This window comes from Myxocyprinus asiaticus, chromosome 46 (genome assembly GCF_019703515.2).
Source record: "Myxocyprinus asiaticus isolate MX2 ecotype Aquarium Trade chromosome 46, UBuf_Myxa_2, whole genome shotgun sequence".
NCBI classification, from domain to species: Eukaryota; Metazoa; Chordata; class Actinopteri; order Cypriniformes; family Catostomidae; genus Myxocyprinus; species Myxocyprinus asiaticus.
The window spans coordinates 29,370,552-29,482,149 of NC_059389.1; the positions used below are offsets into that span (position 1 = coordinate 29,370,552).

Genomic DNA, 111,598 nt, shown 5'->3' on the forward strand with positions numbered 1-111,598 from the left:
CAACAGTCTAGAATTTACTCAGAATGGTGCTAAAAACAAAAAACATCCAGTGAGCGACAGTTCTGTGGACAGAAATGCCTTGTTGATGAGAGAGGTCAACAGAGAATGGCCAGACTGGTTCGAACTGACAAAGTCTACGATAACTCAGATAACCGCTCTGAACAATTGTGGTGAGAAGAATATAATCTCAGAATGCTATTCTGAGATGCGGGTTGGCGCTGTTTTGGCGGCACGACGGGGACCTACACAATATTAGGCAGGTGGTTTTAATGTTGTGGCTGATCGGTGTGTATAAACATTGTCATCATTATATTGTTAGTATATAAAGCACTGAAAGTAATACCCACTGGGGTAGAAATGAATACTTGAATTCAACTAGCGATTTTATTCCATTTAGTCAAGACTGAACGCATAGGTTATTACTTAATCCTTTATACTTGATTTATACTTAATCCTCAGGTAAAAAAAACAAAAAAAAAAAACATGAAAGAACACAAAAAGAGAGAAAAATCACCATAAACATCATAGCTGAGATGAAGAAAATATAAACAATAAAACATTAAGTCTGGATTCCAGTTTCAGACTCCATTTTTCTGTTCCTCAGTATCATAGGCTACGTTCACACAGCAGCAGAACATGATTGTCAGTTTTGTTTTTAAAATGCTAAATACAATTACAGTATGTTCACACACAATTCAGTTATAAACGAGAGTGACACCCTTACACTGTCAGGACTTGCAACCACATGCGAGTAAGTTCTGTAAACCTGCACGGGACAACTAGTATTGTCACATCATACAGCACTTGAACTAGCTTTTCTTGTGTGTGTTTTGTTTTTTCATGAAAGGTTCCTGTTACTGAGATGGAGATATAAGCTGTGTGTCATCCGAAGGTTTTACATCCAGTCATTATCCTTTACCAAAGCTGCTCCCTTCAGTTTTGTGGTCTGGGCACAACTAAAATGCTGTGCTCTACACTCAGTTAAACATAAAAGTGGCTGTCACTTAATTAAGATTAAATAGATGAACTTGATTGGACTTGTTTGTTCAATTATGTCGAGTCATTTGTGATAAGACTTTCTGGTGTTATGGACGTTGCCATCTTTGAAACTTACTTTAGTCACTTACAGTAGGTACCAGACCAAAATGACCTGTACCGCTGCATGTACCACCGCAGTGGAACTGTAAATTCAGTTCTCAAAATTTCCACTAGGATGGCACAAAGAGACACTTTATGCACCTTTGAAGTGAGAGTTGTTACTTTGTTAATATTATTATTATTTTATTTTTGATATTTCACATTTCGAATGTAAATGGAGATCAAACAATGCAATTATTTAATGGAAATAATAGCTCATGAATTTAACAGGCATATTATAATTACAAAAAGAAATAAATTGCTAGAATGCCGGCTTTTCAATAAATGAAAACCGTTGCTTTATAGTTATTGGTGAATCTTACCACATTCCTGAAAATCAAAATGAAAATACCTTGTGAGCTATCATAATTTGATCAGTAACACTACTGAAAACAACAATGCAGCAAATTCATGGTGACGCTATCCTGTTACAACTGATCCAAATGAAATGGTTTAGTGAGTATGTGAATGTTATGTAAATTTTTAATTTAGTTGTAACTGTATGTCACGTTTAAATATCTAAAGTATGTATCTAATGACTTCGTGTTATTTATGACTATCGCATAAATAGAAAAGGGGCTTGACTTTGGGTATTTGTCCACCCCCCCTCCCACAATTTGAAAATATGGATGTCAATCCCAAACACTGTCTGTGTGAATGTAACCTATACATTGGTCCTGTCCCAAATCCCTTGCCGTTCACCTTTGAATGTAGACTTTGCTGCATTGGCTGTGGGTTAACAGTCCTCTGTGTCGCACCAGTACAGGCTCGGCAAAAGGGACCAAAAGACACCAAAAACAGACCCCCTTAAATGTGTCATTAAATGACAAATAAACCACCCAACGGTCTCATGGACTTCACAGATAAGCGAGAGTGAAGGTCCACAAGAGGTCCGCAACTCCATCAAGTGTTCCATTTGGGAAAGGGCCATTATTGTGACAAACTAGCTGAGCTACACTTTTGCTTTGTTTTACGGATTGTTTTTCTCTTTTAAACACTTGTTATTTCAAGAAGCCAATGAAGTCTGCATGTCCTTGTAGCATTCTACAACTGCTAGCAAGTAAGCTGTGCTTCAAATTACATTACAAATAAAAGTCATTGTTTCTTTGCAGTTGGAGTATGTTTCTTCATCACTTCTTGCTTTTGTAGTGAGCCGCCACCACCAGATAGCAGTCAGGCGTCAGGTCTCTGATGCTGGGAGATTTCCCAGAGACGGGTGAGATCTTGCCTTCCACACGTGAGATCTGGAGCATGCGACATGGGTCGTGCTTCAGCAGGTAGCTCTCGAACGTCTCCCAGCCTCCGCCAACACGCACCATCACATGCTTATTATGCAGCATCTAGAGAGACAAAAAGAGATCTCAGGTCTAACAGATACACATCTACAAATTTATGTCATGGATGGGTTGACAAGGGACTTTCCACCTTTTTCCTAAATGTGGAATTGTTGTCCATTCTCCAGTGTTTTCAATCGCATCTGTGTATGTTCCAAGAGGATAATTTGATGTTTAGCTTATTCAATTTGTAAAAATTGTCAAAAAAAGGATGTGGCTCCATAGTGCCGATACTTTACGAGTCTTTTGACTGCCTTACCCGTCAAAGTTAAAAGAGTAGGTAGATGACATGCCAAATTAGTATGACAGCCAACAACTGCAACTTATTTTTATTCCAACTACAATTTCAAATGGTTGTTGTCTGTAAAAAAAAAAATGGATCACTCGTTTCTGTAGTTTTTACATTGCTTCTTATTGACCTGTTTCAGTGGCGTCACTTTTTCCCCACAGCTGCCATATTTGTGACCATCAGCAGGTGGAAACAATGGTGGTGAATGGAAAAACGCCAGTAAAAAATATCAAGAAAAACCTAAAAAATGCCAAGTCCAAGGAAAGATGTATACAGGTCTGAGGTCTGCACAAATATTGCCAAATTTGACTTTCGTGGACATTTAAATATATTTTATCCATGATTTACGAGTCTGATGTGAGACCAGCGAGTACACACACCTACCGGTACATCACCGTAAACATCTCTCATTCAGAAGTTACACATGTTTGTGTTGTTTTCTGCTCTGATTTGGTCAAAATATTACATAACGTCTGTGATGATCCCGTCTGTATGAATGTAAGAGCTGCTTTAACTCATAAAGAATACACAGAAATCAACCGAGGCATATTAGTGAATAAGACTAACATGTTTACATTGTAGTCTGGTGGTGTGAATAAAGTCTGTGTTTCATAATCTTATGATGTGTTGTTTATTGATTAACATTAGTATATAGACATTAAATATATACTATATATTCACATTATAGTGCTTTTTTTATTTATTAAAATGTGTTACAATTATCACCTTTATACAGTCTGGGTGTTATGAATAACATCATCCTATGTGCATTTCCAATTTAATTGTATCCGAATCGATTATGTTAGCAGGTTTTAACGTGAATGGTCTTCCTCTAAATGGTCAGTTTTCAGTCAAAAGTAGTGATAGAGCCATATATTAGCCTGGCCCTTAATCAGCAGATATCTGCAACCTCGTCCAATGGAATCATGTTACGAAACTTTGTTTTGGAAAATGATTTTTATGTGGCTCCTTGTAAGTATCACAGCTGGTGAAATGAACACTAGAGGCGCTACAATTTGTATTAATTTTCATACAAATCACAAGTAAAACTGCAGAATATCAGTTCATGAACACTTCTTGCCCTGTTTCTCACACAATGCTATCTTATGACATTTACATTTATGCATTTGGCCGACACTTTTATCCAAAGTGACTTACAGTGTGCTTATTACAGGGACAATACCCCTAAAGCAACCTGGAGTTAAGTACCTTGCTCAATGACACAATGGTGGTGGCTGTGGGGCTTGAACTGGCAACCTTCCGATTTCCAGTTATGTGCTTTAGCCCACTACGCCACCACCACTCCAAGTGACATCAAATCACTTTTACTATAGTGCATGAGTTGATGTAAAAAGTATGGAAAATTATACACTTTAAAGTTTGCATTACATAACCAACTACATCTACGAGCTTGTTCAAGTGTGATCAACTTGTGCGGTAGCTCAACTGAGAGAGTTTGTAACACGTGCATATATGAAGGCAGAGTTTGACTTAAGAGCAGAAGAGGTGGTGAATAACTCACACAGACTCTTAAGTTTAAAGGTAGGTGCTGCATTTGTTGATTTTTTATTTGCATTATTATTATTTTGTTCTATCTTTAAGCAGGTCAAAATTACATTACAAAGTGAAAATGATAATAATATACAAATCTTCGAGTTTTGCAATTTCTTTTCAATTAACTTAATATGTTTTCCTTCTCAAAGAAATAGGATGGAAACCTTTGAAAAAGGTAAGTATGAACCTCTAGATCAATATCAAAGTAATGCTGAATATTTCCTTTATTCAACTAATTGAATCACATTCAGTCAACCCTTTTTGTAGTATGAATACCTGTAACCGTAAGTTCACTTTAAACCATTACAACACAGTAATCATAAAACAATATAACATAGAAAAAAAATTCAAATTATTCAATAAACATTTTGCAGTCAATTAATTCAGAAAAAGTCAATTGCTCTTTTCCCTTAAAGAATGGATATATTAATGAGTTTAAATATGACTCTTTTGTCAAATGAATAAATTCAGTTACTCGGTTCAAATAATTGACTTGACTGTGAATGAATCTGCTCAACAGATCAGTGTGGGTAGTTAACTCTTTTGAATGAATCAGTTCAATGAATCAGTTCAAGTAATCAACTCTCTTGAATGAATCGGTTCTATGAATCAGTTCAAGTGTTTGACTCACTTGTAAAATGAATCAGTTCTCAATGAGTTCAATGCTCAAACCAAAATTAATACATTTTCCTACTACTTCATCGACAACACAAAGCGAAGAAATCTTATCTGGCTGGATCGCTGTATTCAAACACCTGTCCCGCACTTAAATTAGCATTCTGTGTAAGGACAAGTTCACATCCAGTGAACAGGTGTTCATCACATACAGTTGAAACAAGAACACAAGAATAAAAAATCCAGGCCAAGGAAGATTTATACAATTGCACACACATGCAGGGACTTCTCTCGTGCTGTGTGGAGTCAGGTCTTCACATTTTTATCCTTAGGAATCCTCGATTTTACCGTCACTTATCACATTTCAGCAGCCTTGGCGATCGCATGTAGAAAAATCAGTTTCCTCAGATCCAATTCTCACTCTAATTGTGATCCAATGCTCATTTTTGCAGCCTCTAATGCGGGAGGGAAATTCCTGGGGAGACTTAATGACTTTTTTCATCTGCATCCTATGGCGAAAGAGAAAGTTTAACCTAGCGCCTTGAGGTAAAATGGTGCAGCGATGGAGCCATATCCAATTCTACTTGGATTTTTATTTCTCATTTGATGACATTCATCTATAAAAGTTACTCTCATTGGTCGTCTTTATCAGTTTTGGAATTGGAAAATATTAAATATATTAATTCTCATTAATATAATTTCCATGTTATCAGCCATCTTTATTCTCTATTTTCTTTTAGTTTATCTATTTATTTCACACTAGTGCCCTGGTTACACGTTGCACTTGTGATGCAAAGGGCCGTGGTACTAGTTCTGAAGAGCACGCTAGTTGACACGTGAGCTGAAACTGTCAATAGACCACATTTACACCTGTTATTAAGATACGTTTTGGGTGATCCGATCACAAGTCAGTGTTAAAGGAATAGTTCATCCAAAAATGAAAATTTGCTGATAATTTACTCACCCTCAGGCCATCCAAGATGTATAAGTTTCTTTCTTCATCAAAACAGAATTTATGATTTTTAGGATTTCATTTCAGGCCTCCTCCTCTAAACAATGCAAGTGAATGTACTCCATTTTTTGACGGTCCAAAATGCATATTTAGGGTGCATCAAAATAATCCACACGACTCCAGTCGACAAATGAAGTTCTTCTGAACCCAAACGATTGATTATTTTTAGAAACAAAACAATACTTATATACTTTTTAACACAAATGTTCGCTTCCGTACATCTCTGTGACGCACGCTCATGAGAGGGATGACGTAAGCTTGTTGGTAAGGTCACGCGTCACGTGGAGGAGGAAGGAAGCGCGTCAAGAGAAGGAGCGCTATACAAAAGTTTAATTGTCTTTGCTGTAGATTTGTATTTGTATAAGTGTATTGTTCAAAATGGTCGTTTGGTGTGTGTATCCTGGATGCTTCAACCTTCAGAAACCCCAAAGAAAATGCACGGCGGGAAAAATATTTACTTTTCATCAATTGCGTATACATGATCATGAGCGATTAAAGCTTTGGCTTATCACGCTGAACCTGGATATCAGTACACCCCTACATTCTCTCAAATATTGGAGGGTGTGCAGTGAACATTTTACCCCTGAGGATTTCAGACCATCGAAAGAAAGGGTCGATATCTGAATTCATCGGCTGTGTCCGTGCTGTTTTTCCAGCGAACTCAGGTATGTGTGAAAACTTTGTCATACAGCCTATATATTTCTGCTAAAGAAAAAGCACAAGTAGATAATGCAATGGCATTGCTCTGAAATAAAGGATGGTTATTTACTGCATTAATGTTTTTTTGTTTTTTTAATATTATTTGTAAATTATTTTTTATTTTATTTTATATTGATTTGAAATTGTTCTGGACTGTTTTGGTTTGTGAACGGCACTTGGTCTGTGCAAGTTTCTCTTGTAAACAATGACGCGCTTCCTGACTCCTCGACGCGTGACCTTACCAACAAGCTTACGTCATCCCTCTCATGAGCGTACGTCACAGAGATGTACGGAAGCGAACATTTGTAGTTAAAAAGTATATAAGTATTGTTTTGTTTCTAAAAATAATCAATCGTTTGGGTTCAGAAGAACTTTATTTGTCGACTGGAGTCGTGTGGATTATTTTGATGCACCCTAAATATGCATTTTGGACCGTCAAAAAATGGAGTACATTCACTTGCATTGTTTAGAGGAGGAGGCCTGAAATGAAATCCTAAAAATCATAAATTCTGTTTTGATGAAGAAAGAAACTCAGATACATCTTGGATGGCCCGGGCGTGAATAAATTATCAGCTAATTTAAATTTTTGGGTGAACTATTCCTTTAAGTACAGGTGTAAATGTGGTGCAAAATGTTTTGTGTTTTCACAAAAAACACATACAGTGGTAATCAAAAATGCATGTGACCACATTGCATTTGAAGTGTGAACTCTAATCTGTCCTGAATGTGTCACAGACAGCAGTGAAACACCACCCCTCATGGTGCAGCATTAAAAGGAAATAACCGTCCAATCGGGAAATGTGAAAAAGCCAATACATACACAAGCATGAGCACTTCATGGATCTTCTTCAATGTGTCTGAGCAGAATAGCATTTCAGACTGCACAACGCGTCGAACCTTGAAGCGGATGGGCTACAACAGCAGAAGATTCTTCTCCTTAAGGTTCTATGTGTTGCTATTCTGCTCACTACAATTGTACAGAGTGGTTGTCTGAGTTACCGTAGCCTTTCTGTCAGCTCAAACCAGTCTGACCATTCTCCATTGACCTCTCTCATCAAAAAGGCATTTCCGTCGACAGAACTGCCGCTCATTGGATGCTTTTTGTTTTGGCACCATTCGAAGTAAATTCTAGAGACTGTTGTGCATGAAAATCCCAGGAGATCAGCAGTTACAGAAAAACTCAAACCAGCCCGTATGGCAACAACAATCATGCCATGATCAGAATCAATGAGATAAAAAAAATTCCGAATTCTGATGGTTGATGTGAACATTAACTGAAGCTCCTGACATGTATTTGCATTGTTTTATGCATTGCACTGCTGCCACATGATTGGCTGATTAGATAATTACATGAATAACTAGGTGTACAGGTGTACCTAATAAAGTGGTCGGTGAGTGTAGGCCTACCCCTATTAATCAGAGTCTAATGGACTAAAATCGAATATTCAGCCCTAGTAGGAGTATGCTAAACCATTTATACAATGGTTTATCCAGCTATCAATTAAAAAAAATTCTTACACCAAGCAAAAAACTATTGCCTACTCTTCTGTGTCACAGATAGACTCTTCTAGTTTAGATAGCTACAAGTCCATTTCACACTTTTAAGAGCCTCTGACTGGCAAAACATCTACTATAAATTAATTAAATTAGAGATGCACCAATGTATCAGCCGAACATCTGTACTGGCTGTTAAAAGCAATTTGAACATCGGCGATTGTTTAAAAACAACCGATAATCAGGGCCAATTATTTCCTAAAACAGAGTGGAAAAATGTGTTGGAAGTGTGAGCCTAACAAGAGGCTATTTATAGTAGATTCAGTTCAAGTGAGTTAAGAATGTCATTGTGAGTTAGTAATATGCTTTTTGTTTCCAGTGAGACCAGTTACTCTGAAACATGGAAGACATGTAGAGAATAAAGTTATTTTTAAACTTTATTTAGAAGTTGTTTAATTACTTATCAGTGATTTTAAACAAGGTAGCATAAAAAAGCAGAACTACCTAACTATCGATATTGGCAGTTGTTGTTCTAAATAATTGGATATCGGTATCGGCACACAAATGTTGTATTGGTGCATCCCTAAATAAAATATTTGCGATTTATATGTGGCAGTTTATGGCATTTACTAGCAGTGACTTACCAGCCAAACCCTGACCTCTTGATTTCACCATTTTTAAATTGTAGATTGTAAATTGAGTTAGCAGGTTTTCATTCATACCTGCAAATATTTGTTTCACTCTTGAATAGACTATTTAATAGTGATTACGTTTACCTCTTCATTTTGCTTTTGACCTTTACACTACAGACAGGGCCGTGACCACATTAGACATTGAGGGGGACATGTCCCCCCAATATTCATAACAGTGGTTTTTACCCATGGTTGATTATTAAATTATTACATTTGTTCCCCCTCAATTCTGAATATGTGGTTACATCCTTGACTACAGATACTAACAAACCCCCTATAGAGGTGTCAGCGTAGCCAAAACAAAATATGTCCTTTGTTTACAAATTTGTTTACAATTTACAAATCTGTTGAATCTTTGGTTTTTATTTACATGTAAAATAAATGTTTTATGCATTTGTCAACCAATAACAATCAATCTGCATCCACTTTTCTCTAAAGGGACACTCAAAGAGCTATATACTGCAAAAACGCCCTTCACATAATAACAGTTAATCACAGTTCCAGTGAAAAGAATCATTGAAATAATTCTGCTGAGGCTCATTCCTCTTTTATAACCTCCATCTCTTCAGCCTTGAACAATCATGCTGCTAAAGAATGCTTCATAAAAGGTGAGAAATAACAAAATGTCACTCTGAAATCATACTGTAACCTTGCCCTGTGGAATAAAGAGCCGATCAAGCTATAGCCTACAGACATTCCCTCAAAAACAGAACAAATAACCTCTAAACAATAAACAGCAGACACTGTGTGGTGCAGTTCATAGTAACCCTGAGGGGGGAATGATATTAAACATTCATAAGGCTCTTAGCAGACTGATGGAGGGGAAATTCACAGGTCGGGCTGCTCCAGATGGGGGATTATGTGACCCTTAGGCACTAGAGCCACAGATATACAGTAATAGCAATCAGATACAGGTCACAATGGGACCCCTATATACCCACACACTGTAAACAAAGACACACTTATAATGTTATATCAAGCAGTTTAGGTCTGTAGATTTGAAGGTTATCTTAAAAAGTCTCTCAATAGGGAACATACACAATCAGTTTGTTACAGGATCACCAAAGTTCAGCAAATACAGCAAAACAAACAGTGTATTTCAACCAGAGCTAAATTAAAACATGGCAGTCTGATAATTCAATACTAAAGCATCAAGACTGCCAGCACACACCTGGAAGGTCTTTCTCAAAGACAAACACAAAAGGAATGTGTCCTTTAGACGTATTCATGCGATTCGTTCATTTCACTGGGAAATGAAAGAGAGAAAGCAGAAGACTTGCTTTTTTTGTGTGTGTGGAATTTGACTTGGCCTTGGTTGCCAGGCAACAAGTTTCAAGGCAACACATTCAGCTGTAGGAATCCTTCCTTTAAAAATAAGGTATGAAAGGGATTGTAGTTATATTGTTTGTTTAATATCAGACACGAGCCAAAGTTGAATAGAATAGAGACACAGAGGATGTCCAGTGTTTATTTAAAAAAACATTATTGTCACCACTAGCATATTTAGTATTTAATAATCACAGAAAGTACTGTAGCCGTATTATTATTTGGTCATGGTATCACATTGCAGTATTACGTTACTTTGATATAAGAAAGTACTTTTTCAGTACCAATGACATACTTGACAAATAATAGATTTTACCACTTTTTTTCACTTTAAGATGTTTAGGATGCATGTAAACATGTCCAGACCATATTTCACCCTAAAATGCAAAGAGAAAATAAGAAATATATTCTGTATAAACAAAACAAATAGTTTTTAATACCAACAATATTCCTTTTTTCCTACTGTGACATTATGTTCATGACAATGAAGTACATGTCCACCCTGAAATTCTCAGTACCATTATGCACAAATACAAGTTTTTTTTTATTTTATTTTTTTACTTAAAGCATAAATTAACCCTCCTATGGTATTGAAAAAGGGCACCTCCCTTTGGTATTCACAGCCATTTTTGACCGGAAGGGTCAGATGTGGTCAGATGTGTAACTCTTTTTTTAATGATGATTATAATACCATTTCTTCTTCCTTGAAGTAAGAACAAAAAATTATGCATTTCTTCTGGGATTTTATGCTATTTTGATCTTATTTACATGTACATTTCTAAATTTTACCATTAATTTGCATTTAAAAATAAGCTAAAAAAAAAGAAAAGAAAATTCAGAACCTACACATCTATAAGTTGAAACATTAAGAAAATATGAGAATGAGAATAACATGACTTGAAAAAAATGTCATGCCAGTAACAGCCAGTTGATGGCTGTAGCCATCTACTGTGTAGTCTTATGGCTTGTTGTAACCTAATTATATATTTTATCACAAGATATGCATTTGGATATATATTTAGACAATTTCAAACTATTATTTGTCAAAGTTTAGCCTTTTAAATTGATTTGAAGTGTCAGTTTTGCAGTTAATGTCATCAAGCTTGCATTCAAACCTGTCTATGGTGTTACAAAGAGAAGACACAGAATAAACATTTTTCTACCAATAATTTATTTCAAATATAAAAATATAATAACTCACGTGTGTGTGTGTGTGTGTGTGTGCGCGCGTGCGCGGGTGGGTTTGGGTGGCTTATGAGGACTTTTTTATGATACAAACTGGTTATTACAAGGGTATTATGCTATAAATGTGGTTTATGAGGACATTTCTAGTGTCCCCACAATTCAAATCGCTTAAAAGGAAAAACATACTAAACGATGTTTAATTGAAAATGTAAAAATGCAGAAAGTTTTTTGTGAGGGTTAGGTTTAGGGGTAGGGGATAGAATCTATAGTTGGTACAGTACAAAAATCATTATGTCTATGGAGAGTCCATATAAGGATAGCCGAAACCAACACGTGTGTGTGTGTGTGTGTGTGTGTGTGTGTGTGTGAGAGAGAGAGAGAGAGTGTGTGTGTCGGATTGCTGTCATCAGCTAGAAAACAACAGATGACTTGTAATGCCAACAATGACCAAAAATGGCTGTAGAGCTCCACTTATTGATGCCTTGGTTCTGTTTGTGTATGTGTGTTCTGCATTGTGAGTGTGTTATCGTCACACCTCTTCATTTGAGTGTGTGTTTAGCATTATGACTGATTTTTATTTATTTATTTTATTTTTTTTGACAAATGTAAAAAAAAAAAAAAAAAAAAAAAGGCTCTGTGTTATTGTCTCACCAGTTCAATTTTGTGTGTGTGTAAGTGTGTTTGTGTGGGAATGGGTGTGTATGTTTTGCACTAAGGATGTTTCAGAGTCTCACCCTGTAATTTCAGTCTGTTTTTTTGTTTGTTTTGTTTTTTGCTGATTTCTTGATTGTATTTGACAGATTAAAAAATGGCTCTGTTTTTTTGGTCTTTCCCATTAATTTTCAATGTTTGGTCAATTTTGACCCCAAATACCAAATGTGTCGCTTTTTTTCTTTTCAGTTAGACTTACGAATCAAATGTTTTTTTTTTTCAGATGGCAAATGAATGAAGTCTTGTACTGCTCACATAAAATAAACCATATTTATTAAATGAGGAAAATGTATTTTGACCAAATACCATAGGAGGTTTAAAGGCTGTACAACAAATACTAGCATAATGCATAAATACTAAATGCCAAAATGGCATTCAGCTGATCACAAAGTATAGTCAGGACATTACTGATGTAAAAAAAAAAACAGCACCATCACTATTTGAAAAAAGTCATTTTTGATCCAATCTAGACAGACCCCATTTCCAGCAGCCATCACTCCAACAACTTATCCTTGAGTAATCATGCTAAATTGCTAATTTGGTACTAGAAAATCACTTGCCATTATATCAAACACTGCTGAAAGCTATTTGGTTAGTTAAATTAAGCTTAACATTGTCTTTGTGTTTGTTTTTGAGTTGCCACAGTATGCAATAGACTGGCATGTCTTAAGATCAATATTAGGTCAAAACTGGCAAAAAAGAAACAGCTTTCTCTAGAAACTCATCAGTCAATCATTGTTTTGAGGAATGAAGGCTATACAATGCTTGAAATTGCCAAAAAACAGAAGATTTCATACAAAGGTGTACACTACAGTCTTCAAAGACAAAGAACAACTGGCTCTAACAAGGACAGAAAGAGATGTGGAAGGCCAGATGTACAACTAAACAAGAGGATAAGTACATCAGAGTCTCTAGTTTGAGAAATAGACACCTCACATGTCCTCAGCTGACAGCTTCATTGAATTCTACCCGCTCAACACCAGTTTCATGTACAACAGTAAAGAGAAGACTCGGGTTCAGGCCTTATGGGAAGAATTGCAAAGAAAAAGCCACTTTTGAAACAGAAAAACCAAAAGAATAGCTTAGAGTGGGGAAAGAAACAGATTGGACACAGATAATTGGAAGAGTGTTATGGATCTTAACCACATTGAGCTTTTGTGGGATCATCTAGACTGTAAGGTGCGTGAAAAGTGCCCGACAAGACAGCCACATCTATGGCAAGTGCTACAGGAAGTGTGGGGTGAAATGTCACCTGAGTATCTGGACAAACTGACAGCTAGAATGCCAAGGATCTGCAAAGCTGTCATTGCTGCACAAGGAGGATTTTTTGATGAGAACTCTTTGAAGTAGTTTAAGAAGTTCTGAACATTTTTTCAAATTGTAATAGTAAATTTTCACATTATTAATGTCCTGACTATACATTGTGATCAGTTGCATGCCACTTTGGTGAATAAAAGTACCAATTTCTTTCCATAAGCGCAAAATCTGTACATTATTCCAAACATTTGTAACATTTATATATATATATATACAGTTGTGCTCAAAAGTTTGCATACCCTGGCAGAAATTGTAAAATTTTGGCATTGATTTTGAAAATATGACTGATCATGCAAAAAAACTGTCTTTTATTTAAGGATAGTGATCATATTAAGCCATTTATCATCACATAGTTGTTTGGCTCCTTTTTAAATCATAATGATAACAGAAATCACCCAAATGGCCCTGATCAAAAGTTTACATACCCTTGAATGTTTGGCCTTGTTGCAGACACACAAGGTGACACAAACAGGTTTAAATGGCAATTAAAGGTTAATTTCCCACACCTTGGCTTTTTAAATTGCAATTAGTATCTGTGTATAAATAGTCAATGAGTTTGTTAGCTCTCATGTGGATGCACTGAGCAGGCTAGATACTGAACCATGGGGAGCAGAAAAGAACTGTCAAAAGACCTGTGTAACAAGGTAATGGAACTTTATAAAGATGGAAAAGGATATAAAAAGATATCCAAAGCCTTGAAAATGCCAGTCAGTACTGTTCAATCACTTATTAAGAAGTGGAAAATTCGGGGATCTCTTGATACCAAGCCAAGGTCAGGTAGACCAAGAAAGATTTCAGCCACAACTGCCAGAAGAAATGTTCGGGATACAAAGAAAAACCCACAGGTAACCTCAGGAGAAATACAGGCTGCTCTGGAAAAAGATGGTGTGGTTGTTTCAAGGAGCACAATACGAGGATACTTGAACAAAAATGAGCTGCATGGTCGAGTGGCCAGAAAGAACCCTTTACTGTGCCAATGCCACAAAAAAGCCCAGATACAATATGCCCGACAACACCATGACATGCCTCACAGCTTCTGGCACACTGTAATTTGGAGTGATGAGACCAAAATAGAGCTTTATGGTCACAACCATAAGCGCTATGTTTGGAGAGGGGTCAACAAGGCCTATAGTGAAAAGAATACCATCCCCACTGTGAAGCATGGTGGTGGCTCACTGATGTTTTGGGGGTGTGTGAGCTCTAAAGTCACAGGGAATCTTGTGAAAATTGATGGCAAGATGAATGCAGCATGTTATCAGAAAATACTGGCAGACAATTTGCATTCTTCTGCACGAAAGCTGCGCATGGGACGCTCTTGGAATTTCTTGACCCTCCAGTGGTTACAGCAGAAAAAGGTGAAGGTTCTGGAGTGGCCATCACAGTCTCCTGACCTTAATATCATCGAGCCACTCTGGGGAGATCTCAAACGTGCGGTTCATGCAAGACGACCAAAGACTTTGCATGACCCGGAGGCATTTTGCCAAGACGAATGGGCAGCTATACCACCTGCAAGAATTTGGGGCCTCATAGACAACTATTACAAAAGACTGCACGCTGTCATTGATGCTAAAGGGGGCAATACACAGTATTAAGAACTAAGGATATGCAGATTTTTGAACAGGGGTCATTTCATTTTTTTCTTTGTTGCCATGTTTTGTTTATGATTGTGCCATTCTGTTATAACCTACAGTTGAATATGAATCCCATAAGAAATAAAAGAAATGTGTTTTGCCTGTTCACTCATGTTTTCTTTAAAAATGGTACATATATTACCAATTCTCCAAGGGTATGCAAACTTTTGAGCACAACCGTATATATATATATATATATATATATATATATATATATATATATATATATATATATATATATATATATATAATTTTATTTATTTATTTGCATTACAGTAATGAGAATTTTGGGGTTAAATGTGCTTAATTGCCGTGGAAATAATGTAACCATGAAAAAAATCCTGGGGTAAAACGTTACCATGAAATATAATTAAAAATACTTTAACAGCATTTATTTATTTTTTTCTACATGCACATGATTTAAATGAAAAGTTGTATATGTTAACATTAGTTAATGCATTATGAACAATAACATGAACAAACAATAAACAAAGAAGATTAATAAATGCTGTGGAAAAAAATACTTGAGCATTGTTAGTTCATGATACCTAATGCACTGACTAATGTTAACAAATAGAACTGTGTTGTAAAGTGTTACCCCTAATAGTCCCAAATAGGCTTCATTATCTGTGAGGAAAATATAATGTTAATTGTTTTTTAGGATAAAATTAGATTATGGTCATTTCACAATTTTTTTCAAGTTTTAAGTGATATTTTCTTTCTTTCTGGCAGTTCATGTAAATAGTTCTGCTTGGACAAATACATTTTTAAAGATACAGATATTTCATGTAGTTTCTCAATATATATGAGGTTATAAAATTGCATGCATAATAATTATACAACAATTAGAATTTTTTGTTTAAAATGGTTAATTATAGAATTTAATACTGCAGGATGCCACTAGACGTGATGTCAACTACAGGCTTTACTTTAAAAAAAAAAATAAAAAATCAAAGAAACAAAAGAAAAAACATGGTATTACCATTGTATATCTCTTAAAGGTACTACCATGGTAACATTTTTACCAAGCAGTGAGGTCACATTGGGGTGCTGGTTCACTGACTGGTGCAGTTGTGAGCTTGGCTCTACTGGGGACAGCACTGTTGCATTCTCCACAGGCCACTGAATGAATAACAACATGATGAATCACTGCAGTCACAGTTTTAAATTAAAGCTGAACAATCACTCTCTGAGAGAGAGGAATATTATTGTGTAATTATGAGATCTGGAGTTGATTGATTAAATTACTCAGTTTATGGAATGGGAGGTTTAATACTGTAGATCTTAGAGACAGATAAAGAAACCGAAGCCTCAAGCCTGAAGTCATACACACTAGAGTGATTCTTAAATTGGGGATGATTTGGGTACTATTGTGTCCTTTAGGATGATTTTAAAGAAAAGATATTTCTTAATAGATTTAAACTTTTTACATTGTCTCTTAAATTACATTTTCCTTATTTTTAAGAGTAAAAGGCTAAACTGGCTAAAATTTCCTCTAGTTTGGGCTTATCCCCTACTCAAAATAATCTCTCCTCTAAAATAAATTTACAAAAAGTGTTCAAATCAGTGAAATTCTACTTGGCACTTTTCCCTAAGAACTTCACAAAACATTCCTTTTTTTTTTTTTTTTTTTCAACTAATTTGGTATTATGTGTACAACTTGTAATTTCCTTATAAAAAATAAAAAAATAAAAAAAATAAATAAAAAAAATCACTGTCCCCAATGCTTCAGCCATCACCATGACACCGAGCATTTTAGACGAGGCTGGGAAACCTGCTAAATCACACAAAACCAGAAAATTATTTTTTTTGTCTATATATCTTATTTAATGAGTGAGAACTCTAATAAAAAAAAAATTCTAATTAGCTATGAATGACGGCAGTAATGTGTTCATCTTTAATGAACCAAAACACAATTATACAGCATCTCATCTCATCTTCTCATGAGAGCAGTTATCAGGCTGCTCAGCCTGAAGTGATAAAACACAACGGATCACACAGATACACGATAACAATACTCAGATCTAAAGCATCTTCAGGTCTCTTGATTGTGTGTAGTTGCCAAGTAACAGGTTCCCATAGTGACCAGACCCATCTCACTTATCACTATTTGTCAGTTAGTGCAGTCAGTGGTGTTATGGGATTCTCCACTGCTGTGTGTGTGTGTGTTTAGCAGAATAATAAAAAAAAAATCACATAGCTGTGGATAATGAAACTGAAGCTCTGTTCCAAAATCTAGTGAACTGCCTACCTAGACAGGATTTTGTTTTTTTTAAGACAAAAAAAAAAAAAAAAGAAAAGTAAAATGTCATATTTCCCACTGATAGGTTTATTTATTATAGAATGTAAATATTTATTAATGATAAAATCTTTAAATACAGGACTATTCCGTATTATAAGGGACGGGTGGCAACCCTAATTATGCTACCTTATAAGATACCTTCTTTTTGACCAAATTGTAAGGCAGCATCACATAATAATAATTAATAATTTTCTTTATTTATCACACATTATACATATACAGTGAAATTCTTCTTTTTCACATATCCCAGCTAGGCTGGGGTCAGAGTGCAGGGTCAGCCATGATATGGCGCCCCTGGAGCAGATAGGGTCAAGGGCCTTGCTCAAGGGCCCAACAGTGGCATCTTGGCAGTGCTGGGGCTTGAACCCCTGACCTTCTGATCAGTAACCCAGAGCCTTAACCGCTGAGCCACCACTGCCCCCCACATGTATGCTTCATTAAGTATGGAATCCCAGAATGCATAGGGATGAGCTCAGTGGAAAAAAAAAAAATAAATCCAAGATGGCAGACGAAGTCAAACTAATCAATAATTAATTATTTTATCCAGTATTTGTGTGATATGTATTTTTGTGCCTACTCTAAAAGCCCAGGTACACTTCACTTTGCGCGTTCCATTCCGTCTCATGCACAGTTGTGCGCACAGATTTGAAAGGATACCTCACGCGGACGAGCATGGATGGACGCGTTCGATACATGCGCAGTACAATTGCCTTGTTATACGCTACCAGACGTTAGAGGGCAGCACCGAGTCATGTCATTTACAGGCATCCACTCTGAAGGATAAAGAAGAAGAAAAACTGAGGATCAGCCATTAGAGGAAGCAAAAACAACAACAACAAAACGATGGAGAAGGATATGTTCTTCGACTACTGCTTGACAGTATAGCCCAACTGTGCGTATTGCCACCTAGTGTACTCTTCTATCTCAACAGTCAACCTTGCACATGCGCGTTTGTCCGGGGACACTCCTGATGACGAAAATTAAGTCACGCAGACTGTGCGCAGACCAGGAACACAAACAGGCAAAGGATACTTTGGGCTTAAGATGGCAGATGAAGAGGAATTTTAATTATAAATATACATATAATTTATTTTATACCAAAAATAAATCTCATCAATAATACACTATTTTAAGGTTCAAGTATGTAACCTTGCTTACTCATAGACAACTATGAGTAAGCTATGCATAAGTTAATTTCTTCAAAAACTCTAAACACTGTGTCTCTGTGGTGCTATGAAAATTCCTGTATTTGTGAGTTGGGGCGGGACTATCTCATTGACTGGTCAAAGACAGATGAGGGATGTATTCAGAAAGCTGTTTAAAAAACATTGTTCTTTTTGCAATTCCACTCGGGTATGCTAGTGTCACAGAAATTACAGCAGCTTAAACCAATATTTGTGTGTGCTGTGTAATTGAATCAGTACACTATTTAACCAATAGTTGTATGTGCTATGCATTTCTATGCTTAATAGAATATAATACTGTTAGCTTAGCAACATGTTAATGTCCAACTCTCAAACTCTAACATGCTGGGTGAAGTCTAGAGAAACACTGATTATATGTATATTTATAATTCATTTAACAGCAAAAAGAAACAACAAAAATAGTTCAGTCTAATAAATAACACTCTATTTTAAGCATTATTTGTGTGTGCTGTGTGTTTCTATGTTTAATATCACATTGTTAGTTTAGCAACATGCTAATGTCAAACTAATCAATTGTTATTAGAGACTGCTGTGCGCTTCACAGAGGATATTTGTGTGGCACGTGGACTTGTCTTTTATGTGATTATGAGTGTTCCAAATCAGTCACTTATGAGGTTCCATTTTAGTTAGGATGCTGCCTTAGAAGGTAGCTGTCTATGTAGGTTGTAGACAGCTAAGTAGCTCTCAAAGTTTTGGAACATAAGTATTGTGTTAAAATAGGAATATAATACATGATATGAATCATTTTAATACATATCCATCAACTAAACATTTAAAATACTTACCCTAATGAAAAGCATTTTCTCACCGACACGGTAGCGGCCCTGTGATTGTCGCTCTACGCAGAACTTATTTGGACACTTACAGGGTGGATCTTCGGAAATGTGCTTCACCTGAAACACACATGCACATGTTCTAAAAAAAAAACTTTCTATTCATGTTCTAGGGGAGATGAAAACATCCATCACTGTTGCATGAGTGACATCTGAGAAGGGAACAGAATGTGACTCACTGCATCATCCAGCAGTTTGCCTATGCTTTTCTTGGAGGAGTTGGTCTTGGTGAGCGGAGAGACGGATGGATAGACTGATGGAGAGACAGGTGGGGAGGCCGATGGAGAGATGGAGGTAGGAGGAACAGGTGAGGTTGGAGGTTCAGGCATCTTCTCCTCTTGTTCAATCTCTTTCTCCAGTTTTATGAGTCCAGGTGGCTCAACCTTATACCTGATATAACAATAACCATTCACATAAATACACTCTCAATTATCCTACTTGATGTACATTATTTAAATATAGACTGATATGCCAGCCATGCTAATAATAATTTGGCCATTTTGAGAATAATCGGGCATGTGGGCACATATGTAAAGACTTAAACACTTGATGCAAAAACGAAAAATCATGAGCGCTACGAGTGAAATTCGTTCACTGTGGCTTGCGTGTTCACGTGAGAACTTGAGTTGTTTAGTGCTAAAAAAATATATGTTGTTGTGAGAGCTAGTGGGTCACTGTGAATAACCTTTTCGCATAATGCTCAAACTTTTTATAAACTTCTTATATTTCTGTGATCGGTCAGTTTGAACATTGTGCGGTCAAATATTTTTTGCGCTTATACATAGCTACATAGCTGTGCTATTCATGTCTCTTGTAACACTCAACACTCTTTCATCTCACTTCTTTATGCATATCAACAATCGGCCACCTAACTTGCTAAATATGAACATCAGTTGTTGAAAAACCCATCAGTCAACCTCTGATAATAACATATAGTATTATAAAATTTTAATAAAATTTACCTGGATGCTATTCGTCCCAGTTCTAGCAGACAAAGACAAACCTCTCGCGGCTGCTTGTGTAAAACTGAAAAAAAAAAAAGTGTACAAATATGAGGCATAAAATGACCAAAAAAACTATTCAAAAATTCAATGCAAATTGTTAAAATGGTTGATTATGATGTCAGTTGTGAGCCAGGAGAACCGAAATGGATGAACCAATTTGAGAATACAAAATGAATTACACTGAATTATGAAATAGTTGCTCAATTCATTATTATGGATATGACCACAGAGGATACATGAACATTGCACACATGAATGTGTGGATGTAAATGAATGTCTGTGTCCAGAGAGTGTTTACAGCATACAGTGATTGAACAGCACACATGCCTTTCATATGGAATAGTGCCTAACACAACAACATTTCCCATGGTTTAGTGCTAGGGCTTGAGTGATGGTGACACAACACAACATGCAATAAAATCTGTATGTCCACATCAAACCTCACAACATCCCACCTGAACATAACCATGCCTCCAATTTTTCACGTAGCTATTTCTGAGAGGGAACAGGAAGGAAAAAAATAAATAGCACAATTATTCTTTTTTGTTTCTTTCCTTAAGATGTGAAATATGGAGATTAGTATATACTATAACTGTGATATACTATACTGTGCTATAATATACTACGATTAACACTGAATATATAAAGTGGGCCCAAAAATATTTAATGCATACTAAAAAAATATATTAATTGTTGCATTAGATAACAAAATATAAAAGTGTACTTTTATTTTAAAGATAGCACAAGCACAGTTTTCTAGCAAAACATTTCACAAAAAAGAAAACCTGTGTAAACTTGAGGGGGACTTGCTTCATATATCCATTAAAAATCACTGCAACACCAAAGCTTTAAGTTTACTGAAAATTGGCTCAGACAATTTAAGTTCTGAAAAGAGCTATAGTATTATTTGATTGTTGATATCACTTGCACACTATTGTTTACTTATATATATATATATATATATATATATATATATATACACACACACACACACACACACACACACACACACACATACACTGATGAGCCAAAACATTATGACCACCTGCCTAATGTGCTGTTGGTCCTCCGCATGCCGCCAAAACAGCGCTGACCCACCGAGGCATGGACTCTACAAGACCCCTAAAAGTGTCCTGTGGTATCTGGCACCAAGAATTAGCAGCAGATACTTCAAGTCCTGTAAGTTGCGAGGTGGAGCCGCCATGAATCGGACTTGTTGGTCCAGCTTATCCCACAGATGGTCAATTGGATTGCGATCTGGGGAATTGGAGGCCAGGGCAACACCTTTAACTCTTCATTCATGTTCCTCAAACCATTCCCGAACAATGTGTGCAGTGTGGCAGGGCGCATTACCCTGCTGAAAGAGGCCACTGCCATCAGGGAATACCATTGCCATGAAGGGGTGTACCTGGTGTGCAACAATGTTTAGGTAGGTGGCAAGTGTCAAACTGACATCCACATGAATGGCCAGACCCAGGGTTTCCCAGCAGAACATTGCCCAGAGCATCACACACCCTCCACCTGCTTGTCATCTTCCCACAGTGCATCCTGGTGCCATCACTTCCCCAGGTAAATGGCGCACACGTACACGGCAATCCATGTGATGTTAAAGAAATCAGAACTTGTCCGACCAGGCGACATTCTTCCACTGCTCCAAGGTCCAGTTCCGATGCTCACGTGCCCATTGTAGGCGCTTTCGACGGTGGACAGGGGTCATCTTGGGCACTCTGTCGGGTCTGTGGCAACACAGCCCCATACGCAGCAGGGTGCGATGCACTGTGTATTGTGACACATTCCTCCTGTCACCATAATTACATTTTCTGTGACTTGTGCCACAGTAGACCTTCTGTCAGTTCGGACCAGACGGGATAGCCTTTGTTGCATCAATGAGCCTTGGGCGTCCAACACCCTGTCACCGGTTTGTGGTTGTCCCTCCTCGGACCACTGTCAGTAGGTACTCACCACTGCTGACCGGGAGCATCCCACAAGCCTAGCCATGTCGTCTGGCCATAAAAATTTGGCCCTTGTCAAAGTCGCTCAGGTCTTTACTCCTGCACATTTCTCCTGCATTCAACATGTTGAGTATGAGAATTGATTGTTCGCTTACCATCTAATCTACCCAAACCTTTACATGTGGCCTTGTTAGGAGATGATCAACATTATTTGCTTCACCTGCGAGTGGTCATAATGTTGTGGCTCATTGTGTACACACACACACACACACACACACACACACAACAAAACACTATACTATAATATTTTTATGATGATCCAGTTTTTGGTGTTTTCTTTGCTGTAGAGGAGATTTAGATAAATCTCATGTTACACTAGTTTGCATTTCAAATGTTGAAAATTTAAGAAAGTTCTGAGAAGAGCCATAGTATTACAGTATTTTTTATATCACTTGTACAATATTGTTTACTAATATATATACATATATATATATATATATATATATATATTATATACACACATACATACACACACACACACACACACACAGTATACAGTTGTGCTCAAAAGTTTGCATACCCTTGGAGAATTGGTAATATATGTACCATTTTTAAAGAAAACATGAGTGCACAGGCAAAACACATTTCTTTTATTACTTATGACATTCATATTCAACTGTAGGTTTTAACAGAATGGCACAATCGTAAAACAAATCATGGCAACAAAGAAAAAAATGAAATGACCCCTGTTCAAAAGTCTGCATACCCTTAGTTCTTAATACTGTGTATTGCCCCCTTTAGCATCAATGACAGCGTGCAATCTTTTGTAATAGTTGTCTATGAGGCCCCAGATTCTTGCAGGTGGTATAGCTGCCCATTCGTCTTGGCAAAATGCCTCCAGGTCATGCAAAGTCTTTGGTCGTCTTGCATGAACCGCACGTTTGAGATCTCCCCAGAGTGGCTCGATGATATTAAGGTCAGGAGACTGTGATGGCCACTCCAGAACCTTCACCTTTTTCTGCTGTAACCACTGGAGGGTCAACTTGGCCTTGTGCTTAGGGTCACTGTCGTGCTGGAAAGTCCAAGTGCGTCCCATGCGCAGCTTTCATGCAGAAGAATGCAAATTGTCTGCCAGTATTTTCTGATAACATGCTGCATTCATCTTGCCATCAATTTTCACAAGATTCCCCGTGCCTTTGGAGCTCACACATCCCCAAAACATGAATGAGCCACCACCATGCTTCACAGTGGGGATGGTATTCTTTTCACTATAGGCATTGTTGACCCCTCTCCAAACATAGCGCTTATGGTTGTGACTATAAAGCTCTATTTGTCTCGTCACTCCAAATTACAGTGTGCCAGAAGCTGTGAGGCGTGTCAAGGTGTTGTCGGGCATATTGTAACTGGGCTTTTTTGTGGCATTGGCGCAGTAAAGGCTTCTTTCTGGCAACTCGACCATGCAGCTCATTTTTGTTCAAGTATTGTCGTATTGTGCCCCTTGAAACAACCACACCGTCTTTTTCCAGAGCAGCCTGTATTTCTCCTGAGGTTACCTGTGGGTTTTTCTTTGTATCCCGAACAATTCTTCTGGCAGCTGTGGCTGAAATCTTTCTTGGTCTACCTGACCTTGGCTTGGTATCAAGAGATCCCTGAATTTTCCACTTCTTAATAAGTGATTGAACAGTACTGACTGGCATTTTCAAGGCTTTGGATATCTTTTTATATCCTTTTCCATCTTTATAAAGTTCCATTACCTTGTTACACAGGTCTTTTGACAGTTCTTTTCTGCTCCCCATGGCTCAGTATCTAGCCTGCTCAGTGCATCCACGTGAGAGCTAGCAAACTCATTGACTATTTATACACAGACACTAATTGCAATTTATAAAGCCACAGGTGTAGGAAATTAACCTTTAATTGCCATTTAAACCTGTTTGTGTCACCTTGTGTGTCTGTAACAAGGCCAAACATTCAAGGGTATGTAAACTTTTGATCAGGGCCATTTGGGTGATTTCTGTTATCATTATGATTTAAAAAGGAGCCAAACAACTATGTGATAATAAATAGCTTCATATGATCACTATCCTTAAAAATGTTTTTTGCATGATCAGTCATATTTTCAGAATGAATGCCAAAATTTCACAATTTCTGCCAAGGTATGCAAACTTTATGTATAGAGAGAGAGAGAGAGTTGAAGTGAGAAGTTTACATATACCTTAGCCACATTTAAACTTGCTTTTTCACAATTCCTGACATTAATCATAGAAAACATTCCCTGTCTTAGGTCAGTTAGAGAGAATGATTTATTTCAGCTTTTATTTCTTTCATCACATTCCCAGTGTATTTGGTAGCATTGCCTTTAAATTGTTCAACTTGGGTCAAACGATTTGGGTAGCCCATTCCTCCAGACAAAACTGGTGTAACCGAGTCAGGTTTGTAGGCCTCCTTACTCGCACATGCTTTTTTCAGTTCTGCCCACAAATTTTCTATCATATTGAGGTCAGGGCTTTGTGATGGCCACTCCAATACCTTGACTTTGTTGTCCTTAAGCCATTTTGCCACAACTTTGGAGGTATGCTTGGGGTCATTGTCCATTTGGAATACCTATTTGCGACTGGGCTTTAACTTCATGGCTGATGTCTTGATGTTGCTTCAATATAGTCCACATCATTTTCCTTCTTCATGATGCCAACTATTTTGTGAAGTGCACCAGTCTCCCCTGCAGCAAAGCACCCCCAAAACATGATGCTGCCACCACCACGCTTCATGGTTGGGATGGTGTTCTTCGGCTTGCAAGCCTCACTCTTTTTCCTCCAAACATAACAATGGTCATTATAGCCAAAAAGTAAATTTTTTGTTTCATCAGACCAGAGATAATTTCTCCAAAAAGTAAGATCTTTGTCCCCATGTGCACTTGCAAACTGTAGTCTGGCTTTTTTATGGTGGTTTTGGAGCAGTGAATTCTTCCTTGCTGAGCAGCCTTTCAGGTTATGACAATATAGGACTCGTTTTTCTGTGGATATAGATACTTGTCTACCTGTTTCCTCCAGCATCTTCACAAGGTCCTTTGCTGTTGTTCTGGGAATGATTTGCACTTTTCGCACCAAACTACATTCATCTCTATGAGACAGAATGAGTCTCCTTCCTGAGCGGTATGAAGGCTGCATGGTCCCATGGTGTTTATACTTGCATACTATTGTTTGTACAGATGAATGTGGTACCATAAGGCATTTGGAAATTGCTCCCAAGGATAAACCAGACTTGTCGAGGTCCAAATTTTTTTTTCTGAGGTCTTGGCTGATTTCTTTTGATTTTTCCATCATGTCAAGCAGAGGCACTGAGTTTGAAGGTAGGCCTTAAAATACACCCACAGGAACACCTCCAATTGACTCCAATTAGCTTCTGATAGGCTTGCCTAAAGGTTTGACATCATTTTCTAGAATTTTCCAAGCTGCTTAAAAACACAGTTAGCTTAGTGAATGTAAACTTCTGACCCACTGGAATTGTGATATAGTCAATTAAAAGTGGAGACAATCTGTCTGTAAACAATTTTTGGAAAAAATACTTGTTTCATGCACAAAGTAGATGTGCTAAACGAGCTGCCAAAACTATAGTTCTATAGTTCAAATGAAATTGTGGAGTGGTTAAAAATTGAGTTTTAATGACTTCAACCTAAGTGTATGTAAACTTCTGACTTCAACTGTGCGTGTGTGTGTGTGCGCGTGTAATATATACACACACACACACACACACACACACACACACACTTGTGCTCAAAAGTTTGCATACCCTGGCAGAAATTGTGGCATTGATTTTGAAAATATGACTGATAATGCACAACATTTTTAAGGATAGTGATCATATGAAGCCATTTATCTTCACATAGTTGTTTGGCTCCTTTTTAAATCATAATGATAACAGAAATCACCCAAATGGCCCTGATCAAAAGTTTACATACCCTTGAATGTTTGGCCTTGTTACAGACACACAAGGTGACACACAGGTTTAAATGGCAATTAAAGGTTAATTTCCCACACCTGTGGCTTTTTAAATTGCAATTAGTATCTGTGTATAAATAGACGAATGGGCAGCTATACCACCTGCAAGAATTTGGGGCCTCATAGACAACTATTACAAAAGACTGCACGCTGTCATTGATGCTAAAGGTCAATACATCAATACACAGTATTAAGAACTAAGGGTATGCAGACTTTTGAACAGGGGTCATTTCATTTTTTTCTTTGTTGCCATGTTTTGATTTATGATTGTGCCATTCTGTTATAAGCTACAGTTGAATATGAATCCCATAAGAAATAAAAGAAATGTGTTTTGCCTGTTCACTCATGTGTTCTTTAAAAATGGTACATATATTACCAATTCTCCAAGGGTATGCAAACTTGAGCACAACTGTGTGAGAGATACACATACATACATACATACACACACACACACACACACACACACACACACACACACACACACAGTCAAATGTTTTGAAACACTTGACTGAAATGTTTCTCATGATCTCATAAATCTTTTGATCTGAAGGTGTATGCTTAAATGTTTGAAATTATTTTTGTAGACAAAAATATAATTGTGCCACCATATTACTTTATTTCATTATAAATCTAAAATGTATTTAAAAAAGTTTTTGAAATTGATGACTTGGACCAAATAATAAAGAAAAGCAGCCAATAATTACCCAACATAGATGGGAACTCCTTCAATACTGTTTAAAAAGCATCCCAGGGTGAAAATGTCAAGAGTACATGTCTGCAAATTCTAGGCAAAGGGTGACTACTTTGAAGATGCTAAAATATAACATAGTTTTGATTTATTTTGGATTTTGTTTAGTCACAACATAATTCCCATAGTTCCATTAATGTTATTTCATAATTGACTTTACTATTATTCTAAAATATGGGGAAAAAAATGATAAGTGAGTGTTTCAAAACTTTTGACCAGTAGTGTAAATACACACACACACACACACACACACACACACACACGCAACACTATAGTATACTATACTATTTTTAAGGTGACCCAGTTTTCTGTTGTTTTCTTTGCTGTAGAGCAGATTTCGATAAATCTCATGTTACACTGGTTTGCATTTCAAATGTTATGGGCTTCCAATAACACTTTTCTGAATATGCAAATGAAAAAAAAGACGTTAAGAAAGGTTCTGTGGCAGGAGTTTATATCTGTGTCTGTCTCATACAAATTTAAACAGCACAATTCACCACAACAAAAATACACACACACACACACACAAGACAACACACTCCATCACAAACACATTCAGATGTTCTTCTCCTTCAGCAACCGAAAGAGAAACTATTCTTTCTACATATATAAGAACCCATTTATCTGCTCTGCTGTGTCCCTATATTATATCTGTCCCTCCTCTTTGTTTTTGTAGTTTATTATTCTCTCCAGCTATCTCTGACCTGAGTTGGAAGTAAATCATAAAGAAACTGTTCCAGCTCTGTATCTGAAAACCTGACTGTCTGTGTGGCTGAGGCTTGATTCTGACAGAGTGCTGCAGCAAAGAACCCCCCCCCCCGCCCCCCCCCAATGTGGTGCCCCTATGTGTAGCATATCGCATACCTCGTTTTTTTGCACCATTGTGTCCAACATGCTCCCTCACTGATTTACTCTAGAAATACTGAGCTGTAGTTGATAATTAATTAGGCTCTGCACTATCTCACAGATGTGACAAAAGTCATGTGAAAAAAGGTATAATACATACAGTGGCTCTAAAAAGTATCTGGACACTTTTGGATGGTTAAACCACACATTAAACTGTATGAGTGTCTTTGAATAGGTAACCAGAAAGTGTCCAGATGTTTTTATTTTATTTTGAACAGTATATCTATTGTTTTGTTATTTAAAATCTATCAAGCTTTAATTTTTGTAAAATAAATTCCTTGAAAAGAGTGCTTTTGCTATTTTTCTTTAAAAAAAAAACAAAACAAAAAAACACACCCATTTATTTGATATTTTAATATAGAAATGGAAAGTCATTCATACATTTTAAGTGTGGCTTAAGTATACTTTTTTGGGGCCACTGTTGCATTTCACCTATAATCCTTAGCTGTTTCAGAATTGAATTTGTATAAAGACTCACCCAACCCATCTGACTCAAACAGACAGGTGTCACCCACGCCCACCTCCCGACACCACGACAGGAAGTTGGCTGTATTGTCCCTGGCGAAGAAGGAACCGGACGGGGCACTGGCTCGACAGGGTATCCTGCGGCTTTGGATTGTCTGAAAGAGAGAATTTGTCTGTGTTACTCAATGGCTTCAACAACAGATATTTGCCGTTAAAATATCTCACTAGCAGGAGGAATGTCAGTGAAGGGTGACCAACATCCAGAACCTAGTGACCCTTGTTGTCTACCGTCTACATAGGTAACTAAGTAGCCCTCTAAGGCAGCATCCTAATTTAAAAAGAACCTCATATGCAGCATCTCCTCATGTGAAACCCAAAAGAACTCAACTCATAATTGATTACAATAAAGTTGTCCATTCCCATGTTGTTAACAACACAGTACTCAAAAAGCTTAAAATACACACAGATTCCAGGTTCCTGGTTGATCTTCTCTCTCTCTCTCTCTCTCTCTCTCTCTCTCTCTCTCTCTCTCTCTCTCTGTTTGTCTGTATTTCTCTGTCTACCCTTGTGTGTTTTTTTACCTTTCCTTTGACTCCTTTCCATTTGCGAGTGTTTCATCATCACGGCTGCTCGTCATTAGCAGCACTTGTTTCCTATCACTCTGGTTTGATTTCTCCCCTTGTTTATTCTCCTTCTGTGTGTTGTATTGTGCTTGATCGTCTTGTGCCATTGTCCTGACCTTTCTAGCCCTGCTCTTGTCAGTTTGGAGTTTTCCTGTCTGTGCTGGATTTTCCTGGTCTTGATTCTTGCTTGTTTATGGAACTTTGCCTACTCTCTGATTAGTTTGCCTGACTGCTCATCCAGTATTGGATTTCGCTTGCCCTGGAATTTGTCTCTGTTTTGCTCCTTGGATTACATGGCTCCACAGTCTTCACCTGCTCTGGATTTAATTTTTTGCATTTCTGCTTTTGTTTTTTTTTTTTGTTTTTTTTGTTTCAATAAAGACTGTGAAAGTTACTCACCGCTGCACTTGAGTCTTTTTGACCCTGACACCACTATGTAAAAATAAACTATTATTTATTATCAAGTACATTTTTAACCAATAAGTCTTTCAACCTGCCCAATCTTGGATGAGTACCCTATCTGTGGCTAACTTATGGTTAATTTGTAGCAAATTCTCTGTGAACTTGCACCAAACCTTTGATACTCAAATCAAATCAAATCACTTTTATTGTCACACAACCATATACACAAGTGCAATAGTGTGTGAAATTCTTGGATGCAGTTCCGAGCAACATAGCAGTTGTGAAAGTGATGAGACATATACCAATTTACAGTAAACATCAGATTAACACAACACAATTAAAGTCTAATATACACATAATTACACACAACACAATATACAAATAATAACATACACTGTCCAGTATACAATACACACAATATAGAACACACATTATACAATAAAAAAGTATTTATAGTATATATAGAATGTACAGTAGGTTGTATTGTACTGTATTGACATTCAGGCTGTCAGTTGATAGTAAGTTGTTAAGAGAGAATATAATATAATAATAATATAATTTATGACAGTCCGGTGTGAGATATAAGAGTAAGAGTAATAAAGTGCACTGCTGATGTATTTTGATCGTGGGAGATCAAGAGTTCAAAAGTCTGATTGCTTGGGGGAAGAAGCTATCATGAAGTCGGCTGGTGCGGGTCCTGATGCTGCGATACCGCCTGTCTGATGGTAGCAGTGAGAACAGCCCATGGCTCGGGTTGCTGGAGTCTCTGATGATCCTCCGAGCTTTTTTCACACACCGTCTGGTATATATGTCCTGGAGGGAGGGAAGCTCACCTCCGATGATGTGTCTGGCAGTTCGCACCACCCTTTGCAGGGCTTTGCGGTTGTGGGCGGTGCTATTGCCGTACCAGGCGGAGATGCAGCCAGTCAGGATGCTCTCTACAGTGCTGGTGTAGAACCGTGTGAGGATGTGGCGGTTCATTCCAAACTTCCTCAGCCGTCTCAGGAAGAAGAGGCGCTGATGAGCCTTCTTCACAATGGCTTCAGTGTGGATGGACCATGTGAGTTCCTCAGTGATGTGGACACCCAGGAACTTGAAGCTGCTGACTCTCTCCACTGGTGCTCCATTGATGGTGATGGGACTGTGTTCTCTGTCTTTTCTTCTGAAGTCCACCACAAGCTCCTTTGTCTTTTTGAGGGAGAGGTTGTGCTCCTGACACCAGCGTGTCAGAGTGTGTACCTCCTCACTGTAGGCTGTTTCATCATTGTCAGTGATCAGACCTACCACCGTCGTATCATCAGCAAACTTAATGATGGCATTGGAGCTATGTGTTGCCACACAGTCATGTGTGTACAGAGAATACATGAGTGGGCTGAGAACACAGCCCTGCGGGGCTCCAGTGTTGAGGATCAGTGATGAGGAGATGTTGCTGCCTATTCTAACCACCTGGCGTCTGCTTGACAGGAAGTCCAGGATCCAGCTGCACAGCGAGCTGTTTAAGCCCAGAGCCCGGAGTTTCTCATCAAGCTTGGAGGGCACTATGGTGTTGAATGCTGAGCTGTAGTCTACAAACAGCATTCTCACATAAGTGTTCTTTTTTTCCAGGTGGGAAAGAGCAGTGTGTATTGTAGATGCAATGGCATCATCAGTGGAGCGGTTGTTGCGGTAAGCAAACTGCAATGGGTCAAGTGAGAGAGGCAGCACAGAGCAGATGTAATCTCTGATTAGTCTCTCAAAGCATTTGCTGATGATGGGGGTCAGAGCAACAGGACGCCAGTCATTTAAACAAGTGATTTTGGATTTTTGGATTGGCACAATGGTGGATGTTTTGAAGCATGTGGGGACTATAGACAAAGAGAGGGAAAGATTGAAAATGTCCATAAAAACACCAGCCAGTTGGTTCTCGGACGCTCTGATGACGTGGCCCGAATTGCCGTCTGGACCCGTGGCTTTGCAGATATTCACCCGCTGGAAGGATCGGGTTACATCCACTATAGAGACGGAGAGTGAACTAACCTCTGTAGCTTCAGCCGCGAGAGCTCTCTCCGCGAGGGCGGTGTTATTTCCCTCAAAACGAGCATAAAAAGTATTTAGCTCATCCAGGAGAAAGGCAGCGGTGTTCATGGCGGAGTTTTTATTCCCTTTAAAGTCTGTGATGATATTAATTCCCTGCCACATGCTTCTAGAAATGGTGGTGTTAAACTGTCCTTCAATCTTATTCCTGCACTGGCGTTTTGCTGTTTCTCGGAGGGCATAACTGGCTTGTTTATGCTCCTCCGCGTTCCCGGAATTAGAAGCGGAGGTCCGCACATTAAGTGCCGTGCGAACATCGCTATTAATCCATGGTTTCTGGTTCGGATAGATCCGTATTTTTTTGGTCGGAACGACATCCTCTACGCACTTTCTGATGAAACACGTTACACTATCAGCGTAAAGCTCGATGTCGTCATCAGAGGCGGACAGGAACATCTCCCAGTCCGTGTGATCAAAACAGTCTTGTAGCGTAGAGTCTGATTGGTCCGACCAGCACTGGATTGTTCTGAGGGTGGGTGCTTCCTGTTTCAGTTTCTGCCTGTAAGCGGGCAGAAGCAGAATGGAAGAGTGGTCCGATTTGTCAAATGGTGGGCGGGGGAGGGATCTGTAGCCATCCCGGAAGGGAGAGTAGCAATGGTCCAAAACCCGGTCCCCTCATGTGTTAAAACTAATGTGTTGGTGGTATTTTGGTGCGACTGATTTGAAACTGGCTTTGTTAAAGTCCCCGGTCACAATGAACGCGGCCTCAGGGAGCGCGGTTTCCTGTGTGCTTATAATCCCGTACAGTTCCTTGAGTGCCCGGTCTGTGTCAGCTTGTGGCGGGATGTTCACAGCTGTGATAATGACCGCTGTGAATTCCCTCGGTAGCCAGAATGGTCGACATAGAAGCATGAGAAATTCCAGATCAGGAGAGCAGAAAGACTTGATAGAATGTACATTCCTCTGATCACACCAGGATTTGTTGATCATAAAACATACACCACCACCTCTGCTTTTACCTGAGAGGTCTTTCGCTCTGTCCGCTCGGTGCACGGAGAACCCCGCAGGTTCAATCCAAGTTTCTGTAAGGCAGATAATGCAGCAGTCCCTCATCTCTTGTTGGAAAGAGATCCGCGCTTTCAGCTCGCAGAGCTTGTTATCAAACTCTGATGAGCATAGCAGGGGTCACTGGGTAGCAGGGGTCAATTTGCGCGGCGTCTTACTCTGATGAGAACGCCGGCTCTGTTTCCCCTTTTCCTCTTGCGTTTCCGCGGCCGGGCAGCCCAGACAAAGGGCTCCGCTGCTGTGTTTGTAAACAGCGGGTCGGCATTGAGGAATTTGAAGTCCGGTTTACAGTGTGTAATTGCTGAACAAATGTCCAAAAGTGTTTGTCTGTCATAGACAATAAGGCAGACAACATCCAAGACAAAAAAACATAAGAATTGTAAATAAAACAAACAAAGCACTACCATGTTGTGTCGGAGCTCGCAACGCAGCAGCCATACTCGGCGCCATCTTGAGTGTTAACATTTTTACTGACAGACAGGTTACCACTACTGGCAAACAGTTCTGTGGCAAACATTTGGAAAATATTTGCCCTTACTGGAACACAGACCTAAAGCGAACTTTTGTCAAATATCTGCCTTTACTGACAAACATTTATGTAGTGAAACTTTTGGAAATATCTGCTATTACTGGAAAACAATTATATGGTGAACCTTGTCAAATAATCTGCCACTACTGGCAAACAGTTCTTTGCTGAACGTTTGGTAAATATCTGCCACTACTGGCAAACAGTTTTATGGCGAACCTTTGGCAAATATATGCCACTACTGGCAAACAATTCTATAGTGAACCTTGTCAAATATACACCACTATTGAATAACAGTTACCTTTGGCACATCTCTGCCACTACTGACAAACAGTTATAGTGAACCTTTGGCAAATGTCTGCCACTACTGGCAAACAGTTCTTTTCTGAACCTTTGGCAAATATCTGCCAACACTGGCAAACAGTTTTATGGCAAACCTTTGGCAAATATATACCACTACTGGCAAACAGTTCTATGGCGAACCTTGGCAAATATTTACCGCTACTGGCAAACTGTTCTATTGTGGACCATGTCAAATATCCACCACTACTGGCAAACAGTTTTTGGTCCAACCTTTGGCAAATATCTGCAAACAGTTCTTTGCTAAACCTTTGGCAAATATCTGCTGCTACCAGCAAACAGTTCTTTGTCCAATCTTTGGCAAATATCTGCCACTACTGGCACACAGTTCTGTGGTAAACCTTTGGAAAATATCTGCCTTTACTTGCAAATAGATCTGTGGTGAACCTTTGACAAATATCTGCCACTACTGGCAAACAGTTATTTGTTCAACCTTTGGCAAATATATGCCACTACTGGCAAACAGTTCTATAGTGAACCTTTGGCAAATATTTACCACTACTGGAAAACAGTTCTATTTTGGACCTTTGGCAAATCTCTGCCAATTTTTTGGTAATCATCTGCCTTTACTGTAAACAGGTCTTTGCTGAAACATTAGAAAAAACAAAATACCACTACTGGCAAACAGTTCTTAGCTGAACCTTTGTAAAAAATATCTGCTACTACAGGAAAATGTTCATTGCAGAACTTCTGGCAAATATCTGCCACTACTGGCAAAAAGTTCTTGGTTGAACCTTTGTCAAATGTCTACTGGATAACAGTTCTATGGCAAACCTTTGACAAACATCTGCCACTACTGGCAAATAGTTCTATGGTGAAATGTTGGCAGATATCTGCCACCACTGGCAAACAGTTTTATGGTGAACCTTTGGTTAATATTTGCTACTACTGGCAAACAGTTCTATGGTGAATCTTTGGTAAATATCTGCTATTACTGGCAAACAGTTTTTTGCTGAACCTTTGGCAAATATCTGCCACTACTGGATAACAGTTCTATGGTGAACCTTTGGTTAATATTTGCCACTACTGGCAAATAGTTCTATGGTGAACCTTTGACAAACATCTGCCACTACTGGCAAATAGTTCTGTGGTGAACCTTTGGCAAATATCTGCCACTACTGACAAACAGTTTTAGGGCAAACCTTTGGCAAATATATGCCACTACTGGCAAACAGTTCTATGGTGAGCTTTGTCAAATATCCACCACTACTGGCTAACAATTCTTCGTCCAACCTTTGGCAAATATCTGCCACTACTGGCAAACAGTTCTTAGTTGAACCTTTGTCAAATATCTGTCACTACTGACAAACAGTTCTATAGTGAACCTTTGGCAAATATCTGCCACTACTGGCAAACTGTTTTTAGTTGAACCTTTGTCAAATATCTGCCACTACTGGATAACAGTTCTATGGTGAACCTTTGGTTAATATTTGACATTACTGGCAAATAGTTCTATGGTGAACCTTTGACAAACATCTGCCACTACTGGCAAATAGTTCTGTGGTGAACCTTTGGCAAATATCTGCCACTACTGACAAACAGTTTTATTGCAAACCTTTGGCAAATATCTGCCACTACAGGCAAACAGTTCTTAGTTGAATCTTTGGCAAATATCTGCCACTACTGGATAACAGTTCTATAGTGAACCTTTGGTTAATATTTGCCACTACTGGCAAATAGTTCTGTGGTGAACCTTTGGTAAATATCTGCTATTACTGGCAAAAAGTTCTTTGCTGAACCTTTGGCAAATATCTGCCACTACTGACAAACAGATTTATGGTGAACCTTTGGCAAATATAATTTGGCACGAGTCCTCTGCATCCGACTGGATCAGCCTGCTCTCCAGTGCTGCGATCGAGAGCTCATCCTGCTCTCAAGCCCCGAATGAGACATCAAACTCGCCCTGGGGTGAGCCTCCTGTCTCATCCCGGAACTCAACTGGGGCAAACAAGCATACTGGGAAATGGGAGGTCCGTGGGGGATTACCCGGCGGAACCACTCCCATTGGGGGTCCCCAAATCACCCCCAGCGCTAACTGATGTGGCCTCGTACCCGTAAGTAGAAGGACCGGGGCGGGGAGCGGCTGGAGTGAGCAACATTGCCATGGTCACGCTCTCGCAGTGAGAGCATGAGCTATCCATGAATGCTGTCTCAGCGTGGCTGTAGCCCAGACACGTGAGGCAGCGATCGTGGCCGTCAGAGGCGGAGAGGTAACGACCGCAACCAGGAAATATACACAGATGGAAAGGTTAAAAAGATGCTCTCTGTTAGTGCCACTCTTTTAGAGGAAAATATACTCTTTTATTATTAGAATATATATACTCTCTTTTAGCTATCATATTAGCTAAAAGACAGTATATATTCTGTCAAAAGATTATGTCAATCGTTTAAGTAGTTTTATTTTGCATGAGATTACTTATTTTTAATGTTTTTATATTCAGATTTTTTTTAATGTTTAATTGTTGCTGTTACTGAAAAACCTAAATAATTATTTGCTCAGTTTTCTATTTTATTACTGGCTCTTGAATAGTTACCTTAATAGCTTGAAGCAATGTTTACTTCAGAAAAACTTGAAGGCTACATTGTTGTTATTTTTTTATTTGTTAAAACGAATATTAAACGTTTTTAAATAAATGAGTGTTTTCAACTGCATATTTGTTAATTTATTTATTTTTCAGTGATTGGGGTGCCGTGGGGAAAACACTATATTGTGTATACATTCTGGAATTGCCTTCTCCACAAAGGACACATGCAATTATTTGTATTCACATTTCAGCTCAAATATCCTGCCTTTAGAATAGCCTTCGAGTTGAAAACACGCCTATGATGCCTTGAAATGTTGTTTAGGTACGCTCACTTTGTTCTAGAACAGAATTCTATTGTTGCCTTATATGACTACGAATCATAAAAAGAAACCTGTTCATATGAGGGAACAAAACCTTGTTTAAAGAATAAAAGGTTAAGATTTGGGGGTTTGGGGGTTAAACATGACTGATAAATTGGGACAGAATGTTACTGGTCATGGATTTGTTTTTTTAGACGAGTTCTAGAAATCCCCTTTTCTATTTCCCCTCCTCCATCCATTTCCTTTCACACTCATTCTCTAGTGTCTTCATAGGCAGACGTCACCCACTACCCTCTTTTTCTGTCTCTCTTTCTGCAGGGGTCTGGATCCACTTTCCTAGCTCTGATTAAACACACATGCTCTTACAAACACAACCCCCCATCTCTGATCAATAATCAATGAGGGAGATGCAGTAATAGATAAAAGCATGCATAAGCACATGGGGTGGTCAAATAACACCCATAATACACATACATATCTCAGAAGGAGATTTACATTGTATATTTTCATAGAGGAGACAGAGAAAGGTGTGATGAGGTCATGCTGGAGGAATGAAGCCATCGTTGGAATCCTGATTTTCCAGAACATTCTCTGGCTCCCCCAAAGACCAGTAACATTTGATCAATGGAATGACTGTGATGAGAAGAAATATAACAAATGAAAAATCAGCAGTTTTGAAATTCAGTTAATGGGCAAAACTATAATAGATACCTCTTTGCATCTTGAAGTTTCCTTTGTTTTGGAAATGTATATTTAATCCTCTACAGCTATTGTCGTGTGACTGATCACTCTGTTATAACTCCTTGCACCAGGGGAAAACACAAGTCTATTTCATGCTGTTAAGAGCCCTACAAAATTGGTCACTGCTGAAACATTTACAATAATATAATGATATTTTTGTGATTTATATGTTTCTTGTAAGAAACTGTCAATCATCAGAATACTCTGCAACTTTTCAACGAGAGTCAATGGAGAATGAAGATGGTGTAGGTGTGAAGATGGTGTAGTTAAGGCATCTACCAGCAGTATACTAACATCTTACTCTTATTCCTAGCATAAATATAGTATAAAATGCAGAAATAGGGTGCTTCTCAATAGCCTAATCGATGCTTCCTTGTTTTCTCGCTGCTCTGTCCCTGAGCCCATGACCTGGAAACCAATCAAAGTCTGCCATCATAGGACATATCAATTCTCTAAACGTACAATGATGAGACAAGGATGGAGGACAGAGGAAGCTTTCTAAGGAGGCTTGTGCAAGGATGCACAGGTGTATATACTTCTGAATCGATCTGATTGGTTTTGGGGAAGAACAGACCAAAATATAACTCCATTTTCACTATAAATCCTGACATCAGCAGTCTCCTTGGCGATTAATGGAAGTGTAAGTGGTAGTTCTAGCAGGAAGACTCGAGATTATTGGAATTAATATGAACAAAAGATACTAATATCATTTGGCATTAGCCCCATCCTACAGTTCAGTGCTCAGATGCTGCTTGAACTGTCAGATCCTGCCAAAGGCGATGACAACAGGGGAGTGAAGCTTACCCTCGCCCAGGACGGGACCTAAACTGGTAAAGATGGGGTGGGATGGGGGGTAAAAACACGAAGTATGCGAACAATGAGAGACAGCTGGCTGGATTTTAAAGTGGAGGCTGTATTGTGATTGTATGAGATGTCTTATAGATAAATCCCGATATCTCCCAGCTAAAAGTATAGTCACACTTACATTTCTAGCAGGAAGACTCAGGCTGAATGTTTCTTCTCTTCTAGAACAAACATTGAGATAACTCACAGCTCTAACATACACACTTTTAGGGCCTGAGAATTTCTAGGTGAAAGGATACAGAAAGTTTATTCTTTACCTAAAACTTAAGCACAGTAAAACTCTTGCTTAATTTTGACCAATGATCAATTGAATGAATTACAACTCACATGTATATCTGTTCTCTGGGAGCCAGGCTAATTGAGTAAGCACTGTTTCCTGCATTCCTGATATAAATCAGACCCTCAGTCACACTTCACAGGACAAATACATGAATGACCTGTACCATTAAATTATAACAACCTGAATAAATGCACATGATTAAAAAAATGCTTTGATTACTTTTTGATTATAATGATTGTTAGTGAATGTATTCAACTCATCAGAAGGGTGAATCCGCCCCTTCACTGCCTTTAAGTCCTATTTGGAGCTTGAAAATTTGGTCACCATTCACTTGCATTGTATGGAAAAACAGACATTGTATCTTCATTAAAATATCTTAGTTTGTGTTCCACGGAAGAAATTAAGTCAAATGTGTTTGAGACAATATAAAGAAGGGTAAATGATAGGAGAATGATCCTTTTTGGGTGAACCATTCTTTAAGATGTGCAAAACTTTACACCAACTTCAGAAGCAAGGTGCCAAGCGACAAATCTAGATCACTCCCATTAAACAAAGTTGATTATAATACGAGTGATCTAGTTTTGTCATGACTCTTGCTGTAGTTTGGGTGTTACTCTGAAATCAATGTACAGTTGTGCTCATGAGGAAACAGCTTTCAGACCGGCTTTAAAGACACCATAACGTCATCTCTAATGATCTAAAACACATTCAAGTGAAATTTAGACATAACCAATCAAATATTTAGTGACTAAAATGCTTTTATTTCAGTAGAAATGAAGTCATAAGTTAAAAAAATGTAAAAAGATACTTTTCTAAATAAATGTACTGCTTTCAACCACTCCATCAGATTTCTGTTCTTTACACAAACCGCTGAAGCGCACATACAGGATTTCAGGATATGTAAAGAACATACAGTATTCTCAAAAAAAAAATATATACAGTATATATATATATATATATAAATAAAATTGAGATGCAGATGAAGGCATCGCGGTATACAGGATGTGACACAAACACTGTATTCGAACAGGCCTTTCTGCCTTCCTACCTCCAAATGCAACCTGTGAAGGCAGCATTTGTCAGCTTTCGGATGCAGCATAAGAACCAAGGGAATGTAATCTGGATGATTTGTGTGAATTCAGTTAAAGTTAATTTGTATTGTATAATACATATGTATTATACAATTCAAATTAACTGAATTCACACAAATCATCCTGATTACATTCCCTTGGTTCTTTTACGTGGTAGTACTAAACAGGCTACATACAAAGCAGAATGCCATTTTTATGATCGCTGTGGTGGATGTGTTTGATGTAGCTTCTCTGTAGCCTCTGGACTGTGTGATCAATAGACTCCTGTTTTCCTCTCGGTCTCTCTCTGTCTATCCCTGAGGAGTCGTGACCTCAAATATTCCTCACATCTGTGCTGTTGCTTGCACACACACACAAACACACACACTCACACACACACACACACACACACACACACACACAGTGATCAGGTGACCCTGCAGGGTTCTGACACCTTTACACATATAAAACCACTTAAGCCCTTTATAAGCTCCAATACATAATATACACATGTATTAGTGTTATACCCAATATAACACTAATAATTATATAGATTATTATGATTCATACAAATATTACCAACAAACCTAAATTATTCATGTTTCAAACAAACATAGGCCAACCTGTACGCATCTGACTTTGGTGTAAAGTTATTGTTAGCTGTTTTCTTAAGATCAGTGTAGTGGTCAGAGCAGAGAGACAGTTACTGTATAATTATCTGCTATGGTTTTGTGATATCCAGTTCACAAATGAATCCTTCTAAACCGGTTCTTTTGAATAATTTGGTTGAAATGATTCATAAAGCATTTGTGAATCACTTGACTGTAAGGTAACACTTTGGGAAATTTGTGATATATTGATATATTGTAACTATAAACAACATTTCACACACTTATTTTCAAGCAGGTAGGAAAATGTATTGCCAAAAAACATAATCAGGTTTTTTATTTGTGACAGCATCAAACTGGGACACTATTGGTAAAATTCACACTAAATACAACCAATACAACTAAAAACAGCCATGTAAAATATGTCAAATGCTTCTGGGAACACTTTTCTGGGATTTACTTTTGACCAATCACGATTGCATAAGACTACATGGAAATGACAAATTTAATATATGTAAAAAATAATCTTAAATTATAAAAATATAAATTGCTCATTACTCTTTGTGAATTTTTATATTTTAGCAAATAACATTTTTAAATATCACACATCACTTATCATGCTGTTCGTACAGTATAAATAAATCATTCCGCTTTTTCTACATGAATACAGTGAGTATCCATTCAGAATAGGCTTTCTACCACCGCGATCACCGTGTGAATGAGTTATTAGCAGTTCTAAACCACTAAGGGGCACTATAACCATAGAATTTCAACAGGCCAGCGCTAAATGCCTCAAAGCTGTTTCTCACAGTGTAACGACCATTAAGTTGAAGGCAGTAAGGGCAAGTTAAGCTTGTTTTGCCAACCGCCATAAAACAAGAAGAACAAACACTGATTTGCTGGAGGGATGCAGCAATGGAGACCATAATAAACACTTTCCAGCAACATTCAGTGAGGATGTCCACGCATCGGGACTTATTTGTTTGCATTTATTCATTCACATTTCAGAGAAGTGTAATTTGTGAGTATTTTTATACAGACTTTATGAGCGAGCGTCATATATGCAGCATATTCAAACAACTTCAAAAAACAGCCAATACTCTAAGACTGTGCTTTCATTTAATGTGCCGATAGGCTAGCCCATATTTTCTATTTTTAAACAGAATTAAGTGTAAATAACATCTTCAAACAGCGCTGTTGTTCGAAACCCCAATAGTCTATTGGCAACATAGAAATATGTACACGACAAACTGCATTGAGAGTGTCACTCCATTGGTGTAGGGTATTATGCAGGTTTGCTTGTACCTTGTCAGCCCGAGTTCGATTCTGCGTTTGTCACTTAAATTTTCCCATTCAGTTTCCTGTCTCCACTTTTAATATTTTCTTTAATAGTATTTATAATAATACATAAAAATGAATATAAATGTAGTTTTACTATAGTAATATTGTTGCAAACATGTTTGTTTTGGTGGAAAACCTAGATATGATGCAATTTACCATAGTTTGCTGCAGTACTATAGTGTTAATATGTTAACCATGTTTAATTGTGTGGTTACAATAATTTTACTACAAAATACTATGGTAATCTGTAGAGGACGTCAGGACAGATCTGTGTTCCTATCGTTTTTTCATCCCCATTTCCCCATCGAAGATACGCACTTTATTTTACTAAACGTTCACAAAGTGTTTTAAATATGGAAATAAAATGTCTAAAGGGAGTGAGTTATAATAACTGAAAGTAAACACTGGTTGTTCTCGCGGTGATTGGAGGCTGGGTGTGAAGCTATTTGATCACAATGCTATCCGTTGGCAACAATATCTTAGCATGCTAATCAGCTAGCATGCTAATCAGTTAACATGATAACCAGCACATTTTTAAGACTATTTGATCACAATTCTATCCATAGACAACATTAGCTTAGCATGCTAATCAGCTAGCATTATAATCAGTTAGCATGCTAACCAATGCATTTGTGTGCTCGCTCTAAACCTGTCTCTATGGCATTGTATAAGTATCTCAACTGAGTGGACAAGTGGTTAAAACATTGGACCACTGCTCAAAAGGGTGTAAGTTTGAGTCTGCTTAAGAGCACTTTTAAAAATTTGACTTCTGTTGACCTTTGAGTCTTCATGTTTTGCTTACTCTAATACAGTGATGCCAAATTCCTGCTTCAGTTCAAACCACTTTGATGTATCAAAAACATTATCTCAACAACAATTTTGTACTCTTAAATTTGAATGCAAATACAAAGCTGATTCTGGCAACTGTGGTTGTGCTAATTCTCAGCCTGTTATGTCCCACTTGTGACTGTCACTGTTGTGGCTCTGTTGTAAAGTGGACTGTCAACTGGATTGATGAACAGAAAGTCACAGGTTCAAACCCATTCTTGGGTGACTTGAAATTTTGTGGGGGGGTTTTCTTTGTCATTTGATCTCTATGTGTTCTTTGGGTTGTGCTTAGTGTTTGCCGTGCTGGTGCTTGGCCCCGTAATTGCTGCTTGCAGCTATATTCTTTATCATGTATTCATGAACGATGCCTCACTATGCGAATGTACCGCCTATGGTTTTACCCTTTAAAATGCAATGCGTTGTTGTTGTTTTGTGTTTGTTTGCTTGTTTTCAGTAGGGCTAACAAATAAAATTATGAATGTTCACATTGTATTTTCATTTTGATTTTCAGGAAGATAATTCCTTTTGAAGATAAGCAAAAGTTTTCATTTATTGAAAAAGGCTGACATTCTTGCATTTTTGTCTGTAAAGCAATTCATGAGATAACTAATCTATTGACCTGTTTCACATGACATCACTGTATGACCGTGTTGCCATGTTTGTGACCAAAATTCCATATACCAGAGATCTTCTATAGGATATAAAAACGTCCGCTTTTTTTAACATTGGAGAGAGCATAATGGTCACGACAGTAAGTCACTGTTTGCGGATACCATACAAACTAATGGGGAGAGCCATAAACTGACACCTACCTGATGCCAAATGTTTATCGTCTTCTCTTTTAAAACAGCAATTTTATCATTGTAAACTCAACACATATGATTGTTTAGTGTAAAATATGTTGAAGATTAGTGGACAGGCAATAAATTCATTAAATGATGAGCTGTTTTCTCACAAAAGCAGTTTATTCAGCGTTATGAAGCATCTCCTATACAGACATCCATTAAAAAAGCGGCCCCTTGTCTCCTCGCCGGTGTACCGACCATAGAATGTCTATGGTACAGCCGTGTTATGCTATTTTTGGCTAAGCTAGTAGGATCCATCTTGTATATACTTTCACTCAATAATAGAGCTGTTCAACTTGTAGTCCAAAAACCCGGAAGAGAATTCGCCATGGGTTCCCTCTGGATTTTCCTATGGGTTTTTATAATGGGTTTTTGAACTTTTTAAACATTATTTGACGATACATCAACGTTTTGTTCTACAACATAAATTACACACTTTCATACCTCAAATGTGAATTTTGAAGCCGTATTGAACTACATAATTTTTCGGCTTCAAAATTCATATTTGAGGTATGAAAGTGTGTAATTTATGTTGTAGAACAATTTGTTCGCCTACAAATTGACTTCACGGCTGAACAGCTCTATGGCTAATCAAGCAATTATTCATTATAAAGAAATAAAAGCAATTGAAAGTATATTACTGACACATATCAGCCTATGATCCTTTAATGTTGCAAATAAAAGAATTCCACTTATGATTTACTGCTCTGACAAATGTAATCGCCAGTTCCCATTTAAACTAATGTCCCATGTTAACATGGGCAACCATGCTACCTTGTGAAACCATGTTAAATTCACTCTTAACTTTGTAAAATTCGTTGGAACAGACATCGATAAGACAAAGCGGGTTAATAATAATACCAATTTTTTTATATATAATGTTCAAGATGTCTTTTCTTTGCTCCTTGACAATTCACAGTGAACGAATCTGTTGAAAAGGTGAGTAAAATTATTCACGTACATGAGCACATCCCCAGTTATCACGATCCCCAGTTGATCTATAACACCGGCTACATTTTTGCTTTATTTATAATAACACCTAGTATGTCATAATTTTAACACATTGTAATACATAAAAAAGCACTATAATGTGAATATATAGTATATATTTAATGTCTATATACTAATGTTAATCAATAAACAACACATCATAAGATTATGAAACAGACTTTAGTCACACCACCAGACTACAATGTAAACATGTTATTCACTAATATGCCTCGGTTGATTTCTGTGTATTCTTTATGAGTTAAAGCAGCTCTTACATTCATACAGACGGGATCATCACAGACGTTATGTAATATTTTGACCAAATCAGAGCAGAAAACAACACAAACATGTGTAACTTCTGAAAGAGACATGTTTACAGCGATGTACCAGTAGATGTGTGTACACGCCAGTGTACGGAGATGAATCGTGGATAAAATATATGTAAATGTCCGCGAAAGTCAAATTTGGCTATATTTGTGCTGACCTCAGACCTGTATACACCTTTCCTGGGACTTGGCATGGATCGAAAGTGTTTTTTGAGGGTTTTCTTGATATCGTTTTACAGGTGTTTTGTCCATTGACCACCATTACTTCCTCCTGCTGATGGTCACAAATACGGTGGCTGTGGGGAAAAGTGACATCACTGAAACAGGTCACTTTAATGCTGCCATTAATTCTGCATTGTTACATCACCTTCAACACATCAAAATGTAAAAATACAATACAAATAATAATATTAACAATGTTTATCATAATAACTCCCCTTCTTCACATGATGGTGCCAAAAAACAATGGTGCAAAAAGTGTCCCTTTGCACCTCCTGGCAATGATTTTGTGAACGTGTATCACGTGCAAGAATTTAAAGTTTTCATGCGGCGGTACTCCCCGCGGTAGTTAGGCTCAGTCTGGTTGCTTACCCACTGTATGTCCATTGAAGTCTGTGGATGTGTAACCGGTCCTACTCGACCCACTCTGAGTGGGATTCGAACCAGCATGGGAGACACCCTAAGGCTGAAGGCTACAGCCTCTAGCATTAGTCCGGGTCATGGCACCACTGTAACCGGTCCTGCTCGACCCGCTCCGAGCGGGATTCAAACCGGGATCTCTGGCATGGGAGGTGGAGGCTAAAGGTTACAGCCTCTAGCGTCAGTCACTAGTGCACCTCTTGATGCTAGGGGAGTGAGTTTTACACACTGCACAGCTACCTACCAGCTGGCTACCGTTACAGATGCATGGCCAATAGAACGCTAGTGAAGCTGTGCTTCAATGGAAGTCTATGGCAGATACCTATACCATTCAAATCAAGGTGCAAAGGTTCGGTCACTGGACAAGAGGATCTAAACATGTCATTTTGTGTAATTTTATTGGAAGTCTACAGGAGCATTTGAGTGCTATTTGCATTTGATCTTCATCTGTTTGTTTATTGGACATTGGGTTTCAATCACTGTATTTTTTCCAATTGGAAGCCTGGATTCTCTATATGAGGATTGGTTGAGCTCTCAAATGGGCAGAACTTCACAAAAAACAGACAATAATTGAAATGGTGATGTAAATGACTGACAGGGTATGGAATGTAAAAGTTAATGTAGCACATTTATTTCAGCTTTCATAATCAGATATTCTGCCAACTTTGTTGCTAAAATAGTTTTGAGCTTAGTTTTTTTATTGTCGTTTAGAAATTCCACAGTTTGACTAGCAGTTTGAGCAGCTTTTGCGAGCAACATTTCAAATACCAAAAACACAAGTCTACTAAAAGCACCAGTCACCACTGCTTTTGACTCAAATGATTAAGTCTGTTTGGTGAATAGTTTTTGCATCTCTTCATTGAAACTACCCTCCCAACACTACATGGAACTAGATTTGTGAGTGGGTGGTTTCCAGGGTGTTGTTATGCAGTTGCTAAGATATTCTAGGTGGTTGCTAGTATGTTGTGGCCCAAGCTCACCACTAAGTTTATATGATATTCTTGTCTCTAGATATGGCTTGGGTCCTTTCTTCAATGTAAGTTGGAATTTGGAGTCACGTGGCGCTATGCAAGGGTCGGATGTGTGAACGGTGAGCTCTGCACACTTTGCTAGTTTTTAATACTTTTTGTATCTTAAACCAGTGAGATTCGATACTACCTGATCCATAACTGTACTATGAAGACAATATGTCAAAGAATTCAAAATCCTCAGGCTCTAGGGACATTAAAAGACACTTACATGCTCAAGCTGATACCCCAGACAGGACCGCAGACCAGGGACTCAGTTTGGACGGTGCAGCGGGAGAGATTCAGCATCAACTGTCGAGCATGTCGGCAATGCTGGCAAAGGTCACTGCGGACTTGGAGGATCTTGCTGTAATACGTTGATTGATCATGGCCATGGAGACGAAATTCTCTGAGATGGTTACAAGAATGGGGGACATCGAGAAACGGATCGATTATCTGGAGTCATTGGAGAGGGAATTAGCTGCTAATCCGCTAGCGACCAAGACAGACTTGCAACGCATTTGGGAAAAATTGGAAGACCATGAGAATCGTAATCAGTGAAACAATGTCTGAATTGCTGGAATTCCTTAGAACGAAGAAGGCCGAGATATGGTGAAATTCCTAGACGAGCTCTTCCCAAGTCTGCTCAACAAAACACGCCATAAGCTGGAAATCATGCGAGCTCACAGGGTCTCGGCTCGGAGACCCACTGAGGGAGACAGGCCGATCAATTCTGGCAATTCTCATGTTACGCGAGGAGAGGAGTAAAGGAAAGCTTTCTTGGAAGAACCACAACATTTTCTTGTTCCCAGACTTTGTGAATTCGACAAGAGAGAAACATGACTGATTCAAAGAATGCAAGAAACTCTTACATAAACGGAAGGTCACTTTTGCTATATATATATATTTTGTATTATTATTATTATTTTTATTTATTTATTTTTTTTTTTTTGTGTGCTGGTTCCGCTAGAGCCTGGAGTTTGTTTTGTGGAGGAACACACCTTCGGGACAGTTATATGGATGAATCTACATTTTCCTTGTGTTTATCCCGCCTAATGGCTGGAGTTTGTTTTATAGAGTATCTTCTGTTGTATAACTCTGTTTTACCAATTTTTGTATAGAAACACTGGACTTGAGCAATCTGACGGCAAAGTCATCATGGGGGCTCTCGTAGGCGTACATGGACTGTTTGAGTTTAGAGGGATGGACGCCGGTTCGCACTGTTGTGCGTGGGGTTAATGCGCACGTTTTTCTTTTTTCAATTTTTTTTATTTTTTTTTGTTCTGGGGAAAGTTCGGGGGTTGATTGTTGCACCAATGTGGAATGTGGTCTTTATAATTTTATTTTTGACAAACAATCGAATTTTTCTAATGTCAACATGTCAAATGTTAATATGAGTGGATTGTTTTTCTCCACGTGGAATGTGAATGGGTTGGGGCACCCCATAAAAAGAAGGAAGGTTATTTATTTTCTTAAACATAAGAAATATGATATAGTGTTTCTTCAAGAAATGCATCTTTCCCCGCAAGAAGCTGAAAAATTTGGGAAGATATGAGGTGGACATGTTTTCTTTAGTGCTGACTCAAGTAAGAGCAGAGGAGTCATTACACTGATAAGTAAACATCTACAATTAAAATGTCTCAAACAGATTTAAGATAAATTAGGAAGAGTCATTATTGTTTTAGCAGAAATTCAGGGGCAAATGTTAATTTAGGCTAATATTTACGCACCTAACACTGATAATCAGGGCTTTTTTATAGATCTTGAAGAGCTGCTGGCACCCCTCATAATATAATATCAGGAGGAGAAGTCCATCACTTCATCTGTTGTTGATTGCTCAATTGGAAACATTTTAGTCTCAGATCATGCCCTGGTGAGTTTAGAGGTGTTGCCACATATGGAGAAAAATAAATCATATAGTTGGCACTTTAATGTATGCCTTTTGCAAAATCCTGAATTCCAACAAATGCTAAAGGCTGAAATCAATGTCTATATGGAGACCTGGTCCTCAGTATCCTCTATGGGTGTGCCTTGGGAGGCACTTAAGGCGGTGCTTAGGTGTTGGTTCATACGGTATGCCTCATTCATCAAAAAATCCAAAGCATGAGAACTTGTGGAGTTGGAAGGGAATATTAAAAGTGCAGAGGCAGAGCTGAAGCACCGAATGTCTTCTGATGGCCTCAGAGAATTGACCCGATTGAAATACAGATATAATACTATTTTGTCGTGGAAGGTGGAGTTTTGGCTATTCAGGGCAAGACAGTCATATTTTGAGTCAGGGGACAAAGCAGGGAAGCTTTTGGCTAGATATATAAAGCAGAGAGAGTCTTTTTCTCCCATTCCCTCAGTGAAAGCTGCTGGTGGTGAAATATTTACCTCAGCCACTGATATTAATAATGCTTTTAAAGAATTCTATCTTGATCTCTATAGTTCCACATCTTCGTCTACTGATGAAGACATTAGAAACTTTGTGGAACCATTAGATTTCCCTAAACTGACGAATGAGCAAAAAAATTCTCTTGATTCTGAGATAACCTTGGAAGAGCTTGGCAAGGTAATTAAGGCCTTGCCTACAGGAAAGGCTCTGGGGCCAGATGGTTTTTCTGCTGAATTTTTTAGATCTTATGCTACAGAACTGGCTCCACTTTTATTAGAAGTTTATATGGAATGATTAAAAAATATAAAGCGTCCACCAACCACGACACAAGCCCGGATCAGACTGATTCTTAAAAAGGACAAAGATCCAAGCGAGTGTAAGAGTTACCGTCAAATATCCCTGATCCAGATAGATGTAAAAATATTGTCAAAAATTCTGTCTAACCGATTAAGTAAAGTTATGACATCCCTTATACATATAAATCAGGTGGTGTTTATTTGGGGCCGCAGCTCTTCTGTTAACGTTAGGTGTTTCAACAATATTATGTGGTCAGTGGCAAATGATCAGACTCTGGTCGCAGCCATCTCACTTGACACTGAAAAGGTGTTTGATATGGTAGAATGGAATAGAAATCTTTTTAAGATTTTGGAAATATACGGGTTCGGGAATACTTTTATTGGATGGATTAAGTTACTTTATAGACACCCAGTATCGTGTGGTACAAACAAATTGATTAGTTTCAGATAATTTTACTCTGGATAGGGGCACCTGGCAGGTTTGCTCTCTTTCCCCATTATTGTTCTGTCTTGCCCTGGAACCATTAGCAGCCATGATAAGAAGGGAAGATGATTTTCCAGGGGTGGTGGCGGGAAATGTTGTGCATAAGCTTTTGCTTTACGCAGATTATATTTTATTATTCGTCACTGACCCCATTAGATCTATGCCTTGCCTCCATAGAATGATTAATTCCTTTTATAAATTCTCAGAATACTGAGTCAATAGGTCTAAATCCGAAGCTTTGGCTCTGACAGCGTACTGCCCAGTAACGGCTTTCCAGCCGGGCACCTTCCAGTGGCCCAAACAGGGCATTAAGTATTTGGCCATTTTATTCCCAGCAAATTTGTCTGATTTAGTTAGAGTTAATTTTTACCCCTTTATAAAATTTTTCGAGCGATGTGGGCAGGTAGGCTTCATTACATTTATCTATGATTGGGAAGGTTAATGCTATTAAAATGAATTGTATTCCAAAATTCAACTACCTGCTACAATCTCTCCCTGTAGATGTCCCCCTTTCTTATTTTAAGCAATTTGATAGCATAGCAAAGTCCTCCATTTGGAATGGTAAGCATCCTAGATTCTATTTTAATAAGTTACATTGATAAAGGTGGGCTAGGCCTACCCAAGATTTTGTTTTATTATTATGCATTCGGTCTCAGACATTTGGCTCACTGGTCGCTTCCACCTGAATGAGCCCCTCCCTGGTTTTGTATTGAACAGGAAGTTCTTGCCCCTATTTTGCCACTGCAATGCCTTTCTATTAAACTAATCAGAGAAGTTAAGTTGCACCCTGTTATCTTGCATTTGCACTCAGTATGGACAAAAGTGTCCAGAGTGTTTAATTCTGACATTTATTTAATTGTTGCCTCAAGCATATGGCTGAACCCAAAATTATGTATTAATAAGTTCCATTTCTGCTGGTCAGAGTGGATTGTGAGGGGGGTTACTACTCTCGGTGACATGTATGAGAGTGGAGTGTTGAGATCTTTTGAGAATTTGGTTCAACATTTTGGGATTCCCAGATCTCAGTTTTATAGGTATTTACAGCTGCACCACTTGCTCTGTATTGTTTTGGGAGTTGCATACACCCCGATAAAGTGCAGATACTCAGGGAAAGGTGATTATTGCTTTTGGAAAAGGTCAGGAGGCATCAGTGTATTACTCCCTGCTAATTCAGAGTCTGGGGGATGGAGCTTTAACTTCTCTCAAGAGATTATGGGAGAAAGATTTAAATTTGGTATTGGAGGAGGGAGTGTGGGCTAGGATTCTAAAAATTGTCAAGTCTGCATCTAGAGATACAAGGGTTCGACTTATGCAATTCAAGATTTTACATAGATTCTATTGGACCCGCTCTAGATTGTATAGGCTTGGTCTTGAAGACACACCCACCTGCTGGTGATGCTGGTGACACAACCCATGTCTTTTGGGGGGGTGTTAAGATCCAAGAATTTTGGTTGAAGGTTCACAGTTGTCTGTGTGACATTTTGGGCACTCAAATTTTACTTTGCCCCAGACTTTGTATTTTGGGCGATGGGGCGGTCATAAATTCAGGGGATATACATATACAAAATTGGTTACTGATCAGTATCATGATTGGCAGACAAATTATTTTAAGGGGTTGGAAGTCGGACAGAGCGCCATCATTTCCGGAGTGGTGTGCAGAGATGGGGAGGGTGGCAGCTTTCAAGGAGGTGGCAAATAGAAGGCTGGGGTTTGGGGATGTGTTTGTCAGGAAATGGGGTATTTATTTAGCGTTTTTGAGGGACTCTCGGGGAGGGGATGGGGAGAGAGAAGTCTAGTTTAATTATGTACGTTTATTATTATTTTATTTTATTGGTGTGTGTATTATTACATATTATACAGGGGTGTTTCGCTGAGGGTTTGGGTGGGGTCAGTGATTGGGGAGATATTTGTGGGGGTTAAATGTTAAATGTTGATTAATTGTGTATGTGTTGCGTTTTTCTCTGTTGTGTATTTTTTAATCAATAAAAAATGTCAATACCAAAAACAAATTATGTTGTTTGCATGTTTTATTGTCCACCAGGTAAAAATAGTTTGTTTAAATCACTAACCATAAGTATGAGCAACAGTAATAGTGAGCACCACTATTGATTCACAGAATAAGTCTTTTGAATGGATCTGTACTGGAAGTGTACGACTGTAAAATATTGACTGAAATAAAACACTCTTGAAATTCAATCTCTTTCCTCTGAAACCCCTTTAGTTGTGTTTCCCAGAACCAAATCCTGAGACAAGCCTGAGATTACTATGAGACAAACCGTTGCATATGAGGACCTCCTTAATGGAGTATGTTGCAATTTTACATATAGTAGACATGGAAAAATGTAATTTCAATCACTTTTTTTATCTCCTTGATGACTCATTAATTGGTTGGACTGCCAAGAGTTCAAATATTCACTCACTAACCACTTTATTAGGTACACCTGTACACCTACTTATTCTTGAGATTATCTAATCAGTCAATCATGTGGCAACAGTGCAATGCATAAAATCATGCAGATATGGGTTAGGAGCTTCAGTTAATGTTCACATCAACCATCAGAATGGGGATGAATGTGATCTCAGTTATTTAGACCGTGGCATGATTTATTACTGTAACTGCTGATCTCCTGGGATTTTCACGCACAACAGTCTCTAGAGTTTACTCAGAATGGTGCCAAAAACAAAAAACATCCAGTGAGTGGCAGTTCTGCAGACGGAAATGGCCAGACTGGTTTGAGCTGACAGAAAGGCTGTGGTAACTCAGATAACCACTCTGTACAATTGCAGTGAGCAGAAAATCATTTCAGACTGCACAACATGTCAAACCTGGAGGCGAATGGGCTACAACAACAGAAGACCACGTCGGGTTTCACATCTGTCAGCCAAGAACAGAAAGCTGAGGCTGCAGTGGGCACAGACTCACCAAAACTGGACAGTTAAAAACTGGAAAAACAACTCTGCTGAGGTACACAGATGGTAGGCCAACTGCGGTCTCAGCTTTCTGTTCTTGGCTGACAGATGTGAAACCTAACTTGGTCTTCTGCTGTTGTAGCCCATCCCCCTCAAGGTTCGACGAGTTGTGCATTCTGAGATGCTATTCTGCTCACTACAATTGTACAGAGGGGTTATCTGAGTTACCAGTCTGGCCATTCTCAGTTGACCTTTCTCATCAACAAGGCGTTTCTGTCCACAGAACTGCCGCTCACTGGATGTTTTTTATTTTTGGCACCATTCTGAGTAAACTCTAGAGACTGTTGTGTGTGAAAAGATGAAAAGAGGAGATCAGCAGTTACAGAAATACTCAAACCAGCCCGTCTGGCACCAAAAATCATGCCACGGTCAAAATCACTGACATCACAATTTTTCCAAATACTAATGGTTGATGTGAACATTAACTGAAGCTCCTGACCTGTATCTGAATTATTTTATGCATTGCACTGCTGCCACATGACTGGCTGATTATATAATCACACAAATAAGTAGGTGTACAGGTGTACCTAATAAAGTAGTCAGAAAGTGTATATATCGGAGCAATTCATGCTTGAAGTACCACCTGTTTTCAGCAGGGCAGTAAGCGAAACTCCAGCTCTTCAGTGAACAAGTCACACTCAGGCTTGCTTGACACTTGACACTAGCAACAGCACACGATGAGAATGCGCTCTTGTGTTAAAACAAAGCTGGATGGAACGCAGTTCTGAATGCAGGAATCTCGAACTGTTTTTCTAAGTTTTAATCTACATTTAACTTGACACAGCGACCTAAAAACACTGCTTTATGATGCAACACAACCAAAGTGAGACGCTGCAAAAGCATCCTTCTGAAGCATGTGCACATGGTTGCGTCCTTAGAAAAGCCCTTATAATAAATCTATCTCGGAAAGATTGACAAATTCAGTTGCAAAATGGATTGCTTTGGATTGAAGGACAATGATAGTTTTATGCTTAATAATAAGGAAAATAACAATATATTGCCTTTTAAAACCACTTTTTGTATTGTCTTATCAATGCTTTATTTGTCTGCCACAATAATGTAATGCATTTTAATTATCTGAATTATTATATTTATTATATATATATATATATATATATATATATATATATATATATATATATATATATATATTTATAATGGTTCAAATATAATTATTTAATCATTATATATTGAACTACTGTTATTTCAAGGACTTTCTCTGCAAATAATTATAATGCAATTACAAGATTAATTAATCAGCATATTATGTATTAATTCGATTCAAATTTTTAATTGATTTACAGCCCTAAATATAATATAATATATTTATGCAAACTTGCACTAAAAATGCAAAATAACCTCTTTTATTTCCAAGATGATGATAACTGGATGCCACTTGCTGAATTAAAAGTGCTATAGCTACGTAATGAGGTCAAGTGACAACAATGTACCATACAACTGTTTGAATTATTGTTTCATCTTTCAACTTTCACATGCAATTTTTTTATTTTGCTTAATAGTCACAGTATTCGGTATATTCCTTTATGAACAGAGCAACACACAAAAACAGAGAAAGAAACTCTTCCTATTGGGTTCTAAACTGTATTAAGTTACGCTTTTGTGGACATTGTTTGCTTAGAGAGAGATGCTTATCTGTGTTATTGTAGCACAAAATGTCAAACTGAGCATAAAAAAATATAGTTTTTAAGTCTAGGTCTACATACTGTATTTATAAGGTTGCAGTCAGTCCAGAAATCTTTGTAAAATACATGCCATGCGTTACACAGAGTAATTCCCAGGCTGTTATCCTTGTGGGACTCTATTAGTAGAACTAAAGGGAGTCGTAACTAACAGAAAAACCCCGTTCTGAGTATATATAAGAGGTTATTTTTGGCCAACACAAGCAGAAATATTTTCTTAATTTACCACCTAAAAAATCTCCCAATATTAATGGTTTTCCCAGCCGGGGGAGTTTTTGAATGCTTAACAAGTATGAGCTTTCCTTAGCCTGCTCTGTTTAAATCACAAAGCTCAGTGATTTTCCAAAGTTCATCATCCCACAATGCAGAGGATTGGCAGGCGATGGCGAGCGGCCATGGCTGCAGACAAAAGTCTTTGTGTTAAACAGAAACTACAGATGCATTCACTGCAAGCACCTGAAAACGATATACTGTGGTACGGCTATAATTCGTAAGCTTAGTCTGAAGAAACGCAAACCTTTTGGCAGCCATGCTGAAATCATTACTGCTATGGTAATACATGCAATGTGTGCATCAATGCTGAATGCAGAAAATCAATCACCCATCATGCTAATTTTATGCTAGTGTGCTAATGTTAAATTCACATGCAATCACACTACAGATATATTTATGAAAAATGTCAATTGGCAGTGAGTTGATGTTGCATTCATACAATACAATTCATACAATAAGACCACTGGACTGACTTTGAAATGAAAACTATCTCGAAACGCTTTTCTTCTCTGAGGTCTAATATGTAGTTTTTCAGTTTCAAAAGTAGTGAAACCATGAGCGTCTAACAGACGACAAGTCAATTAGTGAGGTTGACTAGTTTGTGTGTATATATATATATATATATATATATATATATATATATATATATATATATACATCAGTAAATATACAGTTCAAAATACTGTACATATAGATACAAATTTAGAGCAGGTTTGAGCATGCTGACAGTGCGCAGTCCTGTAGTATGCTAACAGTAACTGTCAGAATAAAATAGTAGCATAAACAGAATTTGAATAACTGTTAAAAATTATTACTTTAAGCAAATGCTCCCGATTAAAACAAGCCCAAATAAAACAGCCCCTTTCACACATGTAACCAGGTAAATTACAGGAAAACTGTTGGGTTGCCTAAATGTACCACATGTGCTATTCATACATGCAACGACTTTCCATATTTTTCCATTTTGCTAATCCCATTCAGACATCAGTACCAAATGCCGCTAAACTCTGGGCCGAAATTGTAGGCTAACTGTTTGAAAACATGGCAGGGTATTATTTTGTATCTGAACATATGCGGTCAATAATGTTGGTGATTTTTTAAATTTTTTGGAAAATGTTTACATTTATACAGTTGCTCGAGACTCAACAACATCATATGTGACGACTTCAAATAAGACTGATGAACTACAGAGAACAAAATGCTGTCTCTAGCATCCAAAGGCGAAGATGCTATCTGCGGCTGAAAAGCACAGTTGTGTCTGTGTACAAAGCGGTATGCGTGTTCACGAAGGAAGCTGGTGATTTTATCATACAGTACATAATGGAATCGCTTACTGCTCCTATTCAGATTTAGGTCAGTAATTAATGAAAAATGGTGTCTGCGAAACAGACAAGTTAGGGGCTGTTCACACCAAATGTGTTTTTGCATGCATCTGCAATGTTTTCCAATTGTTTTTCCATGTAATCACACACTGGACAGACATCTCACTGTTTTTTCAGTGTCTCATGCAGGACGATCACATTTTTTTTTTTTTTTTTACACTGTGTCAAGTTAAAAAGAACTTACATTTTTAATAAGGCATCTCATAACACCTGCGTTCTGTTTCACTCATTGCGCTGCATCTAGCTTGTTAGTGAAGGTGTCGTAAAGATTCAACATTCTGTAGAAGTTCAGGATTGCAAAGAGGACTTCATGTGACTGATACTCTGTTACACATTTTTCGGATACAGGCCGGGTTCTGGCTTCAATTTAAGGCCCATGCAGACCTTAACAAAGTTATTTGTATATGTGCAACTTAAATTCAGTTGCAACTTATTTTCAGGATAATATGGTATGCATAATCGGTAGGTCTCTGTTTTTTTGTTTTTTTTTGAGGACTATGATAGTCAGGGTTGGGGAGTGATGGAATACATGTAATGGGATTACGTATCTAAAATACAAAATATAAGTAACTGTATTCACTACAGTTACAATTTAAATCATTGGTAATCAGAATACAGTTACATTCAAAAAGTATTTTGATTACTGAAGAGATTACTTTGCATTTTATTGTCATTTGTTTCATTTAATATTTAGTCCTTTTAGATGGAAAACATTTATCCATATAAATGATGTGATCCAAAGTGCATTTGAACAGCGGTGAAACACTTTCTTATGATGTGTTACATTCATACGAGCAGACAGAGAAGTAAGTTTGAAGTAAGTTTGGAGCAGAAGAAATAGAAATAAACCTAAAATGCTATTTCTATCCATTTTATATGCACGTTACCAGGCACGATCATATTTATTTATCAAGAAAATTCACGTTAGATCATAATTTCTATTTTTCTAGTAAGACCTTTGATATTAGGGCAAAAATCGTATTCTTGATGATAATTTTTGTATTGTTTTCCTGTAAAAATATCTAAAAATCCTTAAAACAAGATCAATTTGTATTCTGTAATCTTTAGTGGAATACATTTCAAAAGTAACCCTCCCAACCCTGATGATTGTTTTATTCACAAAATGTAGATATTTATCTTATTTTATTTTGTTTATAATATTTGTCAGTTACCCTAAAGAAGGGCTTAGTTTAGCATCCATATATTGCTAAGAAACGTGCCTCTGTGTCTGATGGATATGACGCTAAACCAGACTAATTACACAGGACTTCCTTAAGACAGACTAGTTAACTGGTCATTGAGATATACCCAAGAAAATTTGATTTTGAAAATATGTAGTTTTGCACATCCCTATTCCAAAGAGCAGATGGCAGTGGATTAAAGATGATTTTTCTCATAAGGGATACTGCATTAAACTATTAACAAAAGACTGCTAAGGTCACGTGTCTAGCAGGCTGATGTTTGGTCTGAATTTTACATTTCTCTTGCAATGAAGTTGAACAACTATGCAGACTATGCAAGGTGAGGTATTCTGATTCAATAGCAGTTTCCTGATTGAGAATGTCAGGCTGAGAATTTTAAGTGACTTGAAGACATCTTACATTTTTAACCCAAACATTCTGGATTACTCAAATGTTTTGTTCCCAAAGAGGGATTATTTTGTATTAGGTTATAACTGTCCACAGAAAGGTAGATTGTAGTTGATACTGTAAGTAGAAAGGACTATGGTGGATTTGGATAAATGAAGGTGAGTAAATTATGACAACATTTTCATTTTTGGGTTAACTATCCCTTTAAGACCCTTTCATACAGTATGGCTTGCATTAATGTTCATCAATGCACTGAACTCTGTGGAGCGAATCGTAACATGAAGCTCAGTGTTTCAAATTTGAGTCTGTGTGCCACTGACCTTTACCAAACAATTTGCAAGACGTGGCCAGTGCCAAAAGCCCATGAACAGACTGTGTTTTGTTCTTAGCTCAAATACATTTTACCTCTATCGTTTGCTTTCAAAGTTTTCACTTATTAGTGTGTACACTCGCTTCCCACTTTCTTGCTATACCTAGCAAACTCGTAAAATCATCCTTTCTTTTCATGTCAAGGTCAAAGTGATGTATGACACCCCTGCTGAAAAGACCAGCACTGCTGGTCACCAGCTTATGTTTTGGATGCTGGTTCACCAGCACGAGATGCTGGTGTGCAGGCTTTAAAACTAGCTTCACCAGCTTCATCAGAAAGACCATGCTGGACAACAAGCTTCACCAGCAAGGTTTAGCTGGTGAAAAGCATGACTATGCTGGTCCACCAGCTAGTCCAGCACTAAACCAGCACTAACCAGCATAACCAGCCTAGTCAAGCATGGGAATTGCATGCTGGTTATGCTGGTCTTTTCAGCAGGGACTTGTGTTGAGCGGTGAGTTAAAGCCCTGATGTGAGTCAAAGAGAATTAGTGTGAATTTCTGCAGTTGACTAGTCTGATGTACTGTATTGACCTGTTTCTGTGACGTCACTTTTTCCCCGCAGCCACTACATTTGTGACCATCAGCGGGCCATCAGAAATAAAACAATTTCAACAAAAACCTCAAAAAATGCTTTTGATCCATGTCAAGTACCAGAAAAGGTGTATAGAGGTCTGAGGTCAGCACAGATATTGCCAAATTTGACTTTCGTGGACATTTAAATATATTTTATCCACGATTTACCTCCATATGGCGGCGAGTTTGTTGTGTGACCAGCGAGTGCACAGGTCTACCGGTACATCACCATGAACATCTCTCATTCAGGAATACACATATTTGTGTTGTTTCCTGCTCTGATTTGGTCAAAATATTACGTGGTTTGTTGAGCGCGTTACCGCGGAGACATAGCACGTGTGGAGGCTTCATGCTATTCTCCGCGGCATCCACGCACAACTCACCATGCGCCCCACCGAGAGCGAGAACTACATTATAGTGACCACGAGGCCAATTTGGTTGCTTAGGTTGCTTATGTGCCTAAGACTTTTGCACAGTACTGTATATATTTAATTTAAACATCTTAATATGTGACTACAGTAGGTGAGCATTTTTTTGTGCTGGCGTAATAAATCATTGGTCAATTCATTGAAACAGACAGTTTCACAGAACTTGGAAATCCACTGAACTACAATACACTGATCAGCCACAACAAAAACTACCTGCCTAATATTGTGTAGGTCCCCCTCGTGCCACCAAAACAGCGCCAACCTGCATCTCAAAATAGCATTCTGAGGTTATATTCTTCTCACCACAATTGTACAGAGCGGTTATCTGAGTTACCGTAGACTTTGTCAGTTTGAACCAGTCTGGCCATTCTCTGTTGACCTCTCATCAACAAGGCATTTCCGTTCCAGTACTCACTGGAAGTTGTATTGTTTTTTTGCACCATTCTGAATACATTCTAGAGACTGTGTTGTGTGAAAATCTCAGGAGATCAGCAGTTACAGAAATACTCAAACCAGCCCGTCTGGCACCAACAATCATCCATGCGATTATCTAATCAGCCAATCGTGTGGCAGCAGTGCAGTGCATAAAATCATGCAGATACAGAGTCAGGAGCTTCAGTTAATGTTCACATTAACCATCAGAATGGGGGAAAATGTGATCTCAGTGATTTGGACCATGGCATGATTGTTGGTGCCAGATGGGCTGGTTTTAGTATTTCTGTAACTGCTGATCTCCTGGGATTTTCACACACAACAGTTGATGAGAGAGGTCAACAGAATGGCCAGACTGGTTCGAACTGACAATGTCTACGGTAACTCAGATAACCGCTCTGTACAACTGTGGTGAGAAGAATATAATCTCAGAATGCTATTCTGGCGCTGTTTTGGCGGCACGAGGGGGACCTACACAATATTAGGCAGGTGGTTCTAATGTTGTAGCTGACTGGTGTATGTGGCGCCATTTTTGCTACTGAAGTTTAAAGATCCCTTGAAACTGTTTGACAAGTACAGTTTTCTGTGTTGACGTATTTCCTGTTGAATGTGAAAACTGGAAGTTGGGATGAAATAAACTGAAGGGCTTGAAGGGCAGTATACTGTATTATTGGCTGATTAGCAGAAAAATCTAAATATTATCATTGCGCCGGTATTGGTATTACCAGATTGTGAAGTCCAGATTTGTTTCAAGTGAATAGTTTTTGAATAATTAGAGCTAGCAGCACTAGTTTAAAGTGTTAAAACTCAACTCAGTACTGGCAACAATGAGCCGTGAATTATCGGTTACTGGTATCAGCCCAGAAACTGCATATCAGTGCATCCATTGAAATTAATCTAATGACATACTCATTATGAAATGTAATAGCCATGTTAAAAGCACATTAAAATCATTGCAATAATCATGATGTTGCTAAATTTTATACCTGCAGTAAAATTATCATGAATATATTGTGAATTTTCTATATATTGACCAGCCATATTTTGTTATCTCAAGACTCTGGAATGAATGTAGATGCTGGTATGTGTTGTGACAGAGTGATCTCATCAGTATTCGTAGATATTTGTACATACTGTTTACATGTACATTTGTGAACATTTAGATTGACACTGAAAGGGACAGTATTAACATCTACTCATTCAATGCATTCATGGCATTTAAAAAAGTAAGTGCTTTTATGTATGTGCACAGCATTAGATGTTCAAATCTTTACGAATCCTCTGATGACTGGTCAAAGTGAAGACTGTGGATGTTATTATATAATATTAACGCATGTTTCACTCATTTCCTTATTTATACCAAACTGATACCAAACTGTATGCATGGTAGAACCACACTTTAAATACAACTACATGTAAATCCTCATGAGATCATGTTGGTTTTGAGGGAAATACCTTTCCTGGTGGAGTCTGGAGATCTGTGCTATTTTGTCTGAATTTCTCCTGCAGTGTCTCAGCCAGCTGACACAAGAGGAATCCATTATCTAACCGCTCCATGAAGCTCTCTGCAGTGATGTCCACACCTGATGGGCAAAAAGAGAGAAAAAGATGGAAACTAAACAAAAGATTTATGGTGCTTCACTGCACTCGGCTTTTATGACACAACATTACAGCATTACTGAATTACAGCAAAAAATCCAAAAAGAGTTTTACAGCAGCGCAAACATAGTTGAATCAATCTTTATCTCAAATTAGGGTTGGGAAAATTATGAATTTAAAAAAACGTTCCTTCCAATTCATACGTTTGAATTTGTACTGAATTGGCCATGCCCCACGTGACATTTAATTGGAATGACAGGATGAGGAATTTACTGAATTGCAGTTCAAAGATATTCAAGTCAAGGCACACAAGATAGGAATTTAATTAGTCCAACACAAGTTTTGCATCAAAAACAAAAAATATACATCATTAGACATATTTATCTAAACTAAGTTCAATACTATAAATATAATTACAAATGTTATGTAGTATTGACAATCAAAATTTGGGGTAACTGAAAGCGTTCTTCCACCATGTCCATAGAATGTAAGTTTATTTATTAAATAATATATATATATATTTTTTTTTACATATGCTATATCCAGGGTTGGGAGGGTTACTTTTGAAATGTATTCCACTACAGATCACAGAATACATGCTGTTAAATGTAATTTGTAATGTATTCCATTAGATTACTCAAGGTCAGTAACATATTCTAAATACTTTGGATTACTTCTTCAGCACTGGTAGATTTTTTCACTTTGATGACTATTAAAACTTTGCCAGTACAGTATGACAAAATACACATTAAAAATACATTCTCTGAAAAACCTAAATATCTTATGCAGTGTTGTTTCTAAAACAAGATAAATCAAATTGATCTTGTTTTAAGGACTTTTAGATATTTTTACAGGAAAACAATACAAAAATTATTATCAAGAATATGATTTTTGCCCTAATATCAAAGGTCTTACTAGAAAAAAAGAAATTATTATCCAATGTGAATTTTCTTGATAAATAAATATGATCGTGCCTGGTAACGTGCATGTAAAATGTCTAGAAATAACATTTTAGCTTAGCGTAAAGCTGACAATTTACACAAGGTTTATTTCTATTTCTTCTGCTCCAAACTTACTTCAAACTTACTTCTCTGTCTGCTCGTATGAATGTAACACATCATAAGAAAGTGTTTCACCGCTGTTCAAATGCACTTTGGATCACATCATTTATATGTATAAATGTTTTCCATCTGAAAGGACTAAATATTAAATGAAACAAATGACAATAAAATGCAAAGTAATCTCTTCAGTAATCAAATTACTTTTTGAATGTAACTGTATTCTGATTACCAATGATTTAAATTGTAACTGTAGTGAATACAGTTACTTATATGTCATATTTTAAATATGTAATCCTGTTACATGTATTCAGTTACTCCCCAACCCTGGCTATAAATAAGATTTAAAAAAAGAATCTATTGGTGGCATTTCAAACACTGATAATTAATATAATCAAATTAATCAAATTAAATCATTAAACAAATATTTAAATAAATTATTAAATACATAATGAAATAAAACTAGAAAATTATTAAATTAATAACTAAGAAAATCTATAAATGTCCTTTTTATTTCATTTTAGCATTATCTTTGGGTTGATTTTTAATTCAAGCGAAATCTACGTCTTTTCGTTTTCATTTTCAGGGTTACGATTAGATAAATTAAAGATAATGCTAAAATAAAAAAGGATGTAAAATAGTGCTAAAATTAAATGAAAAAGTGGCATGTATTGATTTATTTAGTGATTTAATTATTAATTTAATGATTATGTAGTTTTTTCATTATGTATTTAATGCTTTATTTAAATATTTATTTAATAACATTTTTAGTAATTTGGCCCTCCATAGGTAACTTATACTGAACAATGAAATGTACTATAAAAAACTACATTTAAAGCTGTTATATGGCTAAAAATCACTTTAAAAATTATTCTCAATTCAATTCTGAATGGTAAACAGCCTGTTTCAAATCCAAAAGTTTTGTGCAGCTTTGATTCATAGATAAACACTTTTCAGTTGCATAAACAGATGAGTGCTTGGAAGGAAACAGCTGATTTATTTTGCAATACTAATCCAGATAAAACACACTCGCACACAGAGACACACAATACACTGATCAACATGTGGCGGCTGTATTTCACTGGCTTCCAGATGATCATTCTTTCTCTGTGAGGTCACTGTGAAACAGGAGGTGGTGGAGGGGGGTTGGGTGTCTGTGGAAAGAGCATATTTTCTCATCCACTCCATTTTTTCATTTCATACTGAGGGGGCATTCGTGGTGGAGGGGGTTTGGATGTTTTAATGAGTTCCAAATGTGGTAATTGAGCCCAGCGGAGGGGAGACGCAGAGCTTGTGAAATTCTTTCTGAATGTACCTCTTTTATTCTCACTCGAACAATATTGAGCCTCCTCTCTGGGTCCAAATAAACACAATTTACACCACTCATAGCCATATTATGGGTCTGATAACAAAACAACATGAGAGAATTTAAGTACTACAGCTAACTCTCCTTACAAACATTAGTTTGATCAGATACTTGGAACTGTACCATGATCCTGAAAAATTCAATCTAAATTTCAGTCATACTAAATTTTTACATATTCTTAAATAAATAGTTAACCCAAAAATGATAATTCTGTCATCATTTACTCACCCTCATGTCGTTACAAACTTGTATGACTTTCTTTCAGGAAATGGAATGGAAAGGAAATGTTTTAATGAATATTGTGGGCTTCTGTGTCAATACAATGGCAGTGGATAGTGCCTCACTTTAAAGATTAAAAAAATGACCCAAAAGTATCATAAAAGTACTAAAGTGAGTATCATAAAAGTATGTAAATGTGAGAACACAAGAACTTTAGTTGTTTTTAATGCTAACTGTGAAAGTGCTTCTCTCTAACAATGGATGAGCAACACTGTTACTACGGTTTCGGGAAACAGTCAAGATAGCTCGTTAATTTCTCCAATGATGCATTGTACTATGGTGGTTAAGCAATAAGTTACGTAGTTAAATGGGAAACACACCCCAGGAGTCATGCATCAAAGTTTTATACTTATGGTTAAGGTATTGTTCAAATCACTAACTCTGAATATGAACAATAGTAATAGTGAGGCTTGCCTTAGCGAACACCACTATTAAATAAAAAGGTCCATTGAAAAGTATTGCAAATAATACAAAATGACAATAGACAAAGCCACATCATGCAAACGGTGTTGAATGTTTACTGATCCATTCTCACTCCCCATAATCCATGACCTGAAGTTTCAATCGACTGAATATTCGGTATCTGCTTCAAAATAAGCGTTAATCCAGCACAGGTTTTATCCCAATAAAGTAATGCAAATACTTACCTGCTACTAATGTTGCTGCCCCGACCACAAGCACATATATAGTGAACGAAGCAAATGACCAAACTGCATATATAACTTAAAATAAAATACAGTTTTGTTAAGCTAAAGTAGTAGAGCATTAATGGGAGTTCATGTCATGACCAGCAAGCAGAAATTTGAACTGTATGCAGAAACTTAAATAATAAAGCTTTGGAATTTCAAACGTTTGTGATAAAGCCCCATTGTCAGGAAGCCTCATGTCCCATCACTAATAAAAATAATTAAAAGTTTACAGTAACCAATAATAATACAAATATCTACACTCTATTAAACAAAACATATGTCTTTACTGATATTGGAATTGGTGAATTAGAATGTGATTTGATTATTTCTTGTATAAGAACAGCAATAGTACTGTTAATGAAATACGGAAATGTAATGAGCAATGCATACCACCAGATGCAGCAACAGAGGATACTTACCCTTTAAAGAGTACAGCAGGTGCAAACATAAGAAAACAACATGCATTAGGAGCGACCAACGAAACGTGAGAGCATCGTCTTAACTTAATGGATATAATCAGACCCCGAGTACTTGTGCATGATGACACGCACGAACATTGGATCCAGGGAGTGTTTTACAGAAAGATCCTAACTTTAGAATTTTATCTGTTTGGTAAACGTGACATTTCAGTTAGGATCTCATTTAGGACAAAAGCTATTACAGAATACAATTTCCTAAGTGCATTATCTTATCTTAACTACAGTTAGGATTTACTTCTATTATATGAATTTGTGAAAAATCCTAACTTGACTGATCAGATCTTAACTTAGGACATTAAGATAGGAAGTTATCTGTAATATGCCCCCTGATTCCCCATTGAGGACTAACTCCAGGCATGCAAACACTGTGGTAAACAAATGAGCAAAGACCTGAACTCGGTACCCACTTGACGCGATCGCCACGGCTGGCGGAATGAACAATCACTGAGTACTATAATAAAATGAAATATTGCAGCTTGAAAAGCAATATTGATGCAGTATAAGGTATATGATGAACAGAGAATTAAGAACATTGATAGCAGGAAGCCTAGACCCCAACACCACCAGCTATTTGCACTGACGATTGTTCCCCCAAAAGAAGAATAGATGGAGAACTTAACATATATTCCTGATGGAGACCAGCTGTGCTGGGGAGTGTGAACATCATCGCGTGTAGACCACGATGCATAGTCCAATGTGAAGCGACCATTGCTTGTGAACATCACAGTGAGTAGGCTACAATGTACTCTATAATCTAACATGACGTGACTGTTGCTTGGAGAAGCGAGGGATAGCGTGTGACATGATTGTGTGTTTCACTTACATGCGCATGAGTGAAAATAATGGAAGTATGCCAACAAAGAGTGACAGCTGAGTGGGCTTATAGAGCAGAGGCTGTATTGTGATTGGATGAGATGCTTGATAGAATGAATACCGAGATCTTCCTGCTAGAACTACGCTTACACTTACATTTCCTGTCGCCATAGAAGCAATGTAAAAACTACCAAAACAAGCAATCCAGATAAAAAAAATAATTAAAAATAAAAAACATTTTAAGTGTTAGTAAAAGTAAAAATGAGTTCAGGTTCAATTTGTAAAGTTGGTAACTGTCATAACTTAGTAGAACTAACCTCGGGCAATTGTTTCGGTAAATCGTAATTTACCCACTCTGGTGAGGCACCGTCAAAAGACGTCATCGTGACTGTAAAGTATCAGCACTATGGAGCCACATACTTGTTTATTTGGAAATTTTTAAAAATTCAATACATGAATCATCACATTATCTGCTAAAACGTATGCGGATGTGAGTGAAAACACTGCAGACTGGAAAACAAAAATATACAATAGTTTTGTGTGTGGAACAGAAGCCACGTACACACTACAGTTTCGGGAGTGACAACCACATTTAAATGCGGGAGTGAATCCCCAAAATTTTAATTCCATGTGCGTATGGAATACAGGACTGACTCCCGTAATCGCGATGACTGACAAGTGATAACCATAGCAACACTGCAGAATCTCGTGCCTGTGAACAAGAAAAATGAATGCCACCAGCTTAACCCCTTTTGTATTTGCTATTTTTGAGCAAAGAGATTATCCACCAGAGATGTATTATCATCTGGCAATTTTTAGTTAGCTGCCATCAACATATTCGTCGTGTTTTGTTTATGCGTGACTAAACGCTGTTGTTAAACAGTGTGCGCTCAGGACTGTAATGTGCAGGTTACCACGAGACCGCAGGGCTAATGAAAGAAACTACAGTGTAGAGAGAGACTGAAATATATGAATGAACGAAGACACATACCTGTGTTTGTGTGATTTACACCAGGAGAAGACAGACACATCTCACATGCACTATTGATCATGTCATTAACAACTAGTTGTTCAGTTCGGTTCCGTACACACTGCGTGGAATTTCTGAAAATGCGTTTGTCACTACCTGAATTTTTTGGGAAATAATTAGGTTGTAGAATGTGGTTGTCACTCCCAAATTTTACTGAACTGTGTGTGAACAGAACAGGATTAAGCTCTAAAAGGTAAACTGACAATCAAATTTAGCTGCAGTGTGTACATGGCCAGAGTGAAACGTCATGGTTACTTGTGTAACCTCTGTTCCCTGATAGAGGGGCAGTGGGGAGGATTCTTGGGAGGCGAACAGGTGCACCTGTGCTTGTCCGAATTGACTCCAAATCAGCTGGACCACCTGAGGGTGGAGTCTCCACTCTCCCATGAGGGTAACCTGCCGTGACAGCGCATCCGCTGTAGTGTTGAGGTTGCCTGGGATGTGAGTGGCTCGCAGCGACTTGAAGTGCTGCTGACTCCAGAGGAGGAGACGGCGGGCGAGTTGTGACATACAACGAGAGCGCAGACCACCTTGGTGGTTGACATATGCTACCATTGCCGTGTTGTCTGTCTGAACTAACACGTGCTTGCCCTGGATCAACGGCCAAAACCTCCACAGGGCGAGCAGAATTGCCAACAACTTGAGGCAGTTGATGTGCCAATGCAGTCGCGGGCCCGTCCACAAGCCAGCGGCTGCGTGCCTATTGCAAACAGCACTTTTGGAGGCATCCGTCGTGACCACGACGCGCTTGGAGACCAGTTCTAGGGGAACACCTGCCCATAGAAATGAGAGGTCGGTCCAAGGGCTGAAAAGACGGTGACAGACCGGCGTGATGACCACGTGATGTGTCCCACAGTGCCATGCCCATCTCGGGACTCGAGTCTGAAGCCAGTGCTGAAGCAGTCTCATATGCATCAACCCGAGCGTGGTGGCCACCATTGAGGATGCCATATGCCCCAGGAGCCTCTGAAAAAGTTTCAGTGGAACCGCTCTTTTCTGTTTGAATGCCTTCAAACAGGCAAACACCGACTGGGCGTGCTCGTTCGTGAGGCGCGCTGTCAAAGAGACTGAGTCCAACTCCAAACCGAGAAAAGAGATGCTCTGAACCAGGAGGAGCTTGCTCTTTTCCCAGTTGACCCGAAGCCCTAGTCGGCTGAGGTGTGAGAGGAGGTCATGGTGCCACACCATGTCGTGGCCCTGCTGAGTCTAGGGACATCGAAGCACTTACCTGGCTCCTTGTGACCACCCCCGGAACAGCCTGGGACTGGGAAGGAAGAGACTGTCACATCGGAGACTGTCACATCAGGGGTGGATTTGTGCCACAGCTGGGTGCTCAGGTGCGGGAGACCACCGCTGGAGCGCCAAACCTGCCAAATTGAGTGGTGGATGGTGGTCGTGATGACGGCCGTGCACACCGGATACGTGACCCAAGGAACAAGGAAACCGCTTTTGCTGAACTCTTGAGTACTGCAGCCACTTGGGCATGCAGCGCAATTAAATGCAAAGGTAACAAAAAGATTCTCCTCCCGGCCTTCGACCGCGGGATGGAGAGGTCTGCTTACCAGCTCCAGAGCAGCGGGTTTCGTCATCCCTGGGTCGCCCGTCTTAAGGGTGCTTTGAAGCCTATCACGGTTTCTAGACGGGTGGCGTCTGCTTCCTGCGGTGGGCTCCACGCCGGGGCCAGGTTGAAGGGGCGGGCTGCAGTGGAGCCGGTGCAGTCAACGCAGGGGGACACCCTTGGCAATGAGCAGACGGGGTGCGGGATCTTGAGCCGCGCCGGGGCAGGATATGCCGGATAGCCTCCATCTACTGCTCCACTATCGAGAACTGCTGGGCAAAGTCCTTGACGGTGTCGTCGAATAGGCCAGCCTTGGAGATGGGGGCAGCAAGGAACCGTGTCCTGTCGGCCTCACCCATCTCGACCAGGTTGAGCCAAAGGTGGCGCTCCTGGACCACTAATGTGGACATCGTCTGCCCGAGAGTCCGCGCCGTGACCTCCGTCACTCGGAGAGCGATGTCGGTCACCGAACGCAGTTCCTGCATCAATCCCGGGGCGGAACTACCCTCGTGCAGTTCCTTTAGTGCCTTGGCAGACTTGCAGGAGAGCCATGGTGTGCAGGGCGGAGGCGGCTTGTCCAGTGGCACCGTAGGCCTTAGCCATCAGAGACGACGTAAAACTACAGGCCTTGGACGGGGGCTTTGGGCACCAGTGCCAGGTGGCGTTACTCTGCGGGCATAGGTGCACCGCGAGTGCCTTTATCCACCAGGGGATTGCCGAATAGCCCTTGGCCTCCCCACCATCGAGGGTAGTGATGGCGGGGAAGCTGAAAAGATCGGGAACGGGCAGTAAAAAAGTGCCTCCCACAACCTTGTTAGCTCTTCATGCACTTCCGGGAAGAAAGGAACGGGGGCGGGACGTGGCTTTGAGTGGTGCCGCGAGCCCAGGAACCAATCATCAAGCTGTGAGGGTTCAGGGAAGAGCGGAGGGTTCCACTTTAGCCAACGCTCGCGGCTGCCCGGGAAAGCATGCCGTCATCTCCGCATCAGCCTGTGACTGGGCAGTCGTCCCCAAAGGGAGGAGCCCAGCTGAGGCTTCCGCGTCCGACTGGATGAGCCCGCTCTCCGATGCTGCGCTCGAGAGCTCATCACTTTCGCGGGCTCCAAATAAGAGGTCGAACTCGCCGTGAGATGAGCCTGTGGACTCATCCGGAAGCCCGATCGGGGCAGACAAGCGTGCTGGGGAATACCCAGCGGAGGCGGTCCCATTGGGATCCCCAAATCGCCCCCAGTGCTAGCCACGCTGGCCTCATACCCGTGGGTAAAAGGACCGAGGTGGGGAGCCTCTGGGGTGGCTTGCTTTCTTACGAAGGCGAGCCGCGACCGCATCGTTACCAAGAACAGGTCCTCGCAATGAGTACATGACCATCCACGAATGCTGTCTCTGCGTGAGCAGTGCCCAGACATGAAAGAGAGTGATCGTGACCATCAGAAGGCGAGAAATAACGAGCGCAACCAGGAATAACACACAATCGGAAAGGCATCTTTAAAAAGACGCGTCTTTAAAAAGACATTCCGTGTGTGCCGCTCTTTTAGAGAAATATACTCTTTTAGAGAAATATACTCTTATTTATGCTGAAGCGCCCAGGGGCATTCATGAAATGCGCCGTCAGATCCAGCAGAGGTGAATGAACAGTTGTGGGAATTCAGCTCAGTGAGCATGACCGTTCGGCTCCGAAGAGAAAATCTGAATGAGTGGTTGCATACCAGCTCCTTTTATACCTGTATGTCCGGGGGAGTGGCATGCAAATACCACTCGCCAATTTTCTCAGGCTCCCAAGAGTGACCCCTAGTGTCACTACATCGACACAACGTCAAGTGAGTGACAGATAGGGAACAGGTCACTTCAGCAGGGCAACATATTAAACATTAACTACTGTGAATACATGTTGTTGAGCTCAAATGAAATGAAAATCATTCCGCAACCTATAGTGTCATGATGACAAAGTTGTAAATTCCAGTGCCCTTCGTGTCAGTATATTGATGCCAAAGTTTTCTCACTGAAAGCTATTTGTTTGCCAACCATGTCACATTACAGAAACTAGAGGGCGCTTTTGTCATCTACATAGTGACACGCGGGGCTCTAGCACAGGCAGCATTATCTGACACCTTGGGAGTGATGGTGCCTTCAAGTTATGTACCACAAAGTCGTAATTACGAGTGGGAAACTTGGGATTTTCTTTGAGCCCCAACTTTCTGAGTTGGGGGCGTGACTATTTTAGGTTTACTTGAGGATTTTGAATGTACAGTTTAGTTTGTATGCATTTTTTTTTTTACTGTTCATGAAGAAAATGATAAAACTTGCCAGAAAATAAGACTCATTTAGCTGGGTAATGAAGAGGCAAGCGTTTGCAACAAAACTACTATATCATTCTATGTGGCCACACAAGAATGGTAAAATAGACATAAAAAGCATTCATTACACACCTAATGCGTGGATTTGCTCTTCGTTTTGTTGCATTGGTGCTAAAAAAGCTTCCATATTAAATTGCAAAAAGGGTCCGTTCTTTCCGACTAAAATCACTTGAACCCACATCACATTGTATTAACGATTTTTGACCTCGTATGTACGAACTTCCCAGGAGGACTTGAACACACCATGAGAACCCATTTTGTATACATGAGGCTCTTGATAAGACCAGCAACTTGCGTTCCTGAAATAGATACATTTCAGAGAACTGAGCAATTATTTGTCTAAAAAAATAACACAGAGACAGGCGTAAGCCACTAAAGAGTGTGCAAGATCTGGAGAGGGAATGAGTGGTTGGTGTGTGGTTGTATATGAAGCCCCTATTCGGCCCACTGTGGCCCCTGGCTTTCGTCTGCTCCAACCAGACCAAAGACAAAGCCCTGGTTTCATCTGGCTGTTCACAGCTTGAGAGTAGCCAAAAATTCCACAGATATCCACCTCTATGCACACACACACACAGAACCGGATCCAGAACTATGACACTACCATTCTCTTCTGTTCATAATTTGTATCTTGGATCTGAAACACTTCTAGTGGTAAGCGGTTTTGAGATTCTGATTTATGCTGGGAAAAGTAGAAAAAGAAAACATGTTCACATGCAATCATGCATGCACATAAATAGATTTTACATAATCAAACAATATGATATATTGCTGTAAGTATGATAAACATATTAAGCACTGAATCACTGCATCATAAAGATGAGGTGTGTGATTTCTAAGCCACTAGTCTGACCAAATGGAATCACAAAAATAATAGGGATAGGAGAAAGTATTTTAAGTTAGAAAATTTTTTTCACTTTAGCTTTAAGAAGTTTGGAAGCTTACTTTGGAAGTTTATCATAAACATTAAAATACACACTGTTTCAAAAATATAGCCACAAGATGCAAGTATTATACATGTTAACATGATTTTAGTGTGATAAAATTGCTTACCAACATTTCTGTATAAAGTTATACCCTATATTACAACTTTGTTGCCATTACAACGTAACGCCTATAAACACTGTAATCTGATACACGCCGTAACGTCAATAAATCCCTGATTTTATCATAATAATTTAAATTAATACATGATTTAATAACAAGCCTTGTGGTTATACTTTTAAAATGGTTGGTATTTTACCATTCATGGACTGGCCCCATTCACTTCCATTGTAAGTACCTTACTGTAAATGCAATTTTTGCATTTTATTCTTTTAAAGAGTATTCCAGGTTCAATACAACTTAAACTCAATCAACAGCATTTGAGGCATAATGTTGAGTACTACAAAAAATTATTTTGATGTGTGACTCGGAAGTGAATGGGGTCAATCTGTAAACATTAAAATACAGATTGCTTAAAAAGTGTAACCACAAGACATAAACAATGTGCGTGTTAACATGATTTTAGAGTGATAAATTCACTTTCTAACCTTTTCTGTGTTGTTATTTACGGTTTTATTTTACAACTTTGTTGCCATGATGACGTAAACCCTTAACCGACCGTAAAAATTACATTTTAAAATTTAGAGCTCAAATAATACATGAGTTTTAACCAAAGTATTAATGTAACTGCTTTTTCAAAATAATAAGCTTCACATTTTTGTCTTTAACCATTCCAAAAACTGGCCCCATTCACTTTCATTGTAAGTACCTCACTGTAACGAAATAAAGTATTGTGGTAATCAACATTATTTCGATTGAACTTAACTTGCATTGAGCCTGGAATATTCCTTGTGACTGAAAATTCTGGCATCAATTGCTCGCCCTCATGTTATTATGTGTTATGAGAATTATAACCTTTATAAAGTTGATAAGCCTAATTATTTTGCTATCCTAACTATGCACAATTATATGGTTCAATTAGTTGCATTTTATTATTTGCATTTAGCATTGGTTTTTTCCCAGCGGTCAATGAACATACCTGTAACCTATTTTTGAGTCAAGACCCACCAGTTGAGAATTACTGATACAAGTAACACTAAGGAATTGAGTTTGGAACACCTTCTAAATGACTTACCGAGCATGCTGGAGAGCCAGAGGGCCAGATCTTCCTTCATAGGCAGCAGACTGGCTTCATGTCGACTAGCCAGCCACTGACTGTACAGCTGCAGATCTGTGAGGCCAGGACTAGCCAGTGGCTTGCCGCTTAGTGAACTACACATGCTTCTGAAAATGCAGAGAGAGAAATACATCCACAGATCAAATACTACCAAAAAAAACAAAAACAAAAATATTAGCTAATCATCTGACTCCCCAAACAAATCATTCCACTTTCCCACAGAGCACAAACATCGTCTTTCTATCCTAAAATCCCTGATCATTAAAACTGTTTCACAGTAGACTGTTATCCTCCTTCCTGATCTCTCATCATTATCCAGCTCCAGGCTCTATCTTCTCTGTCCTGTGATATCGTATTCACTCACTTTATCTCTTTTTTTAAGACAGAACAGTCACACATTGTGGCTTCTCTTCTATCTGCATTCGTGCGACTCTCTTTAGCCCAAAACAAAGGCTCCTTACACACGTCTTTAAGTTATGATCTCACGATCAGAAAAACTAGATTTTTAAATTTCCTTTGGTTTCTAGGGTGTTTTTAATGCTATGGGTGATTGTTGCTGGGTAGTTGCTTACTGGCCCAAGTGCAAACAGCCCATCCCCAAGTCTATTGATATTCTGGTTTTGGCTCAGGTCCCTCCTTCAATGTAAGTCTATGGGATTTTATGTGTTTTATCATCTGCCAGGCAAAAATCCTCAGTCCGATTGCACAGAAAATACTGTAGTAGCACACCTCTTCCTCAACAAGCTGTATGATTTGAGGTATCATTCATGTAGCACAAACAGTGCAGTACGCATACACATCGAAGTTTAAATGTAATAATAACAGATTACATTTTTTTATCAATAACTATATGCCTCATCCGATGAATAAAATCCATGAAAAAAAATGTTTTATATTTGTTTTTAAAGAAAGAAATCAATATTACTGAAGATGGGTGTTTGAAAGGGTAGCAACTCTATCAAGTTCATGTAGACTGATTTTGTCCGAAATGACATCAAACCCATTATTTCTTCGATTTTGCCTGAAGTATATTGGTGCCTTAAGAACGTGTTTAACAGCTGACATGAAGTTTTTCTGAAAATTTACACTGGCAAGCTGCTTCAAACCACCGCAAAAAAACTTGTGACGTCACACCCGTTCTTTCTTCAATTGTGCTAGAAGTATATTGGCACCTGAGGTGTTTAACAGCCAACACAAACTTTTACGGAAAATTTGTGCTGGAAAGATGTTTCAAACCACTGCAACAAACTCAAAAACACCTTCTTTTTGGCAAGATTTTGTTCAAAATTATGAAACATTTTGTTTCTTTATTCGATTTCGCTATAAGTATATTGGCACCTTAAGAAGGTGTTTAGCTGCCAACACAATGTTTTCCTGAAAGTTCTCACTGGCAAGCTGTTTTGCACCACTGCAACAAACTTAAAAACAGATTCGTTTTGGCCAGATTCTGTTCTCAAATTGCATCACACCTGTTCTTTCTTTTGATCTCGCAAGAAGTATATCGGAGCCTTTAGAAAGTGTTTAACAGCTGACACAAAGTTTTCCTGAAAGTTCTCAAATCCCCGCAACAAACTCAAAAACACCTTCTTTTTGTTCGAATGGCGTCACACCAATTCTTTTTTTGTTGTTGTTGTTGTTAGATGTTGGTGAACTATCCCCAAAAATGAAAATCCTCTCATCATTTACTCAACCTCCAGCCATCCCAGTTGCATATGACTTTCTTTCTTCTGCTAATCACAAACAAAGATTTTTAGAAGAATATCTCAGCTCTGTTAGTCCATTCATGGCAAGTCAATGGTGGCCAGAACTTTGAAGCTCCAAAAGCATTAAAGTAATCAGTACGACTCCAATGGTTAAATCCAAGCAGTATAATAGGTCTGGGTGAGAAACAAATCAATATTGAATTCCTTTTTTACTATAAATCTCCACTTTCACTTCCACATTCTTCTTTCTTTGTTTTTTAGTGATTCGCATTCTTCATGCATATCACCACCTACTTGTCGGGGCTGGTCAAAGGTGGAGATTTATAGTAAAAAAGGACATAAATATTGATCTGTTTCTCACCCAAACCTATCATATCACTTCTGAAGACATGGATTTAACCACTTGGAGTCTTAAGGATTACTTTTATGCTGTCTTTATGTGCTTTTTGGAGCTTCTTGCCACCATTGTATGGACCTCCAGAGCTGAGATATTCTTCTAAAAATCTTCATTTGTGTGTTGCAGAAGAAAGACAGTCATCTGGGATGGCATGAGGGTGAGTAAATGATGAGAGACTTTCCATTTGTGGGTGAACTTTTCCTTTAAGAAGGTGTTTAACAGTCGGCAAGAAGTTTTTTGCTGGCAACTGTTTCGAACCGACATAAACTCAGAAACACCTCTTTGACCAGATTTTGTTCAAAATGACGTCCTACACATTCTTTGTTTGATTTTCCTAGAAGTACATTGGTGCCATAAGAGTTGACGAAAGTGAGGCTCTTTCATGCAACCAAAAGTTGAGAACATTTTAACTTGTTAACTGTAATGCACTCTGAACTAAGTTGACCAATGAGAGTTTAGAGAAGCAAAAACTCTGTACCGGTACTCAACTCAGACTGGCTGTTTCCACACCCTCAAAACTGATCTTATGCATTTTTACATCAGACCTTTCTCTAGTGTGTAAGCATCCTCACGTTTAGTGGTTTACTCAGATAGATCTGACCAATAGTAACTTGCCTTAGCAAACACCAGTAATTAGGTCCATATGACTCTCTTAGATGGTCTTGGCTTTCTCATTCAACCTCTAATATACACAGTCTGTCTGGGAATCAAACAGCAGACAGACAGCACAGATATCATGAGCAGATAAGTTTGTTGTTCATGTTTTAATATGCATCTTGCTTTTTTCTCTATGGAACAGTCTGTCCCATTTCTAGGGTGGATTATGGTGCCTGACACCTCTGTGGGCTTCTCTTTCTCTCAATTTATTTCAGCACAGGAGCTCTTTCATGAAGAAAAACAAAGAAAATGAAAGAGGAGATTTGGGTTTATCTGATAGACGTTTGGCAGGTAAAGTGAACTCTAGTGTACTATTTTGTGGAAGAAGGAAAATATACAGATTGACTTTCAGTTTTCTTTATTCTGCCAGCCATTCAGAGCCTTCCACAACAAAGTGACGATTGTTAGACCCAAGTCCTTATTCCCAGGTTGCTAAATTGGATTCAGGAGAGCCAAACTTAGGAAGAGGGGGTCCCGTTCTGCATCACTGAAGATATTTACACTTCTCAGAACTCATAACTTTGTTCTGGTATTCATGTGAGGCAAAAAATTATGGGTAGGGGGAAATCCCAAGAAACACTGGGTGGTATAATACTGTATATTAGCTCTGTTCCAAAACCTAGCATGCTACCTTGCTATCTACTGTCCACATGGAATGGAATGGAACCGCATAAGTAACTGATTTGAAATGCTCTACAAAGGCCCTTTCCCAAATGGTGCACATGATGTGGAATTGAGGAATTGCATTGGCTGTCATGTTCATGTGTCATAGAAGTCCATGAGATTGTTGTGTGTTCTAGTTCCATGTCTCCATGTAAATGCATAAGCGCCATTCTACAAGTACACTGGGGGAATCTCAAAGTTTTGTGTAAGAGGGAAACCCCACTATTGCAGCACAATTCCACTGTAGGTCAAGATGGAAAGTTAAGGATACATTCACAGCAACAGCTCTGGAATATCTGGAAATAAAGCAAAACAACAGATAATAAAAAATAGCTAAGTCTTCCTGAGATGCCATGTTTTTTATTTACATAAGCGTTGCGGGGAAATTACTGTATATGGAGGTAAAGATAAAGATAACACAGTGCATGTAAACGGGAATGCCACTTTCAAGTCTTAAGCAGCTTTCTCACAATAAAAGGCGTGAAATAAACTGATGCGAGCTCCAAAGTAGACTTTTATCCAACAGCCTATGTGGCATTGTGTCACCAAATTGAGGACTTGGATGAGGACCACATGGGCTTCATGCACCATTTGGGACAAATGCCTAAAGGTGCTAATATACCTATAGCGAACTGAAGAAATAATGGTTGTGACATAATTTCAAACAAAGTCTGGACTATACATACTCTGAACGCATAGTCTGCGCATGCACCTGGAATTGTTTGCACTAATTAGTGGGTCCACAAGGTGGCAATACTCACAGTTTGGCCTTGCTTTGGCGAAGCAGTGCAAAAAGACAGTGTAAAGGCCAGTGAAGGACAAAAGACGAAGGTGGAAAAAACAACAGTGGATGTTAGGAGATACCTATATTCGAATATAGAGACATCTTCATGGGTCTAAACTCCTGAAGAGAAATAGTCCATTATCACATAGTAGTCATAGTTATTGACTGTATGCATAAGCTAGCGAACACGTAAAAACAAAAGTATATTTTGGGCTTAATGTTGCAAGATTTCTGCATGCATAGTTTACAAAACCACTGCGATTAATGCATCCTCACCCTTCAAATCTTCAAACAACACTGATATAAAGTAGCAGGCTTTGTTGAGAACATGCAAATTAACCATATGAACTCATTTGATTGGCAGAATACACTAGAATTTAAAGAGAATGCACTCCCTTCAACCGTGTTTGCACAGATGTGTTATGCTTCTGGATTAGTACATGTGCAAAGAAAAACAGCATCAGGATGTTACAGTGAGATATAACTTCCTAAGACAAACAAGGAAATGTTCCTGTAACTACAAGTGCTGTTCACAAAAGAGTTTAACAAGAGACAGACACATTTGCTAATGCAAGCATTGCTACTGTTCATACCTTGTGCGTTAGTGATTTAAACTAACTCCTCAAATAGGGCTGTCAACTGGGCAGAGAAACTAAATACAAATTTTTACCTTTTATATTTTACCAAAATTCTAATAATATTCAAATTTTAAAGTCACCAGATTTTTAAATTGACGTTGTTAACACGGTGGTGCACTGGTGCCACAGTACTACCCCAGACACAAGCTTCATAATAACGGTGAAACCAAATTGTTTTTCATTCAATATAGTTGTATATATGGAAGTAATAATAGCAGTGGTATTCAGCTGAACTCGGTAGTAAAGCAGCTCAGACTCTTAGCCCAGGGGCTGTTGAAACTGATGGAGCACAACAGAATGGAAGTGAACGTGAGTATCTCAAGACGCACTTTCCTAATTGAACTCCTTTCCTGACAAAGCATTTGAAAAACTATTGCTTAATCTGAGAAATGCTGATAAGAGTGAAGAAGCAAATGGCCAAAGACCTCCACCTAAGGGGCTTTTCACACCAAATGCCGTTGTCAATCCACACAGTTTTCCAACAGTTTTTCTATGTAAACATGCGCTAGATGGACATCTTTGACCGTTTCGCCACATTTGTAGTTTATCCAGCATCTTGTGCAGGAGCGATGTGTTTTTTAGAGGCAGTGTAAAGTTAAAAAGAACTTCTACCTTTAAAAACATGTCTCAAGACACGTGTTTGTTCAAATGTATTTGTTGCGCTGCATCTAGCCATTTTTAGCACAATAATGTGATCAGTCTGAAGTCATCATCAGTGCTTGAAACACATCCAAAATTCAAATGCACAGTATTAGCATTCGAATGTGTTATCTTAAATTTGGTGAACATTCTATTTTTAATTTGACAGCCTTAACCCCAAGTATTAACCCTCGAGTCATTTTTGACCGAAATAAATTTTCCTTGTTTAATAAAAATGGTCCACCTGTGTGCCACACCGTTCTCGCATTCCACTGAGGGGCGGCAAGAGTATTTAAGCAGAGGAGACAGCGGCAGATGAGAGAGAGACGCACAAAGCTGCCTGTGTGTAGTATTGAGCTGAAAAGCCAACAGAGTTATGTGTAGTGAAGCTAAAAAGCATAACCTAGTGTGAAACAGTGTGTTACTGTGTGCGGCTGAAAAGTGCAACAATAAATGTCTACGTGTTTTGTCAAGCCAGCCCCAGCTTCCTCCTTTCCATGAACTGTTACAATTTGATAAGTCTAAGTGGTATTTGTGGTCAAAATTGACCAATTATTGAACATACACATCCACTCATTCTCATATTTCCTTCATGTTTAAACTTACAGAAGTGTAGGTTCAGAATTTTTAAAATTGTTTTTCAAAACTTTGATTATTTTATAAACTTCTATGCGTAACTCTTCTCACAAGTGCTATTATGTTTTTAAGTGTTTTTAATTCAGAATTTTTGCCTAGCAGACAATGAAATGGATCAAAAAATGTCAAAGTCTTACATTAAAAGGGGGACCCAAGCTACAGTATATCTAGAGACCAGAAAATCACTCTTGTTGGTGAAAACCACCAACAACCACCCAGAATACCCTTTCAACCACCTAGCATACCCTAATAACCACCCAGAATGCCCTAGTAATCACACAGCAATGCCCCAGCAACAAAATAAGAACACCTTAGCAACCACATAGCAATGCCCTAGCAACCATCCACAAACCTCTAGCAACAACTTATCAATGCCCTGGAAACCACCCACAACAACATAACAACAACATAGCAATTCCCTGGCAACCACCCACAACACTCAAGCAAACACCTAGCAATGCCCTATCAACCACACAGAATACCCTAGCAACCACACAGCAACACCCTAACAACAAAATCAGAACAACAATCAGTAACCACATAGCAAACACTCTGGCATCCGCCCACAACACCATAGCAACCTCAAATTAGTGTCCTGGCAACCACCCACAAAACCCTAGCAGACACCTAGCAATGCCATAGCAACCACCCAGAACACCCCAGCAACTGCACAGCAATGTCCTAGCAATAAAATCAGAACCCCTCAGCTACCACATAGCAATGCCCTGGCAACTACCCACAACACTAAAAAACACATAGCACTGCTCTAGCAACCACCCAGAACACGCTAGCAACCACTTAGCAATGCCATAGTAGCAAAATCAGAACACCTTAGCAACCACATAGCAACATCCTAACAACCACCCAAAACACCCACACAGCCACAGAGCAATGCACTAACAACAACCCACAACATCCTAGCAACCACAAAGCAATGCCCCAGCAACAAAATAAGAACAACTTAGCAACCACATAGCAATGCCCTGGCAACTTCCCAAAACACCCTAGCAATTACAAAGCAATGTCTCAGCAACAAAATTAGAACACCTTAGCAACCACATAGCAACTCCCTGGCAATCACCCACAACAACCTAGCAAACACCTAGCAATGCCTTAGCAACCACAAAGAACACCTTAGCAACCACATAGAAACGCCCTGGCAACCACCCACAACACCCTAGCAGCCACATAGCCATGCCCTGACAACCACCCACAACACCCTAGCAACCACACAAAATACCCTAACACCCACACAGCAACACCCTAGCAACAAAAAAGAACACCTTAGCAACCACATAGCAACACCCTGGCAACCACTCGCAACACCCTAGCAACCACATAGCAAATAAAATCAGAACATCTTTGCAACCACAGAGCAATGTCCTGGCAACCACACACAGCCAACCTACCAAACACCAACAATGCCTTAGCAACTGTCCAGAACACCCTAGCAACCACACTGCAATGCCCCAGCAATAAAATCAGATCAGATTAGGAGCCACATAGTAAAACCCTGGAAACAACCCAGAACAACATTGCAACCACATAACAACACCTTAGCAACCACCTAGCAACACTCTAGCAACCACCTTGCAACTACATAACAAAAGCCCTGTCAAGCAATAAAATCAGACCACTTTAGCAACCACATAGCAATGTCGTAGCAACCACCCAGAACACCCCAGCAACCACACAGCAACGCCCCAGCAATAAAATCAGACCACTTCTGTCACATGATTGTAGGTAGGACCCAAACGCAGAGGCAGTTTAAGGGCTTTTATTAAAAAATAAACAAAATACAAAACAAAACTCTCATGATGGAGAGGAACAACAAACAAAAACAAAACCAAGACAGACTAACCAAAGAACAGGAACCAACAGGAAACACAGACTGGCAAACAAATAACAAACAAACTTTACAAAACAATCTGGCACAGGACAGAACACAAGAGGAGCTTAAATAGGGAAGGGTAATGGGAAGCAAGTGCCACAGATAATGAGCAGGGTGGAGTAACGAGTAGTTGTCAGGGCAACAGAGCTTGCGTTCTCCACGTGGCACCTGCAAACACAAGAGGAAGAGGGTGAAACAGTGACTGGCTGAAGAGGGCCACAAAACAATGCCACGCTATGCCGAAGGAGGCCACGATATGCAGAAAAGGACAGCCCCGCTGAAAAATCCAGGGCCGATATCTGTTCCCAGTCCTATTCGCTGCGGATCCCAGTTTAAATCAGATTAATGTTGGTCACATTACCACTAATCACAGCAATTACATTTTAACCATAATGGTACTGCGTCTTCACGAATTTGCTTAATAATTAGTGATTTGTGTTACAGCAAAACGTCAAAGACAGTAAACAAATCATAGATATTAATGATTTCTCACTGGAGCAGTTTTAGGGTGCTTTCACACCTAGTCCATTTGAGCACTCCAAGCGCTCTCAGAGTGGTATAACATGTATATGTGAACAACCCAAGTGGTCTCAGATCCCCCTAAAAGGACCCAAAAGCAAACTGTACTCAGACCACCTCAGGAGGTTCGTTTGTGGGTCCTGTTGTGGTTTGATTGATTTGTGCGATGTGAAAGCGAAGAGGTACCAGTCCGCTTTGCATTTTATGACACAAGTACCTCGTGGCTTGCCATACATAGCTGCATTACATACTTCATATTACAGTACCAATTTACTGTCCACATATGGAATTTTAAGCAAATATAGATATACAATGATTACCATGACGTGTTTTTGTGTCTCATATTCCGTTCATGTTGTACTATTTGAGCACCTAAAATGAACGGACTGGCCACATTCAGAGCAGCATGTTAAGATGAACCACTTTAAAGTGCTCTGATGGGCGTACCATCTATGGAGGTTCGTGCGAAACTCCCATGAAAATACAAGCGAGGATTTTTATAGTTTCACTTTCATTTTATTTGCGCAATGGCAAATGTTCTTGGCTCATACACAATGTAAATGACACTCAGGAGGACACGCTTGCTTGCTCCATTACTCACGAGATGATAGATAAAGAAACATATTTTCAAATACACCTTGAATTTCAAATGTTTTCCTTCATGCGAAATAAGGCCTTGTAGGTTTTATCGGAAAACCTTAACATAAAGTGAGAGAGTGAAGAATTAAGGACAGAAATACAGTATACATTATTACTATTGCATAATGTGATATAATTAGCAGTGTTGTCTGGGTTTCATAAATTATATAACATATAAAATATTACTTTTTATGTAATTCTATCCCATAAAATGGGGCAATAACTTTTAATGAAAAATTCAATATTTTTTTAAGCCTTAAAAGTAATCATATAGCCCCGTTTTATTATATGATTTCAAGTTAAATATAAAAAATTACTACTTAAGGTGTAGGCCCATCTGTAATAAGCATACAGGTACGTGAACCTGAAGAAGTATGACAATGTGTATGACAATTGCTTATCATAATAATCGCAATTATTTATGAAAATGTATTGTCAGCCAAATTTCATAATCGTGACAGACCAAGCTGCAATTGGGTCTGAGTTCTTAAGGAGCTGTGGTGTGAATAACAAGGGGTCTGAGACCACATTAATGTGAAGAGGACCAAGACCACTGGGTCCTCTTTTAGTCCACTTACACTGTGAACACCAAAAGCACTGAGGTCATTTGCGGCTGGTTCCCTTTCTGGTTCACTTTAATCGAACTGGGTTCACTTAAAACGTACTATATGCGAAACCACCCTTAGAGCTTGTAACTGTAATAGATATATTTTTCTTATTTTTGAATGTATCTCTCTGTGTGTGATGCTCTCATGGTTTTTACTGCTTACCAGTATGTCACAATGACCTTTCAATATTGACAACAGTTCTTGACATAACTGTTTCAAAACAAATAAATTCACAAATAATGTAATTTTGGTAACTTTATAAAAAGGTTCTATTCGTTAACATTAGTTAATGCATTAGGTATGATGAACAAACAATGAACAATATATTTTTACAGCCTTTATTTATTATAATGTTTGTTAATAAAATTACAATTGTTCATTGTTAGTTCAAAGTATTAATGTTAATTAATACAACTTCTGATTTTAAAAATGTAATAGTATTCATAGTTCATTAGTTCTTTAGATCATGTTAACTACAGTAATGTTGTTAAATAATGTTAACAAATGGAACCTTTCTGTAAAGTGTAACCATACTGTTACTGTGTAGGGCATAAACATAACTGCAGCATATAACTTGCAAAAGTGTGGCAAAGGGCACTTTGAAAAAAAAATGGTATCGGTATCAGACGGTCTTAGTGTTAAAAAATTGGAGATTGGCATCGGCCTCAAATTTCCTGATGAACCACTAGCAACCACCCAACACACCCTTGCAACTACATAACAAAAGCTCTGTCAACCACCCACAACACCCTAGCAACCTCACAGCAACACCCCAGCAATAAAACCAGACCACTTTAGCAACCACATATAATAAAATAAACTAGAATTCACTGGGATCTCTTTCATTAAGAGGACTGATCAGCATTTTCTGGCTAAGGAAGTGATCACCATCTGGAAACTGATGCTCAGCAAACACACACCCCCACAACAGATGGACAGGACATGTACATTTCAATAAAAAAACAATATAAACACACATATATTGAGCGCATATGGGTGAAACCAAAGGTCAGTGTACAGTGTGACACAGAGCTGATACTGTTATATTGAACAATGTAATATTCTTTCACAGTCTTTATTTTTCTTGCAAACAACTAGTTATAGACTAAAGATGTGGCAGTACAGGTGTAGGTGTTTCCCATATGCTGTGAGAATCTCCCATCCCTAAACCATAAACGTTGAGGCAGAAATAATAACAGATTAAATACTCGCAAATACTCTGATTGTGTTGCAGTTATTTCAGACATGTTCAACAAGCACAGAACACACACTGTATTGTGTCCTTTATGGACTGAAGGGTAAAACACACACACAAACACACACAGACACACGTTTCCTTAGCAACACAATAGACTTCTATGGTTTTTATATAAAGGTAATTATAATGTCATTATTAAAAGAATATTATTTATTTTATTTACTTATCTTTACTAATTATTTATTTTATTTTATTTTTATTTTTTATTGAAGATGTCCTCAAATGTCCCCAATGGAGGTTTTGTGACATTTAGCTCACTTCTGAGGACAACTTTGTCCCCAAACTATCCCTAACCCTAACATAGCACACACACACAACATTCTCAGTCCGCAAAAAGTGGTTATTTACAAATTTCACATTATCTAAATGCAACCTGAATTTTGACCTCTCACATGCAGGTTCAGTTCAAGGTCATCATCATATCATCATTTTTTTAGGAAATAAATTTGTCTATGTTTAAGTTGCTATACACAGATATACAGTAAATTCTATTCTATCACATTCCAGTTCCTTGATGTTTGATGTATTATTCAGTCTGGCTTTAATTATGTTTACTAGCGTTTACTTGCTCAAACTGATATTTTTAAATGCACTGTCTGTAACCATTTAACTGAGACAGCTCATGTGAAAGAAAAACTCAAGCACAATACCTTGTACTGTACTGTTTTTTTTTTTTTTTTTTTTTTTTCTGTTGTCAAGTGGGCATGCTTGACATTTTATGACTGTAATAATATTTTAAAACTGCTGGTATACTCATCATCTATTTTTGACACTTTTAAAGAGAAAATATAAAACAGACTACATTATAAACAGTTGAAACTCTAGAATGTTAGTTGACCTGACATGACAAGCAGCATAGCATTACTATACATGCATTGTCATGAGTCATGACCTCATATTAATTGAGTGAAGTGTAATATTTGTACTTTAAAAAATGTAAGTGAACTGGGACATAAAGTGGTAACGGTAACACTTTACCATAAGGTTCCATTTGTTAACAATATTTAGCAACATAAGTAAATATGAACTAACAATACACAATACTTTTACAGCATTTATTAATCTTGGTTCATGTTAATTTTTTAAAATATAGTAATACATTTTTAAAATCAAACATTGCATATGTTTACATTAGTTAATTCATTATGAACTAACATGAACTAACAATAAACAACTGAATTTTTATTAACTAGCATTAACAAAGATTAATAAATGCTGTAAAAAATATTGTTCATTGTTAGTTCATCATACCTAATCCACTAACTAATGTTAACAAATGGAAAATTATTGTAAAGTGTTACATTACACTTTACATTCATGTTTCCTTTGTTAAGGGTTTATAAAGGGGTTCATTTACAAATGCATTATACATTATTTCAGTTATTCAGTTATAGCACCATGCATAAAAATGGGTGACTTTCATGTAATACTTGACACATAGTGAGCATTTTAACTTCTTTTACATGTTATAAATGTTTAATTAAAACACTTATTTATATATTAATAGCAAAAATAGATTATTATAGTGAGATTAAAAGGTTTTTTTGCTTCAGTCTGCTTTGTGTTTATATTCATTACTGTAATGTCTTGACTCATTTGTGTTGTCACTGTCCTTGTCACACTGAAGAAAAACAGCTGGTTTTAGCTGGTCCCCCAGCATAGCCAGGCTGGTCAGTTGGCTGGTATTAGAGGGGTTTTGAGCACTTTTTAGCTGGTCAGGCAGGGAGAAGACCACCCTGACAGCTCAGACCAGCTCTGAAACCAGCATGACCAGTTAAAACCAGCCAACCAGCTTAGGTTGATTTTAGCTGGTCTTTTCAGCAGGGATATAATAAAGCCTGATGACCATTAAACCAAACTGAACTTTATATACAGAAGATTCTAAAGTTGGCAACTACTTAATAACTGTTTGGCAGATGTCCACTTTACATTAAGGTACATTTTCATAGGTTACTAATGCTGAATAAGTGTTATTAAGCATTTACAATATGAGAGGAAAAATAGCTCACTATTTGGCAGGTAAAGTCACCCTTTCTATGCATGTTGTTAAAACTACATATTAATGGTTTTTAATGGATTTGGAACGAACATTAATACGAAGTGTTTCCAAAAAGGGCTAAACGTTGTGAAAAACTTAACGATGGCTAGTTACAGCAGCTTAATATACACCTATGAATTCTTAGACATTCTAACCTAGAATCTTTGCGTTTAAAAATAACACGTTTTTTTTTTGTCAACTCCCAAAATGTATTCCTAACAAAACTGTTTCTGCAGCATTATTCACTAACATTAGTTTCTGACCACCTAGCCCATATTGAAGGCTATTATGTCTCATTCTATTAAAAACAATTATGAAAAATGCATAAAATAAATAGATTAAAAATATTATATAAAATCAGTAACATCCCGATGAATATTCCTTAAAGCAATAAACTATTAAAAAAGACTGCATTGTAGCATACAAGTCTTATTTTCACACTTTCATATAGGTACTCACCCTACAGAATGTGCAGCCTGCAGTCAGTTTTTAATAGTAGACTGGAGTTTCACATGAATTCATGCTTTCCTCAATCGTAGAGTCCGCACACTGTTCATCATGACATTGATCCTCAAACACCCGAACTGTCACCGCAGAAGTTCAAAGCGCGCTCGCCTCCTTTCCTGCCGCTGACATGAGAAACGCGACGCGTCTAATCTGCGCGTCATAACCACACGGCTGCAGGAGACTAGAGGACTTATATATATATATATATATATATATATATATATATATATGTATATATATATATATATATATATATACTTTTTGTTGTTGTTTTTTTTTTAATTTTTAATTTTTTTTTTTTTTTTACGTGTTTTTTTTTTTTGTGTAAATACTGTAGGCTTAACTAAGTAACGTAAGCCTACTTACACAAAAAAACAAAACGTAAAAATCTGTAGAAAACCTTTTAAAAGTCATGAGAAATACGTATTTACACTATAAATATAGAATAAAAAAAAGTCCCTTGGTTAAAAAAAAATAGTTGTCACAAAACATTTATATTTCTAATAGGCGTATAAGATTCGTTTACAAAATTAAACGTGATAGACCAATCAATTATAATAAAAATATATTTATAGATATTGTATATATCTATGGATGGATATTTTTGCATTTAAATATAAATATATATTTTTAAAAAATAACAATAAAAAAAAACAATAATAATAATACATGAGTCGTCAATCTCCGTGTTTTATTTTGAAATACTATCGCGGAAGTTCAGAACCGCGTGAGTGACGTCAAGCGTGTCCTGCGCCAATAGTGAAGCTAGAATCCAGCACGCTCTTTTTCTCCTGTGTGTTGAGTTTTCTGCGTCGTTGTTGTTTGTTTGTTTTTTTAATCAACACTTTCCCTGCTCATATTGATGTGTTTGTGATGAGTTAATGCTGCAGTGACAGAGATGGAGTCTGTGTTAGGACACCTGCAGCACATACTGGAGTTACTGGCCGTGTCGCAGACGGACTGTGTGAATGAATGGGACTATCACACGACACTCAAGGCGTTTCAGTGGGCAGAGTACTGCGAGCACCTGCACAGCCGCTTCCACACGAACCCTGCGGTCAGACCCGCGCTCGAGTCCCGCGTGCATGACACCAACCGGCGCCTGCGGGAAACCTTTCCTTCATATTCTCCAGTGATGTTGTCAGAGCTCGCTCAGTGTCAACACAAACTGCTCATTAACTTACTCAGAAACCCATCTGCACCAAGCTCCATAGTCCAAAGACTGTTTCCCGATTCCAGACATACAGAACAGGGATTAAAGTTGGACCAGAATGGCCTTATTACTTGTAAATCTGCTTTTAAACTGCTATGCTGCAGTTTGGACAAGACTAGTTCTGCTGGTTTACAGGTTGAAGCAGAAGTGAGAGGTAAACTGCTCGGGAAACACTTGAACTCCATATTAACTCGACCAGGTAATGAAGACTATGCGAGAACGCTGTTGGAGTCCATCCTCTGTGACAGCGCGGGAAACATGGAAAGCCTTAATGACGTCATCGCATCTGCACTTCTTTCCAGTGATGACGGAACGAACAGCGTCACTCAGCGCTTCATCCTGGGCTGGCTTCAAAGTCACGACGGATGTTTTAGTAAACTGTGCGAGTCGTTGTCTCCTGGGCTGTGTAGCATCCTCTCCACACAGTCTGTGGAGTTTAAACAGGCATACTGGGGTGTTTTGAAACAGTGGGCGTCCTGCTTAGAGTATGACGTCTTGCAGAGCGTGTGGGTGCTGACGACAGATGGTTCTGTGACGTTTAATGTATTAGCTGATCGACTGAGAGATTTACTAAAGACAGGGTCACCATTAAAACAGGAGACGGAGACTCAGCTTGCAGAACTGAAACTGGAAAGTGGTGACTTTGATGTGAAAGGCATCAGTGTGTGGACTGATCTAATCATTCAACTGAAGCTGTAATGACATCACATTTGAATATGGTGATGGAAGTAAGGAATTGTATTTATGTTTAAGTAAATAACCTTTATTCATAAATTATGTTTTGTCTTTATTATTATGAGCCATGAATTAATATTGTAGTTTTCATAATTGGAAAACATGTAAAGATAGATACTTGTGTGCTTTCTGCCTCGGGCTCCGAGCCGACAGGGGGAGACAGTGCGCTGTATATAATATATATACATGGGTGTTTCTTCAATTGTGGGCAATTACATGTCCCAGGGCTTGATTTTTGTCAAAACTAACACATTAGAACTGACTTAGAAACCTTTTAGGCTTTTGTCATTTAGGGTACTTTTTAAATGCCTTTTATGAACAGATTTCAGTGTTTTAGCCTTGTCCCAGAACCAGATATTCAATATTAAACTATGAAAATCCGTTATAAAAATACAAATTATTAGATGTTTAAAATTATGTTAATCTAAACAAAGTGTGAAATAAAAATAAACTATTTTAATATTTATTATGTAAAAATTATTTCTATCAAATTTTTGTGTGTGTGTGTGGAAACTAGGACTGTCTCACAGTTGTTGCGTCTTTTTCACCACACCAAACAATTTTGCCCCTTACAATTTTTTTTTTTTTTTTTTTTTTTTTTTTAAGTGTACTTGTTAACCAAGTGGACAAAAGTGCCAATAAAGAGCATGCTGGAGATGAAATATTAAGGTAAATATCACTTGTGAGAAGAATATTTTATTTGGTGCCATTTCCAGTCAAAATGTTATTTTGCCAAATTATGCAAAAAGTAAAAATATTCATGTATATTTGTATTTATGATTCATAAAATGTTAGCTTCGAAATTAGCCTAAACAAGACAAAGTAGTCAGCCATTTTATTTCAAAAACATTAAAAATTTCATTCCCACATGTGGTGGGAATTTGCATGATTTCAGAAATAATTACATAAATCTCCTCTGATGAATGTACATACACTGTTGTACATTGTTAGATGCAGTAGATAAATAAAAAAAATAAAATAGTGAGAGTGTGAACAATGTTTTAACCCTGTAAAGTGTGACATAATTGTCTGACAATTTGAATTTTTTGACATGTTTTTAGTACCATTAGACAAACTCTAAAAAGAAATCATTAAAAATAACTAACTAAATAAAAAAAAATAATGTTTGTGTAGGACATTTGCTATTTAAGTTTTTCTTAGTCCATACATGCTTCAGTGGTAAATATTGGGGTATTATCAGAGGACTACCTGCACTTTTCAGAGATACCAAATGTTTGAGAGTTTGGCCATGATAACTTCCTCTCCTTGGTCTATAAATATGGATTGAAATGAATCACAGTTCAATTCAGCACATCAAATACAATATGAATAAAATATTATTTTTTCAATAAACAATTTTTATCATATGTATTTTATGCACCAAACACTATATTGACACTTAATATAGGGAAATTGTAAAACGTTTTTTCGTTGGGTTTCAGATGCTTATGGTAAGATGACATCATAATAGCTTGTAATGTAAAATAATGAGATCTTTATAATGACAGAGCAGGCTGCATATTTGAAAATACACAGAAATATTAGTTCATACTTTAAATATATCTTATAAAAAATACATCTGTGATGCTCTGTGATTTTTCTTTTTTTTTTTCTTTTTTTTTTTGTGGTGGGCATGAATGTAATGTAATGATGACTGAGAAATATAAAATCAGCAAAAAAAAAAACATCTCACTTTCAAATGCTTTTATTTTCAGCAAACTTAACATGTGTAAATATTTGTATGAACATAAAAAGATTCAACAACTAAGACATAAACTGAACAAGTTTCACAGACATGTGACTAACAGAAATGGAATAATGTGTCCCTGAACACAGGGGGGGTCAAAATCAAAAGTAACAGTCAGTATCTGGTGTGGCCACCAGCTGCATTAAGTACTGTAGTGCATCTCCTCCTCATGGACTGCACCAGATTTCCAGTTCTTGCTGTGAGATGTTACCCCACCCTTCCACAAAGGCACATGCAAGTTCCCGGACATTTCTGGGGCAAATGGCCCTAGCCCTCACCCTCCGATCCAACAGATCCCTGACGTGCTCAATGGGATTGAGATCCGGGCTCTTCGCTGGCCATGGCAGAACACTGACATTCCTGTCTTGTAGGAAATCATGCACAGAACGAGCAGTATGGCTGGTGGCATTGTCATGCTGGAGGGTCATGTCAGGATGAGCCTGCAGGAAGGGTACCACATGAGGGAGGAGGATGTCTTCACTGTAACGCACAGCGTTGAGACTGCCTGCAATGATAACAAGCTCAGTCTGATGATGCTGTGACACACCGCCTCAGAGTATAATGGACCCTCCGCCTCCAAATTTATCCCGCTCCAGAGTACAGGCCTCGGTGTAACGCTCATTCCTTCAACGATAAACGCGAGTCCACCCATCACCCCTGGTGAGACAAAACCGTGACTCGTCAGTGAAGAGCACTTTTTGCCAGTCCTGTCTGGTCCAGCAAAGGTGGGTTTGCGCCCATAGGCGACATTGTTGCCGGTGATGTCTGGTAAGGACCTGCCTTACAACAGGCCTACAAGCCCTCAATCCAGCCTCTCTCAGCCTATTGCAGACAGTCTGAGCACTGATGGAGGGATTGTGTGTTCCTGGTGTAACTCGGCCAAATGTTGTTGCCATCCTGTACCTGTCCCGCAGGTGTGATATTCGGATGTACCGATCCTGTGCAGGTGTTGTTACACGTGGTCTGCCACTGCAAGGACAATCAGCTGTCCTTCCTGTCTCCCTGTAGTGCTGTCTTAGGCTTCTCACAGCACGGACATTGTAATTTATTGCCCTGGTCACATCTGCAGTCCTCATGCCTCCATGCAGCATGCCTAAGGCACATTCTCGCAGATAAGCAGGGACCCTGGGCATCTTTGTTTTGGTGTTTTTCAGAGTCAGTTGAAAGGTCTCTTTAGTGTCCTAAGTTTTTATAACTGTGACCTTAATTGCCTACTGACTGTGAGCTGTTAGTGTCTTAACGACCGTTCCACAGGTGCATGTTCATTAATTGTTTATGTTTAATTGAACAAGCATGGAAAACATTGTTTAAACCCTTTACAATAAAGATCTGTAAAGTTATTTGGATTTTTACAAAATTATCTCTAAAATACAGTGTCCTGAAAAAGGGACATTTCTTTTTTTGCTGGGTTTACCTCAAAAGCCTGGTGTATCATATTTGATACATGGATTTCAAAGGGTTTTTCAATAAAATAATATACAACACTTTAACCAAGCTAAAGTTGTTTATATTCAGCAAAAACTCATTTTAAAATATCAGTAACAATATAATCATTACTGTCACTTTTACTTTATTAAAAAAAGCTTTCATTTATCCCAACATAAGAGTCACTTTTCGCACAATTTTAAATAGATTGATATAAACACTGAAACCACTTTTTTCACAAATAACCACTAGATGGTTCCATAAACATGTCAAACTTACATACCATAGGTTGTTTGGCTCATCAGCTTGAACAGAGATTGAAACAGAAGTCGTCAAACGCTGTGTATCATATTTGATACACATTGCGTTATAGGGTTTAACAAAATTTACTTCAATACTTACAGTGCTAAAAGTGCCTGAAGTCAAGAAACACCCACATGTAAGGATTCCCATGGTCATGGAAAACCTGGAAATATCAGAGAATTTATCATTGTGATTTTTAGGCATGGAAGAGTCATGGAAATGTATGTATATATATATATATATATATATATATATATATATATATATATATATATATATATATACAGTATCAATGTATGCAATATTTAGGCTCTAAATCACAATCTCTATTAAATTATTTAATAATAAGCTAACAATGAACAATACTGCCAGGTCTCCTAAGCAACCAAATTGGCCTGGTTGCTAGGGAGGGTAGAGTCACATGGGGTAACCTCCTCGTGGTCACTATAATGTGTGGTTCTCGCTCTCGGTGGGGTGTGTGGTGAGTTGTGCGTGGATGCCACAGAGAATAGCGTGGGCCTCCTCATGTGCTACGTCTCCGGACTGACGGTCTCAGACGCAGAGGCAACTGAGATTCGTCCTCTGCCAACCGGATTGAGTCACTACGCCACCACAAGGACTTAGAGGGCATTGGGAATTGGGCATTCCAAATTGGGGAGAAAAGGGGAGAAAATAAAAAAACTAAACAAAAAACAATGAACAATACTTTATTATTTATTATTACAGCATTTATTAAACTTGGTTAATGTTATTGGTTAATAGAAATATATATTTTTAAATCAAAGTTATATATGTTAACATTAGTTAACTAACGTGAACTAACAATGAACAACTGTATTTTAATTAACTAACATTAACAAAGATTAATAAATGCTGTAAAAATATATATTGTTCACTGTTAGTTCATGATACCTAATCCATTAACTAATGTTAACAAATGGAACATTATTGTAAAGTGTTACCAATAATAATCACAAATTACAGGGAAAGCCGTGGAGTAAATTGTATTTTTTATTTTTTTTTTACATTTTATATCCAACAATCACAAACCACTGGAAATACCATGGAAATTAATTAGTGTGAGATCTCTGAAACACATGTGAATAAAAAGTAAGCAGCTTACCCTGTTTTCTATTGTATGCCAACAATATAGCTATTGTAAATCTGCATTTCATCTGCATTTTTTAATTAATAACACCACATAACTCATTTATCAAAGAGAAATGGCTGAGGCAGAGGAACACTGAATAGACTGCATGACAGATGGTGGTATCACTGTCACCTTGGCAACCATTGGCATTAGGCTCTGCATTCCATTTAAATAGAAGGAAGAGGCCCGGCAGCGAACGGGTGCGCCTCTTAAATTGGTCTCCGGGGATAGGCAGACACGTGCTTCATGGGCTGGGAGTCATATGTCTGTCACATTAAGGAAGAATAGAAAAGGATCTTGCTAGTGCACTCCATATTAAATGATTTATGAGGTCACTCGAAGTTGTTGAAACCTGCAATCATACCTCATTGATGAAGACTTCATTTGAAATCTCAATAACATCATGTTGTTTGTTGATACTTTAAATAATTATTATCCTTACGCCATGGTTTTTTGTTTTTTTTCCTTCTGGAGCGTAGAGGCTCCAGTTCCCTTATTTATTGTAAGTAAATAGAAAACAGCAGCATTAACATTATTCAAAAATCCTTTTGTGTTCCATTGAAGAGAGAAAGTCATACAGGGTTTGAAATGATATGAGGGTGAGTAATTTATGACAGTATTTTGATTTTTCTGCTATCCCATTAAAGAGGACATATTATACCCCCTTTCACACAATGTAATATAAGTCTCAGGTGTCCCCAAAATGTGTCTGTCAAGTTTCAGCTCAAAATACCTCACAGATTGTTTATTCTACCATGCCTTTATAACCCTGTTTTGTAGCCCTCCCACACCCCTTTCTGGAAGTGGGCTGTGCCTTTCCTGCTGGTGCCATGGATAAACCAGTGACAACAATGCAGGGGAACCAATATGGCTGTGACTGAAAACACCAGAGTTCTACTGGTTGCCTACACACACTGGGGACATATAATTATGTTCAAAAAAATAGAAAATGTGGATTCTGCATAATATGTCCCCTTTAAGGTCATGTAGGCTACTCTCTTTGTAAATAAGATTAATGGATCTAATCTTTGTACATGGATTTTAAATCCCATGACTAGCTGAATCTTTATAAATGAAGACTTCATCATTGTGATTGCTCTAAAGATGACTTACAGTTATATCAGCCTGTTCTACTCAGTGTGGAACATGTGAACTGTCTCATATTGATGAGAAGAAGTTGTTTAATTGAGCTTTACACCATTTTATCAGTATGGAAATAGCAGACACACTTCAAAGTAGTTTCAGAACGCATGCTCTTGAGATGCTGTGGCTTCTCTGACACAAGCAGATGAATAGTTTTTTCTTTTTCTCTTCCCTGTCTCCTTGGAAACAATAAAGCCCAGCTCAAATATGCAGAGAGAAAGCAGCAGGCCAATGCAAGTGCACTAGCTGAGAAAACACAACTGACTCTACAGCAAATAATCAGAGGCGTGATTTCCTACCAAAGAAAGCCATTAATTGGGGGCTTCTTTTTGAATCGCTCAAAATCCCTTGATGTCATTATTATTGCCAGAATTCAGACATTTTTGAATTACAAAAATGGATAATGATACATATTTTCCTGCCTCTTGTTTCGGGAAAAACATTTCGGGTTTTGGTGTTTTATATATGGTATGTATCTCATCCTTCACCATTTGTACAACAGACATGAACAATACCTAAAATCATGTGACTTGTTGAGGTGAAGATTACAATCAGACTTGTTATTATATGTATATGTTATTACTGGACTTATTATTATATTTGAACATATCAATAACATAATATTAACACTTTTACAGTAAATGTATTATTATATTTAGATTATTATCTATATTATCTGACAATGATTTTCACCTTGTGGACAATAAAATGAAAAGAACCCATTGACTTGCATCTGAGGGATCTGTGCTATATCTAGAGACCAGAATGTTATAGTAATTGAAAGAATGCTCTTTTTACTTGGGCCAGGAAGCAATCACAAAGCAATAACCACTCAGAACACCATAGCAATTGTATAGCAATGCCTGGTAACCTGGGAATTTCAGTTTTGCATATGTAAGCCCCACTCAAATTTTCTTAAGAAAATGTACAAATCTAGTTTAAAGTAGGGATAGAACGCACCATTTTTTCTCTTCCAATCGATTCCGATACCTGAACTATCAGTTTTGACCGATACTGATACCGATACTGTTCTGATACCAGTGTTGCTTTTTTTCTTAATGAGTTTAGAACATCTATAATTCACTATGTGGAACTGATTGGGAGTACTCTTTGTGTAAAGAAACAAAAACCTCTAACAATACATTATTTCATTACAATTACATAAGAGCATGTGCAAAACTTTATTGTTAACTAGTCTGCAGGGTGCAGCAGCAAAAATAACAGTAATTCCAGTGAAAGTCTTCAGTAGAAAAGAAGCCAGTTCTCTTTACACATTTTAACTTGTATCTGGACTTGTAAATTGTTTTAGATATCTCTCTCTCTATGTCATTATTTGAGCTTGACAGTAAAGTCAATGACCAACATGCTGTGGCAAGGAGGAGGGCAGGGCCGGGCCGTGATGATGCAAACCCGGCCCCTAATCAGGCTAATCAAGCCCACGAGAGGGATAAAGGCGACCGGAGGCTGCAGTTCGTCAGAGAGAGCTCAGGCAGCTGCCCTGTATGCGTTTGTGTTATATGTATTTTGCTTTAAGTTAACCATTAAATTATTATTTATATTGTCAAGCTGGCCATCCACCGGGGGACTGAGGAGCCCGGTTGCCTGAAAGCGGAGGAAGGACCGCCGACCGCGAGGGGAGGAAGGGCTCCCTACCGGCCGCTAAAAAGTGGAGGGGTCAAAGATAAGACCGCCATCCGCGAGTGGGGAGGGGCTCACTGACGACTGCCTGGAGCGGGAGAACCGCAGGGGCGGAGTTGACCCCTACCATCCACCAAAACGCGGCGGGGCATTCCGTCTGCCAGGGGCCGGAGGACTGCCTCCGATCCACCCGGGGAGGAGCGGCTGTCATCTACTAGAGGGTGGAGGAGTGACCAAGGACTAGGCTACGGGGTATCAGAGATCCGGCGAGTACGTTTTTTTTCTCTCTCTCCTCTCTCTCTCCCACCGTCGCTCTTTTGGCCTTTCCCTCTCTTTTTTGTTTAGTTTTTCCCTCCCCCTGTTTCCCTCCCAGGTCCGAGAAGGCAGGGAAGACCTGCCGGCAGGCGGGGCCAGTAGGGCATGCCCCCAATTAACAGAATAATGCAGAACATATGTTTTCCAGATACAAGCACACACCTTTTTTGGTGAGCTGGTGTGTACATGCATGTGTGTTTGTGTAGGGTCGGGGTGATGACAACACCAGCGAGCGCATGGCTTGTTCAGCATGTGTTGAAAGCGCAGCTCAGAGGGATGAACGGTAGTTAATAAACGTAAGTTCAGGAGGAGCACGCCCAACTAATCTTCCAATTAATTACCAGTATATAGAAAGCAACCTCTTACCTCATCACAACGTCAGTTCTCCCAGCACAGACCTTTCCGCAATGGCACCATGTCAGACAAACCGTAAATCCAGCTCCTTCATTCGGATGATGAACTCTCAAATCTGACAGAAATGCCTATGCATTCATCGCAAACCAGACCAGTTTCTCCCTCCTTCATTCCAGGATCACATTCACCAGCCAAATGTACAGGATGACTAACTCATCGCATACCATCCCAACACAACAAAGACCACTCAAGAAGACCACACTCCCCGCCTCCTTTGCAAACTCCTCAAAATACAGTCGCTCCTCATGCGCCCACATTGCAAACACCATCAACATTGCAATCATCTCTTTCTCTAACCGAAAGACTTTCAATTCCTCCCGTGGCAAATTGCTCTGTTAATAATCTTGTCAAGCCCTCTGTAAATCAGGCATCCACACAAAGAGCCACTAAAGTGCAACTATACAAGCTTTATATGCACCATAAACAAACGAAACGGGTTTCACACAGTCTTCCAAGAAATCTTCACAAGGCTTCCAAGCAAACCAAGCACCTCCCTTCATCTTCTAAAGCCCCCAACCCATTTCTTCATCAGCTGGTAGGACTTGAGGTAGCTGCCAGCGCTTCCTCATCTGCCCCTCTAAACAATTAGTAGACTACAATGGCCACACGCAATAGTTCCGCCCCCACTTTGTCACTGACAATCTCCCCTCCCTCTTCTCAACAGGCGCTGGCCATGTCATATTCAGCCCTCTCTTCTGTTCCCCCTTCTATTTAAATCCATCCGTCTCCAGAGCAGACTTAAATCCAACATCATCCTCACAAATAGCTTCCACTAATTTAATTCCTTTTACCACATCAAACCAACCAACCCCCAGAACAGGACGAAGTGCGAGGCTGCCTCAGCAATCGGTCCCATCTCCTTCTTTTCCCCCTCTTTCTGTCCCATCTGTTAGTGCTAACCAAACCATCCATGGAGCGGACTGGAGCGTGAGGCTGCCTCTGCAAATGGCCCCGCCCCCTTCTTTTCCACCTCACTCTTTTCCTTCCGTTACTGCTAACCAAAACATCTACAGAGCTGACATAACCAAGCAAATGGCACCCTCCCCCGTCCAGCCTCCCTCCAATCCTATCCAAGCTCTGATAGCATCAACTCGTCTACCAACATTCACACTCTCGTCTGCCATTCCCATTCCAGCAACTCCCCACGCAGTCTCCATGGATCCCTCACCAGTTTCAACTCACCTCCGTGCTCAGATCCTAGCAGGTGCAGACATTGATTGCATGCTCACTTTAGCCAAATTCTGTCGCTTTCGGTAGATTTACCGAGATAATATGTACTGCGTTTCCCACAAGGCGCAAAGAATTAAATGATTATCTCTAAATAATATCAGAACTGTCACTCTCTTATGGCGGTTGCCATTTCTTCACCTACCACATGCTCTTTTCAGCAAAATGTGCAGCTAGGGTTGCTAAATAGAACCAATGCCCTTACTGGGGAGCCGTCGACTTAGAGCTTTACAACCAAGTTTTTCTGGGTTGCTGCAGTGTCTCGTGCGCATAATGCAGATCCATCACACACAAATCTTTATCTTGTTCCTTATTCAATCCAGTACCCCAAATCCAATCAGAAACACCTTGACTCACTTGACTCCACAAGACGTATTGTCAAATCTATATCAGGCAAACAAGTCTGTAACAACTTCAATAATTATGGCTGCGGTGGAGCTCATGCTCACTGCGTCTGCCCTGTATGCTGCTCTTCTGCAAGCTCCAATAAAGACTTAAGAAAATATCTATCGTCTCCCATTATTGTCTCATCATAGCTCTCAAACTTGCAAATCATCCTGACAAAACATTCAAACAGTATCTCCTTTCAGGCCTAAAGGAAGATTTCAATTTCAATCCAGGGTTGGCGAGTCTGCCGACTGCTACCCTTACATGTATCAACCTTCAGTCCGCTATAGCCAAACCGGAAACCGTTGATTCCCTTATATCAAAAGAAGTGGATTCTGGTTTCATGACAGGCCCATTCAACACAACTTTTCACATCAGCCCAATTGGAATAGCTAAAAGAAAGATTTTCTGGGAAGAAATGCCTCATCATAGATCTCTCCACCAACCACGGCAGCCCTCTTCCGAGCATTAACAGCCTCATTCTTCTAGACAAATTTTCCCTTCACTACCATGACATAGATCAAGTTATGTCTACTAACACAGATTGCTAGTAGACATAACCTTTAAAATCATGCCCATCCACCCAGATTTTTGGTATCTGTTCAGAATTCGTTGGTGAGAAAAAATTTATTTTGCAGTCCGCTTGACCTTTGTCTGCAAAAGCAGCCCCTAAATTTTAGATTTACTATCTGAAGCACTTTGCTGGATTTTGCAAAACAACTATGCGGTCCCTTACCTCGTCCATCTCCATGATGATTTTTTCACCATTTTCCCAAGCTATTTCTCCCAGCAGCTCACTTATTGACTGTCCAAAAAGTCTTCAAAAAGCTAGGAGTCCCTCTGTCCTCAGGAAAAACAGCAGGCCCTTCTACATCTCTAGAGTTCCTCAGCATTATCCTTGACTCCTCAAAATTCCAAGCTTCCCTTCCCAAAGACAAAATAGATAGGATAATTGCTATCTCCTCACAACTGCTGGAATCAAACCATTGCAGCAAACGTGACCTGCTCTCCCTGCTGGGCCGCTTAAACTTTGCCATGCGCATAGTGCCCCAAGGATGCCCTTTTCTATCCCACTTACTGTCTCTTGCCTCTCTCATCCCAGACCTTGACGATCATCTGTCCCCTAATCACCTCCTGCCATGCTGATCTGAAACTTTAGATCATGTTTCTCAAACAATGGAATGAGCTGACTTTCTTATACAGTGACATCGCCCCTCCGATATCCCTTCTTTACCGACGCTGCTCCCTCTGTGGGTTTCGGAGGTTATTACAAAGGACGCTGGTTCATTTCAGCTTGGCCACCCAAGTTCTCTGTTCCCACCACCTCTGCCAATTCCTTAGCCCTTTACGAGCTTTACCACATTGTCATCGCTGCTCAGTTATGGGGACATGAATGGTCCTCTAAGAGTATCATATTCCATTGCGACAATATGGCCACCATCCAATGCATCAACAAAGGCCATTCAAATTCCCACAAAATCATGCCCTTTTTGATAACTCAATCATTCTTCTTGCTGTCCTTAACTGTACCTATATTTTGGGGGGTTATAAATTCGCTCGAGTTTCGAGTCACCTCCTTGAGCTCTTCCACTGCGGACAGCAAGCCAAACCAGTTTTACCATCTACGCTGAAGATTATAGGGGCATGCGAACTCGTGAAATGAAGTTAATGTAAGTTCGGGAGGAGCACGGCCATCTAATCTTCCAATAAGTTACCAGTATATTTACTGTTCACAATGTGTGAACGGCTTGTAACACAACTTAAAAAATGAGCCATTCCTGGACTTCCTAGGTTGCCTATTAAATCCTGTAGACTGATTTTCATGCAAAGGGAGCGGGTCGCTTTTGTAGGGAAAATCCAAAGGATGTGACGTTTATGCGCGCTCCCGAGAGCCTTGCCTCAGTGCTTCTCTTCCACTATTCAACAGCGACAACAAACTGCAACACTAGGTAACGTTATCTTAGAGATGGAATCCAGCAAACATCCGGCTCCCAGCACAACACTGACTCCTACACAAACCAAAAAACCATTTATCTACTGAATCCCATCTGGCTAAGCGGGAACGTGATCGTGGTTGAGCGAAAACTAGAGTGAACATTAGCAGGGCATTTGATTCCTGGAGGGATCTTCGTTCGGTTTTGGGGATCAAAACCGACCCTGAATTGGCATTCTTATTATTGGACAGGTAAGATTACATAATTGCAAAGCATGTGAAATATAGTGCCATAAGGATCGATCTGTGTAATTTTAGCTAAACTACAATAGCACATGAAATGAATGCTAGACAATGTTCAAGATAATGCAAAAAGCTCCATTCATTAGTGTAACATAACTTGGTTATACAGAAAATATATACATTCTATTATTATAAAACAATAGCGCATCGATATATCAAAATGACAGTTGTGATGGAATCACATCAATACTGAATTGTGTCAACATATTTATAATGTACAGTCTATTTTATAATACCATCCACCAAATTTAGCTAACAGCTATTGATAAAGCTGGATAGCTAGCTAACGCCGACATAGGCTATCGTATAAATGTAGTCAATGTATCATGCAAAGAAAAGTGATTACTTCAAACTACAGTCTCGCATAGTCAGACCTATATCCACACTTCGTTTTAGCCCTGTTCCAGCACTGGAGAGTCAAACATAATATAGAGTCTCAAAGTTTGTAGTAAAACAATCATAACTGTGCCATTTTAATTATGCTACCTTATCTGTCATCATGATGCCAGTGAATCACGTTGTTTCTTTGTACGTTATGTCATTGTTTTGGTCGATGCTCGCTCGCTCGTGTCCCTATGGAATGTGTGCATGAGCATGAGCAATAAGTAGCTGGCTGCAGTTCACTTAACAGCCACAGGTGTCATTAATAACAAGGGTTTCTGAATCACAATCAGAATCAGAATTATATTTATTGCAAGTATGCTTACACATACAAGGTATTTGTCTTGGTGACAGGAGATTCCAGTGTACAACAATACAAAAACAATACAAAAACAGCAGCAAGACATAGATAATAATAAAAAATAAAAAATAAAAAATAATTATACACATATGTACAGACACACACAAACATACACACATACATATGGGTAGTGCATCTTACATACTGCACCTTTAAAGCAACCTCTTATCTCGTCATAACATCAGTTCTCCCAGCACCCGAACTCCTCCATTGCGGACAGCAAGCCAAACCAGTTTTACCATCTATGCTGAAGATTATGGGGCATGCAAACTCGTGAACAGAGAGAGTGGAACAGACAAATACTGCTGATAGAAGGACAAACACTGTTTACGATATTTCTTTGTCATCTGCTGGTTTACAGAGAAAGTCAACCTATGCTCTGTAAAACCTCAAAATTTGTTTTACTGTACATTTACTTTTGAAGTTGAAGTGTGTAACATTTTGGGTGATAAAATACTTTCTCTTATCCCAGCTTAATATGTAAAGACAATTAAAAGTCAGCCATTCATAGGTTAGTTTTCCAAAGACCTCAAAAGATATTCTAGACAAGTATGATAAACCTACAATGAACAGAGTACAAATTTCCTTTTGCAGTACAAATGTAAGTGTTTTCTGTCATATCGTATTTTCTGATAAGTCAGCATTTTCTCTTTAAAATTTCAAATATATACATGTAGATCACTGTAGATGCACTGTACTGTAGATGTGTACCTTAATTTTACTTGCAGATGTCATTATTGTGTGTCATATCAGACTGTCTCACAGGTTTCAGATGAATTGTCTTTGGTTTTAGCACTTGCTGTTTTTGTAAAATCAGCTTACCAGCTGCTCACACCTCCATCACTCATGTACTCTCAGCTCTGCACAAGAGCACAGACAGGAAGTGGAAAAATAATGAATGTGGGTACATAGAAGATTATTCTGCTGACAGATGACAGAAATTCCCAATTCATCCATGCTACACAGTTTTATTTTGATGTGGCCGAGGAGCGCAGAGTTGTCAAAACCTTTATCTCCAGTGTAATTTGTTTGCTTCAGTTAGAGGGAGAGACCTTTAACTAAGTTTACAATAATGAAAGCACCCTCGCGATTTAGGCGATACCTTTTTTAAAGGTCAATTCAACATTATAATATTTATAATATTATATTATTAAAATACATAGACTCAGTTGTGATTCAGGCGATACCATTTTAAATGGTCAATGTCATATTTATATTCTAATATATTGTTTTTAATGTGGATTGATGACAGCAGTCATGCTTTGGATCATTTGTGAGTCAGGAGGACTTCTAAACTGTCATGGGTTTAGGAGCTACTGTTACTGGAGTGGTGTAGTGGACTAAAGCACATAACTGGTAATCAGAAGGCTGCTGGTTTGATCCCCACAGCCAACCACCATTGTGTCCTTAAGCAAAACACTGAACTCCAGGTTGTTCCAGGGGGATTGTCCCTATAGTAAGTGCACTGTAAGTCACTTTGGATAAAAGCATCTGCCAAATGTAAATATTAGCATTAAAATGCTTCATGAATTACTCTTGGATTATAGTTTTACGAGTCCTAAAATCAGGAGTGACACACCCCTAATTTTTAAGAGTTGCTCCTAAATTTCCACATTAGGAGCTACTTTTAGCCTTAAGATTTTTTGTGAATATGGGCCCTGACCTTTTGTTAAAAAGTACAGGATTAATGGATTCATATCACCATTGCTTATTTAACTGACCTAGAAGATGTGTGGACTCCCACTATGTGTGTTTGTGTATTTTTCTTTTCCCTTAATCATGTAGTTTTGAGAGTAACCATAATTTTGGTTTAAGGAGCTTGTGAAAATCTCAAACATCATTTGCAGTATCTTCTTATTTTCATCAAGTGTTGTTTTACGTGTTTACTTGCAAGACTCACTGAAAGTGAAGCTTTGCCTGAATTGATCTGCGCCGTGATATCAGCATCGTGATGCGCAAATGGTTTGCACACACTGCGCTCGTTGGATGACAAGCTCAGTCTTGTCACATAGTACTTAGCTTGCCATTCAGCTCATATCTAAATAAAACACACTGCGTGATTATGTGGAAGGATTACATCAAGAAGGAGGTTGGCATACATGTGCGAGGGACATTATATCTATATAAATAAAATACATACTCCTTTCTCTCGCTGTTCCTTGCATGCCAATGATTACTGGGCGTGAATAATAAATGTATCGTCACCAGCGTCATCCTCCATTTGCCTGAGTGGAGCCAGAGAGGATACGCCGGGAGATTACCTCCAGTGTTGGACTTACTGCTTCAAATTGAAAACTGAGTTATTTAACATGTGTTGTCAATATTGTCAATTGAAAGTCAAAACGTTTTAATTACGAAGCATTTATTTGTAGGAGTAATGCTAGTTATTTCTGGAAAAAATGTCATGACCATCGGCGTTCATCGGACAGGCAGCTAGCCTCTATTTTTAAACACATTTCTGTGAAACTTGCTAAATAAACATTAGCTAGCAATACTATGTACATTTTTATCTAAATATCAATAACTTTTTTGGCCAATTTTGTTGCTTGTGGAAGATAGTCAAACCTTTTTAGTTACGAAACATTTCTTTGTAGGAGTAGCGCTAGCTATTTTTGTTCTGGAAAAATTTACGTGAATGTCATCGGCGAGCCCCTTTTTATTTAGTTAGCAATACTATGTACATTTTTAACTAAATATCAATAACTTTTTTGCCAATTTTATCGCTTGTGAAAAATCCGCCTAAAGTAATATGAGGCAGAGAGCAGATGCTGTTCAGACCTTTTTTTTTTTTTTTTTTTTTACACTGTTCAAACCTGCCTGGAAACTGGCCTGCTAGTTTGATAAGTTATCTAGGTTGTTGATTTTCCCATGTAATAAAAAAAAATGGTAGATATCTTTGTATAATTTAGAAGATAGCCTTACCCATCAATCACACAGACATGATTTTAGATTGTGTGTAGCTTCCTGTTCACAAGGAAAGTGTGAGAGGGCTGTCTGCAGTTGGACATTCTGGTTAGTCTGCAAGCCTTTGGTGACTATTCAGTGTATGGATTTGTGAAGAACACACTGCTGGCTACCAATTGTTGTACTTTTTTTTTCTGTTGTACAGATGGATAGAGACTATGGCTCCCTCCTCAGCACCCTCAAGAGGAGGAGGCAGCTGACTGCTGATGAGCTTAGGTTCATAGCAGAGGAGGACATGGCTCATGAGGGCATGAGTACACAGGAGGAAGATCTGCTTGACCAGGAACTACTGCAGGAAGACCCGGACCACGAGGAGATGGAGGATGAGATGGAACCTGATCCCCAGCCATGACCATCAACTGGGTATGTATGAATGTGTATGTATTGTTTGTTTCTATTTCTCATATGACTGATACTCACAGTAACATTAACACTGTTACTCTTATTATTTTGGGTATGGCTAGCCATTCTTGCACAGGTCCCAAGTCAGCTAGAAAGCATAAACACTTTCCTGACTCTGTTTCTTATCCCTCGTACTATGACATCGATTCACAGGCACCAAATCCTCTCCCATTTAAGCCTAGCCATCCATTCGGTATTGACTTAGGTAGCGTGCGTCAGGCTGTGCGGTCAACCTCCAATATGATGTTGCAAGAAATTGACTTTTTCATGCTGATTTTTACTCAGGCTGCTGTTGCTGAGATATGCAGCTTTACAAACCATCAGGGGTGGGAGCTCGTCCTAAACTGTCTGTCATATTCCAGCTACCAATGAGCTTGGATGGAGGTGACCCCTGATGAATTTTACAAATTTCTTGGGTTGCTCATTTACATGGGGTTTTCAATTCTCCCTGATTCACATCATCATTGGGTAACCAAGTCACTTCAGGGCTCGTGGGTGAGGGGATTTATGTCACGTGACCGCTACAAGGCTCTTTTAGCAGCTCTACATGTTGTAGACCCTACCACAGAGGATAATCAGGATCGCCTTAGGAAGTTGCGTTATCTTATGGACCACCTCAAACAAAAATGCCAGCAGCTCTTTCAGCCTAACCAAAATTTTGCAATAGATGAATGTATGATCAAGTCTAAAGCTCGGTCAGGATTTAAACGATACATGAAGGACAAGCCTACTCGGTGGGGTGTTTACACAGGTAGTCATGATGGGCGTGTCACTGACTTGGCCACCAAAGTAGTTGAATCGTTACTGCAGCCATTCAAAGACCAGGGCCACAATGTTTGGTTTGACAACTTTTACACATCCCCAGCTCTTATGGTTAAGTTGTTAGAAATGGGAACTAATGCCTGTGGGACATGCAGGGTGAATCATAAACTGTTTCCTGCAGAATTTAAAGACATCAAAAGATGGGAACGCAAGACAGCTCGTGGGGATATGCGGTGGTGTAGGATTGAGGGGAATATACTTGTAATTCAGTGGAAGGATACGCATACAGTTACATGCCTCTCCAATTTCCACAATGCGAATGGCTCAACGAAATTACTAGGTTTGTAAAAAATGATGGCGACTGGACAAAAGAAGTAGCCCTCAAGCCCACTGTCATCAGCGATTATAACAGAAACATGGACGGAGTTGATGGGTCAGACCAAATGATAAAATCTTATGATGTCCTACAAAAACTCAGAAGTGGTGAAAGACTCTTTTTTTCCACTTCATAGACATTGCCGTCGTCAATAGTTTCATATTGTTTAAGGAATGGCAACACATTCATGCAGCACCAGGGGATGAGTGTAGACCGGAGAACTTAACCCAGATAGATTTCAGAGAAAACCTGGCTCGTCAGCTGGGAGGTATCGATATTCACTCAAGTTTCCCTTTGCATACACTAAAGCCTGTAGCCCCTCCTTCGTCATCACTCCACAGAGCCCATGTCGCTAAATTTGAAGAGTCCTCTAAGAGATGTTGGCTATGCTATCAGAAAAGTAGGACTGAAAATAAAACTAAAGTAGCTTGTTGCAAGCCGGAATGTAATGGCAAAGACTTCGCAATAGGAATTGTTTTCAGTCTTGGCACTCAGCTGAGTGTGACCAGTTTCGCAAAGAGGCCCAGTTTGGGCCGTGTTTACTGGTGTTGTTGTCCTCCCCCTCCCCTCATTTCTCCCTCTCTTCTCTCCACAGGTATTGCGGTTGAGTATTTATGAATTTATATATATTCTGTTCCTGCACTCTTTATTAAAAATGTATTTACTGTAGATAGTTCGAAAGTTTGATTTTGTATGTTTTGCTGTGTAATTCGTGTGTAATTCTAATGTTCAAATTAAATAAAGTGTGTGTTTTACTGAACACATAAAATGTATATTTCAGTGTTTTGTGTCCTTCAGTTTCAGATGCAATCTCAATTTATTATTACAGGCACTCAAAAGGAGTATTTGAGGAATGGTCATGTGAAATGTATAACATTCTAAATGTTTGTTTTATTCCGTTTTCCCACTAATCACTAGAATGGTCATAACTTTTAAACAATATATTTCTAATCTGTCTGCTATTCTACATTGCCCACAAAATTATGTATATTTCATACACTCTAAGTTTCCCTCTAGCTTTTAATTAAAATGGTTGAAAATGCAGTTGTCTGATTAAGTATGGTGGCCAGAGAAGATTTTTGTCAAAATTGCTGTGTGAAATCTTATTGATAAAGGACGATAAGCCTTAAATAATCGTACATATATTTATATCATTTGAAACCCCTAGTTCTTCTCTTCAGTATGGTATATACAGTTCAGGTGTGTGATGTTATATGAATATGAATGTAATATGAATATGGATATGAATATCATATTCTGGCACAGAATGGAATTTTCGGAATTTCGGGCTCAGGCCTTAAAGGGTTAAGACTAGGAGACCATGGGAGAGCCGGCGGACTACCAGGAAACAAAGGGAGAGCCAACGGGGGACACTTTTTAACGGTTTAATATAAATATAATGTTGAATTGACCTTTGCTACAGCAATCGTGAAGCCGCATTTACATGATTTGCTGGTTTGAACTCCACATGAAAAGCGCTTGCAGAGAATGTCTTGTTTTGCTTTTAGCATTGGTACTGGTTTACGAGGGTTTGTTTTGTACACAAAATTATGGTTAAGACATCTTTCGCCATCACTTGATTATGTGCATCAGTGTAATGACCCGGGACAAAGTGCAAACGTTCCGCCCTTTTCCAACCAGTGATCAGCACTCCCTTGTAGCTGAATAAAATGTCACAATCTAATGTAAATATTGGTTACCGCATTAATTTTGACGGCTCTACTGTGGACAGGTAACTGTACTCTATTAATAGATCTACACATGGACCAGACTGTGTTCACAGCAGCTGCTGTGAAAGAGAACATGTGAAGGAGTGAAATGAAGTTTGGTGAGAGAAGTGTTTGCCACACATTCTGGAGTAATGATTCCAGGAAGAAAGTCAGATTCTGCAAAGGCAACTGTCACACATGTGGAGTGGTGGTAGTGTAGTGGTTGAAAATCTGGACTGAATGAACTCTAGAGTTGCTGGCTTCCACTATAATTGTGGTACCCTTTGGAAATGCATTAACATATTTGCTCAAATGAGTGTTCTAGTAGTACATAAGACCACATAGACCATGCAAAGTTCTGGGAGTGACAACAACATGTTGTGAATTCCATCAGTGTGTGTACAGAATAGAGCCATATCGCAAACTTGCAATGTTTGACATAGTGATAACCATAGTATTATTTTGTCATCTCGCAGCAAGAAACATGGATGCAGTTTTAGCCATTTTGTGTTAGATATTTTTTATAAAATAAATATTAGCGACCAGAAAAGTATTAACATCTGGAAATTAGGAGTGTGAACAAGATAAATCCGCCTCAGAATGGCACTTCAAAGGGAGAACAGTCATGATGGCCATGCTGTAGGATCTCTTCAAACATAATTTCCAATAAAATTACTTAAAAGGTGAGTTTCGAATAAACGTAATTTCCCCTAACCTTTCAGCTCTACAAAGCTGTCACATAGCCCTTTTCCACCGAAATTGCGATGATTCTCGTGATAGTTTTACATAACTACCTCAAACATAAACAAACGTGGCACATCACTGTGTTTGTGTAGCTGACAGTTTTAAGTACTGTTTTTTGAGGACATATTTAAACATATAGAGAAATGCAATCCAACATTATTATATTACTCAACAAGATTGCCAGAGACGATACTACCCCCAAGGCAGCAGGTAACATAATTATGTTATTATGTATGAACTTTTTAAAGTGGCTTATCTTGCTAAGTACTATAAACTTAACAGTGGAATCATAACACTGGTGTAGCAAATGGTTATATTTGGATTTTTGCATGTTCTGTTTGTAAAATTTGTATTTTAGCATATAATATTATGTTTACCTCTTCATTGAGAATCCTACCGATTTACATAACAGACCGCAATCTTCCTAAATCTGTAAGTAGCTGGTCAAAAATCCCCTTACTGAACAAAACAATGCACAAAATAAGATGAGAAGAGTGTAAGGAAAGCTAACAAAGTCAGCAAATCTTTTAACTTACTGAGATCAGCTTCAGAACACCAGTATACATCATTTCTTGCTGTATCTTCTCATTCGCTAGTAGAGTGCTAGTTTTGTCCACGTTTCCTGTTTTTTTATTGTTGTTTGAGTGATGATGTACTCCTTGTTGCAGACGGTAGCTACTGTTGTTGTTTGTAAAACTTTGGTGACGAAACATAATCATGCCCTCTACCCCCAGACGTAATCAGTTTCTGCGTAGAAACCAGCAAGCTTTTTGGGTCAGTGCCGAACCCGTTTTTCCACCCCTGAAAGGCCTTTTCTGTGGTGGAAACACACAGTTTGAGAATTCGCACCAGCCCCCGAACCATAACAGTGGAAACAGAGAATGGTCTTCTAAGGAAAATGGCATAGGGATGATCATTTCTGAATGAAACACACCCTGTGTTGCTCTTCTTTTTCTCTGCTTTTTGTTGCGTTCGACTTCCATGTTAAATACACGTCGCATAGCACACCTCTTTTCGGAGCATGCACATAATGCCGAGGCCTATTGTGGACAGATTGGCCCCGTTTCCACCTGGTATTAAGATGCATTTCACACAGGTGGTCAGCCCTAAATACAGGTCTAAACAGGGTCTAATCCGATCACAAAAACCACAAACGAATGTGTTCAAAACCGCATGTGTCCACATCACATTTGAAGTGTAAATGCTAATCCATCCTGTATGCGTCTTAGCACCAGTGAAGCACCTGTCACTTAACCACTGTGCTAAAACAAGAGTTTAAACTCGGATGTGTGTTACATACACAATCACAAGAGCTTCACGGATCTTCTTTAGTGTGTCTGATGAACACATGAAGCTCCTTTAATACAGGTAATCCACTAAAATAATGGATCATTCTGCTTGACATGTGCGTTTGTGTTTAGATTAAATTTCAACTCTATCTGGGAGAAACAGCGCACCATTTTCTTTCATGCTTTCTTTGTCTTTTTTGACTTTGTTGCACTTTAATATCATGCAGTAACACACTGACTTAGTGATTGATGTATGTCTTTATGAAACAGAGACCCTCCCCTCCAAATCCAAACACAAGTGGTTACAGGAGACGCATTTAAGTGACCAGGTGTAAACAGCGATGTGTCTCACCTGACAACATGTATTCGGATCACCAAGATGCATTGTAATACCAGGTGGAAACGGGGCCATTGACGTGTATACATGCTGGACGCAGCTGAGCTACAATTGCATTATCTAGGTCTGTTAGTTCGATTTCACAAAAACCGGAATGATTTCATTCGGACAAACACATTTACATGACATTTTAAAAAGATGAATTATTGATGCTTTAGTCTAACTGAAATTGAACTTTTAAACTGCATGTAAACACACTAATTGTGCTTTTTACAATGCCTTCTGGTGTTGCCATTTCTGTTAAAGATACATGCAGTGCTGCCTTAGAATTTGGCCAAAAGAAACTATCTTAGAAGGCATATAATTATGAAGCCTTTTGGAACAGCATTCATGCCAGGAGTGTGCTACGATGCCTTAAGATATTGTAGACATTAGCTGTGTGACCATCAACTGAAACAAATTAAAATTTAAAGTAAAATCATCCATCCATTTCTGGAGAATGCAAGCAATGCACAAATACTATGACCATCATTATTTCTCTAGCAACTTTTTATTTTGATTCAGACTTCAGTCTTGTCATCCTTTCATCTCTTCAAGGATTTTTTTCCCTGGCCTCATCTAAATAGCATTCTAATCAAAGGCTGTGTGTTTGTCTGTGTGTGTGTGTGTGTGAGAGAGAGAGAGAGAGAGAGAGAGAGAGAGAGAGAGAGAGAGAGAGAGAGGCAGTATTCATTAAAATCTAAGCCCTGTCTCTCTGTCAGACTCATGCACATACATGTTCAGGGCCCATCTGCTGAGGGTCAGCTCTGAATAGGAGAGTCGGTCCCCAGAGACGTGTCGGCACTTCTCAGTGTGTGCTTAAGCTGATTTGGCTCATGCTCCTTCACACACTTTCTCTCTGTCTGTCACCCTCTCCATTCTCTCTATCTCTTTCTCTCTCTCTCCTCTTGATCACTGTCAAAGCAATAAGTGAGAGGCCTTCAGTCACAGCTGAGTCCCAACCCACAGGAAAGTGGAATTGTTTCTCAATTATTTCTCTTAAACAGCAATGAGATTAGATTGGAGATATGACTTTTGCGGAAGTCTTCTGCTTCTCAAAAGTTTCTCCTTAGACAAAGACCCCAGCAATCTCACGTGTTTCCTTTAGAGTTTCAGAACCGATCTCAACTATGTTCAGATTTGCCATTTTGATTTCATGTTGACTTTAGACACAGACTTAGTCAGCTACCTTTAACTGCACATTTCTAACAGCTCCCTCCATCTTTTTATCTCTCAGCAGTAAGGAGGATGAATGCTAAATAATCCACTGCAGTCTCCAAAGAGCAGATCTGGCAACCTGCATATACGCTCTTTCCAGAGAGAAAAAATACCATCAGATCCCACCAGCATCGGCAGGATCAGACTATTTTAAGATGGTGTGAAGAGCAGGGTGTTGGAGGGGGAGGAGGACAACTCTCAAACACAGGAAAAGTGTTGATAAGTGATAAAATATTCATTTAGTGTCGTGACAGTATATCTGTTCGCAGTTTTGCACAAGTACAGACTAGGCTTGCACAATTAATAGGAATTAATCAAACTTTGATTTGAACCAAAAAGGTTTTAGAAAATCGGACAAAAAGACAAAGGTACAAGACTGCAAACTTACCTTTTTTCATGAGTGAATAAACTATAATCCCATGCTGCGAATAATGTAATCAAATTAAAAATCATGAAACAGAAGGTCGCTGCAGAGCTCTTTAGTCGCAGTTTGCGACTTTCTCTGCTGATTTATGGGTAGTGTAGTTCTTCAGCAGGAATTTTCCTATTGAACACAATTGTTTAAAAATGTTGAAATTATGCAGACTGATGGCTTCAACATAAGCATATACCATCAGTTAGCAAGCTTGGAGCTCACATTAGGTCTGTGTTTATAAGTTATTGTTAAAACAGTATTCACCTTTGGAAAAAAATGACCAGACGACTGGGTCACATCATCTCTGAAACAGTAAACCTTGTGGGGTGCTACCGGTCAGCAGTGGTGAGTACCTACCGACAATGGTCCAAGGAGGGACAAACCACAAACCGGGTGTTGGGCGCCCAAGGCTCATCAATGCGCGAGGGCAACTAAGCATATCCCATCTGGTCTGAACCAACAGAAGCTCTACTGTGGCTAAAGTCACAGAAACTTTTAATGATGGTACTTGGGTCTCTGGCACAAGAGTCTTAATTTCAACCACTGAGCCACAGAAGGGAGTTAAACCCAATAGTCAGATGCAATCTTAAATGAACTCAGAAGAGTTTATTAACAAAAATAGAAAAAAGGGTACAAAAAGCAACTTCTTACTGACAACCACAAAACAGAAAAATCTTTAGTCCAAAAAGGATCCAAAAAGGAGGAAAAAATAATCTCCAAAGAACTCAGGGAAAAAACACCAAAAAACAGCAAAAATAAACACAGGGCAAAAACAATCCAAAAGGCTTTCAAGGTATAGTACTTAGAACTAGAGCAGACTTACAGCAGCAACTGGCTAGGAACATCAGTAACCAAGCAAAGAAACAAAAGGAAGTGATCAACTTAAATACACAGCCCAGAACGAGGCACATGTGAAAACAATAACACATGATAAAATGGCGGGAAACTGAAATGAAACACAATGAGGGCCTCTAGTGGCCAAAATATAACATTAAAGCAAAAAAACTCTGACAGAACCCCTCCCTCTAGGAACGGCTCCTGACGTTCCATCCC

At 38.7% G+C, this 111,598-nt stretch overlaps 2 protein-coding genes across 2 annotated transcripts; one reads left to right on the forward strand and one right to left on the reverse strand.

Annotated features, from left to right (window-relative positions):
• Positions 1-237: 237 nt before the first annotated feature.
• LOC127436308 (growth arrest-specific protein 2-like) lies at positions 238-85,693 on the reverse strand. Its single transcript, XM_051690381.1, has 8 exons — positions 85,568-85,693; positions 71,997-72,145; positions 60,111-60,238; positions 28,420-28,561; positions 20,299-20,362; positions 19,516-19,726; positions 19,289-19,396; positions 238-2,477 (listed from the first exon to the last, which is right to left on the reverse strand). The coding sequence occupies exons 2-8, from the start codon at positions 72,139-72,141 to the stop codon at positions 2,268-2,270; spliced, it is 1,008 nt and encodes a 335-aa protein (XP_051546341.1). The 5' UTR covers positions 72,142-72,145; positions 85,568-85,693; the 3' UTR covers positions 238-2,267.
• Positions 85,694-86,375: 682 nt separating this feature from the next.
• Positions 86,376-88,122, forward strand: LOC127436307 (Fanconi anemia group F protein-like). The gene has a single exon (XM_051690380.1). It carries the CDS (start codon positions 86,514-86,516, stop codon positions 87,525-87,527), a length of 1,014 nt encoding a protein of 337 aa, XP_051546340.1. The 5' UTR covers positions 86,376-86,513; the 3' UTR covers positions 87,528-88,122.
• Positions 88,123-111,598: the final 23,476 nt, after the last annotated feature.

Bases quoted from the DNA above. Each gene is read 5' to 3' on its own strand.
- LOC127436307 (XM_051690380.1), top strand. From the start codon at position 86,514: ATGGAGTCTGTGTTAGGACACCTGCAGCACATACTGGAGTTACTGGCC.
- LOC127436308 (XM_051690381.1), bottom strand. From the start codon at position 72,141: ATGTGTAGTTCACTAAGCGGCAAGCCACTGGCTAGTCCTGGCCTCACA. The intron at 20,363-28,419 runs GTGAGTCTTTAT...TTTTTTTTTCAG, and splicing joins GTTTGAGTCAGATGGGTTGG to TTTTACACAAGCAGCCGCGA. The intron at 19,727-20,298 runs GTAAATTTTATT...TTGTTATATCAG, and splicing joins CTGGGACGAATAGCATCCAG to GTATAAGGTTGAGCCACCTG.